Source organism: Benincasa hispida, chromosome 6, assembly GCF_027475165.1.
Source record: "Benincasa hispida cultivar pf3 chromosome 6, pf3_genome.v1.1, whole genome shotgun sequence".
Taxonomy (NCBI): domain Eukaryota; kingdom Viridiplantae; phylum Streptophyta; class Magnoliopsida; order Cucurbitales; family Cucurbitaceae; genus Benincasa; species Benincasa hispida.
In genome coordinates, this window is record NC_143483.1 from 45,506,962 (window position 1) to 45,651,140 (window position 144,179).

At 37.9% G+C, this 144,179-nt stretch overlaps 3 protein-coding genes and 1 long non-coding RNA gene across 7 annotated transcripts in view; 2 read left to right on the forward strand and 2 right to left on the reverse strand.

Annotated features, from left to right (window-relative positions):
• Positions 1 to 29,361: 29,361 nt before the first annotated feature.
• REV3 (recovery protein 3) lies at positions 29,362 to 95,063 on the reverse strand. Of its 4 annotated transcripts, none has more exons than XM_039034165.2 (23): positions 94,667 to 95,063; positions 94,234 to 94,316; positions 92,999 to 93,056; positions 74,976 to 75,025; positions 74,756 to 74,868; positions 74,599 to 74,641; positions 62,610 to 62,678; positions 61,690 to 61,851; positions 61,409 to 61,580; positions 61,189 to 61,280; positions 60,630 to 61,022; positions 58,342 to 59,824; positions 57,863 to 58,072; positions 57,341 to 57,669; positions 48,806 to 48,948; positions 47,715 to 48,312; positions 46,540 to 46,686; positions 45,431 to 45,706; positions 43,609 to 43,716; positions 32,454 to 32,659; positions 31,974 to 32,277; positions 31,121 to 31,738; positions 29,362 to 30,060 (listed from the first exon to the last, which is right to left on the reverse strand). In XM_039034165.2, exons 1-23 carry the CDS (start codon positions 94,776 to 94,778, stop codon positions 29,887 to 29,889), a joined length of 5,943 nt encoding a protein of 1,980 aa, XP_038890093.1. In that variant the 5' UTR covers positions 94,779 to 95,063; the 3' UTR covers positions 29,362 to 29,886. The 4 variants fall into 4 exon arrangements, with proteins under 4 accessions (XP_038890093.1, XP_038890095.1, XP_090170848.1 ...); XM_039034167.2 differs by having other exon boundaries at positions 61,409 to 61,576; positions 94,667 to 95,026; XM_090314722.1 differs by lacking the exons at positions 74,599 to 74,641; positions 74,756 to 74,868; positions 74,976 to 75,025; ... (1 more) ...; positions 94,234 to 94,316; positions 94,667 to 95,063 and adding an exon at positions 63,192 to 63,212.
• A 23,808-nt stretch (positions 95,064 to 118,871) lies between these two features.
• On the forward strand, positions 118,872 to 122,340 carry LOC150035694 (uncharacterized). Its single transcript, XM_090314399.1, has 4 exons — positions 118,872 to 119,100; positions 119,499 to 119,596; positions 120,164 to 121,068; positions 121,578 to 122,340. The coding sequence occupies exons 1-4, from the start codon at positions 118,872 to 118,874 to the stop codon at positions 122,338 to 122,340; spliced, it is 1,995 nt and encodes a 664-aa protein (XP_090170525.1).
• Positions 122,341 to 133,991: 11,651 nt separating this feature from the next.
• LOC150035695 (uncharacterized) lies at positions 133,992 to 138,557 on the forward strand. The gene is made up of 5 exons (XM_090314401.1): positions 133,992 to 134,480; positions 134,587 to 134,772; positions 135,213 to 136,365; positions 136,613 to 136,989; positions 137,208 to 138,557. The coding sequence occupies exons 1-5, from the start codon at positions 133,992 to 133,994 to the stop codon at positions 138,555 to 138,557; spliced, it is 3,555 nt and encodes a 1,184-aa protein (XP_090170527.1).
• A 3,220-nt stretch (positions 138,558 to 141,777) lies between these two features.
• LOC120079367 (uncharacterized) overlaps positions 141,778 to 144,179 on the reverse strand; it is a 4,063-nt gene continuing 1,661 nt past the window's right edge. The window contains exon 2 of the long non-coding RNA XR_016530123.1: positions 141,778 to 142,142. This is a non-coding gene — a long non-coding RNA (uncharacterized LOC120079367). The remainder of the gene's footprint in view (positions 142,143 to 144,179) is intronic.

A 144,179-nucleotide genomic window follows, 5' to 3' on the forward strand; every position in this document is an offset into this window, starting at 1 on the left:
AATAAAAGAATTGATGACTCTTTTCTTCCTAACAAGATTACACGACATACAGAGACACTAAACGATTGAAGCAAAAATTATACGATAGTGTTTCTTCCTCAATCGTCTTCCTCCTCCAAACTCTCAAACTCCCTCTTAACCAAAATAGTCAGAGCCCACCACACCTGGGTTCTCACCCGAAGAATACCGAGGATTCCAAGTGGTAGCGTCTTCAACCTTTTGGTTCGTGATTTTCTTGAAGAGAGTCTTCAAGTTCTTGTTGCTGTTTGAAGAGTTCGTGACTGTTCGAAGGTTATACGAGAAGAAGTGTTCTTCAAAGGTATAATTACTTGAACCTTTTTTGTTGTTTAAAAAGCATGTTGTAATTTTTTACTTAGAATGCATTATCTGTCTATTTACTGTAAATTTTTGTTTTCAATCTAAATGAAATTTGGACGATCCGCTTCTGCTCAAGGATCTAAAGAAGAAGAAGAAGAAGAAGAGGAAGACGACGACGAAGAAGAAAACGAAGACGAAGACGAAGAAGATGATGATGATGATGAAGACGACGATGATGACAAAGACGATGACGACGACAAAGACGAGATGACGAAGACGACAAAGAAGATGATGAAGAAGAAGACAACAATGATGACAAAGAAGAAGAAGAAGAAGAAGAAGAAAAGGGAGAAAAAGAAGAAGAGAGGAAGAAGAAGAAGAAGTGGAAGAAGAAGAAGAAATGGAAGAAGAAGAAGAAGTGGAAGAAGAAGAGAGGGAAGAAGATGAAGACGAAGGGGAAGAAGAAGAAGAAGAATAAGAGAAAGAATAAGAGGAAGAAAGAGGAGAATAAGAAGAGAAGAAGAAGAAGAAGAAGAAGAAGGAGGAGGAGGAGGAGAAGAAGAAGAATGAGAAGAAGGAGAAGAGAAAATTAGGTGGAAGAAAAAGAGTAGGAGGAAGAAGAAGGGGAGGATGAGGAGGAAAGGGGGGAGGAAGGAGGGGAGAAGGAGAAGAAGGAAGAAGGGGAGAAGGAAGAAGAAGAGGTGGAATAAGAAGGGGAGGAGGAAGAAGTGGGGAGAAGAAGAGGAGGAGGAAGAAAGGAAGAGGAGGAGAAGGAGGAAGAGGAAGAAGACAAGAAGGAGGAAGAAGTTCCACTGCGTTTGTGCCAACTTCCACCCAAGATTTATTCCATGGCATTTTAAGATCTATTTCATGGCGTTTATGTTAGTTCATCTTCCACAAGTTCACAAATCAGGTGTTGCCCAATTTTTGTTCTACTCCCACTTTTGCATCCATAAAAAATAGGGTTTCCATAATTTTTTGACACCTCATGCATCCACATTTTCATTTTACCATGTTCTATAGGTGTAGGTCAAGAGTCAACACCACGTCAGCATTCCAGTTTTATCAATAACTCTTGTTGATGGACTTGCTCTATCAACAACTCTTGTTGATGGACCTTCTCTATCAACAACTCTTGTTGATACATTTGTCGTTTCTCTGGACATTTCTTCTATTACTAGCTTACTGTGAGGTTGATGATTCTTCACATAGTCTTCCTCCAGAAAGGTTGCATTTATCGATACAAATACCTTATCTTCCTGAGGATCATCAAAGAAACCACCTTTTGTTTTTTTTGGGGTAGCCTACAAATAGGCATATTTTTTAACGATGTTCTAACTTTTTAGGGTTTTGCACCAACACATATGCTGGACAACCCCAAATCCTGAAGTGACGTAAATTTCCTTTACATCCTCTCCAAAGCTTGTAAGGCATTTCAGAAACAGTTTTTGAGGGAACCATGTTCAAAATATACACCGCAGTTCCAACCGCGTGGCCCCAAAAAGAATTTGGTAACTAAGCGTAACTCATCATGGAATGAACCATGTCCAACAAGGTTCTGTTTCTCCTTTTTGCCACACCTTTTTGCTGAGGTGTGTCAAGGGCTATGAGTTGAGACTGAATTCCATATTCTATCAAATAGTTCTAGAATTCTAAGTTCATATATTCACCACTTCGATTCGATCAAAGCGTTTTAATCTTTTTACCTAATTGGTTTTCAACTTCACCTTATACTCTTTGAACTTTTCAAAAGTTTCAGACTTTTAGTGCATTAGGTAAATATGGCCATACCTGGAATAATCATCTATAAAACTGATGAAATATTCATACGCTCCTCTCGCTCTAACATTTAGAGGCCCACAAAGGTCTGAGTGAATCATCTCTAAGGTCTAAGTGAATCATATTTAATTTGTTGTTCGAATTCTGCGTTTTCATCTATATAATTCAAAATTTTAGATGAATTGGGAGATAGAGGACAATCCTCTGTTAAAACTCTTTTGGTGTTATCAACTGCTAGTAACTTGTTTGTTGATTTGATTTACTGTTATTTAATTTAGAAGTGAGTATTCTAGAAGAATTCAATATGCTGATAAAATTCAAACAAATTCTAATTAGCAAATTGTAACTAAATACAAAATCAAGTTTAAGCAAAAAGTAATAATGTACCCATAACCATTATTTATTTGCAATGATACTTTAGTAAGTCAGAATACCTGCTACCGAGGGGCAGTCAGATACCCCTTCACTAAAGCAAACAATTTTGACCAAACACTATTTCTAGAATAACTCATATTCCTATTGTCTCCGGAATAACTCTTATTCCTATAGTCGTTTAGTTATCGTATTTGGTTAGAAATTACTAACACTCTTAATAATTCTGTAAGTGTAACCCTCCGTTTTCAGACGTCAGGGATCGGCCCTAACTATGCTACCGAAATGGAGAGTCAAGATTGGGAATGGACCTAAGAAATCCTATCTATATCTGGAGTTTGAGTTGTTCTGAATCTTATGTTACAATCCTCCGAAGGGATAGCCGTCGTTAAACGACTAGCAAGGGCCACCTAAACCAAACCAGCAGGTGCAACATAAGAATCTCACCGTCCAAACAAACGGAAGAGACCGCAGGATATATTGACACATATCCTTCACCCCTTTACTATAAACAACTTCCTCCATTTACCTTATTATTGGCTCATACAAAATACTTTCCGAATGGAGGTCACTTCCAAGGTGACACGAAACGTCATATGAATCTCACGGTGTAAACTATCATGAAGAGGTGGTAGTTGAAACCTATATATCATATAATAGACTTATGTTTGAACAACTTCCGCTAATTCAATGCAATCTAGATTTAAGCTAAAAAAAATACTTTCCGAATGGAGGTCACTTCCAAGGTGACATGAAGTACTACTTAAATCTTGATTGTGAACTCTTAGGGACGTGAAAGCTAAAAATAACATATCGTATATGTTATTAATCTCCCACTGAAGTGTTCTAATAACTTTATCATATAAAAGTTATTAAACTGCCACTGAAGTGTTCTATTGGGTAGATTTATACTTAGATTCTTTTTGGTAATAAAACAACCCTAAGTCCATGTGGTTTATCCAAGTATAACACTTATAATTGGATTTTAACCTACGATGTCTAGGTGATAAACCCTTTTATTACCTCACATCACTCACGTATGCTCATAAAACTAGTTACCAACACTCAATAAATCAGCCATAATCCCCAGGTAGGAGGTGTTCCATAAACCATCAACTTAAGTACCCCCACCCTTAGACAGGATTATATACCAGTTGAGTTTGTAACATGAGTTTTATAAGTTTTAACTATTAAAATAGATGGTCAACCTATGTGAGCATGCAACTGTTCTTTATGGATTTTAAACGTCTAACCCAATTTTATAACAACTTATAAAACTTTAGACATACTAAACATCCATAACATACATAAAGGCATTCAATATTTAATATAAAACTTATATTAAATACTAGAAACCCTAACATGCATACTATATATTATAATAGATTATAACATACTTTCAATGCATGTAACATGCTTTCTATGGTGAGATTTTAAATCTAAATGGCATATTGTATGCATATACAAGATTTATTTAATTATAACATACATCAAATGCATAAATAATTAAACACAGACTGATATGGTTTTAGTTTTGGTATAAACAAGCAAACAGAAGCCTAACTATTACAAACAGCTTCAAAACCGTCTTTAAACTGCTCGAACTACTCCAAACCGAACCTAAGCATCTTGAACCGGACTGGATAAGTCTGAACTGGACCAATAAAGTCTGAACCGAACCAGCCAAAAACCCTTTAAGGCTGAACCGGATTGGACCTCGAGAAAATCGGTTAAACCGGCTGCTCTCGATCCAAACTCAAAATCTCGCTAAGGCCGATCATGTAACGCTGAAGGCTATCGTCTAACGCCATCGCCTTGTGTTGGGTAAAGATACACAATCGCTTAGTGTCTTCTATCTATCGTATAGTGAAATCGCTTAGCTCTTGGCTAGAACTACACAATCGCATAACACCATCGCCCAACGCTTTTTGTCATCATTTAGTGTCCGTCGCAGCTATACGATCGCTTAGTTCCATTGCATCATTCAGCGCGCAGCTGATAACGGCAGAAATGCATGTTATCATAGTGCTAAGTTCTTAAACAATGTTGGCTTGCATTGCTAAAACATGTTAAATTGCGTCCATTAAGTATCAATTTCATAATATTGAGGTCGTATGCGTTCATCGCATTAGAACAGTTGATTTGTGTATTTTTGTGCAGAATATGTGATAACATAAGACGAAAATTGCGATCATAGGAAATCATTGGTTGAACGCAACGTCACCACAAGGCTTTACGGTGATCGTGTTCACAAATATTTACCCGAGAAGGATTGCCACAACTTGGTCAGTGCAACATGGTGGGCGTATCTGGGTGAAAGGCTAATTAATTGCAATGGGATAAAAATCCGATGATAGTCGAATCCGAATTAAGTTGACAGTCGATTAACGATAACAAGTATATTCAGCTTTTCGATGACAAATATTCGGCGCATCAGTCAAGAGAATTAAAGTCGTCCTATCCGCATGAAAGAGAAGTCGTCGTTCACCCTGGATGTTCTATAAATACCAAGGGCAACCTTCAGAAAAGGGGTTCAGCAGTTCGAAATTTCATACTTCAGTTCACACGTCTTTGTTCATAGTTTTCCTTTCGTTTTAAGGCGAAGCAAGAGAAGAGTGGTGAAGTCGGAGATCACTTAGGGCAAATCGAGAGAGAACCTTGAGGCGTAGAAGAAGAGAGCGGGCCGAATCTCGCGAGAGCGAGATTATCTTTTGAGCACGAGTAGAAAAACATTGGAAAAGCCTGGGCAGCAAGAGATTGCTACCAGGCCCTTTATTCTATACTTGCATTGTTATTTTGTACTTCATCTTTATATTTATACAATGGAAGTTCTATTTCTATATCTGTTCACTCTCTTAACACGCATGAGTAGCTAAACTAGTCGAATGGGTTGAGAAAAACTAAGCTAACATGACCTAAGAAGTTCATTGCTTGCGATTGTCTTGTTTTATGTTGTGCTAAATACCCTTTAGATCTACTTGAAAGAGAGTCTAAAGAAAGAACCTAATGACTCAAGAGGGCTAGGTTAGAATCTGGACTCGAGAGAGCAAGATTAGAACTGCATAAACAAGAGATAAGGACTTAGAGATAAGCTCTGTTTGTCAACCTGCATCGCATGCATCCTAGAGATGGGAATGATATTATGTGGTCACCTTATTTGTGTGTATGTCATTTTGTCATCGCATAAATAAGAATAGAGGCTTATGTGTAGGTCCTATACACTTAGCACATATATCGCATGCATTCTAGCCTTAGAAATCGTGGCATTCGCACCGAGAGGTGGTTTACTGTTGTATGCATGTTGCATGATCGCATGGCATGAACGCATCCTAGGAAGTGTTAGCCAAAACTTTTCTCAACCCATTCACCGCATACTCATCGCATTTCTCGTTTAACAACTCTTTTCAAACTCCGCCGCATTTGTATACTTTTCATTAACGTAAACAACAATCACAACACTTTATTTATTTATCTGGTTACCGCAAAGTTTTCATAAAAATTACCAACGCAACCTGCTTTTACAAGTCTCTAAGTTCGACTCTGGACTTACCAGGAAACTTAGTGGAATTTACACTTGGATTTCACTGAGGAAACTTGAGTGCACAACGCAATTTCACTATCACATATCATCCATAATTCACTTCATAAAATCGAGCATCAAGTTTTTAGCGCCGTTGCCGGGGACTTGGGCAAAATAGTGTGCTAACGGTAATTTTTCTGATTTCTTTGCAGACTTTCAATCTCTAGTGAATTACGACCGGGGAGATTGAGAGAATGTTTAGACGTAGACTAAGAGACCGCAAACAGCAACCACAATCAGATAAAGAAGAGATGGCGGAGCAGCTTGAAAATGGAGCACCAAATGATAACAATGGCATGGCAAATCCAATCCTGTTGGCAAACGATAGCAATAGACCCATTAGGAACTATGCATCACCAAACCTCTATGATTTCTCTCCAGGGATCATAAGGCCTGCCCTCGACGGAAGCATATTCGAAATGAAACTGGTGATGCTACAGATGATCTAGACTGCAAGACAATTCGGAGGAAGGCGTGGCGAGGACCCGCACGCCCACCTCCGAAGCTTTATTGCAATACTTTTGTGTTCCCAAACATCTCTGCCGAAGAAGTTCGACTAACTTTGTTCCCATTTTCTCTCTGTGATCAGGCTAGGAAATGAGTGTATTCTCTCGAGCTGAGAGAGATCACTTCTTGGGAACAGGTCGTGGAGAAGTTTATGAAGAAATACTTTCCACCTACTGAGAATGCCAGATGAAGGAAACTCATTACAAATTTTGAACAAGACATGGACGAATCGCTCAGCGATGCTTGGGCGAGATTTAAAAGGTTGGTCAAGGATTGTCCACACAATGGTTTGCCAAACTGCCTCCAAATGAAATTTTTTTATCATGGTTTGAATCCCGCTTCGCAGACTGTTGCCAATGCGGCAGACGTTGGTGGTCTGCTTTATAAAACGTATGACGAGGTGAAGAATATCTTGGATCACATCTCTAAGAACCATGAAGATTGGAGAGACCAAAGATTGAGACTCAAAGACAATGACACAAGTAATGGTGTTATTGCTTCACTACAAAATCAGATGACCGCAATGATGAACTTAATCCAGGAATTGTCATCAGCAGCCCAACACTGCAAAATGGGCAAATCAATGCAATCAGTCAAAACACTGCAAGGTGTGCGACTTGCTGTGATGGGCACGAGATGGAAGATTGCCTGCAAAATCCACAATTCGTTTACTTTGTGAAAAATAATCTCTTTTCGAAAACCTACAACCCCGGGTGGAGAAACCACCTCAATTTTGCTTGGAAGAATCAGCAACAAAATTTCCAACCCGTGGTGCAGAAAGAAGGGCCACCAAGATTCTTCCCACGCAACAACAGTCAGACAAACAATCAAGCAAGTAGCTCACAACCACCGCAATCCTTTTCTTTGGAGAGCCTATTGAAGTAATACATAGAGAAAAACGAAACTGTGCTTCAAAGTCAGACTATGTCCATCTGCAATCTAGAATTACAGATGGGCCAGATTGGGAGTGAGCTGAAGAGTAGACCGCAAGGGGCTCTGTCGAGTTCAACAGAACTCCCACGCAACCCGGGGGGATCAGGTAAAGAGCAATGTCAAGTTGTGACATTGCGAAGTGGGAAGACTATGGAGGGAGAAAAGAAGGAACTTAGTCGGACAGCCCCTATTGCAGCTGAACTTGAAATTGCGTTGACGCAAGAAGATGAAGGAGAAAAAGAAGCAGTAGAACCAGAGGTTGCATCGACCTTAAAGCCAACTGAGACAAGAACCGTGAAAGTGCAGTTACCCCTTTTCCCACAGAGACTAAGGAAGAAAAAAAACGAAGAGGTACAGTACCAACGCTTTTTGTCTATGTTAAAACAATTACATATTAATATTCCTTTCAGTGAAGCGATTGAGGAAATGCTTGCTACGCAAATTTTCTGAAGGATATGGTAACTAAGAAGAGGGGAGCTGATAAATTTGCCACGGTGGCGTTAACGTAAAGCTCAAAATCAATCATTCCACCGAAGATGAGTGATCTTAGGAGCTTTACTATTCCTTGCTCCATAGAAGGACTGTACATCGGGCAAGCTCTGTGTGACCTGGAAGCTAGCATAAATTTGATGCCTCTGTCAATCTTTAGGCAGCTGAATGTGGGGCAACTTGTGCCCACAACGGTGAATCTTCAGTTAACCGATAGATCTCTGGTGCATCTAGAGGGAAAAGTGAAGAATGTGCTGATAACCATTGACAAATTTATCCTACCAATCGACTTCATCATTTTGGACTACGAAGCCGACAAAGATGTGCCCATCATTCTGGGGCGACCATTTTAATCAACAGGTCGTGCTCAGATTGATGTGCATAAAGGGGAAATCACCTTGAGTATCAACGGACAGAAGCTCAAGTTTAACATAATTCGTGCCATGAAGTTTCCGGATGAGGAAGTCCTGCATGACTCAGATGATGACTAGAATTCGATTGAAGAAGAAAAGTTTGATGAAAAGAATGAAGAAGAGGATGCCAGCGCATCCGTTGCTGCCTGTAATGCGATCATTGTGTCGTCATGAAATTAAGATATACTGTGATTGATGTTCTATGCTCGAAATGATGCGATACTACCACTAGATATGCGTCAATGATGGTTGTTCACGTAGTATGCCATGCGTTGTCAAAAGTTTCCTTACGATAGAACCAACTATAATTCCATCGCAAGTTTCTTGGTGTGATCCGAGGTCGAACACGGGGACTGGTTTAGGTTATTATGGTATGTTCATGATATATGCGACCAGGTTTTCAATCTTTAAAAATATGTTTATACAGGTATATAAATTGCGATAAAATAAAGTAAAGCGGTAAAGATGCAATAGTAAAATGAAATACAATAAACCTAAGCTAGATGATACAAGATACAAGCTTCATGTACAAGATGTTGGGGTCAAGCTGTGAAAGGCGTACAACGATGTGGAATGAGGCGGCAAGTCTTATGAACATGATAGAAAGAGAAAGACAAATAATATAAACAACGCAAGTTCTTAACTGTGTTGAAGCTATAAATGTTGTTCCGCTCTTCTCTTGGTGTACACCTTTCAGTGATCGACCGCGCTCCCACATGTCTGTGGTGAAACAGAGACTAACGTAATGAACGCAAGGTTGCTTCCATGTTTGAAAGTACTACTCACTTTAGTTAACGCACTCTTCTGACCTTCTCTCGATAGATCAGATTGGCATCTTCACTTCTGCTCTCACAGGTGAAGATGTCGTCTAGCATGCCTTAGCTAAACGCATTTTATATCTTTAACACAGATTAAGTACTTAGTTAATTCATATTGCTTATCAGGGAATTAAGGAGACATCATGAAGAAAGTGATTGATGGGTGAACGAAAATAGACAGAAGATGGTAAATGAAAGCTATCGAAACATTTAATACGTCTATTAAGCGTTTGATACATGGTGTATGAATGAAAAGATAAAGGAAACATGAAACACAACGATGAAAAAGATAGAACAGATACAAACAAGTGCCAATGTCTTGGCACTGATTCGATGGAGATCTGTTTGCTGGATAGGATGGATTTGATGGTAGGAAGAGCTTACCTCTCAGGCTTACTCTACCGGTAGCAGGGATCTTTACACAGTGCTTTCAATCGGGTGTTTGCCAGGTTAGATCTGAGATTCACCTCTCGCCCTTATCTCATCTTCTTCCTGGATTTCTTCACTCAAGCACTCAACTCAGCCTTTTCTCTCAACAATTTTGCAGCATTTACCCTGTATCCCGTAGCATACTATTTCTCTTAAATCAATGGGGTATTTATAGGTGCAGGTCTTTGACTCTGACCTTGTGGTCCCCACTTGATTGTCAAGGTAATTCCGAAGATGGAGGGATATTATTCCTTCTGTTATGCAATCAGACCGTCAATTCTGCACAACCGTTCAATCCTCCGCTTTTGCATTGCTCAGCTGCATCTTTCGATCATGGATTTGCATGTGGTGTTATTTTTATTACCACATGTGGTTGAAACACAGCTCTGGATCGACTATCGCATTGCGTCGCCATTGCAGTAATTGTCTCTTCATTGTTGATTGACGGGCGCAATGTGACAGAGATGCGTTGATCAGTTTCTCATGAGCCTTGAGCGCAAGCGGTGACTTGGTCTCCTGCAAAACAGAGTAAAATCCAGCTTGTCTTCCATCTTTATGGTGTTAGTGGGTGTAATTGCAAACATTTATAATTATTGTAATCCTAGGCTAATTTTCATATAATCGGTGCATATTTACTACCTTTTAGCTTCAATATCTAGATAACGTGGCATAAATAAATTGTATTTCTACAAGTTATCAATCATGACAAAAACAAACAAGGAAGAAGAAATGATCGAAAATCAAGAAGAAGAGCCAACAGAAAAAGAAGAAAGAAATACAACGCAACCATCCCTAGTAGAACCACCAACACTGGAATTAAAGACCCTACCAAATCATTTAAAGTACGTATTTTTTGGGGCGGAATGAGAAGCTACCTGTTATTATTTCCTCTGAACTGAACGAAGACCAGAAGAATGCGTTGATGAGCATTCTAAGGAAGCATATGTGAGCAATTGGTTGGACGCTCGCCAACATTAGAGGAATTAGTCCAGCGTACTGCATGCATCGCATTCGTCTTGAAGAGGACCACAAAGCAACGATCGAACATCAACGTAAACTCAACCCTGCGATGAAAGAGGTCGTTAAAAAGGAGATCATTAAATGGTTAGATGCGTGCATTATCTATCCTATAGCAGATAGCACGTGGGTCAGCCCCGTGTAGCGTGTACCGAAAAAAAGCGGCATGACAGTAGTCCCGAATGAAAACAATGAATTAATACCGCAAAGGACCATCACTGGGTGGCACATTTGCATGGACTACTGCAAGCTAAATGCGGCCACAAAGAAAGATCATTTCCCTTTGCCGTTCATTGACCAAATGCTAGATCGTCTAGCTAGAAATGAATTTTATTGCTTTCTAGATGGTTATGCCGGGTACAATCAAATTATGATAGCTCTAGAAGACCAAGACAAGACCACATTCACCTGCCCATATGAGACATTTGCTTTTCGCCGCATGCCGTTTGGCCTCTGCAATGTGCCAAGCACGTTCCAAAGGTGCATGATGGCCATCTTTTCAGATTATCTCGACGACTCTGTTGAAATCTTTATGGACGACTCCTCTGTTTATGGGAACACTTATGAAGTCTGTCTAACCAACTTGGAGAAGATACTGAAGAAATGTGAAGAGACGAATCTGGTGCTTAACTGGGAAAAATGTCATTTCATGGTGAAGGAGGGCATAGGTTGGGACACGAGGTTTCCCGGGATGGGTTGGAGGTGGACAAAGCAAAAATCGAAGCAATTGAAAAACTTCCACCTCCAACAAGCGTGAAGGCTGTGCGAAGCTTCTTGGGGCACGCTGGATTCTACAGACGCTTTGTCAAAGATTTTTCGAAAATAGCACAACCGTTGAGTGTGTTGTTAGAGGCTGACAGAAAATTTGATTTTGATAACAACTGCCTCAACACATTTCGAGTTTTGAAGAATGCGCTGATTACCGCACCCGTACTAGTTGCACCTGACTACACACTTCCTTTTGAAATTATGTGCAATGCAAGCAGGTATGCGATGGGAGCAGCATTGACACAAAAGAGAAAAAAAATCTTGCACCCCATCACATATGCGAGTAAAACATTAAATCCTGCTTAGACAAATTATACCACCGCAGAGAAAGAGCTTCTGGCGGTAATTTTTGCGTTGGAAAAATTTCGAGCATATCTATTGGGAACAAAGGTACTCATCCATACTGATCATTCGGCAATAAAGTACTTAATGACAAAGAAGGACGCAAAGCCGAGGTTGATCAGATAGGTTCTTCTACTTCAAGAATTGGACATAGAAATAATTGACCGGAAGGGGACAGAGAACCAAGTTGCGGATCACTTGTCTAGACTTGAAAATCCTGAGGTTGACCGTAATGAGTCTGAGGTGAGTGCGGTGTTCCCAGATGAGCAGTTGTTCCATAATGAAGAATTGCCCTGGTATGCAGACATAGTCAATTATCTGGTTTGCGAGCAATTTCCTGAAGATTACACCTACCACTAACAGAAGAAGCTCAAACATGAATGCAGACATTATTATTAGGGTGAGCCGAATCTGTATAAAAGAGAAGCCGACCAGATTTTTCGATTATGCGTACCAAATGTTGCTCAACAACACAAATTATCGCAATGTCACGACTCACCATATGGTGGGCACTTCGGAGGACACCGCACCACAGCTAAAGTTTTACATAGTGGATTCTTCTGGCCCACATTGTTTAAGGATGCAGCTGACTACGCCATGAAGTGCGATCGATACCAACGCATAGGTAACATTTCATGGAAACATGCAATGCCAATGAACACCATCTTGGAGCTTGAATTGTTCGACATATAGGGGATTGATTTCATGGGACCATTCCCTCCCTCAAATGGAAAGCATTATATTTTATTAGCCGTCGATTATGTAACCAAGTGGGTAGAGGCAATAGCATGCGCCGCAAGCGATGCGGCGGTCGTCTCCCAATTCCTGAAGAAACATATTTTCACTCGTTTTGGCACTCCCCGTGCCATCATAAGTGATGAAGGATCCCACTTTATCAATCATAATATCAAGGAGCTGCTGCGTAAATACAACATCCTCCACAAAGTGGCCACCGCATACCATCCGCTGACGAATGGTCAGGCCGAGCTGTCCAATCGAGAAATTAAGCTGATACTTGAAAAGGTAGTAAGGCCTTCGCAAAAAGATTGGGCAACAAAGCTTGACGATGCATTGTGGGCATACCAGACTGCATTTAAAACACCAATAGGTATGTCCCCATATGCGTTGGTATTTGGTAAGGCGTGTCATTTGCCTTTAGAGCTGGAATATAAGGCACTGTGGGCGGTAAAGAAGTTGAACTTTGATTTGAAGACAGCAAGAGAAGTGCGAAAATTGCAACTGGTCAAGCTAGAAGAATGAAGGATTAATGCACATGAAAATGCGAAGATTTACAAAGAGCGCACCAAGCGTTGGCATGACAAACACATATACGGCAAAAACCTCCAAGTCGGGCAGAGAGTCTTACTCTTCAACTCATGTCTGCGGCTCTTCCCGGGAAAACTAAAGTCACGTTGGTCCGGACCATTCATAATTAGACAAGTATTTCCGCATGGTGCGGTTGAATTATCAAATGATGACGGAACCAACATATTTAAAGTTAATGGGCAGCGAGTAAAGGCATACCATGGAGAAGGCTGGCATCACCGAATCGACTCCGTGGAACTAAAAGAACTTTGAATAAAGAAGGAAGTAGGTGGTCCCTGCATTATCAGACGTTCGCAATCCATTAGGGACACAAGTTTTGGGAAGCATGGAATCTTCAACTTTTCTCTACTATTCTGAATTTTCATTACACTACTCTTTTCAACTTTATTTATTATTATGCATCTAAAAAAAGGGGGACGAGATTGCGATAACGAATTTTGGTTTGTTTAAAATAAATTGACCCTCTATATGTTTTTCTTGCAACGATCGAGACACTGGATTGCGGAGATGTTACGCGGAAAAGCCACTTATCTTAATCCGTCACCGCAATCCAAAAAAGAGAGATCGCCGCAAAGATGGATGCGTCAATACACAATGCGGGCGACAACGCAAATTTGCGGGTGTATTCTTCCTTATCCTTTTTTTTTTTTTTTCAAATTTTGCGCTATCGCATCGCATTTTAGTTTTCAAAGTCTTATCATCGCATTCTCTTTTATTACCACAATCATTGGATATGGATAAATTTAGTAAATCGTCGCATGCTGTCTCTTTGCCAATTATGATTTCAATGATGAAAAATATGCTTCTAATTCTTTCATATATACTAGAGTCAACTTAACTTTAAGATAGTCACCTCATAAAATATTTCTAGAATTTAGGGGTTTGCTAGCTTTTTCTCAAACTCTCTTTACGAAGCTTTCTACGAACATCGCATGACTTATCTCAATCTTTCGGCAATGAGGACATCGTCACATTTTAAATTTGGGGGTGAGGTATTTATTTTCAACCTTGCTATTTTGAAAATAATAATAATAATAAAAAAATATTTTTTGAAAATAACAACTCCACTGGCAACACAATAGGAGACCTATGTTGATAAGAGTTAAGTTGTGAAAGGCACTTACCCGTAGTTGGATGTTCGCATGACACATGTGGGGGCAAACCAAAACGAAAGTAAGTCACCAGGATCAACGCATAAATAAATGACCGCAACTCCGCTGCCAAGTAGGTATGAGTTTAGTTTAAGGAAGAGTGCATTGCTCATAGTTGGATGTCCGCATGACACACATGGGGGCAAGCCAAAACGAAGGCAAGGCACTTGGATCAGCGCAAGGTCAGAAAAAAAATAATAATGTCATGAAATATGCAAGGGTAAAATCATTTGACACCTTGGTGGAAAATTTTTCTTTTTGAATAAATCATGCAATGTTCCGAAAATTAGTAAAGTCCTTTTGAAGGTTAAGATTGCAGTCCCTAGATCTTAGAAATATTTCGAGAAGAGACTTGAATAAGGCTTAAGGAAACTTTGGTATATAGGATTTGAACGAAGTATCCTTGAGAAATCTAGGAAAAGAACATTGCTGTTGACTTGCTAAAAGAAATATTTAGCTTATGCTTGAGGACAACCATTGTTTAAATTTGGGGTGTGATAACGGGCAGAAATGCACGTTATCATAGTGCTAAGTTCTTAAACAATGTTGGCTTGCGTTGATAAAACATGTTAAATTGCGTCCATTAAGCATTAATTTCATAATATTGCGGTCGCATGCGTTCATCGCATTAGAATAGTTTATTTGTGTATTTTTGTGCAGAATATGCGATAATGCAAGGCGAAAATTGCAATCATAGGAAATCATTGGTTGAGCGCAACATCACCACAAGGCTTTGCGGTGATCATGTTCGCAAATATTCGCCCAAGAAGGATTGCCGAAACTTGGTCAGCGCAACATGGTGGACGTATCTGGGTGAAAGGCTAATTAATCGCAATGGGACAGAAAGCTGATGACAGTCGAATCCGAATTAAGTTGACAGCCGATTAACGATAATAAGTACATTCAGTTTTTCGGTGATAAATATTTGGCGCATCAGTCAGAAGCGTCCCATCCGTGCAGTTATGAGAGAGAAGTCGTCGTTCAGCCTGGATGTTTTATAAATACCAAGGGCAATCTTCAGAAAAAGGGTTCAGCAGTTCAAAATTTCATACTTAAGTTCACACGTCTTTGTTCATAGTTTTCCTTTCGTTTTAAGGCGGAGCAAGAGAAGAGTGGTGAAGCCGGAGATCGCTCAGGGCAACTCGAGAGAGAACCTTGAGGCGTAGAAGCAGAGAGCAGGCCGACTCTGGCGAGAGCGAGATTATCTTTTGAGCACGACTAGAAAAACAGTGTAAAAGCCTAGGCAGCAAGAGATTGCTACCAGACCCTTTATTTTATACTTGCATTGTTATTTTGTACTTCATCTTTATATTTATACAATAGAAGTTCTATTTCTACATATGTTCACTCTCTTAGCACGCATGAGTAGCTAAACTAGTCGAATGGGTTGAGAAAAACTAAGCTAACATGACCTAGGAAGTTCATTGCTTGCGATTGTCTTGTTTTATGCCGTGCTAAATACCCTTTAGAGCTACTCGAGAGAGAGTCTAAAGAAAGAACTAATGACTCGAGAGAGCTAGGTTAGAATCTGGACTCGAGAGAGCAAGATTAGAACTGCATAAACAAGAGATAGGGACTTAGAGATAAGCTCTATTTGTCAACCTGCATCGCATGCATCCTAGAGATGGGAATGATATTATGTGGTCGCCTTATTTATGTGTGTGTCATTTCGTCATCGCATAAATAAGAATTGAGGCTTATGTGTAGGTCTTATAGACTTAGCGCATATATCGCATGCATTCTAGCCTTAGAAGTCGTGACATTTGCACCGGGAGGTGGTTTACTATTGTATGCATGTTGCATGATCGCATAGCATGAACGCATCCTAGGAAGTGTTAGCCGAAACTTTTCTCAACCCGTTCACCGTATACTCATCGCATTTCCCGTTTAACAACTCTTTTCAAACTCCGCTGCATTTGTTTACTTTTCATTAACGCAAACAACAATCCCAACACTTTATTTATTTATCCGGTTACCACAAAGTTTTCATAAAAATTACCAATGCAACCTGTTTTCACAAGTCCCTGAGTTCGACCCTAGACTTACCAGGAAACTCAGTGGAATTTACACTTAGATTCCACTGAGTAAACTTGAGTGCACAACGCAATTTCACCATCGCATATCATCCATAATTCACTTCATAAAATCGAGCATCAGTAGCTACACGATCGTTTAGTTCCATTGCATAGAATTTGAACGCATCGCTTAGCACCGCTACTAAACGATCGCTTAGCTCCATCGTATAGCACTTCATCGCATCGCTCAGCACGCACCATAGCTAGACGATCGTGTACTGCCATCATATAGCACCTCCAACGCTTCGTTTAGTTCCCAAGCAAAGCTAAACAATCGTGTAGTGTTATCGTATAGCATTTCAACGCATCGTTTAACTCCCGTAGGTACACGATCATCTAGTGTCCAACATCATGACAAACAACGCTCAATACTATAAAATCATCTAGCTTTTCTTCACATCGTGTAACGCCTGGAACTAGATGATCGTTTAGCAACTGAACCTCAACAATGATTTTGAGCAGAAGCTGAAAAACTGGTACAATAGCTCAGCCATCTTCACTTGTTTCTTCAATTACAACTTAATTTTAACTCTGATGACTCCAAATAAATTACAGACTCTTGATAACACATATAAGTTCATCAAACAAGAGCCAATTACAAATTTAAATGAGAAATCAAAGAGAAATTAAATGCCAAAACTCATAAAACCATATCAGTGCAGCAGTTTCATATAACTCATATAAAACACCCACCACACCAAAACTAAACCGAATTGAATACTTATATGATGCTCTGATACCAATTATAGGAATGTATTCAGCAATAGCAGAAGCAACATGGATCATTAAGCACTCTAATTCATTAATTTTGGCAAAATTTAAAGCATACTCTTACAAAAATAAGTGAGTTTCATGACATACCTTTGCAAAACTTCTTCAAAGCTCGATCTCCAGTTGCAATCTTCTCCAAATCTCGTTGCAGACCACATTAAGATCTTCCCCACTGTTCTCTTGATGCTCTAGATTGAGTTGTGAGACTCAAAACAAGCTTGAATCAAGGGATTATTGAGAAGTGCTCACAACAGCAATCTAGTTGAAGAACACCTTCTTCACCACGAATTTTCAACTAAAATTCTCTCGATTGCATGTCTCAAATTCACTCCAATCTCTTCAATATATTGCAGACCATCATGCAAGGAAGAGAGCTGCATGAGCTACAACTCATGCTTGGAGTAATTAAAGGTAATGGTGATGGATCTTGTATGAGCAAGTAGAAGATGGATGGTAGAAAAACTTGTTTTTCCATTTGTGCATTATATTAATTTTTCAATTTCCATTAAAATCAATTTTGATTTTAAAAATGAAGATTTTATTAATATTATAAAAAAATTAATTATATAAATTAATTTTTAAATAATACTAATTAATTTAATATCAAATATTAAATTAATTTTTATACATATCTATCTCCATATATTTAAATCATATGTAAATATAAATTCTCCTATTCCGTTTAATTTCTAAAATTAAACACGTAATTATATCTCATATAATTACTAATTTTCTTAATTCTAATTTGAACGTTTCAAATTAACTTATCACGCTACTCTAGAGCTAATCCATTTACGAGCTAGTAGGGGGACTTCGCGGACCTATAGATCATGGGTTCCAACAATCCAAGATTAATTGGCTAAACTCATTAGACCAAATTAACCCACATTCGTTAACTAATAGGTCACTCCACTAAAGCCCATAGTTGCACTCCCCTCACTATAGATATATTATGTCCACATGATTTAACCATGGTTAGTAAGTCGACCCTTCATAGTTTGTTCGTAATAACGGCTGGATCAAAATATCTGTTTTACCTCCGAGATTACTTCTTTTTCCTCAAGTTCCTACTGATCCTCTAATGAACAACTGGTTTGTGATTCAATCACTAAACCAAAACTCTCTCAGTCTAGTGAGAGGGTGGGGCCCCTTGTTCAAGACTTGGATTCAGTATTTGAGAGAACAACCTTTCTCCTATCCCTAAATTAGATAGACGTGAACTCCGTCTTGTACCCTATGTCCCCAGCTATCTATTAGGTTTTACCCCTGAAATGGGAGCCTTATTGAGCCAACGCTATTGAATCAACCCTCACCTATGCAAACCTAAAGATAATCCCAAATAAATAAGAGTTCATAGTTAGCTCAGGATTAAGATCGAGTTATCTAGGTCATCTAGGTGAAATAGTCAGTCTTATACAGTAAACAGCATTATAAAGTAAGAGTGAGTTATTTCTTGGTCCGATCTTATGCAAACTCATTGCATAGGACGCCCCCACTCCTCATGTCATAATATGTACGAATTAGGATCGCATCGTATGTAGCATTTTACAACTCTTTGTAACAACTACAGAGTAGGCCGCATCCAATAGTGTTACCAGAATAAGGTACCCAACCTTATTCATGTACTATAGATCATTTTGACTATTTACTTGAATCTGATCCACTCTTATGTCTGCACATAAAGTTCAAGTATTCATGTAATAGTTATGGATCTTAATTTATTGGATTTAGACTTTTATGTATACAATTTATAAAATCAATAATAAGTTTATTGATTATAGAAAATGTTTATCATTTTATAAACTGCGAGTTTTTAGGACATAAAACCCAACAATATGCACCTTGGGTAATGAAGGTCAGTTGTTTGAATTAAGATACATAAGCAATAATCTCTGTGTTATACTTGTGATATCGAAAAAATGACTTTCATCACTTCTTTATTCTGTAAAATCTGATTCGCTTTTACATCTTTTTCGATACTCCTTTTCTTTTTTTTTTTCTTTTTTTTTTTTCGTCTTTCTCCATAGATTTGTTGATATCTGGGAATTCTGAGGCTGCTAATCGTGTGATTGTTGAGAATGATCCATCTGGACGATATATACAGGTATTTCTTTTGAATTCTCTTCTTTGATTTTCGATATTTCAATTACTTGTTTCTCTTTAGTTGAATTGCCCTAACCATTAGGATCTGATAGAGGAATTCTTTCCCATTGTTCCCTTTAACTATTTTATGTTGTTGTTTGGTTACTTGATAACTTGTAGAAATACAAGTTATTTATACTGCTTTATTTAGATATTGTGGTTAAAAGAAAGGAAAGTTGCGTCAATTGTATGGAAATTGGCTAAGAAATGCAAGAATTATAAATTGTCGTCAATACACCCACTGACACCATTGCGATGGTAGAAAAGAATATTTCAAGTCTGTTTTGTAAGAAATCAAGTCACCATATGCGTTCATGGCTCAAGAGAAAAAGATTAACGCAGCTACGTCGCATTGCGTCCATCATTCAGGAATGAATAGACAATCAACGCAATGATGGCGCATGCGACAATCGATCAAGAGCTTTGCGATCAACGCAACTTCAACCACATGCGGTAATAAAAAACAACACCGCATGCAGACAAACGATCGAAGATGCAAATGAGCAATGCAATCAAGGAAGATTTCGACACGTGTACAACTAACCGTTGTGCATTTTCGACGGATTGATTGCATAACAGAATAAATATTTATTCCACCATTTTCGAAATTTCCATAACAATAAAGTGGGGACCACACGGCAGAAAGTCAGAGCATTCATCTATAAATACCCTCAGAGAATTCACTGAGAGATATACTTGATACGAGGCTATTTTGATATTTGTATATTGAAAGAGAGGCTAATCTAAGTGCTGATCGGAGAAGATCCGGGAAGAAAAGAGGCAAGGCCGAGAGGTGAGTCATAGGGCGAATCATTCCAAATCCCCGCCGTGAAGCTCTGTACCTAGATCAACTCTACCAGTTGAGCAAGCCTGAGAGGGAAGCTCATCCTTCCATTCACTCCATACGTCGGCAAGCGATTTCTCCATCCAGATTTGCGTCAAGACGTTGGCACTCTTCTGTATTTGTTTCTATCTCTATCATCAATTGTATCTCATCTTCTTAGTCTAAATCATTCACACCATGTATCAGACGCTTGATTCTATAATTAAATGTCATGATCATTTTCATCTCCATAATTCTGTCTATTTCCATTCCTCCATTAATCGTTTTCTCCACAATGTTTTCTTAATCCCTTGGTAATTAGAATAACAAGTAAATTAATTCATGCTAAAGAAATAAATATGTTTAGCTAAAGCATGCTAGACGGCATCTTCACCTGTGAGAGCAGAAGTGAAGATGCCATTCTGATCTGTCGAGAGAAGGTTAGAAGAATGCATTAACTAAAGCGAGGAGTACTTCCAGAGATGGAAGAAACCTTGCGTTCATTACGTTCATCCCTGTTTCACCACAAAGATGTGGGAACACGGCCGATCACCGAGAGGTGTACGCCAAGGGAAAGCGGAACCGTAGTTATATCTTTAATGCAATTAATGAACTTGCGATGTTTGTATTAATTATCTTTTCTCTTTCTGCTTCGTACATAAAGTCTTGCCACCGCATAACACGATTCTTTGTATAACCTTCACAGTCAATTTCAAACTCGGTATCATGTGTCATGTAACCTATATCTTGTATCATCATAGCTTAGGTTTACTTTTATTGCACTTTATTTTACTGCACAACTTTATTTTATCGCAATTTTACTTTACCGCATGATTTTACTTTATCGCATGTACAAACCTCACTTTTATTAAATTGAAAAAACCCCCGGTCGCATATATCACGAATGTAACACAATTAACCTAAAACAATCCCTGTGTTCGACCTCGGATCACTCCGAGAAACTTGCGGTGGAATTATACTTGGTTTCAACGCATAGCATACTACAAGCATTTCGTTAATAACGCATATATCTAGAAGTAGTATCGCATATCATCGCATTATGCACTTACAAGTTGTATCTTGCATTATAATCATCCATGCGTTGTATGATATAAGAAGATAAATTTTATGCCTTACAAGTTTATGATCATTAAATTTTATGCGTTACATTACTCAATTTTCAAATGTGGGTGATCTTAATTTAGGGTTTCATGAGTGCTGATTATGGATTCAATTGATTTGTTTTGCTTTTGTAAGGGGAGAATTTGGTTGTTTTCTTCTATTGCCAATGGTTCAATCATTGATTACTTATATTTTAGATTTGTTCTTTTCCCTTTTGTTTTATGGTTTTGATGTTTTATTCTATTTTACTTAATCCTCATTTTAACTATTTTTTTTTCCTTTTTCCATTATAATGAGATTTTGGGTAAAGGGGCGTCCAAGATAGCGTATGCTTCTGCTGCTTATCAATATTTGCCCTTTTAATGCCTTTTTCTTTTCTAGTTTGTTCATTAGTTTATGTTGAGTTTTAGGGTATAATGAGATTCTGAGGTGTACTATTTGACTTGAGGTCTATTTTGGTTGACATCAGATACGTAACATTCGACAAAGTGAAGACTAAGAATAAGTAAGGAATATGTCTAAGCTTTTGGATGGATCCTCTGAGTTTGTGCTCACATATGAATATAGAGAGGGGGATTAAATACTAGTTGGAGATGTCCTTGGGGGTATGTTGTTTTTTAGTCCAGATCTAATTTCTATGTTTTACAATTATCGAAGACCAAAATATAGATGATGAATTGTAAGAAAATTTGATCATATTTGATTATAATCCTGCTATATCAATGCCCACTTTTGACACTTAGTTCTAAAATCTTGACCTGTTTTAGTTCCCTTTTTTATTCATGAGATGCAATTTAAATTATTGTGTCTTAAGGAGGAAGATGATCTACAAAACCGTTCGAGATTTATCAGAAATTTTGAGATTATTATTGTTTGTTCATTTGGCTAATTACAAATTTAGGTCCTGATTTAATTATGATTTGGTGAGTTTTTTTTTTTAAGGATTTACAATTGTTGATAAACGATTATTTCTGAAGTCTTTAAAATCTTTGAAAATAGTATCATTGACCTTCAAATATACTGAAAACCTTCGAAAAAGATCATTTGACAATAAATAATTATCTATGAATAATTTGACAATTATCGAATGTATGTGACCTTTGAAGTAAAGTTATATATCTATTGAGAAATTACCTGTCCAATTACACATTAATTAAACTAATGAATAATGAAACATAGATCACGAATCAACTAAATTAAATCCTTGTGAAACTCGACCTAAGAACAAAAAAGTCAAGTCCTCTCGTGGACTTAGCTTAACAATAAGGAAACTTATATAAATACATTTCTTAATGATGATTTTAATTTATTTGAACCTAACCCAATCCAAATTGTACGGATTGAGTTGGATTGATCGAATTTTTCGGGTCATCGATTTTTTTAATACCCCTAAATTACATAAAAATTTCATTCAAGTAGAAGATATTTCACAACAATACTTTACTATTACTAACCATTTTCTACACCTTGCATTCATTTCATTTCAATAAAAATCAATAAACCCTTTTGGAGATGGAACATACTCACCATTGCTAATTCATTCATTTTCTAGCCTTTTATCATACATTAACCTAAGTATCAGTTGACCGCACACCCATGAATTTATTCTATCAATAACAAATAGAAGTAAATTTGTATGAATATAGTAATGAATATACAATAAGATTCCGAAAAAGAAAAATCATAATATTAAATTAATTTAATAATTTCTTTTTACATATTTTCTAACTCCTCTCTCCATATCTCCATCTTTCTCTAATTATCTTTGTTTCATATCTCTTTTGTTAGGAAAAGTGGAGATAGTACTCCATCAACAGAAATCAATCCTCTGAGAAGCCCATGCATGCATGCATCCTGTTGAATTTAATTAAATTTGTATTCGTAAAATTCATTGCCCAACAAGGCTTTTCAAGCCCATTTCCTTTCTTTTTAATTAACCTATAAGCAATCTTTTTAATTGGCTATTGGATAGGTGGCTTAATAAAAGAAGGCAGTGGAAATCTTCTTTAAAATTCTTAATAATTTAGTAGGAAATTTGCAAGTGAGCCGTGAGCCAAAAGAAGAAGAAAACCGAGAGTTTTGCTTGAGGTTCTTTTCTCAGAGAGTGACAGTAAGCATAATAAAAGAAAATACAGTGTGTATTTTTCTTTTTGGGTCTAGGATTTTTTGTTTTTTTATTTATTTTAAGTTATCGAATTGTGGTACTAGATTCAAATAGTTCGTATTGGACTATTTGAGGAGAGATTTGTGACGTGAGTTTGACAGTTCTTTACAATCTCCATCATAATAGAACTTAGTTGCAGAAGATTTAACGTAATCCCGAATTTAGGACGAATCAGTATATTTTTTTTTGTTATCATTTTTTTTCCTTTCGTTTTATTATTTGTTATTTTATGATTGATTACTTGTTTGACTCTAACCTGTGAAGTGGGAGTCTGATATATAATTTAGTTTACTCTGCATTTATATCTCGCATAAATTCCCAACAAGTGGTATCAGAGCTTTTGGTTCAAGAGTCATGGGATCAACAGAGCCAGGAGGTTTCGAGGGTGTCATAAAATTTGATGGGATAAATTTTGGATATTGGAAGATGCAGGTTAAGGATTTCTTAACTTGCAACAAAATGCATAAAGCACTAAAGGAGAGATCGAAGAAAATGTCAAATGAAGACTAGGAGAATCTAAATGAAGAAGCAATCGTAGTCATCAAGATGTGTATGTCTATGAATGTTGTCAGTCTTGTAGTCACCAAAACTAGTGCAGTCAAATTGATGGAAGCGCTAACAAATAGGTACAAGAAACCATCCGCTAATAGTAATGCTTATCTCCTTAAGAAATATTTCAACATGCAAATGGCTGAGGATGTTTCTGTTAATTTCTATATCAATGAGGTTACCACTTTAATTAATCAGTTGAAATCTATCAAGATAGAATTTACTAATGAATTATATGCTATTCAATTGTTAATGTCTCTACCTGAGAATTTGGAAACTATGAAAATAGCAGTGTCTAATTCTATTGGGGATAACACATTGAAATTTTCAGCAGTTGTAATTTAGTTGTAGCTGAAGAAATTCGTAGGAAGGATAATAATAAAGAATATATTATAGGTTCAACTTTAGTTGTAAATAGGGGTAAAAACAAGATAAATTCTGAAAATGATGAGTCGAGAAGCAATAAGAAAAAATGAATGAATAGGAACAAGAAGATGGAGTATTTTTACTGTCACAAAAATCATTCCAAAACTTAGTGTAGGAAATTAGAAGAGGACCTTAAAAGAAAGCAGTAGGTAAATGTCGTTGAAATTGATGAAGAAATAGATGATGCCTATGTCTGTGTTGAGAGTAACTTGGAAAATGGTAGCTACTCATCGAAATGGACATTTGATAGTGCAGCTTCTGTACACATAGCTTCAGATAGGAGTCTATTCATATCTTTCACATCAAGGCACCATGGTCTAGTGAGGATGGAGAATGGTAAAGTTTCGAACATAGTTGGAATTGGAAATATTAATCTGAAGACATAGTGTGGAGAAAAGTTAGTGTTATGCAAAGTAAGGTTTATGCCTAGGATGAAAATAAATCTTATCCCTATTGGAAAATTAGATGACGAGGGTTACATATGTGAGTTTGGCAACTGCCAATGTATACTCATGCTAGGATCCCAAGTGGTGCAGTTGGCCGTAGAAATTCTACACTATACAAATATCGATTTGATGTTGCCAAAAGATCAGCAAGACGATGAATGTCAGTTAAAGCTACAGATGATAGGTATAGAGGTATAGTTGAGCCACCAGCAATGATAGCCAGTGTTGTAGATCAAGGTCTCCATCAATTCAGAAGCAATTAGGAAGTTCGAGAGAGAAAGTTGATGGATATCACAAACCTCTGTTGTCAGAAATTCAAATGAATTAGTGAAGTCACAGAAGCGAGTAAAGGCATCAGATTGAAAGACCAAAGCAATTGTTAAGATTATAGATAGTGTCTCCAGCTTGGCAGTAGGCTTGAAGGAAGGAGTTAAACCACTTGCAGAATATATCTTCTTCAAGAACAAGTGATCAAAACTGAAGAAGATGTCAGTTGGTACCACTTAGCTGAAATGGGAGTACACGATTGTTCTTTATATTTGGGGGACAGTTTGGCATAGCTTGTTCATACTTTGAGACAAACAAAGATGAGCTACAGTTACTTTCTGATAGTTTCCTGTTTTGCTACTTTTGTTGATTTTATAGGTTTTTTGTTTAACCTTGGAGTTTATCAAGAAGATCAAAGATAATGGTTATAGCGGGAGTAAATATTGGAGTTTTCTAAGATCAAAAGTTTTGTTGCAATGGGAGGCAAGATCCTCGTGAGAGATTGTTAGAAAAAGTGGAAACAAAACTCCATCAACAGAAATCAATCCTCTGAGAAGCCCATGCATGCATGCATCCTGTTGAATTTAATTAAATTTGTATTCGTAAAATTCATTGCCCAACAAGTTTTTTCAAGCCCATTTCCTTTCTTTTTAATTAACCTATAAGCAATCTTTTTAATTGGCTATTGGATAGGTGGCTTAATAAAAGAAGGCCGTGGAAATCTTCTTTAAAATTCTTAATAATTTAGTAGGAAATTTGCAAGTGAGTCGTGAGCCAAAAGAAGAAGAAATCCGAGAGCTTTGCTTGAGGTTCTTTTCTCAGAAAGTGCATAATAAAGAAAATACAGTGTCTTTTTGGGTTGAAGGTTTCTCTTTTTTTTTTTTGGTTTGTTTATTCCAAGTTATCGAATTGTGGTACTGGATTCAAATAGTTCATATTGGATTATTTGGAAAGAGATTTGTAGTGTAAGTTTGACATTTCTTTGCAATCTCCGTCATAGTAAAATCTGCAATTGTGGAAGACTGGACGTAGTACTAAGTTTAGGACGAACAAGTATATGTTTTTGGTGTTGTTCTCCTTTTGTTCCTTTTCATATACTATTTTTTATTTTATGATTCATTACTTATTTGGCTCTAACCTGTGAAGTGGGAGTCTGAGATATAATTTAGTTTATTCCGCATTTATTTATATCTCGCATAAACTCCCAACATCACTACCCTATTTTCTCAATTTTTTTCATCATCTTGATTCTCACTTTATCACTCTGATTGGGAGAGTGTATATATATATAAAATCAAAAAATTCTAATTAGCATATATAATTAGAATAACAATGGTTTTCCATGAAATTGAAGTCACCAAACATAAGAAACAAGGGAGAGAGAGAAGTTGCAGCAAATACAGAGAAAATGTATGAAGGGTTCTCAAGAACTCACTTACAATCAATTCACATGATAATATAATCTTATCTCTTTCTAGACTACATTGCAATCCCATATCTTACAGTCGGTTCCTCAAATCTCTCAATCCTCACCTTTTTATCGATCAAAACAACAAGAAGAGAGAACAAATACAATAAACAATCTCAATCCCGACATCTATATATTATGAGTACCATCCATAATTGAAGCCTCCTTACTATAGAGTTGCAAAGAGAGCAACTTTGAGAATGTGGTATTGCACCAAAAATATCAAAATTCCTAAAAGAAAATAAATGCAAAAATTGGTGATTACCTTCATTATTAGAAGAGATATAGCCCTTTTTACAAATTTGCACAAAAGTGTGTTTTATTGAAAATGATTTGATTCATGATTGATCTTTTTTAAAGAGGTAGTTTTTTCTCCAAATGTTTCAAAACGAAGAGATATAAGGTTTCAAAAATTTTAGGTTAAAAATTAACGTAAAATTAAAGGAAGAAAGATATCATTATATGGTTAGGATTTTGCCAAGAGGTGTGAGTGTGAGTGTAAGGCACATACTTACAATAGAAGGATGTGAGTGTGAGGGTAAAATGGACATTAATGAAAAAGGCAGAGGCAGAGAGGGAAGTGAAAAATTCTCCTCTTAGTCCCTTTTAATATAGTAGGGATGACAAATGAACAAATGAACTTGTCAATCCCGGGAAGTGATTAGCTTGTTCACCAGTACATTAACAACATACCTTTGTATTTCTCAAGCAAGTGGGTCCCATCAACCACAATGACGGGATGAATGCAATTCAAGAATCCCCTAATGCACGGTCCTAATGCCATGAAGACATATTTAAAGTAAATTTCATCTTCTATTTTAACCTAAAAAAAAAATACTTGGATTGACAAGTTTAAGTGCTTCACCAAATGCCTTAACAAAGGCATATGATCCTTCTGGCGACCTTCATGCATATACCAATGCATATTCTCTTGTGCAGTAAGCTCATTCGTAGTTTATATTCACTCCATAATCTCTTCGAACATCTTCAATTATGTCCCTTGGGCAATATGATCGACCGACTTGATCGTACTTGGACTTGATTAAGTGTCTAATAACCCAACTCTTAGCCTTTCGATGATTACCGCTCCTTATTTCAAGTGTGCATGTATGTATGCTTGAGTACTTTGTTACCTTAAAGGAATCACTTTCCACCAATCTTTTTGCACGGGCACGCTACTTACATTTCTCCACTAGATACCACATGGTTAACAAGCTCTTCATCGACGTCTTTACACGATAATCAAAATTTTTTCTTATTGCAAGCATTGACAATTTAACAGATAAATCATACTTGGAAAAGAAAATCTGACCAACCTTTATATCCTCTTCATTCATATAATCGTGAGGTATTGAGATAAATTAGTTCATCATAAGATGGGTCATCAGATGCTCTAGGTACATCTACGAATGACTGGGTAGGAACACTTTGCTGTATAGGATTTGAAGGCATCACCAATGGTGGGATCGGAGCAGGTGAGGTTGGAGCAGGAATAAAAGGTGTTGGAACTGATTGTGGACCTAGATGTTGTCCATATCCATAATCAATACAAGTATGTGAAGTACATCTCGTTTGGATGTTGTGACCCATCCAAGTTTCATTTCCCTCATCATCTCTCAGGTTACATGGTTGGATGTTCTCATCTAGTGATGACAAGTTATGTCTAGATGTGGTTGGAATGCCAAAGTCCTGACTAGTTGGAATGGTTGGGTTACTCTAATGCTACATGTTCTCAGTGTATGTTCCATGAATATCATGCGGTATGACTTATACAAACAAAGGCATCCGAGGTGCATCACTACCTTCCAAAAAAAAAAAAAACTAAAGTCTTCACGGGGGGATGGCGCTTGGACGAATAGATTGTAACAACATTTGATGTGTATGGAAAATCTATCCAGATCGATATTTAGCCATTGGTGTAGAAGATTCACTAGTCACTGCACAATATATCGTGTCTAATCTTTAGACCTTTCATGTGACCACCCACATAGTTACTTTCGGTCTAATCTCATTCCCCACCATGCATATAAAGATGCAAAGTAACATCATTAATCTGCAATACACCAAGTATATTAATCGATCAAACATTAAAATTACGTAACTAAAAATATGTGATAGACGATCGTGTACCATAACATATACGATCGTATATACTATAGTATACGATCATGTAAGCTATGGTACACATACAATGTTATACGATCTATTATGTTGTGATATACGAACATCTATGCCATTGTATAAGATCGCATATGCTGTTGTATACGATCGTGTATAATGTGGTACACGATCATGTACTTAATGATATACAATTGAAAATACAACAGGATTGATGGTACACGATCAGAAAAATAGTACTAAACGAACTTCTAAAACTTTTTGTTAACAACACTTGCAGTATTCGTTTCTAGGTATGTAAAATGATCTCCTATACTAGTTCCAGACTCACAAAAAAAATTGATTGGAGTTGAAAGCAATTCGTATTCGACTGAAAGTGATAGAGCAATGGAGGAGATAGTGTTTGAGTGAAACTGAAGAGGTGAAAATGATATTCGTTTACTTATCCCATAGTTAAGGTCCAATAGCATTGTATTCTAATGTACAATGTTGGTTGAAAATATATGGTTGTATTAAATTGTAAATGATAGGTGGTTGGAAGCGAAAATCAAAGGATGAAGAAGAGTAGAAGAGAAGCATTTAAAGCCGAGGGTAAAAATGGCATTTCACATGTGAAAAATGTCAATGAGAACAAAATTTTTAGAAAGAGGTCATCCATAGAAAAGTTTTTATTTTTGGTTATTTTATGAAATCCCCCCATGAAAAATCTTGCATTTATTGCTTCAATGAAAGCAATATTTTCTTAGAATGTACCAAATTTTTAGCTTAATTTTTCATTTGTCAATTGACTCAATCCAGATAAACAAAGATGTATCTTACAATAATCAAAAGCTACATATACCAATCCCCTTAGATCTTTCTATATTAATTTACACATCTGATGAAACAAAGATATATGTAACAGAATATGGCTATTAAGTCAGTTTCTTATCAATAGATACAGAAAAAACATATGATACAGGGTATCACAGGACTAATTTCGAATCATAAATTTTCGCCTCGCCCGTGCAGCGCCAAGGAGTTCTCTCGGCCGGCTGTCCATGTGCATGGATTGCGGGCCTAGTTTGTAGAACACCCCTTAGCCAGCCTTCCCCACCGTAGCATGGTTCGCTCATTATGTCTAGTGCAGAATAAATGGGGTAGCAACACAAGGCTATGTGTATATGACGTGGTCACTAATAAGCCCTTCTAAAAGCGAAGTTTAAGGGGTGGAAACCTACATTACCTTTGAAAAATGGAGAGACTTTCAGTTCATGCTTTGAGAAGCCAGAAATCAGAACCACTCAACTGTCCATTTTGGATACAGATCTTTGTGTGCAGCAACAGCAACAAGACCACGTAATTCTTTCTGAACTTTTAGCCTTTCGTAGAAAACTGAACATGCGAGTGAAATACATTTCACACCACATTCCACAATCCCGTCTGCTCCTCCACAGTGCCGGCATATCTGTCAAGAGATTATACTTATCAAATCCTTGTATTTAAACCATATCATACCATACGTTCTTTGTTAATTACTTGAAAACTATGTTAACTTGTGAAATTGTTGCAATTAAATCTAATCAATTATCATATTCAATTGTCTTTTTTAAGAAAATTTATAAAAACTACCTCTAAACTTTAAAGCTCGTTAACTTTCAATTTGAGCAAATTATACCCTCAAATAACAAAATGTTACTCTTTTTTTCTTGAAAAGGATACTACACTTTTCATTAAGAGAGTGAAAAAAGCCTAGTGCTCCAAGATGTTAACAAAGAAAACACATAAATAACAAAACATGACAAATTGAAACAGCAACACTAACAGGTGAAAACAAAAGGTAAAAATAAGAGAACAATAAAAGATCAATTATGGCACAATAAAATTCTCCCTACGGTTAATATCTTGATATAAAACCCCTTGAATCCTTTGTAAAAGAACATCAAGAGGAAGACTTTAAGCAAGCTGATTCAAAAGTTGCAAAACACAAACGAGCTAGGAAATGCATTACAATTATAAAGGTTTCGAAACTTAAAGGGTAGCTTCAGGGTGCAAATGTAATGCAGCCGACCACTAATGAAGTTTTGATGGTAGTATCTAGTTATAATGGTTTTGAAACATTAAAAAGGGTAGGTTGAGGTTGCAACTGTGATGCAGCCAGGTTGAGAGTCTACAACTACAAGAATCTTTATTATGATTCAAAAAGTGTACCAATACAATAGATTAACTCCCTATTTTTAGAAAATCTCAACCTACCAACCAACAACAAACTAAAACCAAATTAAAAACAATCATGAACACTAATCCCTATTACATTTTACCCTTAGTAATATTGTACGAGTGGTTTTTGCAAATTTTCTATAAAATGGATCAAATATGAGCGTTAATAAAACTTTGGTAATGACAGAATTAATCAAGTAAATCAAACAGCATGCTACAAGGGCATCATATTCTGTTGAAAGCAGATTGGTGTAACCAAAGAAACCAAGAAACCTAACATAATGGAGGAATATTGCAATGGTACTTACGGCAGCAAGGTGTTGCATTTCACTCTCTAACTTTGAAGTTTTTATGATTATCGCAGTGGTAGCTGCAGCTTCATTTTGTAGACACTGGTTGCATAAATTAGACGAGGTCTGGACTAACTCACCACATAGTATACAATGCTTAGATAGGTAGTAATAATCAATTCGGGTTCGGTTAGGATTTGCAGTTGATAAGGGTTGTTTAAAAAACACCTCCCTTACAGGACGAGGCATCTCCAAAAACCACTGATTTAAGTTGGCTCCAACAAGACCAAACGCTCTTTGCAGGGCAGGTATTATCTGTTTGTTGATGTAATATAGACTGTTCAATCTGTGGGGGGAATCCACAGCCAAAAGATCCATTGGATCAACAACCATATCTGCAAGGCGAGCTCCAGGCTCCCTATAAATTACGACATAAGGAATTCGTTCCGCATAACGCGGTTCTGCCCTTGGATCAATTCTCATTGCTTTAGTGGCCACAATTGCCGCTGGTGGAAGTGAGGATGGGCCCCTTGTGCGATATGTACCCAGCCGTACCTCCTTTGCAAAGACAAAATCTTGAATTGAAACCCTTCCAGAAAGAATCCGCTTCCATTGACGCTGCAAATATGTTTTGATCTGTGCATTGAAAAACTGACTAAATCACCCCATCGATAATTGAGAAATTCGTCATTATATGAGAATTAGCAAAAGAAATATGCTCGTTTGAAGTTTTAGATACTCCATTCCCTCAGACCAAACAATGTAGTGGTCTCAAGTCTCAACAGCAGTTAAAAGCTATAAATATATATGATCTAATACTTGCATTATCTGACAACTAATTTCAAAGAAAGCGACAGGTAGAGAAATGCACCTCCGAAATATCCTGATGTTCAAAAAAAAGCCTCAATGATTGCTCCATTGTCTTTGCCACGGCTGCACAAGTATCTCTCCGTACAGTCTCAATGCCTTTAGCATCAAAGGTGGGTTCAATTTGTTCAGGGCTCTCAAAACTGTAGCCAACGTAACGCTTCTTAGTGAGAAGGAAGCAAGGGGCATAAACTTTCTCCATCTTGAGTGTGACTGGATTGGGATTCATTGCAGAGACTGCAGATGCAATCTCCTGCCCAATGCCAAAAGCCTGTTCGACCGTATGTCCCTTTAGAAGAACAAACATGCTGCATAAGAAGGGAAAAGCAGGCACTTAAACCTAAAAGGTCCTCAACAAAATCCCATTTCCCCACTCTAAATTAATGCCCAAGGTAAGAAATTAGTATGTTAATTTATTCAATACTATGCTGTCAGCTCAACACAGTTTTAACTCGAACTGGTTAAAATTAATTAGATATCGTACCTGTCAGTATCCCCATAAATAACTTTAGCCTTCCATTTCTCCTGTGAATTAACAAATGAGATTGCACTTTCTAGTGTACGGCGGCCACACTGAACAATACTATCTGCAAGCTCAGCACAAGGCATACGACCACTAAAACCAGCAGCCGTATAGCCATATGTTACATTTGCTATTAGCTTCAAGGCAAGCTGTCTTGCATTAAATACCTGGGAAGCGTAATAAATCACAAACTCAGCAATGCACATGTAACAATGTGAATCTGTGATCTATGGAATGGTCAAGATGCACTAATGAAATACGGTAATCCAAGGCAGCAAAGCATTTTATTTACACTTCATGTACTGAATGACACGAAGGCAATGTTGAACTTAGTTGCAAAAAATAAAACAAACACAAAAAACACAGGGATATAGTTTGAAATAAATATTAAAGAATTTTAAAAAAACAACAAAAACAAGTCTTTTTCAGGTACTGCTAGTCTTTAATAACATTGCTTGACATGACCTTTTTTAACATATTCTGTCTTATATTATTTATTCTATAAAGGACCCTCAATATGTGTCAAGTACTAAGTTACAAGTTACAAATCTTTTACAAATTAATAAACTAATAGTTAAATTCTAATGTATTTGGGTAATTTCAATTACTAAGGCCCGTTCAATAACGATTTTGTTTTTAGTTTTCTATTTTTTGAAATTTGTACTGGTTTTCTCCTAGAGTCCATGCTATGGTTTTCACATTTCTAAAAGAAACACTTAAATTCTTAGTCAAATTCTAATAGAAAAACAAGTTTTTAAAAACTGAAAACGGTAATGACTTGGTTTTTGAAAATGGTTTATTTTAGTTTTCAATATCAAAGAAAAATTTTGCTCCCTTTCGATATATATATATATATATATATATATATATATTGACTTGGTTGTTGAAAATATTGGTTGAAAGTAGATAACAAAATAAAGAAATTTGTAAGTGGAGATAGTATTTATCAATTCAATTTTCAGGAATCAAAACCAAAAATCAATTGGCTACCAAATGGGACCTAAAATAGTCATGTTACTATTTCATATATTAGTTTCAAGTAAAAACACACAATTGAACAAGGTTAAATGTACATTTATAAAATATTAACTAAAACTGAAATTAAAGGTGTTCAATCACATCTGTTCTTAATGTCCGTGATTGATAACATATTGGAAAAATCAAATGCATGTTATGCATAACATAATCGATCAACATCTATAAATTCTTATCTTGTTCATATACAAAAATAGTTTTTTCAAGATCAAAATTATGTAATAAAAAAATCATCTATTCATTTATAAATTATTACTGTTGAAATAAGGTGTATTTGCCCTACAGGCGTTTTAGTCTTTTTACTTGTTCCTACTATATTTAGGTTTCTGCCAGATCTATTTATATCTTGAGTCTGTAGTATGTTGAAGTGTGACAAAAATTAATAAAATTCTCCTATCATGGTTTTTTCTCCCTGACCTAGGGTTTTCCACGTAAACCTGGTGTTCTTTTTTTTCTTTCCCTTATTTTTCAATATGGTATCAAAGCAAGGGGATGAAACCTTAGGTCCAATAGAAGAAATTCAGTCATCAACCCTAGTAGGTGATGGAACAACGGCAGAAGAAACGAGTTCCGCAGCGATCCAGGCTGCTGTTGATCGTTACCTCAGGTCGATTCTCAACCTAATACAGTTACAATATGCCATTCGGAGATCACCCAAAAGCTAAGCCCGCGTCACACGAACTCCAGCCGCCATTCGGAGATCACTCAACAGCTTCGCGACCCATCCGACCTAGACCAACGGGGCCCAGCCGATCCAAACCAACGGTGCACAGTCCAGTCGTCGATCACTTCGCCTCCCAGCTTCAGCGCACCATTTGAGCGTCACCCAGGGTTCGCCAACCCATCCTCCAGCACAGCTCCGATCCATTCTTCGATGAGCTTCAGCGCTGCTTCGATCTTCTCCAACGCCTTTCCAATCGCGGGTTCTCCAGGGTTCCAACCGCAACTCCTGCAACCACCGTTCCAGCCTCAGGTTCACGTCGCCGAGCCCACAGGTCAACCTCCCTTCTTTGTTCCGAGCGGGCAGCAGCACCCTCCAACCTCTATTCCTAGCGGGTCAATCAGTTACAGAGGTTCAGGACCACTAGGTTTATCTCCGGTTGGAATTCAACAATAGATTGCTAGTCTCCAACAATAGATTGCAGCACTTGGGGAGTTTTTAGTGACCACATCTAACCCTCAGACGAACCCTAACCTAGACTTATCTTCAAGTTTGCCTTTATACGTGGAAAATCCGGTAACAGCTTTCCCTAATTTACCTATTGCAAATATTTTATCTGGGTCTGTGGGGAATTCTGTCGGAATAATCACAGTAGAGAAACTAAATGGCCAGAATTATTTTTCCCCGTCTCAATCTATTAAAATGGTTTTCGAGGGACGAATAAATTCGGATATTTAACTGGCGAAATACCAAGACCGAACCCTGGGGACACTTAAGAACAGGTTTGGAAAGGAGAAGACTCTCTACTCCACTCGAGACATTTGGGATGCAGTCCAAAAGCTGTATTCAAAAAGACAATACATCGCGACTGTATACGTTGCAAAAACAGGTCCATGAATGCAAACAAGGGACCATGAGCATGACCTTATACTTCAATAAGCTGTCTTTATTGTGGCAAGAGATGGATTTATGTGGCGAGGTTCAGTATTCGAGGATTGAGGAGACTGATCGTGTCTATGATTTCCTTGTTGGGTTGAATTCAAAATTTGATACGACTCACAGTAGAATACTAGGACAGAGGCCGATATTGTCCCTTATGGAAGTTTGCTCTGAAGTTCGACTAAAGGAAGATAGGTCAAGTGCTACGAGTGGTTCTGTGGTTACAGCTGTGGACTCTGCTACATTTGGAGTAAAATCATCCGGATCGGAAAATGACAAGCAGAGTGGCAAATCGCCTCCGATATGTGAGCATTGTAAAAAACCATGACACACGAAGGATCGGTGCTGGAAACTACATGGTCGACCCCCAAATGGCAAACTTCGGCCTCCAAATGACAAATCAAAGTCTGGCCAAGCCCTCGTGAGTGAAGCTGCTGATGATGCCTCTCAATCTAAGGTGACCAACCCAAGTGACCCAGGTACTATTGGGATCAGTACAGTTGCTCAATCAGGTACCACCCAATCTCTTAGTCTTCTTATTAAGGGAAAAGATTCTCGGATATTGGATTCAAGAGCGACCAATCATCTGATTGCCTCGTCTGATCGATTCTTCTCGTACTTTCTATTGGAAATGAGAGGATTTAGATTGCAGATGGGTCCTTTGCTTCTGTTGCTAGAAAAGGTCATTTGTCTCCTTTTCCAGGGTTGGTCTTACAAAATGTTCTGCACGTGCCCAAAGTTTCTTATAATTTGTTGTTGTTATAATTCTATAGTTAGGGTTTTCTATTCTTGTAAATATTTTGTGATATTTTCCTTTTCTATGCTTTATACTCTTGTATATATTCATATCTTTGGTGAATGAATAAAGCATTCTGATTCTTTCTCAAACCTAAGAATTTTACATGGTATCAAAGCTCTCTAAATAAACTTAGGGTTTTTGTGAACCTTAGGGTTTGAGAATTTAGAACCCATTTGTGATACGTTTAGGGTTTTGTGGAGAGGTGGGTTTATACTTTTTCTCACAGTCGCCGTCTTCGGTTCGTTCGCCGTCGTTAGCCACCGTCGAGGTAAAAAAAAAAAAAAGCTAGTTTTTCGATACCACCCATTCCAACGAGAAGCCCAGCCACCGATCTACAAAACCCCAAGTCCGGTTGCCATCTGACCAGCGCGTGAGGCTCACGCGTCGATTGTTCCAGTTCGCTGTCCGTCCACGCGCCGGCGCGTGTAGGTGCGTGTGCCGCCATTTTTCGTCCGTCTTCAGTGGGTTTCCTCAGTGTTGTCGGCTCTTCTTGGTGGTGTGTTTGTTTGGGACATATAGATATACTCACTGCTTGTATAGACATCTCTTCGGTAAATTAGGGTTTGATTCTTTGCTGTCCGGTATCTACTTTTTGAGGTAATGGCTAATAAAAAACCAGTAATGTCTGAGATTGTTCCTATGGTGTCAAAAGTAACTGAACACAAGTTGAATGGATCCAACTACTATTCATGGAGATCAAATCCAGGAGGTGTTGTTTGCTATTATTGTCATAAACCTGGCCATACGAAACGTGAATGCAGAAGATTGTTGAATAAGGGTCAGAGGATGCCATCACCCTCTGCACATGTCGCCTCTACTCCTGATAATCTCGACAAGTTAATTACGATTTCTGCAAGGGAGTTTGCTAAATTTCAGCAGTATCAAGAGTCATTGAGGGCATCATCTTCTACTCCCATTACGACCATCGCAGAGACAGGTAACATTTCTAAATGCCTTCTTTCCTCCACGTCAAAATGGGTCATTGACTCTGGCACTACAGATCATATGACAGGTAACCCAGTTTATTCTCTACCCTTTGTACATCTACCTCTTCACCTAATGTTACTATAGCTAATGGAACCTCCACTCCCGCTTTAGGATCAGGAACCGTCCATCTCAATGAATCAATTTCTTTGTCATCAGTTTTAAATTTACCAAATTTCTCGTTTAATTTGATTTCGGTCAATAAACTCACTCGTGATCTTCATTGTTGTGTCTCCTTTTTTCTTTGTTATTGCTTATTTCAGGATCTTACGACGAAACAGATTATTGGTAAAGGGCGGGAATTTGGAGGTCCTTACATCTTTGAACCACAAACATCTACGGCCATCACATGCTCTATCGTGTCGTCTCCCTTTGAAGAGCATTGTCGTTTGGGTCATCCGTTTATCTCTGTGTTGAAGAGTCTTCGTCCACAACTTCAACATTTCTCTTCTTTCGATTGTGAGTTATGTCAGTTCGCTAAATTTCATCGTTTGAGTTCGTATCCTCGAGTCAATAAACAAGCTAGTACTCCTTTTGAATTAGTCCATTATGATGTTTGGGGTCCCTGTCCTGTTAAGTCCAAAGGAGGGTTTAGGTAATTTGTTACATTTGCCGATGACTATTCTCGTGTTACGTGGTTATATTTAATGCAAAGTCGTTCTGAGTTACTTTCTCATTTTCATAACTTCCATGCTAAAATTCAAACTCAATTTAGTGGTATTCTTAAAATCCTACGGAGTGATAATGCTAAGGAATATTTCTCTCGTACACTCAAGTCCTATTTAAATGCCCATGGCATTCTTCATCAATCTTCTTGTGTTGATACTTCATCTCAAAATGGGGTTGCAGAACGAAAGAATCGTCATCTCCTTGAGACAACCAGAGCTTTGATGTTTCAGATGCATATTCCAAAATCCTTTTGGGCTGATGCTGTTTCCACAACTTGTTTCTTAATAAATCGCATGCCCTCTTCCATTTTTAAGGGTGAGATACCTTTTCGTACTTTATGCCCCAAGCAACATTTGTTTCCCATTCCACCCAGAATATTTGGTTGTACCTACTTTGTTTGGGATGTTCGGCCTCCGCATACCAAGCTGGATCCAAAGTCCTTAAAATGTATTTTCCTTGGTTATTCCCGTGTCCAAAAGGGGTATCGGTGTTATTGTCCTAGTCTAAATAAATATTTAGTCTCTCCTGATATCACGTTTTTCGAACATACCCCATTTTTTTCATCACCGTCTTTCTCTTCGAATAAGAGTCAAGGAGAGCATAAGGAATTAGAGGATGATTTCCTTGTCTACACAATTATTTCTCCTTCCGATCCTCTTCCTGATTCATCTCTTCCTCCCATCGTTAAGGTCTATACTCGACGACAACCTCCTCCAGTTCCATGCCCTATACCAGAGTCTTCTTCGTCATTGGATCCAGAAACGGGTGATGATCTTCCTATTGCTCTTCGCAAAGGTAAACGTACTTGTGCTCATCCTATTTCCTCTTTTGTTTCATATAACCATTTATCACCTTCCACATGTTCATTCATTGCATTCTTAGAGTCTGTATCCATCCCGAAAACTGTTCATGAGGCTTTGTCTCATCCTGGTTGGTGTGCCGCAATGGTGGAGGAGATGACTACCTTAGATGATAATTGTACTTGGGATTTAGTTTCTCTCCCTACAGGAAAGAAGGCTATCGGTTGCAAATTGGTGTTTGCAGTTAAAGTCAATCCTGATGGTTCTGTTGCTCGATTAAAAGCACGCCTCGTAGAGAAAGACTACGCACAAACTTATGGCGTTGACTATGCTGATACTTTTTCTCCTGTAGCAAAAATGGCATCTATGCGGTTGTTTATTTCATTAGCTTCAATCAATCATTGGCTTTTACATCAGCTTGATATTAAAAATGCATTTCTTCATGGTGATCTTCAAGAAGAGGTGTATATGGAGCAACAACCAGGGTTTGTTGCTCAGGGGGAGAATGGAACGGCGTGTCGCCTTCGTAAATCCTTGTATGGATTAAAGCAGAGCCCACAAGCTTGGTTTGGTAAATTTAGTCAGGTGATTGAAAGCTTTGGAATGCGGAAGAGCATGTCAGATCATTCAGTCTTTTTTAAGAGATCTGAGGGTGGTGTCATCTTGTAGTTGTATATGTGGATGATATAGTGATTACTGGTCATGATTCTTTAGGTATCCAGTCTCTAAAGACCTTTCTTCACAGTCAATTCCATGCAAAAGATTTGGACATGTTGAAATACTTAGGAATTGAGGTAATAAGAAGCAAGAAAGGAATTCTATTATCACAGAGAAATGTACTTGATTTGTTGACTGAAACAGGAAAGCTAGGGGCCAAACCATGTAGCACCCCAATGATGCCCAACTTACAGCTCACAAAAGATGAAGAATTGCTAAAAGATCATGAAAGATATAGGAGGTTAGTGGGAAAACTTAATTACCTTACAGTGACTCGACCCAACATAGCCTATTCAGTAAGTATTGTGAGTCAATACATGTCATGCCCTACAATTGATCATTGGGCTGCATTGGAACAGATTCTTTGTTATTTGAAGGCTACTCTCGGGCGTGGTTTATTATATAAGGATTATGGTCATAATAATATTGAATGTTTTTCAGACGCCGATTGGGCAGGATCTAAAGAAGATAGAAGATCAACTTCGAGGTACTGTGTTTTTGTTGGTGACAATTTGATTTCTTGGAAGAGTAAGAAGCAAAATGTGGTGTCACGTTCAAGTGCAGAATCAGAATATAGAGCAATGGCACAATCTGTGTGTGAATTGATTTGGATATATGAATTTCTTGTTGAGTTGGAATTTGAAATCACCACACCGACAAAGTTGTGGTGTGATAATCAAGCAACACTTCATATTGTTTCTAATCCAGTTTTTCATGAAAGGACTAAACATATTGAAGTTGATTGCCATTTTGTACGGGAGAAAATTCAACAAGGGTTGGTATCTACAGGATATGTGAAGACGGGAGAACAATTAGGAGATATCTTCACGAAAGCATTGGATGGAAGACGTATAGATTATCTATGTAACAAGTTGGGCATGATTAACATATATGCTCCAACTTGAGGGGGAGTATTATAATTCTATAGTTAGGGTTTTCCATTCTTGTAAATATTTTGTGATATTTTCCTTTTTTATGCTTTGTACTCTTGTATATATTCATATCTTTGGTTAATGAATAAAGCATTCTGATTCTTTCTCAAACCTAAGAGTTTTACAGTTGTCTATAAGTATAATAACTAGGGATTTGAACTGCAGAGTTATCTTCTCACCTGATAATGTTTCATTTCAAGACTTGAGCTCGGGGATGACGATTGGCACTGTCTGGCATGGTAGGGGCCTCTATTTCATTTCTGAAGATACTACCTCTAGTAGTTCGTCTAGGACTAGTTTGTTATTATCATTTACAATTTCTGAAAAAGACTATTTGTTATGGCATTTTCGCCTTGGTCATCCAAACTTTCAATATATGAAATATTTGTTTCCCCATTCATTTTATAATATTTCCTCCTTGTCTTGTGATGTCTGTATACGTGCCAAACAGCCTGCCCAGGTTTACCTTTCCCTCTCAACCATATAAACCTTCCCAACCTTTCCATTTGGTTCATAGTGATGTTTGGGGCCCATTGAACATTACTACAGTATCCGGCAATTGACGACCACACCCGTCTTACATGGGTGTTTCTTCTTGCTGATTAGTCAGAAGTATCATCTATTTTCCAACAGTTCTATACTACGGTCGAAACCCAGTTCAATACTAAGATTGTTATCCTACGGAGTGATAATGGACGGGAGTTTGTTAATAACACTCTTCGTGAGTTCTTGAATTTGAAAGGAATTATCCATCAAAACTCGTGTACCTATACTCAGCAAAACAATGTAGCTGAACGGAAAAATCGTCACCTTATAGAAGTTGCTCGATCTCTCATGCTTCCTACGTCCCTTCCCTCGTACCTCTGGGGAGACGTTCTCACTGCGGCTCACCTCATCAATCGTATGTCATCCCGTAAGTTCCAAACACCTCTCGAGTGCTTTAAAGAATCTTGTCTGTCCACGCGTCTCTTTCCTGATGTCCCTCTTTATGTGTTCGGGTGTACTACCTTTGTTCATAACCACGGTCCTCCCCAAACAAAATTTGCTCCTCATGCTCAAAAATGTATTTTTGTTGGATATCCTCTTCTCCAGCGGGGCTATAAGTGTTTTCATCCATCCTCAAGGAAGTATTTTTTCACTATGGATGTTACGTTCCTTGAGGATCAACCCCGTTAGTCCTCTTCAGGGGGAGAACACTAGTGAAGAGGCTAACTCATCTACCTACTCTATTCCTATAAACTTCGAGCCTAATCCTGATACAAACCCTGTCCTTCCTAAGTCTGACCCGGTCCTTCCTACAAAAACAAGTACCCTAGATAACATACTACAGGAAGAATCTTAGAAAGGGAATAGCGGCTCATGTTGCTCCAAGGGGAACTGCTCAAGAATCGGAACCAGTACTTGCTCATGTTCAAGCGTCCTCTATTTTTAATGATGCTTCTGGAAGTAAAGATGAGTGTGTTAAAGGTGATATAGCTGAAAGTTGTGAATGAGATTGCTCCAAATGAAGACAAAACTGCAAATTGTGATGAGTCACCAGGAGAAACTCAGGAGAGTGAGGTCTTGCCACAAATAAGCAAGCATGATTACCATCCTTGTATTAATGAGGAGTCAGGAAAAGTAGGAGATTATGATGCCACCCTTGATATACCAATTGCTCTACGGAAAGGGACTAGATCGTGTACCAAACATTCCATGCATAGTTTTCTATCTTACAGTAACTTGTCGTCTGGGTTTAAAGCCTTCACTACCAGCTTGGATACTGTGAAAATACCAACCAATGTGCATGTGGCCATGAAAATCCCCAAGTGGAGAGTTGCTGTCATGGAAGAAATGAAAGCTCTCAAAACTAATAAGACATGGGATCTTATTACTCTTCCTAAGGGTCACAAAACAGTTGGATACAAATAGGTGTTCACTGTCAAGTACAAGTCTGACGGGACTCTTGATAGATACAAGGCTAGACTGGTTGCTAAAGGCTTCACTTAGACATATTGGATTGTTTACTCGAAGACTTTCTCTCCAGTAGTAAAGCTTAACACAATTCAGGTTCTTCTCTCAATTGTGGTTAACAAAGACTCGCCCCTCCATCAACTTGATGTAAATAATGCTTTCCTATATGGAGAGTTAGAAGAAGAGATCTATATGAGCCCTTCTCCTGTGTTTGAAGCACAATTTGACAATCGAGTCTGTAAACTCAGGAAGTTCTTATATGGCTTAAAGTAGTCTCCGAGAACGTGGTTCGACAGATTCACTACCTTCGTTAAGTCCCAAGGCTTTGTTCAGAGGCATTTTGATCATACTCTATTCACAAAGAAATCCGAATCGGGAAAGATTGTTGTTCTGGTTGTGTACATCGATTATATCGTTTTGTCAGGAGATGATAAAGCAGAGATTGTCAAACTAAAGTAGAGAATGGTATGTGAATTTGAGATCAAAGACTTTGGTAGTTTGAGATATTTTCTTGGTATGGAGGTAGTGAGATCGAAGGATGGAATATTCGTTTCTCAACGGAGATACACTCTGGATTTGTTGAGGGAAACAGGAATGACTGGATGTAAACCCATTGATACTCCCGTTGAAGTAAATACTAAGCTGTGAGATTATGTTGCAGGAGTTCCAGTAAATAAAGACAGGTACAAGCATCTCGTAGGGAAATTGATTTACCTATCTCATACTAGACCAGACATATCCTATGCTGTCAGCATGGTCAGTCAGTTTATGCAGGCTCCATATGAGAAACGTATGAAGGTTGTTACTCGGATTCTGAGGTATTTGAAATCTACTTCTGGAAATGGCTTAATGTTCAGAAAACATGACATGAGATTCATTGAAGTATACCCAAATTGAGCAGGATCCGTTACAGATAGAAAATCAACTTCAGGATAATGTACCTTTATGTGGGGTAATCTTGTTATCTGGCGAAGTAAGAAACAAGGAGTGGTTGCTCGAAGTAGTGCTGAGGCAGAATACAGGGCTATAAGTCTGGGGATATGCAAGGAGATATGGTTGAAGAAAGTTGTCTAATCTTCACCTGGACAGTCATGGTCCCATGAAACTCTATTGTGATAATAAGGCAGCTATCAGTATTGCCAACAATCCCGTACAACATGATAGAACCAAACATGTGGAGATTGCTAGACACTTTATTAAAGAGAAACTAGATAGTGGCAGCATTTGTATTCCCTACCTTCCTTCGAACCAACAGGTTGTTGACGTTCTCACCAAAGGGTTACTAAGACAGAGCTTCGACACTTGTGCTAGCAGGTTGGGTCTTAGTAATATTTATGCCCCAACTTGAGGGAGAATGTTGAAATAAGTGTATTTGCCCTAAGGGCGTTTGTCTTTTTATCTGTTCCTACTATATTTAGGTTTCTGCCATATCTATTTATATCTAAGTCTAGTGTTTTGAAGTGTGACAAAAATTAATAAAGTTCTCCTATCGTGGTTTTTTTTCCCTAACCTAGGGTTTTCCACGTAAACCTAGTGTTCTTTTTTTCCTTTCTCTTATTTTTCAATAATTACCAATAGCAACGATTTGCCAAAAGAATAAGACTACTGTAGTCTGAAATAGCCATACCCTCTGAAGAACTTTCTGTGATGAAGCCAGCTTTTTCATTCCCTGCTTTACCATGATTCTAGTCAATAATATCTCCTCCAAAAGACGAGGCAATATACCTTTACGAACCTGAGAAATCAATAGGGAACAAAGCAGTAATGTTATTATTTTCATACCACTATACCCTGAATGTACAGTGTTCATTAGTGATAAGACAGAGAACATACGGGTGGATTTACTCATTGGAACAGTAAATAGAAAATGAGTCTCTTTTTATTCCATTTTGACTTGTAGGTCCTAGATCAAAATGGAGAAAGAGATTCCCTAATCTCATTTCAATCTTCAAATTCATCAATCCCACAGTTAATTTTTACAACTTCGTTTATCCTTTTTCTATCTTTACTTTTGCAATGGGTCCCATAATTAATTAAGACTGATTCTCACATGTGAAAAAGAAAATATTATAATAAGTACATAAATAAATAGTAGCAATAACAACATGAATAATGATAAGATCCTTTTTTTCTTTATTCTGACTCTAACATAATATTAGGATATGCAATATTAAAATTTTTATTCCACAAAAAAGATAGGGTAGAGACCTGAGAGGCCAAAAATGGAGTTACAAAAAAGTTATCCATTTGGCCAAATATATGGTAAAACTATAATCAGAAAAAGGGGTAAATATCTACACCAATACATGGCCATTAACAGGACATTGATAACAAAGATTCTGCAAGTTGATTAGGTGGTTCCAAAAGAAGACCTTAACAACGTTCAGTCTCATACCTACTAGGTAAACAAGACCTTAAAGATCATCTGGAAGAAAATTATTTTTATATATATAAAAAAAAATACAGCAACAACAAAAAAAATGATGCTTGCTAGCGTCAAAAAGAATTTCTATCAATAACCTCGTTCACTGTAGAAAGGAAGACATTAAACTAAAATCTAATAGAATTAACATTTGCATTTTCCTCTTTGTACTGCAAGAGTGAAAACTGAAGGCATGGTTCATTGGAAATTTGTCTAATAATTGAATTGTTATATTTTGAGAGAGGTGAAAACTATAGCAAATAAACTGTGAAGAAACAAAATCAAAAAATCAAAAAATCAAAATCAAAATTATTACTCTTAGGGCCCTTTTGTTTCACAAATTGTTTTTGAAGCACACAAAAGTGGGAGATCATGGGTGATTATTTTTCTGTTTTAAGATTCTTCCGTGGGTTTTCTACACTGTAATTTCTGGGTTTGGGTGTGAGAGTTGCTGAGCATTGAGTTTTTCTCTTCTTCCTCTTTTGGGTTGTACTTTCCCTAAAAAACTTTTAATCGTCACATAGAAATTTAGAACTATAATACACCTTTTCTTTGTTTTGAATCCAACATTATATTAGTTTTCTTAAGAAAATGATACAGAACTAATAAGAGGATAAAAAGAGACAAAGAGTTTAATGTCAATTATATTAGTAAACACAATACTAAGAGATTAATCTCAATTCTAATTCTGATTCTCCTCATTCTCATGCCTACAAAGTATATGAGACATAAAAGATCATTGCAAGGAAGAAAAAAAAACAAAAATGAAGCTTGCTATCGTTGAAAAAATTTCTATCACAAACCCCATTGATGGTAAGAAAGTAAACATTAAACCAAAATCTAATAGAATTAATACCTATAGCATAAAACTATTTTGGTGTTAAAAAATTGTAGTCATATATAAAACTATCTATCAGCCAATAATATTAGTTAGGCGTGTAGAAACTCCTGCAATATTCTTCATTTTTCATGGTCATTTTCTTTATATTCCATATTGTCATATAAAGACGTGTTTTCAGAGATCTACCTTTGGTGGTACGTACATTACACCATTAGGAGTGAACAGTATCTGATCTTTCAATTCGTCAAGAACCTGTCGTTCTGGTGAATATGAAATAACTCCTAGCGTATTGACCTTTGAAGGGGCTACTTTCCCCAAGCATGTACAAAAGCAAAGGTTGTAAGCAATTATCATGGAGGGATAAAGAGACTGAAAATCTAAAACAACAACAGGATCAGCATAAAAACCAGACTCCGGTTCCATCACAAGTGGCAGACATTCCATTGCAGGTTGTGATGCGACCTAACAGAAAAACAAACATAACATGACAGACATTATTATTCATAATGGAATCATAAATATGTTAAACAAAAGTAAAAATCAAAAACTAGATTTAGATAATAAAAAAACTGAAAAGAAAAAGCATGAAAGAACTTCTTGGCAATAATTTTTTAATGAAATTAACCTTGACATCCAGGCATGAAACTAAAGAAAAACGGGAGAGAGAAAGAGAAGAAAATTAAAGAAAAAGAAATCACATATACATAGTCAGAGATTGAGTATGTAAACAGATAAATCATCAAGCATCAAGTATGTAAAAAGAAATACTCAAACTATAAATACAGTATTTACATATTCCACCAATTCCAACTTCCAAGTAACTATAAAGAAAGAATACAACCAACCAATGGTCAATCATTAGCATATCCAAAAAATAACAGAAATTTATATCTAACAACAGACATCAAATTCACACAAGTAATAATCTTGAAAGAAAGCACGACATTCTAGTTCTTACTAGTATTTATTGTAGAGAATGAAAATGAAAATAAACCTTCGGTTGATACCCTCAGGATTGAATCCCCCCCTTCCCCCCAGTATACTGATTACGAAAAAGAGGGAAGAAGCCAGCTTCAATCTTATCTTCTCTAATTAAAGCTCTTACTAATGTATATTGTGAAAAATAATTATTAAATGGTGATATTGATGGGATGCATACTAATAAATTATCACAAAATACACATTGAATAAAAACTTTTACAAATTAGAAAAAATAAACATAAAAAAAGCCTAAGTGCAACTTCCTACATTATCAAAAATTATTCAGGGAAGAGCAAGTGACCAACGATTCAGACCTGCAAATTCCCAGGGGAGACTGCCAGATAGTTTTGACTATGTGCCAATCTTAGCAACATAGATTCAACACGATATTGTGAACCTCGAGATAGAACAGAAAAAAATTCAATGCCAAACACACGAGCAAGTTCTGAAGTTCTATTTATCTGCAAGGTACACATTGTGATATAATCTTCATCATGTGAACGAAAGAATTTGCTTATGTAAATAAATAGATCCATAAGAGAGAGTATAGTTTAGAGATACAAACAAAAAGTATGTAGGATGAAGAAGGGCAGGAAAGATAATGCTAAACCCAAAACAACAAACCAACCAACAAAACCAAACTTTTATGACTCTTCTGTTTTGCCAATATCTTTTACAGTGTGCAGTGAACTCCAAAAATAAATACAACAAATAAAAATTGAATAAACGGATCCAGTTATTTTTAATCAAAGAAAGAAGAAACCTACTCAAAAAATCTTAGAAGCAAAAACCCAAAGAGAAGAACTCAATAAGCAAGATTATAGTCGTTTTCCCAATTGCCTTCTATGCATTAAGAATTCTCATGTTCCATTCCAGTTGTATGTATCGTAAATTATTGAGAAATTGTTCACCAAAGGAAGCACCCTTAATCTCAAAAGGAAGCTACGATTTATCCATTAACATAAATGACAAAAGGAAAACAAAACAAAACAAAATAAAACAAGAACAAACAAAAAAGATAGAAACTCTTTGTGATGGATAGTTGTCCACCATGCTTGTATAGGATATGCATGCTACACGATCCATGGAAGTTGAGAACATATAATGAACTGATTTGCGAGGCAACCCTTTCCAAATCACACGAAAAGGAACTCCAAAAACTTGGAAGTAGTAGAAAATGAAAGTTAGCTGGCCAGCCTACACAGTAACCTACATACATATGTTTGCATGATGCTATCGTATTTTATTTCTTTTAGACAGGAACAGGATTTTTCATTGATATAATGAAAAGAGGCTATTGCTCAAAATATAATGAAACAAAATAGCAAGAAAAACACGAGAACATAAAAGAGAGAAAGAGAAGGGTCAGTGAATGCACCCAGATATCTCAACTAGGCTGCGACACCCATAGCACCCTCATCAAATCCCTATATATGAATCCCAAAGAGACTAATGCAATTATATTTTATGAAAAACAATATGAAAATACCATATCAAGCGTCATCAATAATTGTAGGTTCAACTTTGCTCTTTCCGTCACGTATTCAATGCACCGAAATCTCGCTTGTCGAGGACCACTGTTAAACCATTGTGTTAATACCCTATGATGGATGTAAGGTAATTTTCGTCTCAAAACAGCTTCAGCAACAGCTTCAAGCGTGTAGATATTAAGCTTAACTTCATTGCGCATAAGCCTCCATAGATTTAGAACAATCCTACCACCAATATGGATTCCACTGGCATGCGTTCGGCCCCATTCATCCTCAACTATCATATCTTCTACTACATCTTCTACTACAGCAGAATCAGAATTTACCAACTCAGAAACCAAGATTCCTGGAATTTCTGTTTGAGTATTTGAATTTCCATCCAGCATCTTGGCTTCATCTGGTGTCCTAGATATCTTATTTAGCAGATTTATACCGAGCTGAGAAGCTCTCTCTGCCAAAAATCCAAGAGAACTACCTTGAATATCCCAGCCAATCAAAATATCTGGGTCAGTTAAATATATAATTTTCATAAAACTTCGAAATAAAGACTTCTCTTCATGATGAACCAAAACATTGTAGCCTATCCCATCACGGTTTCTGGAAAAGAAATGAGACATTATCACACCAAAAAAAAAAAAGTGCGTCAATAAAGGAGAAGACATCCAACTTATATCATCTTTACTTCTAGAAATCAGCTAATTTTATAATTAAGGACATCTAATTATTATGATACACCTTTGTGCATTAAGTAAAGACAACTGGACAGCAAGACATGCACCCAGCATTTTCTCACAAGCACCCAAAAAGAAAAAACAAGAACAAAATGTCTCACAAATACATAACCAAATGAAGAACAAACTAGGATAACAGAGTAGGATACAAAGGAGATATACATATGTGAACCTATCTTAACAAGTAGATAGCATAAAATTTGGAATATCCAAACTCAAAGGATTCCATTAGTTAAAAACCCTTGTATGCAGCAAAAATCTCAGGTTTGCCAGGGTAAATTCACCATAAATTCAGATTAATCAACAAAGGTGTGGTGGTTCAAGAGTACAATTTTTCATTGTGGCCATAAATATCGTACCTCTTAGACGAATCAATGTTCGTACAAAAAATTAAAACAACTTCAACAATGGGGCCACTATCAGTCTGAATAGCAAGAGCTATCATCTTCACGGCATCGAGTCGAGGATCAGGCCTGAGATCACCCCTACATTCTGCTTGGACCTAACAACCAGAGACAAGTATGAGGTAATGAATTAAAACAGAAAGTTCAAGTCCCAAGAAAACATGAATAGGAGCACAAGTTCCTATAACCAAGCAAGATCAGATCTTTTTCCTAATGTAGGCTAAGATAATGTAGGATTAACTCAATCAAAGCTATGAAGTGGGTCATTTGGGGGTGAATGATACTCTAGAACTTTCAATGACAAAAGCTTAAGAGTGGTTCGAAAATTTTGATTTTATCAAGTTATCAGCGGCTTTATGGTGTAGCCTTTCTAAAAGTTTCACCAATCATTTTTTTTTCCTGATATTTATACTTGAGATTCCTTTCTGAGAAACCATGGTTAGTGGTTAAGTTGTTTTTCAAAGCTATTTGGGGGATTTGTGTGTTGTCGAATTCTTTGGGTGTTTTTGGTTTGCTTTATTTATGATCCACGTTTACTATGTTGTAACTTTTTATTTTATCAATAAAATATTCTCTACAAAAAAAAAAAAAAATGTAGATTTTGAATTTTAAAATAATTATTATTATTATTATTATTTAAATTTTAAAATTTTTTTTTTAAAAAAAAAAAAAAAAAAAAAAAAAAAAAAAAAAAATAGCAGCCACCCTTATATATGAGCAAGTTTCTAAACTATTAAAAACATGAGCCAAAATGTCAATAATGGCTCCCATTAGACAAGTACAAGAAACCATATAAAGACAGGCTATCAGGACCCCTTGAATATCCAGACGAAAAGATATTGGATGTCCCCGAAGGGACAGAAGAAAAGATATTCAAACTCCATACCAAGGGGGAAAAAAAGGGATTTCAAGTCCCATTACATTAAACGAACAGTGTGAAAGGGTATTTCAATATCCGGTGCTACCAGTGTTAAGCACTTTTTAAAAAAAAAAAAAAAGAAAAGAAACAAGTCTCTTTATTCATAATTTGATAGGAGACAACTGCTCAAAGTACAAGATAAAGAGCAAGAGAGGCACACCCGGGCATCTCAACTAGGTTGACACCCCCTTCGCACCCTCATCATATCCATACAAACTAACATGATAATGAAATCAAAGGACAACCTAGAGTCCAAAACAATCCAAAATACAAAACAATACGAGCAAATAAAGTCACAAAAGATGCACCATAATACAAATGAAAGCTAGGCCATATAATACAAAAATGAGACAAAAACTACTAAAATTCTGGAAAAATGAAGGTCTGCCAGTTTTTAAGCATAATTCCTGTATGATAAAATCTTCGAAAGACTTGCAAAGAGTGCACCAGGCTGAAGCATTTCTTCGCACTAATTCAAACCGACCCAACCAACCTGCTTCTTTATCATGGAACACTCTTTGGTTTTTTTCAAACCACAATTCTGCTAGTAAGGCCTTAACCATATTGATCCAAATTAATCTAGGGCACTTGGAGAACAATTTCCACCAACATTTTTCTGAATATGAACAATTGAAGAAAAGATGCTGCAAATCTTCACCATCCTTTTTACACAAAGAGCAAATAGAAGGTGACAAGCAAACCGAAGGGAACTTTCTTTGCATGACTAAGGAGCAGTTTAGGAGACCAAAAATCATTATCCACACTTGAATATTTACTCTCCTTGGACTTTTAGTCTTCCATAAAGCCTTATAAAGATATTTGTCAAAGGAGATGAAAGGGAGAGATGAGTAGTAAGGGATTTTACTGAAAACTTACCAGATGCTTCTAGGGACCATGTTCTCGTATCAGAATTATCCAAAATTCTCTTATCTGAAATTAGAGTTAGCAAATCCTAAAACTCAATTATCTCATAGTCTTTAAGCAATCATCGAAAGACAATAGACCAAGAGCCAGCATATGATCCCAATGAGATGCTATGGACCCCTTTGGTAACAAAGCAATCTTAAAAAGTCTTGAATATCGAATATTTAGAGGAAGTGCATCTATCCATTGTCAGTCCAAAAAGCAATTCTATCACCACCGCCAAGTTTGAAAGGAGCCAAAGCTTCCACTTTCAACCAAATTCTCGAAATATTAATCCAAGGACTTCTCAAGCTAATTTCAATCTTCCCAATTGTGTGCCAGTTAAAGGAGTCCTTTCCATGAATGCTTCTAACCACCATTCTCCATACAGAATTTTCTTCCTCCGTGTACTGCCAACCCCATTTAGCTAGTAAAGCCATATTTCTATTTTTTAGACCACCCAAACTGAAACCTCCATCAATTAATGAGCATGTAACAATGTCCCATTTCACCAAATGATTTGACTTACTTCATAAATGTCTTTCCAAAAAAAATTTGCATTATTCTTTCTAGTGAGAGAATCACTTTATTGGGTATTGCAAGTAAGGACATATAATAAGTTGGAAGATTGGAAAGAACAAAATTGCACAAGGTAGCTCTTCCTCATCTAGACAAATTAAATCTCCTCCATTTATCTAATTTTTTGTGAAGTTTATCAATCACTGGCTGCCAAAATGAAGCTTCCTTCGGGTACCCACCTAATGGCAGACCAAGATAAAGAAAAGGCAAAAATCCTGCCTTGCAATTTAGAAATCCAGCCGTTTCCAGCAACTCATTTTCATCTATATTGATCCCACTTAAAGGCTGATTTTTCCCAGTTCACCTTCTGTCCTGAGCACCACTCAAATAACTCAATGGCTTCTTTCAATTTTAATAACATACAGTTATCATATTTGCAAAAAAGGAGTGTCACCTACAAATCAGAGTAGTGGAATAAGTATCTTCACCTTTCCTACCACAAAACCTTCATATAAACCATTTCCATATAACTTAGCTAGAAGAGCACCCAACACTTCACTAACTAGGAGGAAAAGAAAAGGTGATAATGGATCACCTTGTCTAATTCCCCTAGACGCAAGAATACATCCTCATGGCCTTCCATTAATAAATATAGAAGAATACGTCCTCGTGCATAAATTTATTTTGAATGTGTTAAGCACATTTTCAAACTTCCTATTGAAATTTCTCAATTCTCTGAATTTTTCTCATTCCTTTACAAATGGGTATAGTCCTAATATATACAATGATAAGAGCCAAACATAGCAAAGATAATCAACGGAACAAAGAATGGAAATAAGGAAAGAATATTACAGAAAAAGAATAAATACTAATTACAAAATAATATTCCAAAGAAACAAGGGAAAAGAAGACTTTCTATATTCAACACTCCCCCTCAAGCTGGATTGTATATGTTGATTAAGTCCAACTTGTCTTTAAAGACTTCAAAAGTGTTCTTGAATAAAGCTTTTGTAAGAATATCAGCAATCAACATCTTGGTGGGTATGTAGTAAATGGACACTTTTGTTTTCAATTTTCTCTTTAATAAAGTGTCGATCAATATCCACATGTTTTATGCGATCATGATGGACCGGGTCTTTCGCAATACTTATAGTAACTTGATTGTCACAGTGTACCTCCATTGGTTTTTCTTATGTGATTTTAAGTTCTGATAGGATGCTTTTGAGCCAAATTCCTTCACATATTCCTTGAGCTAGTGCCTTTAATTCAGCTTCACCACTTCTCTTAGATACGACTGGTTGTTTTTTGCTCCACCAAGTGACTAGGTTTCCCCAAACAAAGGTACAGTATCCAGTTGTTGATCTTCTGTCTATTTTTAAGCTTGCCCAATCAGCATCTGTGAATACTTCAATGTTTCTTTTCCTAGATTTCTTGAAGTACAGTCCTTCTCCTGGAGTTCCTTTCAAGTACCTGAGTATTCTATAAACAGCTTGCATATTTGCTTCAGTTGGTATATTCATAAACTAACTTACAAAGCTTACTGCAAAACAGATATCAAGTCTGGTGTGAGTTAGGTAGATTAGTTTTCCAACTAGTCTTTGATACTGATCTTGTTAACCATGGTGTTTTCTTTGCTTAAGTGATGATTTGGGTTGATGGGAGTATTAGCAGGCTTATATTTAAGCATACCAGTTTCCTTCAAGAGATCAAAGACATATTTTCGTTGAGAAATACTCAAACCTTTCTTTGAGCGGGCCACTTCTATCCCTAAGAAGTATTTAAGGTTGCTTAAGTCTTTTACTTCGAATTCCTTGGCTAAGAGTAGTTTTAATTTTCTTATTTCTTCTTCATGGTCTCTTGTAAGGATAATGTCATCTACATAAACGATGATAATTGCTATTTTACCCTTGCAAGGATGTTTGACGAAGAGGGTATGATCATATTGACATTGCAAGTACCTGTTATTCTTTACTAATTTTGAAAACTTTTCAAACCAGGCTCCAAGGGATTGTTTTAAGCCATAAAAGGATTTCTTGAGTTTGCATACGTTATTCATGGTTTTAGTTGATTCTATACCGATGGGTTTATCCATATACACTTCTTCGTCTAAGTCTCCATTAAGGAAGGCGTTCTTTATATCTAATTGGTGAAGTATCCGATCATTATTCACTACTACAGAAAAAAGGACACGGATAGTATTTAATTTTGCTATCGGGGCAAATGTTTCTTGGTAGTCAATGTCGTAAGATTGGGTGAATCCTTTGGCAACAAATCTAGCTTTGAGCCTATTGATTTCTCCATTAGCTTTGTATTTGATGGTGAAGATTAATTTGCATCCTACCATATTCTTTCCTAGGGTAGATTTGTTATTTCTCATGTGTTTTTCTTTTCCAAGGCATTTATTTCGTCTAATACAGCTTGCTTCCAATTGGGGTCTTTAAGAGCTTCATAGACGTTAGGAATGCATATGTTGGATAGGGTAGTTGTGAACGCTTTTAATTTGGGAGAGAGATGTTTATAAGAAAGATAGTTTTGAATAGGATGCATCGTACAAGTTCTTATTCCTTTCCGTTTTGCAATGGGAAGATCGAGGTCTTCCGTAAGGATTTCCATTGTGGATTTGGGGACATGATTTTCCTGTATTTCGGACGGATTTTGACTAAGCACTTGTCCAAGGGTGTTTTTTTCTTCGAGTACAAACTATGGGATCTTTCCTACATCAGAGTGTGTTTTGGTTAGGAATATCAGTTTCATTATAGACCATAGGATCTTTCCTACAATCGAGTGTGCTTTGGTTGGAAATATCAGTTTCATGTAGGAAGGGAGCACTTTCTTCAATAAAGGTTGTTATTGGGATTCCTTTGTTTTCAACAAGTATGGAAGGTTTAATGATGTCTTGCTTTTGAAAATAAGGTTGTGTTTCAAAGAAGGTTAAATTCGTGGAGGTTGAATTTTTCCGTGGTTGGTTAATAGAATTTTTATCCTTTTTGGCTCGAAGCATAACCTAGAAATATACATTTGATTGTCTTAGGATCTAGTTTACTCCTATTGGGTCGATGATCTTGAACAAAAACTGTACAACCAAATATTTTTAAGGAAACTTGAGAGAATAATCTATTATGTGGAAATACTTCCTAAAGTTTTTGTAAGAGAGTTTTGAAGCCTAATGTTCGTGAGGGCATTCTATTAATAAGGTATGTGGCTTTCAGAACAGCTTCTCCCCAAAAACGAGGGGGTGTTAGCGAAAAACATTAAAGCTCTAGAAACTTCTAAGAGATGTCTATTTTTTCTTTCTGCAATTCCATTTTGCTGGGAAGTGTTAGGGCATGTACATAAGTGGGCAATACCTTTTTCTTTTAGAAAGTTCCCTAAGGAAGTGTTAAAATAATCCTTAGCATTATTAGTGTGAAGGATTTGGATTTTTATGTTAAAGAGATTGAGGGTCATGGCACACATATTTTTAAATATGACAGTAACCTCAGATTTTTCTTTCATTAAAAAGACCCAACCAAGTCTAGTGTGATCATCAATAAAGGAAACAAACCATTTAGCTCCTGTTATATTCTAAACTTTACTAGGCCCCAAACATCACTATGCATTATTGAAAAAGGATGAGAGGGTTTATAAGTGCTTACCGGATATGAAGTTCAAGCCAACTTTGCCATTTCACAAGACTCACATTGGAAAACCTGAGAACTTTTATTAAAAATATCTGGAAAAATTCGTTTCAAATATAGAAATTGGGTTGTCTTGAACGATTATGGCATAACATTATTGTACTATCATAATTGTCTTTAGAAACAACAAAAGTAGATTTGCTAAGACCTAACTCCTTGACATGAGACTTGGAAGTATTTAGGATGTAGAGGCCCGAGGATTCCTTAGCATTGTCAATCGTCTTCCCCGAATTCAAATCCTAAAATATACAATTATGTGAATGGAAAGTCGCAATGCACTTTTTCAGAAGTGTTAGTTTGCTTATGGAAAGAACATTGCATCTAAGTTTTGGAACATGTAACACATTTTCTAACATAAAATCTTTAAAGATAAAAACATTGTCAATACCCATCACTTTTGAAGGTACCATCAGCAATTTTTACAGTGGTTTGAACGGTACAGTGGGCATAATTAGTTAAAAATGAGATATCACCTGTCATGTGATCTGAAGCTCCAGAATCAATAATCCAAGTATTACAATTTTCTTTAGTTGCATTGAAGGCATAAAAGAAGTTACTTGACTGTGCAACTGTAGCCACACTTGTTTCTGATTTTTTTAAGTAGATATGGGTTGACCAATCCAACTGCTCCCTAGTAAACACATTATCTTCGGAGTAATGTTACCTTCGGTTGTTGCACTTGTTTGGCAGGTCTTTCCTCGTCTATCATCTGTTCCCTTATTTGGCTTCCAATCTGGAGGTTTGTCATGAATATCCCAACATACTTCTTTAGTGTGTCCTAGTTTTCTACAATGCTCACACCATGGTCTTGGTTTCCGTTGCCGATTATCAGTTCCTGTATAGCTCTGATTTTGATTGTAACAGTTATCATGAGTATTTATACGTACCTCATTACCAAGATTTCGAGCAATTAAAGTCGATCCTTCAAGTTCAGAGCATGCAGACACTCCCAACATTAGTTTCTTCCTACTTTCTTCTCTTCTTACTTCTGCAAAAACTTCTCCGATATTAAGTAAGGGTTTAATAGCTAAGATTCTACCACGTACCTCGTCTAATTCTTTATTAAGGCTGAGAAGAAATTTGAACACTCGTTTCTTTTCAAATATCTTTTTGTATGTAGCTTCATCTGCAGTGCATTCCCGCTTGTGGCTTTCAAATACATCAAGTTGTTGCCAAAGACGAGACAATTGAGTGAAGTAGTGAGTAACTTGCATATCCCCTTACCGTATCTCATGATTGCCTTCAATTTCAAATGATTCCGTTGTATTTTCTTGGTCAGAATAGGTTTCACGAGCTGCTTTCTAGATTTCGCTTGCAGACGAAAAGAGTAGAAATCCTTCACCAATCTCTGTCGTTATGGAGTTGATTAACCATGACATAACCATATTGTTTTCGGCTTTACATGTCTTGTATTTCAAATCAACTTGGTCTGGATGGGATTTTCGCTTGATAGAGAATCTTCCTTTCCTTTTCCACATATAAACATCACAATAAATTGTGACCAAGGGAGATAATTCCTTCCATTTAATTTGTGATTATTAATTGGAAGTATGGTCCCTTCTGTCTTGTTAGGATTCACAAATGCCATATTAGAATGTTAAATTCTGTAGAGGAAGATATTTAGTACTTACTCAAATATTCCTTGTAACAAAGGAAAAAACAAAAGGATAGCTTCTCAGATCCAAAGCTGGAGGAAAAAGGGATCCAAAATAATAATAAAAAAATGGTTTAGATATGTCCAGACTCGCGACCCACGAACAGATTTAGCAACGGCACAAGAAAAATAGGGGAAACGGATATGCTCACGACCCAAGACCCGATTCAACAACGCGCGGATTCAGCCCATGACCTTAATATGCTCGACCCGGTTGGATACACGATGAAAAACCCTTGCTCAGCCACGATTCGTTTCAGAAGATTTCGATCGAAGCTGTCGCACTTCATCCCATGATTCTTGGCCAATTTGTTTCAGAAGATTTCGATCAAAGCTTGGCTGCGACTTGCTTCTGACACGAAGGTTGGCTGCAATTTTCTTCTATTTGGATGATTCCTCACAGATTTGCTTCGGACATGAAACTCCCGGTTATAGATAGAGGTTTTCTGATGCACAACTTCAAACTAATCGGTATGTTGATTGAAGCTTCAATGCTCTATTTTTCTTTGTTAGGGTTTCGAACATGAAACCTATGGAAATTCACAGAGTAGCTCTGATACCATATTGAAATTTATCAATTCTCTAAATTTTTCTCATTCCTTTACAAATGGGTATAGTCCTAATATATACAATGATAAGAGCCAAACATGGCAAAGATAATCGAGGGTACAAAGAATGGAAATAAGAAAAGAATATTACAGAAAAAGAATGAATACTAATTAAAAAATAATATTCCAAAGAAACAGGCAAAAAGAGGACTTTCAATATTCAACACTTCCAAAGTAAAAAATAAAAAGGAGAGAGAATGTAATGAACACCTCTACGCTCAACAATGTTAATTGCTGCATTCCTCCAGCACTTGCAGGATCACAAAACCCAATTTGGCTGAGAGGAGTAGCCTTTGATATCCCATCTGGGCCAGAAATTTGAGATATATCTTGTGACGAACTCGCACAAGCTCTTACTTCTGCTGTAATTCCTCCACTTCTGACTGGTTCTAAATTTTCAGGAAAAGAAGTTTCGTCTGCAGTTGAGTTAGGCAGGCCTCCATGATTTACTATATGACTAGTATGAGATGAAGAAGCAAGTTGAGGCAGAGACTTGTTCGGATCATCAACTAATGGTTTTCCTGAGCTGATCCCAAGAGCTGTAAATGAAATACTTAATAAGCCCTTTGAAGGTTGACCTTCCTATAAAAAGCTTAAAAGGTAATTTTCCAATTAATCATGAAGGATCTACATGCATTAGACTTACACAAAACAACAACAACGCGATAACAGAAGGAAAAAAAAAAAAAAAAAGGAAAGGACAATAATGCCTCGTTGAGTTCTGGTTATCACCTCCCTGTTCACTTGTGAGCCACTGGCTAACACTATCTGTAGAAGGAGGTGAGTTTACAGGTGTCAAAATATACATGAAGGAGCCATCATTTCGATAGTGAATAGGAACACCCATGGCAGCTTCTTGCGGAGAACTGTAACCATAATCTTCAAAAATATCTTTCTTGTCTCTGTGTAGAAAAAATGGCAGAAGATCATCCAAAGCTCTCCCTGAAGAAAATGAAGGTTATTAATAGTCAGTACCATTTCAGCAGGAAAAAGTCATTTAAAGCTCTTGTTGTTCAAATTCATCGCTTGCAAGGAAGGAAGGGAATCATAGGATCAGCGACATTTCAAATTCCCAAAGAACTAATAAATAAAGTATAAAAATCATAAACCCTGCATTTCTACCCCAAAGGATAAACGTCTTCATGCATAAATTAATCTAGGAAGGTAGATAAGTACCAGCACCACGTGCATAAAGAAAATAGAATTGTGACCTGTTCTCCCTTCAACGTCTTTCTGATCCAAAGGAGCAAGTTTCCAGGGCATGATAGACGAAGTTGAAACGTTTAAATGTTCCTTATGAATCAAATCTGCATTTGGAGGCTTTCTGCGAGTAGTCAAACCAATTGATAATGTTTGCTCACCGTGAAAATCGGCAACCATAGACACAGAGTGGCCAAGCCCAGACAAAACAGAATCCTCTTTTTGTTTTCTATCATTACTATACTGATTAACCAAAAGAAATCTTCTTTTTGTACTTGGAGCCAAATAATCCTCGTCTGCACATTGTATGGAAGGTGTGCTCTCATGAGCATTAGCATCACTTGCACCAGAATTAGATTCCTTGCTAGCCAAGATTTCACAACCACCTAGAGAAACAGGACCTACGCCTAGGGTCTCTGACTCAGAGAGCCACACATAAGAGCACACTTGAGAAGGACCTGTAACTATTTCAGATCCAGGGATTTCTCCCACATTTGGTGAACTAGCTTGCACTAAGCCATCACACCCATCTACAAGCGGCAGTTTACCATACATGGAACTATTAGAATAAGCAGACTTATTCTCATAAAACACGTCAGAACTTGAATTTTGATTAGTTAAACATGGCATCAAATGGGAAGAATCCCGAAATCTCAAGCTATGCTCATTGGACTGAAACACTTGAGAATCCAAGTCTCTTGACCACACTTTTCTTTGCCTGCTATCAACAGTAAAATTTTTAACTTTACCATATCCACAGTCAAGTGGCTCATTTCGATAGTGACGCTTCCTCCTCATCAAATCACGTACAGAACGTTCTACAAAGACATAGCCTTCCCTGGAGTTATATGTACCTGCACCTGCACCTGCATTTTGTAATGTAACATCCATCTGTCTTCCATCATCTCTAGAAAAGTAACTGATGAATTCAGAATCTTTGGTCAAACTTGCACATATATCAGGCCTGCAAGAATTGACACATGTTGAATCTGTATTCAATTTCTCAGTCTCGTGAAAAGGTAAAGATCCCCACAATGATTTCTCTTTTTTGTGACTGCAAGAACCTGAATCAATGCCATGCAATGCCGCAAGTTTGGAAGATTTTTCATTCTCAAAATTTAAATCCCTATCAGCTGAGTTTTCAGTCGACCCTCCACAAGAAGAGAACACATCATCAGAAGCACCATCAAGTTGGGGAATAGTTTCTTCAGAAGAAGACCTGTGAAGATGCTCATCATCTGGACAACATTTTCTCTTGTTAAACCCCTCAAATTCCTCTAGATCTTCAACTGAATCAAGGATGTCTTGACACTCCTTTTGAGACTCAGAACCATAATCCTGGCTAGCTCTCTCTAGCACTTGATCCATGTTCGCTGCAGGCAACAAGGGCCCCAAAATTGTCTCACAAAGAAGTTCATCATCGGAATTGATATCTTGTGCAGCCTGAGAAGTAGCTAGCCATCTCAAGAGTCCTAGTGCCTCCTCGTCGACAGCCTGAAAAGATGAAAATTTCAAAATAAACATTAAAACCCAAGCATGACTGATGTTGGAATAAAATCAAACATTCGGTTCGACTCAAAATGGACTATAACCCACTGTTACGATCACTTTTTATCTTCTCATCTTCCAACCACTTACCAAATAGAATTCAGCTCCCACAAAACTTCACCTTACTGAACCTATTTTCTTCTTTTTCTTCTTCTTCTTCTTCTTCTTCTTCTTCTTCTTCTTTTTTTTTTTTTTTGGGAGAAAATTTTGATATATTTCATCATATACAGTTTAATTATTTTTTAAACAAATGCGAGAAAATACCACCAATGTTTGAAAAATCCAAACCCTGAAAATTTGCCCATTAATGTTGAATATAAAAACTCCCATGTATGAAGTACAACGGAATATGCAAGAATTCTCTTGTCAACAACATTCTACAAAGTATTAAAATTTATAGACATCGAACTTGTTAGAGTAGATCAAGGGGCTGATAAGAACACATGATCAAGGGAAAGAAAATAAGATAGAGTATGAAAGAAGAATTATCCTCAAATTACACCCAGATCCCCCTTGGATGTAGTGAAGGAAGGAAACAATCAAGGCTAAGAGCAATTGATCGACCCTAGTCCAGTTTGTGACATCTACTGCCAAAAGAACTTGATACACCACATCCCTAAAGTAGGTGGAATGGTAATTTAACATGGTATCAGGTAACATAAAAATTAAGATATCAAGTGTAGAATCACCGTGACGATTGACATCCACGCAAAAAGAGAGACAACGCCTAACAACAGCAGCAATTAGTTACCTTGGGAGTTACTTGAACTTCATCCATAGACAATCTTGGGACCACATCCTCTCCTTCAATCAGCATTTTGTCATAATCTTCAAATGAAGAAGGGCAAAATGAGTCTGAATTAGTTCTGCTTATCTCCTTAACATGTTTCAGAGGCTTGCCATCAGAACATCCTACTCCAGTTATATCTGCTTCATTAGCTGAAGATGTCAAGGACTGCACCAACCTTTCATCTTCTTCAAGTGGAGTTAACACTGATGGACTTTTTGGTCTCTCATATAATTCAGTCAGTTTTTTCTCATAGTCCACACCAAGTGAGAAAGCCTCCAAAACTTCTTTTGGCAATGGTTTTCCAGGATCAGGTGGCACTGGTGCCTCCTGCAGGCCAGTTCTCCTATACTCCTCCTGGGATACGGACAAGAAGCAACTTCAATGAACAAGCATGTATATATACCAATTACATATTACAGCTAAAGAGTCCATCATACAGTGTTTGCACGTGAATGCACATAAAAATAACAACACAATTAAAATAATAATAATAATAATAAAAGACGGGACAATATCAAACCTCCCAAATTGAAACAAGTGATTGAACCATCTTCACGTCCGAATAGGTTTGAGAAAAAGATGTATAGAGTTTAGAATGTTGATTGAGAATATCTGCAGAACAGAGTTTTTTGAAAGCCTTAACATCACAAGGAAACAAATGAGTTATAAGGCAGCCATCTACTACGACCTGTTAGAAGAAAGTATTTTCACATCAAATATAATTACGAAGCCAAATGAACCTTCTACAGCAACATCTCCCTCAAGTTCACAAACACTTTGACGTTTACAGAAATTGACACCATTGTCATCTAAGGCATCCGTTGCATTAGGAAAATTCCACATCCAATCTGTTGGAATTTTAGAAGATATCCATTCTGGTGAAGTTGATGCTGCATCATTACTTGTATCTGCCTAATGAAATTTCCAAGAGGACACCCATTATTTGCACAAACATTCAATCATGCAAATTGTTATACTTGGGTGGGTGTGGGGGCATCAAAAGGACAAAGAATACGAATACCTGAGGATCAGAAGGCATGCTAGTTGGATTATCCATTGCATGATTCTCACGCATGTACCGGAAAATGTTATCTAATTTCTTCCCTGAAGCATCTGGTATTGGATGACGGAACTTCAATTTCACTAGATGCAGAAGACCCATACCATACAAATTATAGTCAACCTAGCAGAAACAGTAGTTCAGATCTAAAATGTCAAGAGCTACACGAATAAAGATTAAAAAAAAATAAGGCTTCCAAAGTATCAAAATGAATTGAATGCTTAACTGTATGCTAGAAGATATTTATGATACACAACGAAGGGAAAGCAATGTAGGAATACCTGCATTTCTAAAACAGAGTATGACAGCCTCAAGAAAAAAAAGGCTTTGAACACAGCAAAATAGAAGGCTAACTCATTGACGGAGACACACTAATTGAAGATGAGTACCTTAAAACAACTAACGTAATACAATATTTTATATATGCGATAAGCAAAGTGCTTATAGTAAGTAACAAAATCAAGGACAATTGCAAAATGGGCGTTATTAGCCAGAAGCTATTTAGGTACCTGATAGTTCAAAGTAGTTTTGAGTAAGTTATTGTTATAGAACCATTCTCCAGCCTTGATGAGAACGGGATAAAGGGCTAATAGTAAAATCAAGTTAACAGCTAGCTTAGACTTCATTCAACTAGCTTTATAGTAAATTGTTGTTATAATTCTATTATCGAGCCTTGATGAGACCAAGACAAAAAACTTAATAGTAAAACCAAATACACATGTGCCCAAAAAAACGAGAAAGAGAAAAGGGAGGCAGACAAACATAGAAACTAAATTGGAACTAGATCAGGAAACTAGATGAAATCCACTAGTCTATCATTCACAAAGTAGCTGAATGTATGTATCATTTATAATTATTTTGGAATTCATAAAGCTACTCACAAGGAACTGCAGGACAAATGGTATGTGGGACTCATAAGGCTGTATACTCTTCTCGAGAACAGCACCATTCTGGAGAAAGAAAAGGAGTAAATACAGTTACCAAACACAGATCTTCCAAGCTGCCTACAAATGACACAAGCAAAACATCCACATGATAGAAATGAACAATTTTGATTAAATTTATGGTGATAGGGCCAAACTCTAGGTTTGAACGATGTGGAAACAGACATCCAAAAAAAAAATTAGTGCAGATTACAAAACCACCCCTAAAATAGGATTTGCAATTATACCCTTAAACTTTTAAATTTAAAAATTGAGCCCTCAACCTTATCCAAATGTTAAAATTGGAACCTCAAACTTACATAATTGTATAAATTGTAATAATTATGTGAGTTTGAGGGTTCAATTTTTATCATTTGTGGGTTCACCAAATTTTAACACTTTTAGAGGCTGTTTGAGAGCCCAACATAAGATGATATATCCCTACATCCTATATCATCTCAGTGTTTGGAGGCCCATTATCCTATCTCACCAATTTTAATTGTTTGTGGGCCCATTTTCGAAACGTGTTTCGTATCTCACCGTCATTTTTCTTTCGTGTATCGTATATCATCTCAGTGCTTGAACATACTCGATCATACTCGATCTTCATACTCGATCAGAACTCCCCAGACATCATAACTCTCCAGACATCAGAACTCCCCACATCCTATATCATCTCAACGCCCCAAACAGCCCCTTTAGAAGTTTAGGACCCAATTGTTACTATTGAAAGTTTAAGAGTATAATTGCAACTACCACCATACTTTAAGGGTGGTTTTTTGCAATTTCTCTCAGTATAGATACTTGAAATCAACAACAGAAATCAAATTTTGAACTTTGAGAGAAGAGATTTTTATAAGAAAATTGATAGTATAAAATTACAAAAGGGGGAAACCCGTGTAATGATTACAAAAGACCTCTCCAATTTGGAGAGAAGGGAAAGTAGAAAAGTTACTAAGATTATTTTTATTTTTAAAAAAAAAAGGAAAAGAAATAAATTCTCAAAAGAAAATCTCTAAACTAAGACAGAAAAAAATATTCTTATCCAAAATTAATCAGACAAGAAACTGATTTATATTTATTCAGAAGTTCAAAATTATATAGATATGATCCTCATTGTGCATTATTAGAGCATTATTAGAGAACATAAGACTCCAGTTCAAAACCAATTGGCAAGACAAGGAGTAGCTCATCTATCTTATAAAGAGTATGAGATCCCTTGATTTTTCCAATGTGAGATCCTCAACATGCATCTAGATCAATTGGATGTGTGGATCAAATATTAGGAACTGAACTTATTATGAAAACCTGAAAATGAAAATAATTTAAATTATTAAAATAAATAGAAAATAATACAAAAGACATCGATCAATTAATGAACTATTAATTAGAACTAGTTTTGGATTATAACAGCCAGAGATGAAAATGATGAGAGAAATTACTGTAGACTTCATTGAAAGTAGAGCTTAAAAAAATAACCAAAAGTTACTGTTGAAATATGGTGTATTTGCCTAAGGGAGTTTTAGTCTTTTTACTTCTCTCTGCTATTTTAAGATTGTTCTGAGTCTATTTATTTCTGAGTCTGTGGTGCTTTGTAAATGTAACAAATTAATAAGAATTTATCTATCATGGTTTTTCCTCCCTGGCCTAGGGTTTTCCACGTAAACCTTGTCTTCGTCTTTTCTTCCCTTATTTTCAACGGTATCAGAACAAGGTGATGAAACCCTAGCTGCGATAGAAGAAATTCAATCACCAACCCTAGCAAGTGATGGAACGCTCCAACCTTGAAGACATTGGGACCAGTTTCGCGTCGATCCCTCAGCCGATCACGCCGGGTTCCAACTCCAACACCGAGCCGTTCGAGCGCCACTTCCAAGCTGGTCCGTCCTCCAACGTTCTTCCAATCGGAGTGCCGGTTCTTTCAGTCGAAGTGCCGACCCTCCAGCCGTCACACCAGCCTCAGTTTCGAGTCGTCAATCATATGAGGGAAGCTTCCTCCTCGGTTTCATGTGGGCAAAACCATCCTACAACAACCTCCTACATTCCCCATCAGCATGGGTCTATTGGTTTTGGTGGCTTAGGACCAATAAGTCTATCCCCGGTTGGAGTTCAACAACAATTAGTTAGTCTTCAGCAACAGATTGCAACGCTCAGGGCTGTTTTTGGGACTACAAATCTCCAGAAAAATTCCCACTCAGATTTCTCATCCAGACACCTTTGTATACGGACAATCCGGTACTGCTTTCCCTAATTTACCTACTGCAAATATTTTATCTGGATCTGTGGGAAATTCTGCAAGGGTAATCACAGGAGAGAAACTAAATGGCCAAAATTATTTCTCCTGGTCACAATCCGTTAAAATGGCTCTTGAGGGGCGGCATAAGTTCGGGTATTTAACTGGCGATATACCGAGGACCAAACCCTGGGGACCCTCAAGAGCGTTCTTGGAAGGGAGAGGACTCCTTACTCCGCTCGATGTTGATTAATAGCATGGAACCCCAAATCGGAAAACCTTGCTCTATTCTACTTCTGCTCGGGACATTTGGGATGCAGTCCAAAAACTGTATTCTAAAAGGCAAAACGCATCACGCCTATATACATTGCAGAAACAGGTCCATGAATGCAAACAAGGGACTATGAATGTGACTTCATACTTCAATAAACTGTCTTTACTGTGGCAAAAGATGGACTTGTGTCGAGAGATTGTCTGGAATTGTTCATGTGGCGGAGTTCAATATTTGAAGATTGAGGAAATTGATCGAGTTTATGATTTCCTTGCTGGGTTCAACTCAAAATTTAATACTGTTCGCAGTCGAATTCTTGGACAAAGGCCGATACTATCTGTTATGGAGGTTTGCTCTGAGGTCAGGTTGGAGGAAGATAGGTTGACTGCTATGAACGGTTCCACCATTACAACTGTTGATTCCGCTGCGTTCGGGGTGAAATCATCTAGATCTAATAATGACAAACAGAATGGGAAATCTCCTCCAATATGTGAACATTGCAAGAAACCATGGCACACAAAGGATCAGTGCTGGAAACTACATGGTCGACCCCCGAATAGCAAACGACGTCCTCCAAATGACAAGTCAAAATCTAGTAGAACAATCGTGAGTGAGTCTACTAATGTTGTTGCACAGTCTCAGGTGACCAACCCAAGTGACCCAGGTACTGCTGGGGTTAGTGCGATTGTCCAATCAGGTACCCCTCAATCTTTTAGTCTTCTTATTGAGGGACGTTATAATTCTATAATTAGGATTTTCCATTCCTGTAAATATTTTGTGATATTTTCCTTTTCTATGCTTTGTACACTTGTATATATTCATATCTTTGGTGAATGAATAGAGCATTCTGATTCTTTCTCAAACCTAAGAGTTTTACATGGTATTAGAGCTCTCTAAATAAACTTCGGGTTTTTGTGAACCTTAGGGTTTGAGAATTTAGAACCCATTTGTGATACGTTTAGGGTTTTATGGAGAGGTGAGTTTACACTTTTGCTCACAGTCGCCGTCGTTAGAAGCCGCCGCCGCCGGGGAGAAAAAAAAAACTGTTTTTTTTCCTACACCGCCCAGTCCTCTTTGGAGCCCAACCGCCGATCTACAAAACCTCAAATTCCGGTTGCCATCTGACCAGCGCATGAGGCTCACGCGCCTACTATTCTTCTTTGCCGTCCTTTTTTGTTTGTTTTCTGTGGGTTTCTTCAATGTGGTTGACTCTTCTTGGTGGTGTGTTTGTTTGGGATATATAGATATTCTCACTGCTTGTAAAGACATCTCTTCAGTAAATTAGGGTTTGATTCTCTGCTGTCCGGAGTCTATTGTTTTTGAGGTAATGGCTGATAAGAAACCAGTAGTCATGTCTAAGATTGTTCCTATGGTGTCAAAAGTAACTGAACACAAGTTGAATGGATCCAACTACTATTCATGGAGATCAAATGTCCGTCACTTTATTAGGAGCATGAAGATGGATGATCACATCACAGAAGAACCACCGATTGATGCTAATAAGAAGATTTGGTGGCGGGATGATTCAAGGATGCTTCTACAAATCAAGAATTCTATTGACCGTGAAATTGTTGAACTAGTAAATCACTGCGAATCAGTCAGGGAACTATTGGAATATCTAGATTTCCTTTATTCTGGGAAAGAGAATATTAATAGAGTGTTTGATGTTTGTAAGACACTATATCAACCTGATCAAGGAGAAAAATCTCTTACAAGCTGCTTTATGGAGGTTAAAAATACATGCACGGAATTCAATGCCTTGATACCAATCAGCACGGATCCAAAAGTTCTAATGGCTCAACATGAAAAGTTGTTTATCATGAGCTTTTTAGTAGGTCTTGCACCTAAATATGAGATGGCCAAAGATCAAGTATTGTCAAGCTCAAATATCTCCTCGTTGGAAGAAGCTTACACTCGAATACTTCGTACTGAAAAGACACAAGCAATTACATCATCTGACTCTAGCAGTGCTTTGATTGGGCGCACAAATGATTATAGAGGTAATAAGGGTGTTGAATCAAATAGCTTCAAAGGTCATCCAAATAACCAAGGATCAAATTCAGGAGGTATTGTTTGCTATTATTGTCATAAACCTGGCAATACGAAGCGTGAATGCAGAAAATTGCTGAATAAGGGTCAGAGCATGCCATCACACTCTGCACATGTCGTCTCTACTCCTGATAATCTTGACAAGTCAATTACGATTTCTGCAGAGGAGTTTGCTAAATTTCAGCAGTATCAAGAGTCATTGAGGGCATCATCTTCTACTCCCATTACGGCCATCGCAGAGACAGGTAACATTTCTAAATGCCTTCTTTCCTCCACGTCAAAATGGGTCATTGACTCTGGCGCTACAAACCATATGATAGGTAACCCCAGTTTATTCTCTAACATTTGTACATTTACCTCTTCACCTAATGTCACTATAGCTGATGGAACCTCCATAGGATCAGGAACCGTCCATCTTACTGAATCAATTTCTTTGTCATCAGTTTTAAATTTACCACATTTCTCGTTTAGTTTGATTTCGGTCAGTAAACTCACTCGTGATCTTCATTGTTGTGTCTCCTTTTTTCCTGGTTATTGCTTATTCCAGGATCTTATGACGAAACAAACTATTCGTAAAGGACGTGAATTTGGAGGTCTTTACATCTTTGAACCACAAACACCTACAGTCATCACATGCTCAAGTGTGTCGTCTCCCTTTGAAGAGCATTGTCGTTTGAGTTTGTATCCTTGAGTCAATAAACGAGCTAGTGCTCCTTTTGAATTAGTCCATTCTAATGTTTGGGGTTCTTGTCCTATTGAGTCCAAAGGAGGTTTCGGTATTTTGTTACATTTGTCGATGACTATTCTCATGTTATGTGGTTATATTTAATGAAATTCGTTCTGAGTTACTTTCTCATTTTCGTAACTTCCATGCTGAAATCCAAACTCAGTTTAATGGTGCACTTAAAATCCTACGGAGTGATAATGCTAAGGAATATTTTTCTCATACACTCAAGTCTTATTTAGATGCCCATGGCATTCTTCATCAATCTTCTTGTGTCGATACTCCATCTCAAAATAGGGTTGCAGAACGAAAGAATCGTCATCTCCTTGAGACAGCCAGAACTTTGATGTTTCAGATGCATGTTCCAAAATCCTTTTGGACTGATGTTGTTTCCACAACTTGTTTCTTAATAAATCGCATGCCTTCTTCCATTCTTAAGGGTGAGATACCTTTTCATACTTTATGCCCCCAGCAACATTTGTTTCCCATTCCACCTAAAATATTTGGTTGTACCTACTTTGTTCAGGATGTTCGGCCTCAACATACCAAGCTGGATCCAAAGTCCTTAAAATGTGTTTTCCTTGGCTATTCCCGAGTCCAAAAGGGGTATCGGTGTTATTGTCCTAGTCAAAATAAATATTTCGTCTCTCCTGATATCACGTTTTTTTAACATACCCCATTTTTTTCATCACCATCATTCTCTCCGAATAAGAGTCAGGGGGAACATAAGGAATTAGATGATTTCCTTGTCTACACAGTTACTTCTCCCTCCAATCCTCTTCCTGATTCATCTCAACCTGTGGCTACCTCTACTCTTCCACCCATCGTTAAGGTCTATACTCGACGACAACCTCCTTCAATTCCATGCCCTGTACCAGAGTCTTCTTCGTCATTGGATCCAGAAACGAGTGATGATCTTCCTATTGCTCTTCGTAAAGGTAAACGTACATGTGCTCATCCTATTTCCTCTTTTGTTTCATATAACCATTTGTCGCCTTCCACATGTTCATTCATTGCATCCTTAGAGTCTATATCCATCCCTAAAACTGTTCATGAGGCTTTGTCTCATCCTGGTTGGTGTGCCGCAATGGTGGAGATGACTGCCTTAAATGATAATTGTACTTGGGATTTAGTTTCTCTCCTTGCAGGAAAGAAGGCTATCGGTTGCAAATGGGTATTTGCAGTTAAAGTCAATCCTGATGGTTCTGTTGCTCGGTTAAAAGCACGCCTTGTAGCGAAAGGCTATGCACAAACTTATGGCGTTGACTATGCTGATACTTTTTCTCCTGTAGCAGAAATGGCATCTGTGCGGTTGTTTATTTCATTAGCTTCAATCAATCATTGGCTTTTACATCAGCTTGATATTAAAAATGCATTTCTTCATGGTGATCTTCAAGAAGAGGTGTATATGGAGCAACCACCAAGGTTTGTTGCTCAGGGGGAGAATGGAACGGTGTGTCGCCTTCGTAAATCCTTGTATGGATTAAAGCAGAGCCCACGAGCTTGGTTTGGTAAATTTAGTCAGGTGATTGAAAGTTTTGGAATGTGGAAGAGCATGTCAGATCATTCAGTCTTTTTTAAGAGATCTGAGGGTGGTGTCATCTTGTTAGTCGTATATGTAGATGATATTGTGATTATTGGTCATGATTTTTTAGGTATCCAGTCTCTAAAGACCTTTCTTCATAGTCAATTCTACACAAAAGATTTGAACATGTTGAAATACTTCTTAGGAATTGAGGTAATAAGAAGCAAGAAAGGAATTCTATTATCACAGAGAAAATATGTACTTGATTTGTTGACTGAAACAGGAAAGCTAGGGGCCAAGCCATGTAGTACCCCAATGATGCCCAACTTACAACTCACAAAAGATGGAGAATTGCTAAAAGATCATGAAAGATATAGGAGGCTAGTGGGAAAACTTAATTACCTTACAGTGACTCAACTCGACATAGTCTATTCAGTAAGTATTGTGAGTCAGTACATGTCATGCCCTACAGTTGATCATTGGGCTGCATTGGAACAGATTCTTTGTTATTTAAAGGCTATTCTCGGGCGTGGTTTATTATATAAGGATTATGGTCATACTAATATTGAATGTTTCTCAGACGCCGATTGGGCAGGATCTAAAGAAGACAGAACATCAACTTCGGGGTACTGTGTTTTTGTTGGCGGTAATTTGATTTCTTGGAAGAGTAAGAAGCAAAATGTGGTGTCACGTTCAAGTGCAGAATCAGAATATAGAGCAATGGCACAATCTGTGTGTGAATTGATTTGGATATATGAACTTCTTGTTGAGTTGGGATTTGAAATCACCACACCGACAAAGTTGTGGTGTGATAATCAAGTAGCACTTCATATTACGTCTAATCCAGTATTTCATGAAAGAACTAAACATATTGAAGTTGTTTGCCATTTTGTACGTGAGAAAATTCAACAAGGGTTGGTATCTACAGGATATGTGAAGACTGGAGAACAATTAGGAGATATCTTCACGAAAGCATTGGATGGAAGACGTATAGATTATCTTTGTAACAAGTTGGGCATGATTAACATATATTCTCCAACTTGAGGGGTAGTGTTATAATTCTATAATTAGGATTTTCCATTCTTGTAGATATTTTGTGATATTTTCCTTTTCTATGCTTTGTACACTTGTATATATTCATATCTTTGGTGAATGAATAGAGCATTCTGATTCTTTCTCAAACCTAAGAGTTTTACAAGGGACAAGAATCATGGATACTAGATTAAGGAGTGACCGTTCACTTAACTGGTTGATCTAATCGATTTCTCTCATATTCTTCGAGTGCTGAAAATGAGATGATTCGGATTGCAGATTGGTCCTTTGCTCTTGTTGCCGAAAAGGGTCATTTGTCTCCCTTCCATGGCTTGATCTTACAAAATGTGTTACACGTGCCAAAGATCTCTTACAATTTGTTGTTTATAAGTAAAATGACTAGGGATTTAAACTGCAGAGTTATTTTCTCACCTGATGATGTTTCCTTTCAAGACTTGAGCTCGGGGACAACGATTGGCACTGCCCGACATGATAGGGGTCTCTATTTCCTTTCTAATGATGCTACCTCTAGGAGTTTGTCTAGGACTAGTTTATTATCTACATTTACAATTTCTGAAAAAGATTATTTGTTGTGGCATTTTCGCCTTAGTCATCCAAACTTTCAATATATGAAATATTTATTTCCCCATTTGTTTCATAATGTGGATATTTTTTCGTTATCTTGGGATGTCTATATACGTGCTAAACAACCTAGGGTTTCCTTCCCCTCTCAGCCTTACAAACCTTCCCAATCTTTTTGTCTAGTTTATAGTGATGTTTGGGGTCCTTCAAACATTACTACCTTATCCGATAAGCGTTGGTTTGTCACTTTTATCGATGATCACACACGTCTTACATGAGTCTTTCTTTTTATTGATAAGCTGGAAGTCACGTCTGTTTTCCAACATTTCTATACTACGGTCGAAACACGGTTTAATACGAAGATTGTTATTCTTCGGAGTGACAATGGGCAGGAGTTTGTTAATAACACCCTACGCAAGTTTTTAACTTTGAAAGACATCGTTCATCAAAATTCGTGTGCTCATACCCCACAACAAAATGGAGTGGCTGAACGGAAAAATCGCCACCTTATCAAAGTTGCCCCTTCCCTCATGCTTCCTGCATCTCTTCCCTCATGTTTATGAAGGGATGTTGTTTTGACTGTTGCACACCTTATTAATCGGATGCCCTCCAGTGTTCTTAAATTTTACACACCCCTTGAGTGTTTCAAAGAATCTTTCTTATCCACACGTCTCATCCTAGATGTCCCCCTTCGGATGTTTGGGTGTACTACCTTTGTTCGTAGTCACGGTCCTCACCAAACTAAATTTGCTCCTCGTGCTCAGAAGTGTGTCTTTGTCGGGTATTCACTTCACCAGCAGGGTTATAAGTGCTTTCATCCGTCCTCAACGAAGTACTTTGTCACTATGGGTGTCATGTATAAACCCTTTTTTCCCGTTAGTCTTCTTCAGGAAGAGACCACTAGCAAAGAGACTAACTCATCTACATATTTCATTCCTATGGACTTCTTTCCTGCGCCTATCCTCGATACAAATGACCATGTCCTTCCTACTAAACAAGTACCCTGGATAATATACTACAGGAAGAATCTTAGAAAGGAAATATTGCCTCCTATTGCTCCACCGGAAGCTGTCCAAGAATCGAAACCGGTACTAGCTCAAGTTCAAGGTACTTCTATTTCTGATGATGGTTCTGAAGGTGCAAATGATTGCGTTGGAGGTGATGTGGGTAAGAATGATTGCATTGGAGGTGATGTGGATGAGAATGGTGGGACTAATGAGATTGTCCCAGACAAGGTCGAAACTGCAGGTGGTAATGCGTCACCAAGAGATACTCGGGAGAGTGAGGAATTGCCACAAATGGGCAAGTGTGGCCCCATTCTTGTATTAATGAGAAGTCAGATAAACCAGGAGATTATGATGTCACGCTTGATATACCAATTGCACTACGGAAATAGACTAGGTCATGTACCAGGAACTCTATGCATAGTTTCCTGTCTTACAGTAACTAGTCGTATGGGTTGCCTTCACTACCAACTTGGATACTATGACAATACCTACCAACGTGCATTTGGCCATGGAAATTCCCGAGTAGAGGGTTGCTATTATGGAAGAGATGAAATCTCTCGAAACAAATGGAACATGGGATCTGGTTGCACTCCCTAAAGACCATAAAACGGTTGGGTGCAAGTGGGTGTTCACGGTTAAGTATAAGTTTGATGGGACCTTTGATAGGTACAAGACCAGACTGGTTGCTAAAGGATTTACTCAGGCATACGGGATTGATTACTCATAAACTTTTTCCCTAGTGGCAAAGTTGAACACAATTCGAGTTCTTCTCTCAGTTGTTGTTAACAAGGATTGACCTCTCCATCAACTTGATGCAAAGAATGCATTCCTGAATGGTGAGTTAGCAGAAGAGGTATATATGAGCCCTCCTCCTGGATTTGAAGCACAATTTGATAGTCGGGTTTGTAAACTCAAAAAATCCTTATATGGCTTCAAACAGTCTCCGAGAGCGTGGTTCGATAGATTCACCACCTTTGTTAAGTCCCAAGGTTTTGTTCAGGGGCATTTTGATCATACCTTGTTCACAAAGAGATCAGCATCAGGGAAGATGGCTGTTTTGATTGTGTACGTTGATGACATTGTTCTGTCAGGTGATGATGCAGCAAAGATTGTCAAATTAAAACGGAGAATGACAGATGAGTTTGAAATCAAAGATCTTGGTAGTCTGAGATATTTCCTCAGAATGGAGGCAGTGAGATCGAAAGAAGGAATATCTGTTTCTCAACGGAAATATACTCTGGATTTGTTGAGGGAAAATGACTGGATGTAAACCCACTGATACTCCTGTTGAAGTCAATACCAAGCTGGGGGATTTTGTTGAAGGAGTTCCTGTTAATAAAGAAAGGTATCAGCATCTCGTAGGAAAATTGATTTACTTATCTCATACCAGACCAAATATATCTTATGTTGTCAGTATGGCCAGTCAGTTTATGCAGACTCCTTACGAGAAGCATATGGAGGTCGTCATTCGAATTCTGAGGTGTCTGAAATCTGCTCCGAGAAAAGGCTTAATGTTTAGGAAACATGACAAAAGATTCATCGAGGCTTATACTGACTTAGATTGGGCAAGATCTGTTACAGATCAAAAATCAACCTCTGGATACTGTACTTTTGTGTGGGATAATCTTGTTACCTGGCGAAGTAAGAAACAAGGGATAGTTGCTAGAAGTAGTGTTAAAGCAGAATACAGGACGATGAGTCTGGGAATATGCAAAGAGATATGGTTGAAGAAAGTTCTGTCTGATCTTCACCAGGACAGTCATGAGCCTATGAAAGTTTATTGCGATAATAAGGCAACTATCAGTATTGCCAACAATCCAGTGCAACATGATAAAACAAAATATGTGGAGATTGACAGATACTTTATTAAAGAAAAACTAGACAGCGGCAGTATTTGTATTCCTTACATTCCTTCAAGCCAACAGGTTGTTGATGTCCTCACTAAAGGATTACCAAGGCAAAGCTTCGATACTTATGTTAGCAAGTTGGGTCTTATTGATATCTACGCCTCAACTTGAGGGGGAGTGTTGAAATATGGTGTATTTGACCTAAGGGCATTATGGTGTATTTGACCTAAGGGCATTTTAGTCTTTTTACTTCTCTCTGCTATTTTAAGGTTGTTCTGAGTCTATTTATTTTTGAGTTTGTGGTGCTTTGTAAATGTAACAAATTAATAAGAATCTATCTATCGTGGTTTTTTCTCCCTGGCCTAGGGTTTTCTACGTAAACCTTGTCTTCGTCTTTTCTTCCCTTATTTTCAGTAGTTACTATTATCAAACTTCGTTTCGTTTACGGCATTGATCTCAATAGTTTAAGCTCTTGATGTAGTTCCTAATTTCTAACAAAAGAAGCATATTTTCACTGCAAATTCTCCATATAATATACTGACAAAATATTATGCTAAGCAAATCATCATCTGTTACAGAGAAACAGATGACGTTGCAATGTCCACCATCCAGTTCAGCATGTAAATCAACAGGATAAGAAATATGATGGCTGCAAAGTGAAACTTCGAAAACTATACCAGCAGAAGATTTGCAGCGCGGGTGATATCTTGAGGATAATATCTAAATTATTGTCAAAGGCATTCAATCACAGGTTGCAGACTGTTAATATGGGCAGGAAAACCTATTGAACAGTATAACAGATGGATAAAATAAAACTTCGTTTCATTTGGATACAAATATATCTTCATAAAAAGCTCTTCTGATGAATGGTAACCATAAAGCTTCTTCGCTCGAACAAGATTATAACCATGTACATGCTGTCTCTTTGAACCAGAATTGCCTTTCAGCTTCAAAGCTCAAACAGAACCAAAATAATGTCATTAGCAATGAAAGAACAGGGATTAACACATAATTGAGAGGGAACTTAACCCTTAGTTGTCCTCGTAAAGAATACCTTTAAGGCTTTTTCAAGGGCAAGAGATACATCATTCCCTAAAGCTTCTCCTGTGCAAAATAAAAATCTTTAAGCTATAGTAGCACCATAACATAACAGTGTCATAGATTCAATGATCAAGCAGGTGCATGAAAATATAGCATGCTGGAATAGCCATTCAATTATTTAAAAATAATAAAAAAATTATTTATAACTATTTATTTATTAAAAAATACTGCAACCCTATAATTTTTTTAGAGAACAAAATTTCATTGAAATAATGGAAAGAAACTAGTGGTCAAAAGTACACGTAACCCTAGAAGGGAAAGAAAATAAAAGGCATAAAAATATAAAAAGACAAGATAACAGCATAAGGATAAATAATCCAATTGAGACATAAGTCTTGAATAGAGAAGTTTGCATAATGTTTAGAAAGAGACGGCCAAGTGGAAGCTTTGAGGCAAGATGAACTGAAACAATCGAACCAAGGAAGTAATTTATTGTGAAAGATCCTCTGATTCTTATCAAACCAAATTTCTGATAGAAGAGGTTTCACTGCACCACAAAAGCTTTAGATTTGAAGGTGAAGGAAGGACCAACCAGCAAATGAAGAACGTTGTCCTTGAAGAAGTTTGGAAACACCCACTGAACACTAAAAGTTGAGAACAAATTCCATCATCATTGCCTTGAAAATGAGCAATCAAAGATTAAATGTTGCAAAGTATCATTGTCTGACATACAAGTGGCCAAACTGTTGGAACATGCAATGAGAAGGCGTCTTTCTTTGAAGGACTTCAGACTTGGGACACTTAGACTTCCATATGGCCAAACAAACCTCCATATCACCCAAATAAGAATATTGATGTGAAGGAAAAAATGTCCCTCTCCCCTCCCATCCCACCAGAACTCACCATGTCTCCTCACCTTAACCGCGCCCCTTTCCCTCCCGCTTCCCTCCTCTCTTTCACTTTCCGGCTGTTTTCCTTCCTTCGGCTTTCTTTGCTCTGTGTTTGTGCGCTTCTCTGCCATGGAGATCAAAAGCTGTAACATCCTTGATCACTTTTTCTGTACGTGTCAAGAGGGACTCGGGTTCCTTGTGGAAGATTTGAAAAGAGGCCAAACCATGTTCCTTTCAATGGCCTCAGCCCTCTAGCTTCAAGAAAGCTTTCGAAGACTTCTCATTGGCCCAACATTTGGATTCTTTTTACTAAGGGAAAGAGTAGACCAGAGTTTCATTCGTTTAGCCAAATTTCGAGATAAAGATAAGTGGTTTGTAGAGTGTACAGTTTGGCCAGCTTCAAGGGGAAGAAAGAACATCCACATTCCGTATGGTGATGACAAATCTGGATGGCAAGACTTCAAGGACATGATTGAAGCCAGCATACACAACTTCAAAGAGCCCCCTATTCAACAAGTAAGTTCTTCCTCCTTTAAACTCCCTTCTGAGTTAGTTCAGGTCAGTAACACTCGGCCAGCGCCTCCCCTCTTGGGTCATCAAGAAAGAAGTTATTCAGAAGTGTTAAAAGAGAGAAAGGAGCTCCCTCATTTGGTTTCTAAGCCCCCAAAGATTAATGTCGATTCGCATCAGAAGTCCAATGTTCCGACGTTGGCAAAACAGAACAGGAACTCCTTTTGGATTCAAAAGAATCATGATGTGTTCAAAGAAGACTTTGGTAGCTTATGGATCATCTCAAGACTTTTGGTTTTTAACGAATGGAAGGAAATTGCAAAAGAGCTAACTGAGGCCTTCAACTCCATTGTCATTATAAATCCCCTGTTTGCAGATAAAGATTTAATTAAGATCAGTAATGGTGATCTGAACGATCTGGTTTTAAACTCGGGCAAGTGGCAGTTATTTGGTTCTTATCATTTGATGTTCGAAAAATGGAATCCATTAAGGCATGGCAGACCCTTAGTAATGAAAGGATTTGGTGGCTGGTTATCAATCAAGAACCTTCCACTGGACTATTGGTGCAGAAACACGTTTGAAGCCATAAGTGCTTATTTTGGGGGTTTAGAATCGATAACTTCAGAAACTCTCAACCTCACTAATTGTTTAGAAGCCAAAATTCAAGTTAGAAGAAACCTCAGTGGCTTCATGCCGGCAACTATTGAAATTAAGGATGAAAATCGTGGCAATTTCTACTTAAATTTTGGTGACATTGAATGTTTAGAAGCTCCCTTCAAGTATTTTGGTAATTTACTCTTTAAGGACTTTTCTAATCCAATTGACTTAGTTTGTTTGAATCAAGTTATTAAAGATGACGGTGTCAATTTCCATATTGCTATTTCAGAATGGTCCTTCCTTGTCTCCTCTCAATCCAAGCCGAGTTTCTCAAGAAACCCAAATCCAACCTAAAAAAAGTCTATCTTGAAGCAACAAATCCTGAAAAATGATGCAAGCTTTGCTGAGGAATGTGAAAAGTCACCTTCTCTGGAAAGTTACACAGATAAATCAGCCACTCATTCTTCATTTGTAGCTGGAGAAGTCGAACAAGCATCAGAAGGTAAAGAGTCCCCAGTGAAAGAAAGTGAAAAGTCACAGATCTTTTATGTAAATATGAAAAGGTGCCCCGAGTAATTAAGAAGAGAGAGATGGGGGAAGGAGGTAGTTCAGCCGACATTATACCTTTAGAAGTTGAACAGTCATTCGTACAAAAAAAAGAAAAGTCTTTAGGACTTTGCGGCGTGGGAAATTCTAATTTTAATTCTCGGCAGTCATTTTTACTTATCCCGAACACCAAGGAAGCCCATTCGTCACCTAAGTTTGCTCCACTCCTCCCATTCTCTAACCTGATTAAGCCCTCTTCCCCTGTCTCCGTAAAAAAATTGGTTCCTCTGCCACTGCCAGACTCAGCACCCACCTTAAGCAATCCCACCCCCTCTCTTGTACCTCATCTTCCTCCCTATAGTAAGGCAGCGCCAAGACCTAGCAAATCTGTGGCTAAATGGCACTCCAAAGCAAGACACCCCCCTTGCCTCTTTAAATCCTTCCCAAAGCTTTCATCAAAAGAAAGCAAGTGAAGGATTCTTTCAAGAAGTCCTACCTCAAGTAAAGACAGTGGCTGATCAAAATCCGGATTTGCTAGAAGCTAGATGCACTTCAGTCCAAGGACTGTCCCAAAGTATCAGGTCAGCCCCCCTTCCTTCTCACCCTCCTCTCTTTGAACACTCTGTTTTTTCCTTACCTAATTTAGAGTTAACTTTTCTGAGAGGCTCACCAAGCTCTTCCCCGGGTGCATATTCAAAAGAAAAAGGGGATGCCCTCATTGATTCTCCCTTCAGTGTGAGCAGTGAAGAAGTTGATTGGAATATTTCAGAGGAAATTACAAAGGATTCAAGGAAAGAAGCCCCCCTTTTATCTGACTTAAATCCCCTGTTCCAGACAGAGGATGAAAAGTCTTCAGAAGCTTTAGTTGCCGGCTCCATCTCTCCAGCCACGTGCAATCTTCCAGCCCATCTGAAGTCCATAGTCACTGATTGCAGACTTATTCTGGATTGACAGTTGGCTGCTGAGGCTGCAACCAAAAATTTAGGTCCATAATTATGAAAATTGTGACATGGAACACGAAAGGCCTAAAAGATGTTAATAAAAGGTTGGCTCTCAAGCGATTTCTAAAGAAACATAATCCAGTAGTAGTTTTAATTCAAGAATCAAAGAAAGAAAGTTTTGAAGCAAGCTTCATCAAATCCCTTTGGAGCTCCAAAGAAATAGGATGGGAATTTGTGGAATCATATGGCACTTCAGGTGGTTTACTGACGTTATGGGATAAGAGTTTGATTTTTGTGGTTGAAACCTTGAAAGGAGGGTATTCTTTATCAGTAAAATGCATCACTGCTTGTAAAAGGACTTGTTGGATCATTAATGTTTATAGGCCAAATGACTACAAAGAAAGAAAATTTGTTTGGCCAGAACTCCTATCTCTCTCAGTTTATTGTGATAAAGCTTGGTGTATCGGGGGAGACTTTAATATTACAAGATGGGCTCACGAGAGATTCCCTTTGGGCAGAAGCACTAAAGGAATGAGGAAATTTAATAACTTCATAGACCAAGCCAAACTTCTGGAGGTCCGATTGGGAAATGGCAACTTTACTTGGTCTAGGGAAGGGGTTTCAACTTCAAGATCTCTATTAGACTGTTTTTTCATCTCTAAAGCATGGGATGAGTTGTTTGAAAACTCTAGAGCTAATAGACAAGTCCGTACCTTCTCTGTTCACTATCCAATTTTACTAGAAGCCGGTTATTTCAGCTGGGGTCCATCCCATTTTAGATTCTGTAACAGCTAGCTGCTCAATAAGGAATGTGTCAAACTCATTGAGACTGCTTGGTTAAGTAGTGAAGCTCAGGGTTGGGTTGGTTTTGCCCTTAATCAAAAACTGAAAAAGGTAAAAACAGCAGTCAAGGAGTGGCATTCTAAATTCCAAGAAGCTCAAAGAAGGAAAAAAGAAGGGCTGTTAGAAGAAATTGAAAAGTGGGATGCTCTTGCCGAATGTTCTACCCTTTCTAGCAGCGAAATGGCAACTAGATCCACTCTAAAATCAGATTTAATGTCTTTTTGTAGGCTGGAGGAAGTCAACCTAATTCAGAAAAGTAAGTTGAAGTGGCTCAAGTTGGGAGATGAAAACACAAGCTTCTTCCATAAATTCCTAGCAGCAAAAAAGAGAAGAAACTTTATTTCTGAACTAATAGATGATCAAGGGGTGCCAACGAAATCATATAGAGAGATTGAAAGCTTAATCCTGAATTTCTATAGTAGCATTTTCCTTAAATCCCCGAGGATGAGACACATTCCTTTGAACCTAGACTGGCCATGCATCAACTCAAATCAGAATTTGACCTTACAAGCCAAGTTCTCAATTGAAGAAATAAAGTCAGCTATAAGAAAACTTGGAAAATGCAAAGCACCTGGCCCCGACGGCTTCACTATGGAGTTTTTGTTGAAATTTTGGAACCTAATAAAGAAAAACTTGCACTCCACCCTTGAGGAATTCTACAAGAATGGTAAGCTCTTAACGCTTGTATAAAAGAAAACTTCATTTGTCTAATTCAAAAGAAGAAAATAGCAGTTGCGGTTAGTGATTTCAGGCCAATTAGTTTAACTACCGTGATATATAAGGTCATTACAAAGCTGCTAGCTGAAAGACTAAAATCGGTAATGTCTAATATCATTGCTCCTTCCCAAAGTGCCTTCATTGAAGGAAGGCAAATTTTGGACCCCATTCTTATTGCTAATGGAGCAGTGGAGGAATATAGAGTAAAAAAGAAGAAGGGGTGGATTCTCAAGCTTGACTTGGAAAAAGCTTTCGACCGCGTTGATTGGGAGTTCCTAGAAAAGGTGTTGAGAAACAAAAATTTCAGTCAAAAATGGATAGAGTGGATTATGGGATGCGTTAAAAATCCCATGTTCTCAGTCTTCATCAACGGTCGACCAAGGGGAAGGGTGGCTACCACAAGAGGTATAAGGCAAGGTGATCCCCTCTCACCATTACTTTTCCTTATTGTTAGTGAAGTGTTAAGCGCATTGGTGAATAAGCTCATTCAAGCCAGTCTTATTGAAGGATTTGTGGTTGGCAAAGATAAAATTCAGATCTCCATCCTCCAATTTGCGGACAGTACTCTATTATTTTGTAAATATGACAGCATCATGCTTGCAAAACTGAAGCAAACTGTGGAGTTTTTTAAATGGTGTTCGGGTCAGAAAGTGAATTGGGAAAAATCAGCCCTTTATGGTATCAATGTGGATGAAAACGAGCTGATTTCCACAGCTGCATCTTTGAATTGTAAGGCTGACCACCTTCCCTTCTCCTACCTAGGGTTGCCTTTAGGTGGGTATCCGAAAGGCAACCGGTATTGGACAATTTTCAAGCTAAATTGGACAAATGGAAACGTTTCAACCTATCAAGAGGAGGTAGAGCCACTTTATGCAAGTCAGTCTTGTCAAATCTCCCAACTCATTATATGTCCATTTTCCTTATGCCCGAAGGAGTTGCATCAAAGATGGAGAGGATTACAAGGAACTTCTTTAGAGAAGGACATAATGGCAGCAAGCTAAATCACCTGGTGAAGTGGGCTTCAGTGCAAAAACCTTTGGCAGATGGAGGCCTCGGCCTTGGTGGTTTCAAAAGTATGAATTTAGCACTCCTTGCTAAATGGGGCTGGAGATATTTTAATGAGGAAGGTTCTTTTTGGAGCCAAGTAATCAGAAGCATACATGGAAAAGATTCTTTTAATTGGCACATGGCAGGTAAAGGGGGCAAAAGTTTGAGAAGCCCGTGGGTCAGTATTTCGAAGTCTTGGCTAAAAGTTGAGTCTTTGGCCACATTCAAGCTTGGAAATGGCAGCCGGATTGCGTTTTGGTTAGACCCTTGGGAAGGAGTGACTCCTTTCAATACCTTATTTCCAAGTCTTTACAGAATCACCTTGTTTCCAAACGGTTCAGTAGCTGACTTGGGACAGCCGACTGGCCGCTTGGTCGATTTCCTTCCGCCATTTGCTTAAAGATGAGGAGATGTTTTCTTTTCAAGAGTTGCTTGGGGTTCTTGCAGCAAGAAGAGTTTCAGTTGAATTTGATAAAGGGTCGGTCTATTTCAGCCTCAGGTCTTTTCACGGTCAACATCCTTAAAATACACCTTTCCCCCTCCTCCCCTTTGGACAAATCTCTTTTCTCGGCCTTGTGGAAGACAAGTAGCCCTCGAAGGATTAGTATTCTTGTCTGGATAATGCTTTATGGACAGCTGAATGTAGCCTCGGTTTTACAAAGGAAGTTGTCATCCAACTATATTTCCCCTTCAATCTGTCCTTTGTGCCTACATTCTATCGAAGATTCTCTCCACCTCTTCTTTGCGTGCTCCTATTCAGCTTGGTACTGGGAGAAGTTGTCCATCTTCAATATTTCATGGGTTATGAGCAATGATTTCAGGGGTAACGTGCTGCAGCTATTAGTTGGAACAAACATCCATAAATCCAGCCGTTTGCTTTGGTTTAACACGGTCAAAGCTCTTTTGGCAGAACTTTGGTTTGAAAGAAATCAAAAGATGTTTCATGATAAATCTCTTGGTTGCCAAGACCGCCTCGAATCCACCCGTCGTCATGCCTCTTCCTGGTGTATCCTCTCCAAGCCTTTTAATAGCTACATTTTATCAGATTTCAATCTCAACTGGAGAGCTTTAATCTCCCTTCCCAACAGCGGTTCTTAGCCTCGTCAGTAGTTTGCTTTTTTCCTTGGTTTTTTTAGACGGTCTTGTTTTGTTTTTCTCCCCCATTGTTCGGCCATTGTTTGGGCTTGTAGTGTTGTTTGTTCTATTCTCTTATTACTAGTTTTATTTTTAATTTTATTTTCTTGGAAGTGATGAGGGTGCTAAGGGGGTGTCAACCTAGTTGAGATGCCCGGGTGCGCTTACTGATCCTTTTGGTTTTTGGACGTTGTATCGTTCATTGTATAACACTCTTGTACTTTGGGCCTTAGCTCACATTTTTTTTAATATAATGAATTGTTTCCTTTTCAAAAAAAAAATAAGAATATTGATGTGCTTGAGACATTTAGATTTCCATATGGCCGAATAAACCTCATTTTTTTTTAATAAAAACAACTGCTTTCATTGGGAAAAAATGAAAGAACATAAGTGCATACAAAAAATCAAGCTCACGAAAACCCCACTAAAGAAAGACTTCCAACTAGGTAAGATATTGCCTAGGAAATAATTACAAAGGATCTTCGAAACCAAAGCCCAAAGAGAAACATGAAACCTTAATAAAGACCAAAACTCGTTAGGGTCCCTCTCCACACGACGAAACACCCTACTGTTCATCTCCCCCCAAAGGTCCCACAATAAAGTGCACATCCATGCAGACCACAGAAAACGACCTTTCTCTTTAAAAGGCAGAAGGAGGAACTTCCCGATCATCAACCGCACATCCCTCTAATGAGCAAGCACAAAATCAAACTCCTGCAAGAAACCATTCCACACAAATCTCACAAACAAACCCCTAGAAAAGGTGATCCAGGTTTTCTTCTGCCTTCCGATAAAGGATACAACATAAAAATGACCCATTAACGGAGGCATCTTTCTCACAAGCCTATCCATCGTATCTGCATGACCAAGCAAAACTTGTCGGGCAAAGAACTTAACTTTCTTCGAAATCTTAATCCTCTATAAAGCATCAAAGACCGATTCAACAATATGAGAGGAATCTAATAAAATCCTAAAGAACAACTTGCAAGAAAAGCCTTTCAAAGGATTAGAACTCCAAATACAAACATTCCTTCTCCCAAGCCTAAAGTCAGAACCCTCAAGCAAGGAAAGAAAAGAGGCCACCTCCGTCGTTTCCCTATTGGACAACGGCCAACGGAACCCGAAGGAGAATGAAACAGAATTCCCCGACCAAACCAAAAAATCCAACAAGAAACAATTTTTCAAAGAGGACAAACGATACAACCTAGAAAATGCAGAAGGGGAGGGGGGTCTATTCCCCACCCAAAGATCTTTCAAAAAATACATTTCCTTACCTTCTCCCACAACACAATAGACAAGATGGCAAAAAGAAGGGAGCTGAAAAGAAATATCTTTCCACAGATTTTGACGCGTGCCTTTAACCCCTTGCACCACCCACTCACAAGGGTGGGGACCATGTTTGCTCACAATAATCCTCTGCCACAAGGAACCCGGCCCAAGGGGAAAATGCCAAAGCCATTTAGCCAATAGAGCTTTGTCAAAATCCTTGAATTTTTGAGCTCAACCCCCCAACCCTCCCCCCCGATTCATAGTTTGCTCAATAAGTTCCCATCTAACTAAATGAGACCCTTTCCTTTTCTCCACCCCATCCCAAAGAAAATCTCTCAAAAACTTCTCAATGCTCTTGCAAATACAACCACTTTCTTTTGTAGGTGAAGATGCTGTCAAATACTTTTTTTTGAAAAGGAAACGATTCATTGTATTAATAAATAGAGAGGAGCGAAAGCTCTAAGTACAAGAGAGTTATACAAAGAGTAAAGCGAAAATACAAGTGCTTGTAAAAGGATCAGGAGATTCACCCGGACGTCTCAACTAGGTTGACACTCCCTTAGCACCCTCATCATCTCCAATTCTAACCCATAACTGGGAGATATAATAACAAGATTACAAAATGAGGACAAAGCCTAAAGAAACATCAAAAGTGAATAACTAAAGATAAAGCCAAAACAGTGGCCTGAAACTTATGTAAATATATAAAAAGTTCAATAAGTGTTGCTGAAATCTGGAAATTTGGAAAAGTTTAGTGTTGTCCGATAGGAGAGGTTGAGATAAAGGCCCCCCAATTGAGGTTGAAATCTGAAAGGCTATAGGCACGGAAAGGAGGCACCAGGAGGAGGCTTGACGACGGGCGGCTTCAAAGCTGTCTTGGCATCTAGTGGCTTTGTTATGGAAAATCCTTTGATTTCTTTCAAACCAAAGGTCTGCCAATAAGGCTTTTACAGCATTACCCCATAACAAATGGATGGATTTGTAGGAGATGGGGCCGGCAAGGAGCTGAAACACGTTACTTTTGAAATCATTGCACAAGGTCCATGAAAGATTGAACAAACATAGCAGCTTTTTCCAACACCAATTTGAATAAAGGCATGTAAAGAAAAGGTGAAGGGAGTCCTCACTATGATGTAGGCAGAATGGGCAAACTGTGGGGGAAAGGGAGGATGTTGATTGCTTTCTCTAAAGGACTTCAACTACATTCAACTGACCGAAAAGCATAATCCAAATAAGGATGTTGACTCTTCTTGGACTTTTTGTTTTCTAAATAGCCGAGAAGATGGGTTTTTCCAAGGGGGAGAATGGTGTTAGGTGGCTTTTGAGGGATTTAACGGTGTATTGGCCAGTGGTTGAGATGGACCACACTCTTTTATCAAAAGAAAGAGAAGGGCTTCTACTTACAATTTTCCTCAACAAGTCTTGGAAGGCCAACACTTCTTCATCTTTAAACGATCTTCGGAAAGTAATGGACCACGAAGCTATGCTATTGTCCCAATGATCGGCAACTGAGCCATTGGGGAGCATGGTGATTCTAAATAAGCTAAGAAAAAGGATACTGAAGGGGGAGGGTCCTTCCCAGGTGTCTAACCAGAAAGCAATTCGACTGACATTACCTAGTTTGAAAGTGGCCAATGATTCTACCTTAAGCCATGTCTTTGAGATGCTAATCCATGGACTTTTCAAACTTCTACCTCCTTTCCCTGTCGTATGCCAATCAAAAGCATCCTTACCATGAATACTTCTAACAACTCTGCCCCAAAGAGAGTTTTCCTCATTGAACAATCTCCACCCCCATTTAGCAAGGAGTGCAATGTTCATAGCTTTGAGCCCCCCAAGACTTAGACCACCATCTGCTAAAGGTTTTTAAACCAATTCCCATTTAACTAAGTGATTTTGCTTGCTGCCCTTATTGCCTTCCCAAAAGAAGCTTCGTATAAACCTTTCCATTTTAGTTGCTACCCCTTCGGGCATAAAGAAGATGGCCAAGTAATGGGTTGGAAGGTTTGAAAGGACGGAGGTGCAATGAGTGGCTCTTCCACCCCTAGATAGATTGAATCTTCTCCATTTGCCGAGTTTACCTTGTACTTTATCTAAGACCGGCTGCCAAAAGGAGGCTCTTTTCGGGTAGCCCCCTAGAGACAACCCTAGATAATAGAAAGGGAGGTGGTCAAACGAAACATTCAATGAAGCTGCTGTAGTATAGAGCTCACTATCATCCACATTAATGCCATAGAGTGCTGATTTATCCCAATTTACCTTCTGCCCTGAACACCATTCAAAGAGCTCCACTGTATGCTTAAGTTTTAACAGCATAGTGCTGTCATATTTGCAAAACAATAAGGTATCATCCGCAAATTGGAGTATGGAGACTTGAACTTGCTCTTTGCCTACTTAAAAACCTTCAATGATGCCGGATTGGTTGAGTTTGGAAATTAATGCACTCAAAACTTCACTAACTAGAAGATAAAGAAAAGGGGAGAGAGAATCACCTTGTCTAAGCCCTCTTGAAGCGGCTACTCTTTCCCTTGGTCTCCCATTAATGAACAACCAGTAAAATGGGTTTTTGACACATCCCAAGATCCATTTTATCCATTTCTGATTGAAGTTCTTAGCCCGAAGCACTTTTTCTAGAAAATCCCAATCAACTCGGTCGAAAACTTTCTCCATATCAAGTTTAAGGATCCAACCCTTCTTCTTTTTTGCTCTATACTCCTCCACCGCTTCATTGGCTATAAGTATGGGATCCAAAATTTGCCTTCCTGCTATGAAAGCACATTGGGAGGGAGTAATGATGTCGGACATTACCTCTTTCAATCTCTCGGCTAACACCTTAGCAATGACTTTGTAGATTAATGAGGTTAAGCTAATGGGTCTGTAATCACTTACCTTGATTGCTACTTTCTTCTTTTGAATTAAACAAATGAAATTCTCTTTTATACACGCATTGATCTTGCCATTCTTGTAGAAGTCATTAAAGGTATCTTGGAAGCTTGTTTTGAGAATAGACCAAAATTTCAGCAAAAATTCTATGGTGAAGCCATCGGGGCCTGGGGCTTTACTTTTGCCAAGGGTTTTTATGGCTGAGAGGATTTCTGTGGCTGAAAAATTATTTTGCAAGAGAAGATTCTGATTCGAGTTCACACAAGGCCAATCTAGATTTAAAGGGAAATGCCTCTGCCCTGGAGATTTTAGATAAAGGCTGCTGTAAAAGTGGAGTATTAGGCTTTCAATTTCTGCACTCGACTTTGTTGGGACCCCTTGCTCATCAACTAACTTGTTTATAAAATTTCTCCTCTTTTTTGCTGCTAAGAATCTGTGAAAGAAGCTTGAATTCTCATCTCCCTGCTTGAGCCAGTTTAGTTTACTCTTCCGCAATAGGTTAATTTCTTCCAACCTATATAAGGCCATTAGTTCTGATTTTGAAGAAGACCAAGCTGCATAATCAGTGCTGGAAAGTGGGGAATTCTCAGCAAGTGTATCCCAATTTTCTATTTCTACTAGTAGCCTCTCCTCTTTCTGTTTTAATTCTTCCTTATTGTTGTGATGCCACTGTTTTATTGTTGTTTTCACATCTTTCAGCTTCTGATTTAGTACAAAACCAGCCCAACCGTGTACTTTGCTGTCAAACCATGCTTTCTCCATAATTTAGATGCAATCTTTGTTTAGTAGCCAACTATTGCAAAACCTGAATGGTGAAGGACCCCAACTGAATGAGCCGGCTTCTAATAAAATTGGGTAGTGGTCTGAAAAAATCCAGGCTTGTCTATTGGTTCTAGAATTTTCAAATAACTCATCCCAACCTTTTGATATGAAGAGGCGATCTAGTAAGGATCTTGAAACAATGATACCTTTCCTTGACCACGTAAACTTTCCATTACTCAACCAGATTTCCATGAGTTTTGCTTGCTCAATGAACTTATTAAACTTTCTCATGCCTCTAGTGCTTCTACCCAAGGGGAATCTTTCGTGTGCCCATCTTGTGATATTAAAATCGCCACCCATACACCATGCGTCCTCACAATAAGCTACCAAGGAAAGAAGTTCTTCCCACACAAATTTTCTTTCTTTGTAATCGGTTGGCCTATATACATTAGTGACCCAACAAGTCTTTTTACAACTAGTGTTGCATTTAATTGAGAGGGAGTAACCACCTTTGAGGGTTTCTATTACTGAAATTAAACTTGTGTCCCACATTGTTAACAACCCACCAGAAGCACCAAAAGATTCAACAAATTCTCAATCAACATCTTTAGAACTCCATAAAGATTTAATGAAACTTGCATCAAAATTTTCCTTCTTGGATTCTTGAATTAGCACAATTGAAGGGTTAATTTTCTTTCAGAATCATTTAAGGGCCAATCTTTTATTAATGTCTTTGAGACCTCTGGTGTTCCAACAACCAATGATTAGTCCAATAATAGGCTGCAGTCAGTGACTAAACTCAGTAGGTGTGCTGGAAGGTCAGAAGAGGTTGAAGGGGGGGCTGGATGGGAAGGGTTGGGGGTTTTAGTCTAGACAGTAAGGTCCTCCCCTGTTTGAAACAGGGTAGTTAGGTCAGCAAGTAGGGTTTCTTCCGGAATTGGCTCATCTTGATCTTCTGAATTGATGAGCCAATCGTTTTCCTCTGTACTGATACTAAAAGGGGAATCGGGAGGGCAATCTTTCTCCATGATTGATTGAGTTTTAGGGGTGAAAATAGGGATTTCTTTTGGTAGTGGTCCAGTTGGGTTGTAAGGGGGAAAAGAAGATGCATAATCTGACCTGGAATTAAAAGGTTGCTTTGGAAAAGAAGGGATTCTAGCTTCTTGGGGCTGGGTGGAGTCTAAGTTGAGGGTGAGTCCGAGGCTTTTGGGGTGTTCCCTCGGGTGCTTTCTTCTGATAAAGTGCTTGGGAAAAGTTTTGAAAAGGCAAGAGGGGTGGCGGGCTCTGTTTAGCCGTTTCTGGTTTGTTTTGCTAGGTTTAAGGGCTGGTTTAATATTGAAGGGAGGAAGAGGAGGCTTGAAGGATGCAGAGACAGAGGTAAAGATTGCTCTGTTAGGACAGGGGAGAGAAGGGCAAGGAGGGGATCGAATGTTTGAGGGTAGTGAAGGCAGGGAGGTCGAGTGATCTGGAAAAACAGGGGAGAGCAGGGGAAAGGAATTAAGGCAGAGAACAGGGGAAGAGGAAGACCGATGGGTAGCTTGGGTTTCGGGCTTGGCTAAGACATGCTCAACTGAGGAAGAAACTGAAGGGAGCACCACAATGCAAGGGACACAAAATTTTGCTTTCTTTTTTCTTTTTGGCACAGGTAGCTTTTCAACTTCTTTCTCTTTCATCTTAATGGCAGCAAATGAATTAATATCTAACCATGGAACACGAGGAGTTTTCAAAATTAAACAAGGAGCCTTATCTGAAACAACAATTAATTCAGGGGGCTTTTCGGTTTCCTTTAATATGCCAGAGGATCTTTCGAATGACTGCGGTTGCAAGGGGGGCTTCTCAACTTCTTTTGACTTGAAAAAAGCCTTTTCAGAAGGTTGCGGCTGTGAGTGAGGGGGGGGGGTACTTCTCAACTTCCAGAATTAAGTGATTTGCTTCATCAGCCTCATTAAAAAAACAAAATGGCTTTTCGACTTCCCTTATTTCTCCCAGATTGATATTTGAAGTCTGTGGCTTTTGGATTTCTTTCAACTTTTCTACTTTTGCACTTGGATTTCGTAAGAACTTAGGCTTGGATTTATTTGACAATAGGAAAGACCAATTGGATAAATCAATTAAATCAAATTGGGAGGAGGCATCTTCATCCTTTCGACCATCTTGTAACCGAACTAGGTCTATTGGGTTGGAGAAGTCTTTAAGCAAGACTTTAGGGAGTAGTTTTGAAGGCTGATGACAGCAAGCAATATCACCAAAGTTTAAGTAAAAACTTCCATGAATATCATCCTTAATTTCAATGGTGGTTGGCATGAATCCACATAAATTCTTCCTGACTTGAATTTTTGTTTCTAAACAGTTGATGAGATTAAAAGTTTCTGATGCAATAGCAATTAAACCACCAAAATAAGCCCCAATTGCTTCAAAAGTTTTCCTACACCAATAATATAAGGGAAGGTTTTTGATTGTGATCCAACCCCCATAACCTTGCATTACTGAGGGCCTTCCAGGACTGAATGAATTCCATTTTTCCAGATGAAGATGAAAAGGGCCAAACTTAGTCCATTTACCCTGCATTGGCACTTTTTCGTTGAGGTTTCCTTGGCTTAGTTTGATGAGGACTTTGTCTGCAAACAGAGGATTAATGATGACATTGGTGCCTAGGCACTTTCTTAGTTCTACCGCAATTTCCTTCCACCCATTTGATGCCATAAGTCTTGAGATAATCCAGAGGTTACTAAAATTTTCAGGCAAGACATCATCATTCTTCTTTAACCAGACAGCAAGGTTGCTCTGTTTCTTCGCATGTGGAGTAGGGAAAGATGGGAGGGCAGAGTTCCCACAGGGAGGTGGAGTAGGGCTGGTACGACCGGCTGGACTATGTTTAGGAGAGGGAGGAGATGAAGAAGAACTAACCTGGAGAATAGGAGATTTTCTAAAGTATTGGATGCAGCTATCGATCACCTCCTTTAAGTCTTGCCAGCTTGCTTTTTCATTGCCGAACGAGATGTGGATGTTCCTTCTTCCTCCTGTGATTGGCCATACAGCACATTCTACAAACCAATTCTACTTTGCACGAAATTTGGCAAGCCTCATGAAGCTTTGATCAACTCTTTCCTTTAGAAGGAAAAACTCAAAGGTGGAACCATATAATAGTCTGCGAAAGCTCTCAAGAAGCCATTTAACTGAGGTTAAGGAGAGAAGAATGGACTGTCCTTTTTTTATGTCTTTTAAAAGGAAGTTCGATCCTTCTTGCTCCATATGGAAGGTGTGGTCAAGGATACGGCAAGAGAAAGAAACCATGGCTGGAAACAGGGCAGAAACAGAGTGAGAGAGGAGTTCGGTGGAATGATAGGAGCCGGAAGAAGGTTGGAAGGAGAGGGGTGAGAGAGGCGGTTAGAAGGAGGGAAGGTTAGGGAAGGCATGGTGAGCTCCGGTGGGGTGGTCGGAAGGGAGGGCGTGGGGGAAGGGAGGAAAGGAGGAGAGAGGGAAGAGCATTTTTTACGGGGAGAGCATTTTTTACCTTACTAGTTTTTGGCTTGATGCTGTCAAATACTTTGAACGAGATTTCATAATAAAACTACCCAAAAGATCAAAGGACCAGCTTCTTGTATCCGGAAATGCAGCCACCTTCTTTCTACTAAAATTTCAAGTGTTAGATGATATAATATTAAATTTACCTTCACTCATCAACTTAAATTTTTGGATCAGTAATTTAATGTGATATCAAGCAAGTGGTTTAGGAGGTCTTACATTCAAACCCTGCAATGTTATTTCCTCCCTAATTAATATTGATTTCTAATTGTTAAGTTTTCTACATATTTCAAGACCACAAGTGAGGAGAGTGTTAGAAGATACGATTTACCTACACTCATCAACTTAAGTTTTTGAGGCAATTGGTGATTTAACACCAGGCATATGCTAAAAACCCATCATCTCTTCATCCTTAAGTAAAGGACGAAGCATGATATTCTAGGAAAGAGTATCACTATCCAAATGGTCAAAAAAATGAACCATTACGAAGAATTGATAGTCTGAACAAACAAAGGAAGCACGATTTCAAGGAAGAATCATAGACTCATATGCCTAACGAAAAATAGAATCTACTGCCATTTCCAAGCTTGAAGGATGCGAAAGACTCAACATGTTTCCAAACCTTGGAAATGTTAATCCATGGGATACGAAGCCTCAACCATATTTCCCTGAGGTGTGCCAATGATAAATATCGATGCCATGAATGCTTTGAATCACTTTATGTCAAAGAAAATCTTTTTCAAGCATAAATCTCCAACCCCACTTAGCCAAAAATGCCATATTTTTTAATTTCAAGCTGCCAATGCCCAAACCACCATCAGTTTGTGCTTTACAAACCAATTCCCATTTTACTATATGATTAATCTCCCTTTGAACCATCCAAAAAAAACAAAACAAACAAAACTCTTTCCACTTCCATATTAACTTTGGGATGCATGGAGAAAATCAACATGTAACAAATGGGCATGTCAGATAGAATTGAGTTGCGTGTCAATTTTCCTCCTCTTGATAGATTGAATGTTTTCCACCTATCTAGCTTCTTTTGAATTTTATCTTGCCAAAATTAACTATCTGTGAGTAACCCCCTAAAGGGAGACCAAAATACATAAAAGGCAAAGATTCCCCTTCACGTTTCAAACTAGAAGATGTTGAGTGCAACTTAGCATCGTCCACATTAAGCATATGCAAAGCAACTTTTTTTCCAATTTACTTTTAGATCTGAGCACCATTCAAATAATTTAATAGTAAGTATAAGAGTATCGAGCATGTCATCATCATACTTACAAAATAGGAGTGTGTCATCAGCAACTTGTAGAATGGGGACATGAACTTTATCTTTGCCTATGATAAAGTCTTTAAATACACAATTGGCATGAATCGTGCCAATAAGGCTGCTCAAAACTTCACTAACGAGAAGAAAAAGAAAAGACAATAGTGAGTTTCCTTGTCTAATCCCACTAGAAGCTAAAATTTGGCCACGGGGGTCATTGATTAATAAAAATAGAGAATGTAGAGTTTTTAACACAATCGTTGATCCAACCAATTCATTTTGATAGGAGCCCTTGAGTTTCACCACTTCCTCTAGAAATTCCGAGTCCATACGGTCAAAAGCTTTCTCTAAATCCAATTTGAGAGTCCATCCCTTATGTTTTGATCTATGATCTTCCACGGCTTGGCAATAATAATAGGATCTAAAATCTGACTCCCTTCAACAAATGCGCTCTGAGAATAAGAAATAATGTCAGCATTACGTTCTTCAAACGCTCTGCTAAAACTTTTGCAATAATTTTGTATATCGAGGTTGTAAGACTACTTGATCAAAAGTCCTTTACAGAAACAGCAGCTTCTTTTTCAGCATCAGGCATATAAAGTCCTCTTTCGTGCAGGAATTTAAGTGACTTTTGTCGTGAAATTCATCAAAGAAACTTAGAAAATCTACTCTACAAAGAGGCCAATACTTCAAGAAAAAATAAGTAGTATAACCATCTGGTCCCCGTGCCTTGTCTTTACCAAGATTCTTCATAGCCAACCTTATTTCTTCAAAATTTAAGGAGAGCAATAACGGCTGAATTTTGCTGGTGTTCAACAAGCTGAATCCTAGATTAGATTCCAAGTATATTTTGAGAATAATACATCCTACGGCCTAGGTTAGTAGGGATGCCTTAATTGTTGAGTTACATTTACATCAGTATTGACTTCAAAGGATATTTATAATAATTAAATGTTTTTACTATTATATACAGACATAATAGATTAAATTGTTATCAGGAAAGTAATGTAAAATTAAATAATATGAAACATGACAGTAACATGCTCATGGAATAGGCTTGATAACCAAAATAAAACTATAATCACATTCGTGAGTTGCATACCTTTGCAGTGCAACTGCAATGAAATCTCTGAGCACGGCACATATAAATAGGGTAAAACCTACAAAAATAAAACCTAATTTTAAAACATGCATGCATACACGTATGTTCGTATAAAGTTGTATACATGCACTTAAAAATGGCAGTTGAATACATTGAAGAAAAATGACTTGGTCGATTAATAATCTCGTGCTGACCAAGAGACATATATTACCAAAACAATAATAATAATTAACTTAAGGCTTTACAACAATGAACCTAGTACCATCTCTTCTCCTCAAGGGGATTTTGCAAGCAGAAGACATATCTTGGATAAAAAACTAGGAAAGAGGCATTAGAAGAATACCAAGTTTAAAAGAAACAAGGCATTGTCTTCAAGATAAATTAGGGGTTTTTTTTCCAAGGAAAACCAAACGGGGAGATCTACTTTCTCCTTTCTTATTTGTGGTCATGGTGTACTTCTCCATCTGAAAATAGAGATGTCAAAAACTTTGGCCCTTCTATCTGATAAAGAGATGTCAAATTTCCTAGCTCTTCTTTCCTTGTTAAACCATTTTTTAATAGGTTAAATATTTCATTGATATGATGAAATCACAAAAATGAATCGAACCGCTTCCAGTCAATATGTTTACAGAAAGCTATTCATTGAGCTATGAGATAGGATAAACTATAGTTACAAAAGGGGGCTCAAGTTACACCAAGAGATGAAAGGCACATTATTGAAAAGAGGGGAGCTCTGAAGTCTTGTTGTTTATCGTGGAAGATACGAACTTTCGTCAAGTTCAATTCCTTTCTTTGGGATTCGGTCTCAAAGACTTATGTAATTTTCCGTTGGGTTTTTTTCTTTTCTTCTTTTTTTTTCTTCTTTCTTTTTTTTTCTTTTCTTTTCTTCTTCTTCTTCTTCTTTTTTTTTTTTTTTTTTTTTTGAATGAGAAACAGTTAGAGAAATTTCATTGATGTCTTGAAATTACAAAAAGGCAAATTGTCGTATAAGATTACATAATAGTATTCTACTGTGTAGTAAGTGATGTAATACCATAATTACAAAAAGATGGGGTGAGTTTACACCCAAGTGAGAGCTGTATACAAAAGTTGGGTTTAACAACCCCACCCCCCACTTCTGTGAATAGTTAGTACATACTGCTTTTTATTCTCTCTTCTTGTCAACGAAAACTCAATTTTCTAAAATTATATATACATAATCAAATGTCTATTCGAGACTCAGTAACAGTACTTACTCCATGAACATGGACGCATGTTTTCTGACCAGCTGGAGTGGAACCATATATTCTCAATACAGGGACCTCGTTCACCTTCCCGCCTTCAAATTAAATGATACGAAATAATGCATTAGTAAACCCCAAAGACAAGTTTGTACTCGAGAAAAATAAAGGGGATAATATATATAGCAAATAATATCTATACTCATGTTTTACACTTGCTTTATTCGAGTTCAAATAGTAGCCATGTTGAGAACGAACGAATAAAAACAGAGTATAAAATCTCTTCCCATTATCATTCTACCATCGACTTAAGATTATAAATTCGCATAAAGAATCCTAAACCTGACCTTGACTACCAAAACTGAAAATCAAAAGAAACCCACGGTCGACACGACAGGTGATAAACTAAGCAAACCATAACATAATGCGAAAGAGAAGCGAAGTTTACCTTGAAAGCTACTGTAGGATACGCCGAGGCCTGGAATTGGAGGTGCAAGGTAGTAGTCGATGGAGACGATCCGAACACTGAAGACACTCGATTCTGATTGCAAATCCCCCATTGTCTTGCTTCCAATTCACCGGAACAAAGAGAAAGGTTTAGAATCATTAACCACGAGAGAGGAAAAACGAAAATCCATTGATGAATGAGGAGGTGAATTTGAGCTTCGTGGACTTCGGTGCACCGGATTGAAAATCAATTTGCTTTCTGTTCGTGTTAATTTTGGCGCAAGAAAATGGCGCGGTGGAGAAGCCTTTTTATGTTGTGTAAATTCTGAAAACTTCCACAGCACTCTTCCCATGCCAAAATGAAACTGAAATTGCACTTTGCACCACTTATGATGCTTAATTCATATATTTTCCACGTTCTTTTTCGTAAATAATTGCAGTTTTTTTTTTCCCGAGACTTTTCGTAAATTGCAGTTGAGACCTGTATTCTCTGAAAATTGATATTGTTTCCACGTGCTATACTTTTGTTCTTGCATTCCAAGTTTTGCATTACTATACTATGCATTTAAAAACGATAAATCATGCAAATAACCCCGATTAAGGGACAGGTAACAAAAGTCAATGTTAATTACATCCAAAATCCAATTAGAGTAACAAGAATCCCATCATTTCCCTACATCTTGATTAAAAACACAAGGGCAAAATAAGATATAGATAATTCTTAAATGTCTCACCAGCCTATTCTTCTCATCAAGTGCATTCTTCACCTTGATAAGCTCTAATGAGCCTATATTAACCAAAGCAACCACCTCCTAAAGACCATATTCAACCATAATAAAAAAGGAGAGAGGGTAGGGATGGATAGGAGATAATGAAAGCCCTCAATGACAGCTCGGGCTTCTAAAAACTTGATCAATTGCTCCTAAGTAAACTTTTGGAAACCGACGCATATTGGAGATCCGGTGGAGTCATGCACCACCTACCCCATGTCTTTGCATTACTTTTAGTTTCAAAAGGCATCAGTGTTCATTTAGGGGAGCGGGAGCCACAAGACTTGAATCACGGGATTCTCCAATAGTCATCGTGCACACAGCCAATCTCACTAGGGATGTTGTCATGGCATGGTTTAGCTTACCTTGAAATTTCTCCAACAATGCTTTGTTCTTGTTGATACCAACACTTAGGTTTTTTAAAGTTATGTTTAACGAGAATGGAAGAATAGTGTATCTCAGTCGAACTGTATTCGCCCAAACACACTTTTTTTCGTTCTTGTACTTTTAGTAAAACTTTTAGCCTCATTAAACTCGTTGCATTGAATTTTCACTTCATTTCATCTCAAACTTGAAATGATGTGAGTTTTGTTTAAGAAACTTCAATTTTCAATAAACAAACTTGTAAGGGGACAAAAATCCTATATTTTAACATTGTATGATTTTTTTGCATATAATTTTCACATAATATCATCTAAAACTTGAATTGATGTGAGTTTTGATTCTTTTGCCATCTTGAACTTTAATTTCCAACAATTAAAAATTGAAAAATCCATGAACAATGATGTTTGATTTGATGCATACTCATTTGCTTCAAGCACGGAGGAGCTTGAACGTATGGTGTGTCTATAACAATGGTAATCATGGTTATTACAATGGTAATTATAGTCATTCAAGTGAATACAATTCTCATGGTTGTAGCGATGGAGATGATGTGTCGATATATACACGAGGATCACAATTTTTGTGTGAACATGATTAACTTGTTTACTAAGTATATGATGTCCTAGTTTATTGTATTTATTCTCTCGTTACTCAACATTATATTTGTATATATATATCCACTGAAGTTTTATTCCAAGTGGGAGTTTGTTGAGTTTTATGTCCTAAAACTTATAGTTTGTAAGCTATAAATATATTCTATTTTCAATAAAGATGTTATTGACGTTTATTCAATAAAGTTGTTGTTGAATATATAAATTGCACTTGTTAAGACTAAATCCAATAAACTTAAAGATTCATGGCTATTATATGAATACTTAAATTTTATGTGGAGATATAAGAGTGGATTAAGTTCAGTAAATAGCCAAAATGATCTATAGTATATGAATAAGACTGGGTATCTTATTCTGGTAACAATATCGAATGCGGCCCACTCTATAGTTGTTACAATCGTTGTAAAGTGTTACAAACTATGTAATCTTAATTCATTCATGTGGAGATATGAGGAGTGGGAGCGCCCTATGCAATGAGTTTATATAAGATCGGACTATGAAATAAGTCAATCTTACTTTATAACGTTGTTTATTATTTAAAGACTGACTATATCAAAGCAATGACCTAAGTAACTTAACCTTAATCTTGAGCTAACTATGAACTCCTGTTTATTCGGGATTATCCTTAGATTTGCAGGGGTGAGGGTTGGCTCAACAGGGTCGGCTCAATAATCCTCCCATTTTAGGGGTAAGACCGGGTAGATAGTTGGGGACATAATGTGAAAGATGAAATTCACTCCTACCCACTTTTAGGGATAGTAGAGAGGTGGTTCCCTTAAGTGTTGGCTCCGGGTCTTGAACAAGGGGCCCCACCCTCTCATTGGCCAAAGAGAGACTCGGTTTGATGATTGGATCTCAAATCAATTGTTCATTAGAGGATCAGTGGAACTTAAGGAACAAGAAGTAATCTTGGGGGTAAAACAGCTATTGACCCAGCCATTATTAGGAACAACATGTGAAGGATTAACTTACTAATCATGGTTATATCGAGTGGACACGATATATCTAAGGTGGGGGGAGTGGAACTACTGAGCTTTAGTGGAGTGACCTGATAGTTAATGAATTTTGGTTAACTGGGTTAAAGAGTTTAGCCAGTTAATCTCGTATCGTTGGAGCCCATGAGTTATAGGTCCATTAGGTCCCCCTATGATGGATAAAAAAAGACCATGCACAGTGGAAGCAATTGATCAATAACGCTCTAATTACATTAAATAAACTAGAATTAAGCATACAAAGAGAGTTATAGTTTCCACAAAATCTTCATCTCCATGAGCAATCGGCATCACCAACAACGAATCCTCGCCATTCTCCAATTGAAGAACACGGTTGTGGGACAGAATTTTTAATGAAAGATATGGAATTTCACTAAATTATTTGGAGAGTAAAAGAGGTTTTTTGTGGAAGATTATTGAATATTCAAGGAAGCATTAATTTTTAACAATTGAAAATTAAAACCTATTTATAAACCAAAAACATGCAAAAACTCTTCTTGCATGACCTCCACCTTAAACTCCATTAGCATGAATAATATAGATGTCAAGCTCGACATAAGCTACTTCAAAACCCACTTAATTAGTGGGAAAACCCAACAATTGGATTTTTCCACTAACTAGTTTTTTATTAAAAAAATGAAATATATTTTCCATATTTTAGAAAAATATTTAATTAAATAATTTAATATAAAAAAATACTCTCCAAAAATAATTAATTGTAGATTATATCTTATATAAAATACAATTTTTCCTAAAGGCCAAATTTGAACATTTCAAATTATAATTTCATCTAGTTATTCAATTTTGTCTGTAGTGAGCTAGCAAGGAGACCTGATGAACCTACAGATCATGGGCTCCAACGATCTAAGACTAACCAATCAAACTCTTTAACCTAGTTAATCAACATTTGTTAACTGACAGGACTGCCTACTATAACCTGTAGTTGCACTCCCCTCACTGTAGATATATTTTGTGTCCATTTGATATAACCATCATCGATAAGTTGATCCTTCACAGGTTGTTTGTAATCTCAGCTAGGTCAATTACTGTTTTACCTCCGAGTTACATATTTTATCCTTAAGTACCACTGCCCCTCTAATGAACAATTGATTTAGAATCTTAATCACCAAATCCATTCCCTCTCAAGCCAACGAGAGGATGAGGTTCAAGACCCGGGATCAACCCTCAAAGAAACGACCTTTCTACTATTCTTAAACTGGGTAGGAGTGAATTCCATCTTGTAGATTCTCTGTCTCCAGCTATCTACCCGGTCTTATCCTTAAAATGAGAGGCATATTGAGCAGCTGCTGAGCTTACCTTCACCTATGCAGATCAAGGAACAATCCCGAATAAACAGGAGTTCATAGACAGCTCAGGATTTAGATCAAGTTATCATGTCATCAAGAAGTGAAATTAACCAGTGTTAACCGTAAACGGTGTTAATACGTAACGGTAATTATTTCGTGGTCAGTTTTACACAATCTCATCGTATAGAACACCCCCACTCACATGTCTCTACATGAACGAACTGATCACATCGTTTATGACACTTTACAATATTAGTAACAATTATAAAGCAGGTAGTATTTTATAGTATCTCCAGAAATAGGTACCCTACTAATCCAAGTACTATAGACTGTTTAGGCTATTTTACTCGAGCTTGATCTAATTTATGTCTCTACAAAAAGTTCAAGTATTTATGACAATAGCCAAGGGTTTATAGTTTATTGGATTTAGAGTTATTAAACAACCAATTCATTTTCATTTAACAACATTTGTCTGAATAAACTTTATATATGTTTATTGTTTACAAACTACGAGTTTTAGAACATACAACCCAACAAACTCCCACTTGGACTAAAACTCCCAGTGGGTTACAATAAAGTTGAGTATTGTGAGATAAATTTAAATACAATAAATTAGGACATCTCATACCCACCATTTCTCTCACTTGCCCTATTTATTCTATCCGTAGTTCTAAACTCTTCAGGTGACCCTTAAAAATCTTAGTCGGGAGGGTTTTTGTAAATGGATAAGCAATAATGTGCTCAAATGCTATTTGTCTCACAATAATGTCTCCTCTTAGCACGATCTCTCTGATGAGATAATATTTGCGCTCAATATATTTTCTGCGCTCACGGCTTATAGGTTTTTTGGAGTTCGCTACTGCCCCACTGATATCGCAATACAAAGTGATTGGCAGATGCATGTCTGGAACAACTTTTAGATCAGTTAGAAACTTCCTAAGCCATATTGCTTCTCGACTACTTTACATGCAGCAACATATTCTACTTCCACTGTGGAGTTTGCAATGTAGCTCTACTTAATACTTCTTCATACGATTGCTCATCCATTTCGAGTGAACACCGATCCTGAAGTAGATCTTCTGTAGTCTTTATCAGTCTGAAAATCGGAGTCAGTCTGTAAGGATCAAATCCTTATTTCCATACACGAGCACATAGTTCCTCGTTCTCTTAAGATACTTGGGGACATTCTTAAAGCAATCCAATGTGCATAACCAGGATTGGACTGATACCTACTGACAATCCATACTGCAAAGTATATGTTTGGACGAGTACATAACATTGCATACATTAGACTTCCGATTGTTGATGCATAGGGAACCCGTCTCATATCCTCAACTTCTTGAGGTATCTTAAGACATTGTTCCTTTGACAAGTTTATTCCATTCCTAAAAGGTAAAAAATCTCTTTTGAAATTCTGCATCTTAAACCTAGACAATATCTTGTCTATATAAGATGTTTGAGACATAGCTAGCAGTTTGTTCTTTCAGTTTCAAACTATTTGAATCCCAAGAACATACTGCGCCTCTCTCAGATCTTTCATATGAAATTAGTTAGCTAGCCATTTTTTTATGTCACTTAGGTATCCTACATTATTCCCAATAAGCAAGATATCATCTACATACAAAATTAGAAATGCTACAATGGAGTTGATGATCTTTTTGTATACACACGACATAATGTTCTATTCAAAGATATAAGATTTGATCACAACATCAAATCTTATATTCCAATATCTGGATGTCTGTTTCAATCCATAAATAGATCTATTCAGTTTGCAAACCTTTTGCTCCCGATCCTGTTCAATGAACCCTTCTGGTCGGACCATATAAATACTCTCTTCAAGATTGCCATTTAGAAAAGCAGTCTTGACATTCATTTGCCAAATTTCATAATTATAAAAAGTGGCAATGGACAAGAATATCCTTATCGATTTAATCATAGCAACATGTGAGAAGGTTTCTTCATAGTCCACCTCCTCAACCTAGGTATAACCCTTTTCTACTAACTGAGCTTTATAGGTATGTACCTTCCCCGTATGGTCTATTTTGTGTTGTAGATCCACTTACAACCGATAGTTCTCACCTCATCAGGTTTATCTACAAGTTCCAATACTGAATTAAAGTACATAGACTCTATTTCAAGGTTCGTGTCTTTGATCCAATAATCTCAATCAACATCATCTATTACTTGTTTAAAGCCATCATCAGGTATGGTGACTTCGATTTTAGTTAAACCCATATAGCGGTCAGGCTGTCTCATAACCCTCCCATTACGTCGAGACTCTCTCAACTTTTTAGTAAGATGTGATGGATCAGATGTCCTTGATCTATCAATAACTTTTGTCGATGAGCGAGCCTAATCAACAACTTTTGTTGATCCGCCTATAACATCTTTTGAAATCTCTTCCAATTATTGTGGGGTTTTGATCTTATATGTGGTCTTCCTCTAAGAATATGGCATTTTTCGATACAATTACCTTATCATCTTGAGGATCATAAAAATGACCACCTCTCATTCCTTTAGGGTAACCCACAAACAGACATAATTTTGAACGATGTTCCAATTTCTTAGGATTTTTCATCAACACATGTGTCAGGCAACCCCAGATCCGAAAATGACGTAAACTAGCTTTAGGCCCTGTCTAAAACTCATAAGGTGTTTCTGAAACACTGTTAGAGGGAGCATTATTCAAAATGTAAGCTGCAATTTCTACTATATACCCCCAGAACAAGTTAGGCAACTGAGCATAACTCAACATAGACCGAACCATATCTGACAAGGTTTTGTTTCTCCATTTAGATACACCATTATGTTGAGGCATTCCCGGTGTAGAGAGTTGTGACTGAAGGAAATCGAACATGAGGATTTCCATGAGTAGCGAAAGGATCATTCCAAATTTCAATCGTATATGTACAATACAATTATGAAATCGAGCTGTTACTAGAGGCAAAGCCTCCTGCCAAGAATGCATATTGTATAGCCCCGCCAGACTTGGCCGAACTCCGGAACCAGCTAGACGAGCTGTTAGATGCAGGGTTTATTAGACCAGCAAAGGCCCCTTGTGGAGCCCCAGTGTTGTTTCAAAAGAAGAAGGACGGAAGTCTTCGGTTATGCATCGACTACCGAGCTTTGAACAAGCTCACAGTTCGCAATAAGTACCCCATTCCTATCATCACAGACTTATCTGATCGGCTCCACGATGCTAGATACTTCTCGAAACTGGACCTACGATCGGGGTATTATTAGGTTCGAATTGCTGAAGGAGACGAACCCAAGACGACCTGTGTCACGAGGTATGGAGCCTTCAAATTTCTTATGATGCCCTTTGGCCTTACCAATGCTCCGACAACCTTCTGTACTCTGATGAACCAGGTGTTTCACAAATACCTCGACAAATTTATCGTAGTATATCTAGACGACATCGTGGTCTATAGTGCCTCGATGGAAGACCATCAGTACCACCTCCAACTAGTCTTCGAAAAACTGAGAAAAAACCAGCTATATGTAAAGAAAGAGAAATGATCCTTTACTCAAGAGTGCATAAATTTCCTTGGCCACATAATTGAATGTGGTCGGATTGGCATGGAAGAGAGTAAGGTGTCTGGTATCAGAGATTGGAAAGTGCCGACCTCCATGACGGAATTATGATTCTTCCTCGGACTAGCCAACTACTATAGGCGGTTCGTGGAAGGATTCTCGAGAATAGCAGGGCCATTGACTGAGCTGTTGAAGACAGATAACCATTGGAACTAGACTCCCAAATGATTCTTCGAGGGCTTGAAGAAAGTGATGATCAAAGGATCGGTCCTCGGAATTTCCGACGTGATCAAACCTTTTGAAGTCGAGACTGATGCTTCTGACTTTGTGCTGGGTGGTGTTCTCCTTCAAGATTGACACTCCATCGCATATGAGAGTAGGAAATTGAATGATGCAGAACAGAGGTATGCTGCTTCTGAGAAGGAGATGTTGGCAGTAGTTCACTGCTTGAGGGCTTAGAGACAGTATCTCTTATGGGCCAAATTCGTAGTCAAGACCGACAACAATTCCATTCGCCATTTTTCAACCAGCCAAAATTATCGTCAAAGCAAGAACGGTGGCAGGAGTGTTTAGCAGAGTTTGATTTCTGATTTAAGCATATACCGGGGAAATGCAACCAAGCGTCTGATGCTCTTAGCCGGAAGAGCGAACATGCGGCCCTGTGCATGTTCGCACACCTGAAAGAAAGTACGTTGAATGGAACAGTGCGGGAAACTGTCAAGACACACTTGGCAAATGACAAATCGGCGCAGACCATTATGAGTTGGCCAAAGAGGGGAAGACACCAATTTTAAGTGGAAGATGACCTACTATACACCAAGGGCAATCGCCTCTACATTCCTCGATCTGGGGAGTTATGAAGAGCGTTGATGAAAGAGTGTCACGACACACCATCAGCAGGACATAACGGTTGGCAGAAAACTTATGTCCTCTTAAAACAAGGTCACTCTTGGCCGAGCCTTCGAGACGACGTCATGCAATTTATCAAAACTTGCCTTATCTGCAAACAAGATAAAGTTGAAAGGGCGAAATTAGCGGGTCTGTTGGATTCCCTACCTGTGCCTTCTAGACCATGGGAGAGTGTGTCCCTCGACTTCATCACCCATTTGCCCAATGTTGGAGAGTTTGAATCAATCCTTGTTATCATCAATCGGTACTCAAAATACGCCACATTTATACCAACGTCGAAGATGTGTACAGTTGTGATGGTTGCCCAACTGTTCTTCAAACACGTTATGAAATTATGGGGCGTCCCCGCGAGCATTGTTAGCGATCTGGACAGGAGATGAATTGGGACTTTTTAGACAAAATTGTTCAAGATATTGGGATCTACGCTGAACATTTCCTCTAGCTACCATCCCCAAACAGACGGTCAGACGAAATGCTTTAACAACATGCTCGAGGAATATCTGCGTCACTTTATCGACGCTAGACAGAAGAACAGGGTCCAGTTGTTAGATGTTGCTTAGTTCAGCTTTAACAGTTAGCAAAGTTCCACAACTGGAAAGACGCCCTTCGAGATAGTATGCGGTAGACAACCACTCATACCACATCTGGTGGACCATCCCTATACAGGCAAAAGCCTTCAAGCGCACAATTTCACCAAGGAGTTGAGCCAAACCTCTGAGATAGCTCGCACCTGTCTAGAAAAAAGCGTCAAGGAGGATGAAGAAGTGGGCTGATAAGAAGCGTAGACCCCTCGAGATTCAAGCTGGGGACAAAGTGCTGATTAAGCTGCGACCAGAACAGTTTTGTTTCCGAGGCCAGAGAAATGTTAGGTGAAAAGGTAGATGTACAAAGGTTAGAGAATAAACTGGGGTTACCTGTCATATGGTCTGTAGCACCAGAATCAATGACCCATTTTGACGTGGAGGAAAGAAGGCATTTAGAAATGTTACTTGTCTCTGCGATGGCCATAATGGGAGTAGAAGATGATGCCCTCAATGACTCTTGATACTGCTGAAATTTAGCAAACTCCTCTACAGAAATCGTAATTGACTTGTCAAGATTATCAGGAGTAGAGGCAACATGTGCAGAGGGTGACGGCATCCTCTGACCCTTATTCAGCAATTTTTTGCATTCACGCTTCGTATGGCTAGGTTTATGACAATAATAGCAAACAATACCTCATGGATTTGATCTTTGGTTATTTGGATGACCTTTGAAGCTATTTGATTCAACCCCCTTATTACCTCTATAATCATTTGTGCCCCCAATCAAAGCACTGCTAGAATCAGATGATGTAACTGCTTGTGTCTTTTCAGTACGAAGTATTCGAATGTAAGCTTCTTCCAACGAGGAGATATTTGAGCTTGACAACACTTGATCTTTGGCCATCTCATATTTAGGTGCAAGATCTGCTAAAAAGCTCATGATAAACAACTTTTCACGTTAAGCCATTAGAACTTTTGGATCCGTGCTGATTGATATCAAGTCATTGAATTTTGCACATGTATTTTTAACCTCCATAAAGTAGCTTGTAAGACATTTTTCTCCTTGATCAGGTTGATATAGAGTCTTACAAAGATCAAACACTCTATTAATATTCTCTTTCCATGAATAAAGGAAATCTAGATACTTCAATAGTTCCTTGACTGATTCGCAGTGATTTACTAGTTCAACAATTTCACGGTCAATAGAATTCTTGATTTGTAAAAGCATCCTTGAATCGTTTCGCCACCAAATCTTCTTATTAGCATCAATCGATGGCTCTTCTGTGATGTGATCATCCATCTCCATGCTCCTAATAAAGTGGCGGACATTTGATCTCCATGAATAGTAGTTGGATCCATTCAGCTTCAGTTCAGTTACTTTTGACACCATAGGTACAATCTCAAACATGACTACTGGTTTCTTATCAGCCATTACCTAAAAAACAATAGACACCGGACAACAGAGAATCAAACCCTAATTTACCGAAGAGATGTCTTTACAAACAGTGAGAATATTTATATATCCCAAACAAACACACCACCGAGAAGAGCCAACCACATTGAAGAAACCCATAGAAAACGAACAAAAAAGGACTGGGCGGTGTTGAAAAAAAAACATTTTTTCCCCAGCGGCGGCGGCGGCTAACGAACCGAAGACGGCGACTGTGAGCAAAAGTATAAACTCACCTCTCCATAAAACTCTAAACGTATCACAAATGGGTTCTAAATTCTCAAAACCCTAAAGTTCACAAAAACCCTAAGTTTTTTTAGAGAGCTCTGATACCATGTAAAACTCTTAGGTTTGAGAAAAAATCAAAATGCTCTATTCATTCACCAAAGATATGAATATATACAAGTGTACAAAGCATAGGAAAGGAAAATATCACAAAATATTTACAAGAATGGAAAATCTTAATTATAGAATTATAACAAAGAGGAAATGGGAAGAGCGAAAGATGTTGAAACCCAACAGGTGGCAGTTGACAACCCATCACCTATATTGGGCCAGACCCCGACTCGACTGAAATTGAGAGTGAAACAAAGTTCCAGCCTGTTGTTTCCTCCCAAAAACCATTCCCCTTGAGCAAGGAAGCAGTGGAAGCATTGTTAAAACATGATTTGTGCATTTGTCCCATCTCTAGAAAAGGATATGAGCAGATAAAGGATGAGGCCTCAACCAAAAAACTTACCAGAGAAGTTACAACATTGATTAATAGTTGGGAAAAGGAAGTTGTTGCGTTAGCATAAAAAAATTCTAATTCTCAGAGAGTCGATGTTTCTCCATAATGGTGCTCTCCTGGAATCTTAGGGGCCTCAATGTTCGCCCTGAAAGAGCTTTGGTGAAGGATCTGTTGGTGAAATTCAACCCAAATATAGTTATTTTACAAGAATCAAAGATTTGTGACGTAGATAGAAAGCTGGTTACTAGGAAGCACAGATACTTCTAATTGTGCAGAGAATCCGTATCAGATACGGATACGTCTAGATACGTAGATACGTGATTTCAAGTATCTGATTTTTGCTTCTGGTACGTAGGTCAATTTTTTTTTTCAAATTTAAGCCAAACCACTTAAAAAGCCCAACCCTCAACCAATTTTATTTTAGTGCATGTTTAAGAGTGATTTTAAAATCATCAAAAATCACTTTTTTCATTTTTAAAATCACTAGAAAACACACTTTTAATTACTCAAAATTAATTTAGTTTTCAAATTTAAACTTTTAAATGCAATTTTCATATCATCAAAATTAGTTTTGAAGGATTAAACATGTTTCACGGTGATTTTAAAAATGACAAAAGTGATTTCAACCATTTTAAAATTATTTCCAAACATAAAAGTCCACTTAAATTGAGCAATCCAAAACAAAATAAATTAAAAATGATAAAAACTAAAAACAAATTGAAACGTAAATAATCTTCATTCTTTCTTTCTCTCTCACTATTTAAATCATGATTCACACCCCCTTCATCCTCAACTTCATTCTTCAATCTTCATCTTCTACTTCTTTACTACCGTCAACTCTAGACCCTCAACAATCACTCGACATTACTGGATTTTTTCTTCTTCAAGTTTTCACTCTCTTCTTGAATCTATTTTAATCTAACTTAAAATAAGTATTATAGTAGTTAATCTATATATATATATATAACGTATCTTCTATGTATCCATATCTTAGTTTTTTAGAAATTAATGCATCGCCGTATCGTATCGTATCTGTATCATATATCCGTATGTGTCTATACTTCTTAGGCTGGTTAAGTCAGTGTGGAGCAGTTGTCATATCGGCTGGGTGTCTCTCGATGCCATTGGGTTCTCGGGAGGAATTCTAATTGTTAGAGTATATATATGTAAATAGAGGACCGTATTAGTTTCTTATCGTTTATTGTCCTTTCACTATAGTCTAGGGCTTTCATGTATGCTTATATATATTAAACTCTATTGTATAGAATGAATGAAATTCTTAGGTATTTTGATCTCGTATCTCGTGAAGTTACCTTCTTTGAGGACAAGCCTCCCACTCCATCTTTGCCTAATACGAGTCATGGAGTCAGGGGGAGGACAATGATCTCTTTATATATAACATTCAGTCTCCCACTCCCAATCTTAATCCAAATTCTTTGAAATTTGTCCCTCCTTGTCCACCTATTATTCAACAAGTTTACTCTTGACGAGAACAACAACCTCTGAATGATTGTCCAATTCCAGGAGATTCTCTGTCATCAGATCCAGGACCGAGTGATGACCTTCTTATCGCTCTTCGTAAAGGTAAATGTTCTTGTACTTTCCCTATTTCTTCTTTTGTCTCTAATGACCATTTGTCATCTTCAACATGCTCTTTTGTTGCATCTCTTGATTCTATCTTGATCCCCAAAACTGTTTATGAAGCTTTGTTCCATCTTGGTTGGCACAATGCCATGATAGAGGAGATAAATGCCTTAGATGATAATGGTACTTGAGATTTAGTATCACTTCCAGCAGGAAAAAATGTAGTTGGATGCCAATGAGTATTTGCAACCAAGGTCAACCCTGATGACTCAATTGCTCGGTTAAAAGTGCGCTTGGTAGTCAAAGGCTAATGCTCAAACATATGGAATTGATTATTTTGATACTTTTTCTCCATTTGCTAAATTAGCTTTTTTCAGTTTATTCAATTCTACGGCAGCATCTCATGATTGGTCTTTGCATAAGCTTGGCATTAAAAATGTTTTTCTCCATGGTGATCTTCAGGAGGAAGTGTATATGAAGCAACCACCTAGATTTGTTGCTCAAGGGAGAAGAATAAAGTGTGTCGCCTTTTGCAAATCATTATACGGGTTGAAACAAAGTCCACGAGCATGGTTTGGAAAATTTAGTCAGGCATTTGAGCAATTTGGAATGAAGAAAAGCAAGTTAAATCATTATGTCTTCTATTGACGATCTAAGGGTGGTATTATTCTACTCATTCTATATGTTAATGATATCGTCATTACTAGAGTGATACATTAGGTATGTTACCTCTTAAAAAGTTTCTCCAAGGTTAATTTCATACTAAAGGCTTGGGAATATTGAAGTACTTATTGGGTATTGAAATCATGAGAAGCAAGAAAGGTATCTTTATGTCATAGAGAAATATGTGCTTGATTTGCTATCTGAGACTGGGAAATTGGGTGTTAAGCCATATAGTACTCCAATGATGCCTAATTGTCAATTTACAAAAGACGGAGAATGATTTGCAGATCCTGAGAGATATAGAAGATTGGTTGGAAAGTTAAATTATCTTACAGGAACACGACCAGACATAGCTTATTCAGTAAGCATTGTGAGTCAGTTTATGACTTTACCCACAGTGGATCATTAGGCTGCAGTACAAAAAATTCTATGTTATTTGAAGGATGCACCTGAACGTATAATCATATATAAAGACCATGGTCATATGAAGATTGAGTGTTTCTCAGATGCTGATTGGGCAGGATCAAAAGAGAACAGATGATGTAGTAGGAATCGGGGTAGTTTAGTAAATTCAAGATTAGTTACCCTATTCCACATGTAATTCTATTAAAAGGAAATTAGGGTTTATTCCTAATCTATATTTTCCATATTAATATTTTCTTTTTCTATTTCTTTCCTTTCTTGGGTCTACTAGAGTAAATTCATTCTCCTATATAAAAGGTCATTATGTACTCTGAATTATTTTGATTTATTCAATAATATACAAATTTAACATGGTATTAGAGCATTAGGTTTTGGTCTCATTAAACCCTAGCTATCAAAGTCTTGTTCAAACCCATCGCCCATTAAGAATTTAGTATAGATTTTCTGTCAGCGTCGCCATAACTCGTCAACGACCACAACTCTGCCACTCAATGAAGCCCAGATCGGTTCCATCTTCCACCTGCCCAAATTTGCGGTGTTTTCCTCTGCACCCCAGATTCGCCGCCTAGGTCGTCAACCACCAATTCGCCCAGCCGTTCAGATTTGTTTAGCAACCTCAGTTTGGCGCCCATCCCACATTCGTACCACACTTGTCATATCCAACCATCCGCAACTGGACCTCAACTCCATCTCTCTTAGATTTCGTCCGTTGCCTTCCTCTTCGCCTGATCCATGCCGTTCACCGCTGCTCACACATTGCCATCGTCTGTGCTGCCTTCAATCCCTCGCTGGTGAGCCGTTAGTTGAACACGCACTGTTTTCCCTTCTCGCGTGCACAGTTTAGCCACCAGATTTGGTGGCATTGGGCTCGGTCCATCCAAATCCATGCATTGTTGACCGAGCACACACCCAGAGCCTGTTTGTCTGTTCTAGATTCGTTCAAGCCCGTTCGTCCGTCAACTTGAGTTCCAAGCCGAATCTCTCTATTCCGCTGTTTGTGGGTCTAGGTTCATGGGTTTCTCAGTTCAAATCTCTGTCAGAAATCACACGCCAAGATCCAACGACCATGGAGTTTCTCTGTTCAAACGTCCACCAACCTTCGCCAACTTGTGGGCAAGCTTAAAATGAAGGTGGATAAATGAAGAGGGGTCTCACTTTCAAAAAGAGACAAATTGACGATAGCCCAGTCGGTCCTCAACACAATCCCCTGCGACTTTTTCTCCCTCTTGCAGGCTCTGATTAGTGTTATCAACTATTTGGAAAAAAACCATTAGAGACTTCATCTAGACGGGAGAAAATTGTAATCCTACCTCCCACCTAGTTAACTAGTGCTCGGCCTCCTCCTTTACTATCTATAGAGGTCTCAGCATTCGCTCTTTCCGCCAAAAAAATAATGCTCTCTTGATGAAGTTGCTGTGGAGATATTGTCATGAGGAGAATGCCCTATGGAGTTATGTTGTCGATATTATCTACGGGATTGAGGCTCTTGGTTGGTCCTCAAAGTTGTCAGAGAATGGGAGGAATTCTAGACTTTGGGCTAATATTCGTAAGAATAAAGAATAGTTCTTCAATTTCACAAATTTCATTGTTGGAAATGGGAGAACGATCAGATTTTGGGAGAATAAATGGTACGATTCTCGACTCCTTGCAACGAAATTCCCATATATTTCTTCGATATCTCTTAAAAAGTGGTGTGATTGCAAATTGTTGGTGTGGCTCTAGCCATTCTTGGATATTAGGCCTCAGAGATGGGTGTTTGATAAAGAGTTGGGTGACATGCTGGCGATCTTGGAAATCCTGAATTCCTAGACGCCTATTGATAGTCCCAATCGCCTTACTTGGAAGTTGGATAGCTCGGGTAAGTTCTCCACCAAAACTACCCTTCTAAATCTAACTATGAAAATCTCCCCTTCTACCAGTGTTTTCAAAGCACAAGGCGCACCCTAAGGCAACAAGTCTCCCAATCGCCTCCACAGCCTAAGAACCTCCCCTGTTTCAGATGACAAAAAACATAGCCTTCAGCATCGATGGGATAAAAGAAGTTCCATGAGAAAAGGAAAAAGTTATTTTAGAACAAGTTTCGTGGATATAGTGAAAAGAAGAGAGAATATCTCATAGCCAACCTCAGACTCGATGATGAAACATCACAAGAAAGCCTTTTGGGTCCAGAAAAGCCAGGAAGTATTCGAAGAAGACTTTAATAAGTTATGGATCATATCCAAGCTTTTTGCATTCAATGAGTGGAAGGAGATAGAAAAAAGTTTGATTCAAGCCTTTCATACACCTGTCATCATCAATCCCCTGTTTGAAGACAATGCTTTAGTCAAATTAAATCAAGGAAAATTGGAAGATCTAATTGAAGCCCTAGGAAAGTGGCAATCAATAGGGCCTTATCATCTTTTATTTGAAAGATGGAACAAAGAAAAGCACAACAGATCTCTTTGTTCAATCGATCAATTTGACTTGAAATATATTTGTTGGTTCTTTAAAACATCACGTCACGACACCAGCCCCAAAAATGCTCTCTCCTCTCTCCTCCCTCCTCTCCCCTCTCCCCCCTCCCCCTCCCCCCTCCCCCCTCCCATCCTCCTTTCTCACCGATTCTAACCTTCCTCCCCTGCTGAAACATCTCTAGCCAGTCGGATTTGTCCCCTCACCCCACACTAATTCACTTCTCCGGTGCCATTTAGACAACTGCCAGCCTCAGACTTCATGGAGGTGAAGAGTTGCAAAATTGGAGTCCACTTCTTTTGTATATGGAGAGTGTGCAATGGATTTTTCATAGAAGATATAGAAAAAGGGCAAAAGGTTTTTTTTCTCAACATCAATGGTGCAATGGTTAGATGGAAACTTGAAAAAAATGTGAATGGTCCAACGTTTGAATTTTTCCTTCTCAACCTATCAAAATTCCGAGATAACAAAGGTTGGTTTGTGGAATGTGCGGTCTGGCCCTCGACGGGAGGGAGGAAAAAATCCATATCCCTTTTGGTGATGGTACTTCCGGCTGGCAAGAGTTCAATGATATGGTCAGCGGTTGCCTCAAGGATTCCTTGTCCTCCATTCTTTTTTCTGAAGCTCCCCTACCTACATCAAATTCTGACAGGTCATTCTTAAGCAACTCTCCTTTAGACAACCCCTTCCTAAAGCAGTCACAGAGATTCTCAAAGGATTCGAGAGCCCTTGTTTCAGTGGTCAAAAAACAGAGTATGCAACACCAATGGGTTATCAAGAATTCCGATATGCTCCAACCAAACTTTAACAACTTATGGTTTGTCTTACGCCTCTTTGAGTTTGACAATTGGCTCGATATTAGTAACACACTCAAAGTCCACTTTCAATCTAATGTTATTATCAACCCTTTATTTGCAGAAAATGCTCTTGTGGCTGTGGATCGAGACTCAATGGAGGAATTGATTGAAAGGCCAGGCAAATGGCAGAAGATTGGCTCCTTCCACCTGAAATTCGAAAAATGGAACAAATCCATCCATGGCAGGCCCTTGTACGCAAAAGGCTATGGTGGCTAGCTCTCAATAAAGAACTTACCCCTGGATTACTGGTGCAAGCAAACTTTTGAAGCAATCAGGAAATACTTTGGTGGATTAGTGAGCATTGCGATGGATACATTAAACTTGATTAATGTCTCAGAAGCCAAAATCCAAGTCAAGGAAAATCTTTGTGGTTTCTTCCCAGCAACTATTGAAATTACAGATGAAAGAAGGTGAACCATTTTTTTGAATTTTGGAGATATTTTGTCAACTATCCCTCCAAACAAGGTCAGAGGAGAGTTATTTGTGTCCGATTTTACAAATCCCATGGATATTATTCGTCTGAATGAAGTTATGAAAGATGAAGACATTTTATGTGACCCATTAAGCCCTAAATTCGATTTCCTCCTTCCCTCAAACGGCAAAGTTAAATACTCCAGAAGTCCAGGAGTTTCTGTTGAAGGAAAAGAGGACAAGAAGAAAGAGAGTCAGATTAAGGCCAAAAAGTCAAGGGGCCGCTCGAATTTTGAACCGCCCCCTCGATCCATCCACTGTCCTCAGTCGATTGAAATTCCCCTAGATCCCCCCTCAGAAGTGCTTTTATTGAAGAAAGAAAATAATAATGAAAGGAAGCTCAAGTGTCATGACTTTTCAACTTCTCAAGAAGGTGCCAAAGATTTTTTACAAAAGGTCAGGAAAGCCGGTTCGGCTTTTTCATTCAGGAAGTCGAATCAACTCCAAGCAATAATGAGCTGTTTGGTTATGATGTTCAAGACAATCTCACTAAGGAAAGGGCGGTCTCGAATTCTGATAGAGGTCCCACTCTCAATAATAATCAGAATTCCCATCCACGGTAGCAGACTTTTGCTCCCTTCCGACACCAAAAGTTGAAAAGAAGTAAGTCTAACAAGTCCCTCACTTCAGTTAAAAGAAAGACGTTTGGGCTTCGGCCCTTCCCCAGGCACTTTATCAGAAAGCATACTTCCTTTCAAAACCCCTGGTCTGCCATCTCCAACCCCGATCTTCTTGAAGTAAGCTGTGCAAATCTCCAAGCAAATCCTCAAGCCTCGAGCCTAGGTAGAGAGAGTTCTATGCTCCTACCTTTTCAGCTTTGTGCCCCAAGTGAGAAATTCTCCCTGGATGATCAAGATCCCTGCTGCAATACATTTATATCTCCTTTTCAAAACTCTCAAGACTCAGAAGATGATTTGTTGGCCAGTGTGAGCAGTGAGGAGCCGAAACTTAGAGAAGTTGAGGAGAACAAAGATTTCGAAGATAGCCAAGAGGGCCTTGAATACTCCCTGAGTCAGCTTTTTCTTCATCCAGACGATCCCCCACAGGTTAGTAAAAAAGATCTCCCTTCCCCCCCTCTAAAAATGTCAGTTATTCCCCAATCCTTGCATTCCATCCTAAAAGAGTGCGATTTCGTCTTGGCTTGATCAAAGGGGGAAGAAGTTTAAGAATCTTTGGTGGGCCCTAATGAAGATAGTTACTTGGAACATAAGAGGATTAGGGGATTCTTCAAAAAGATTGATTTTGAAAAGATTTCTGAAAAAAACCAATTTGGATCTTGTCCTCATTCAAGAAACAAAAAAAGTTAGTTTCGATGGATCTTTTATCAAAAGTCTTTGGAGCTCAAAAGATGTAGGGTGGTTCTTTGTTGAAGCTAAAGGAAAATTAGGAGGATTACTCACAATGTGGGATGAAAGCAAAATTTTAGTTCCGACACATCTAAAGATGAATTCTCTCTTTCAATCAAATGTCAAACAAAAAACAAAAAGCTATGCTGGATTATGAATGTCTATGGCCCTTGTGATTACCAAGAAAGGAGAAGACTGTGGGCTGAATTATCCTCCCTGGCTGAGAAATTTGAAGATCCTTGGTGTATTGGAGGGGATTTCAACAGCATTCGAAGAAGACATGAGAGATTCTCTTTAGGAAGAGCAACAAGGGATATGAATAACTTCAACAAATTCATTAGATCAAACAGTCTGCTGGAAATTCCACTCTCAAATGGTCGATTCACCTGGTCTAGAGAAGGAGAAGTTGTCTCCAAATCTCTTTTAGACAGATTTCTAATATCAAACACTTGGGAAGATGTTTTTGATAATTCTAGGGTTGCAAGACAAGCAAGAACCATGTCGGATCATTTTCCCCTTATCTTAGAAGCATGAGCTTTTGAGTGGGGGCCTTCTCCTTTTCGTTTTTGTAACAGTTGGTTGAATAATAAGGAGTGCTACAGATTGATTGAAAAAACTCTGAACAGGGGGAAAAGCACCTTTGGGCAGGCTATGCTCTCTCCACAAAATTGAGAGAGACTAAATCAGCTCTTAAAAATGGTTTCATTATTATGGGAAAGAGATGAAGATGAAGGAGGAAAGCATATTAAACGAAATTCAAAGAAAGGAATTACTGGCAGATAATGAAATTTCACAAACCATGGTTGAAGAAGCAAATCTAACCTTGAAAGTAGACCTTTTAGCCTTATATCAGCAGGAAGAAAGAAACCTCATTAAAAAATGTAAGTTAAAATGGTTAAAAGATGGGGATGAGAATACCTCTTTCTTCCATAGATTCCTATCTGCAAGAAAAAGGAAAAAATTGATTGCAGAATTGCTCAACGACCAAGAAATTCCAACCAGATCCACCCGTGACATTGAAGATCTCATCTTGGGCTTTTACTCCTCTTTATACTCAAAAATTGATGGTCGTTGAGCCATTCCACTTAATCTTGACTGGTCTAGAGTCTCAAGAAGCCAAAATGAGCAGCTTGTGGCAAGATTTTATGCCTTAGAAATCAAAATGACAGTAAAAGGATTAGGAAGGAATAAGGCACCAGGCCTGGATGGTTTCACACCAGAATTCTTCATCAAATTTTGGTCTCATCTAAAAGATAACCTCACAAGAATGTTTGAAGATTTCTACAGCAATGGTAAACTCAACTCTTGTATTAAAGAGACCTTTATTTGCCTAATTCAAGAAAAGTCAGATGCTGTGAAAGTCAAAGATTTCAGGCCAATCAGCCTCACAACCCTCTTGTATAAAATAATTGCAAAAGTATTAGCTGAAAGACTAAAAAGAATCATGCCAAGCATAATAGCTCCTACTCAAAGTGCCTTTATTGAGGGGAGACAGATCCTAGACCCCATCCTTATAGCAAATGAAGCCGTTGAGGATTATAGATCGAAAATGAAGAAAGGTTGGATTCTCAAGCTGGATTTGGAAAAAGCCTTTGATAGAGTGGATTGGTCCTTCCTAAAAAAGGTGCTTTATGGAAAGAATTTCGACTCAAAATGAATCTTTTGGATAATGGGCTGCATTACTAACCCAAAATTCTCCATCTTCATTAATGGAAGGCCTCGCGGGAGGATTATTGCAACAAGAGGAATTAGGCAAGGAGACCCCCTCTCCTTTCCTTTTCATCCTTGTGGGTGAAGTGTTAAATGCCCTAATCAACCGGTATCATGAAAAAAGAATTTATGAAGGTTTCTTGGTGGGTAAGGACAAAGTCCATGTCTCAATTTTTCAATTTGCTGATGACACTCTTATTTTTTTGCAAATATGACGATGCTATGCTAGAGTCTCTTCGGGCTACCCTTGATCTTTTTGAATGGTGCTCTGGTCAAAAAATTAATTGGGAGAAATCAGCTCTTTGTGGCATAAATGTAGACCCAGACATGTTGAAATTGATGGCAACTAAGTTCAAGTGTAAAGCTGAGCAACTTCCTCTTGTTTATCTCGGTCTTCCATTGGGTGGTTACCCAAAAAAGATGGTTTTTTGGCAGCCAGTTATTGATAAACTTCATGGTAATCTAGACAAATGGAGAAGATACAACCTTTCAAGAGGAGGACGGGTGACTCTTTGTAAGTTAGTTCTTTCAAATCTTCCCACTTACTATATGTCTTCCTTTTTGATACCAAGAAAAGTGTTATCCATCTTAGAAATAATTTCGAGGAATTTCTTTTGGGAAGGCCACAAAGGGGGAAAATTAAACCATTTAGCTAAATGGGAGCAAGTGTCTAAAGCTCATGAAGAAGGAGGCCTTGGTTTGGGAGGTTTGAAAGAGAAAAATCTGGCTCTTTTAGCAAAATGGGGCTGGAGATTTCTGCATGACAGCTCCTCCCTTTGGTGTAGAGTGGTCAAAAGTATTCATGGTAGCAACGAGTTTGGGAGACACACCTCTGGTAAGGCAGGCTGCAGTCTTAGAAGCCCTTGGATCAGCATATCAAGGGCTTGGCAGAAAGTGGAAAATCTGGCTGTTTTTGTCTTAGGCAATGGCCTTAAAATTGCTTTTTGGTTGGACGCTTGGCTAGGCAATCCCCCTTTTACGACCAGATTCTCCAGCTTATTCCGCTTGTCTACCCAAACAAATGGCTCTGTATCGGATCATTGGGATCAAAGTACCAACTCTTGGAGCATTTCGTTTAGAAGATTATTGAAAGATGGAGAGATTACTGAATTTCAAGAGTTGTTAAGCCTAGTATCACATCTAAAAGTGCAAGATCGTCCTGACTCACGAGCTTGGTCATTGGAATACAATGAACTTTTTACGGTAAAATCCTTAGCCAATCACCTTCGCAAAGCCCCTCAAATTGATAATCTCTTAAGTCAAGCTCTTTGGAAGCCCAAAAGTCCGAGGAGAGTAAATATAGTCCTTTGGATAATGATTTTTGGAACTCTAAATTGCTCAAGTGTGCTGCAAAAGAAGGTTGCCTCCCAGTACATTTCTCCCAATAGATGCGCTTTGTGTAAAAGGGATTGCGAGGATCTCCAACACCTTTTCGATTGCATTTATGCACAAAACTGCTGGTTATCACTCTTCAATGTCTTTAATTTAAGTTGGGCTTTTGGGGCAGATTTTAGAGATAATGTACAGCAGCTGTTGATAGGTCCAAATCTCAAGAAATCTCACAAAATTTTGTGGGTCAATGCTGTAAAGGCAGTGTTATCTAAGTTGTGGTTTGAATGGAACCAAAGAGTCTTCTAAGATGAGGAAACTCTATGGTTTTCAAGATATGAAGCAGCCAAGCTTAAAGCCTTTCTCTCTTTGGTGCTCCCTCACAAGCTCCTTTGCAGCCTACTCTAGTTAGAAAATCAGTATGAATTGGCATGCATTCCTTTCTCCGGCATTCTGAAGCCCCTGCTACAAAGAACTTTTAGCTTTCATTGCTGTGTTTTATTTTTCTTAGTTTTTCTAGCTCTGCTTTTTTGTTCTCATTTTTTAAAAAAGAAAAACACGTCAGACCTACAGCTATGAAAGGATTTGGGGGTTGGATTTCACTAAACAATCTACCATTGGACTATTGGTGTAGAGCCACATTTGAAGCAATTGGAGCATACTTTGGAGGTCTTGAAAGTATAGCAGGTGACACTCTTAATCTTATCAATTGTGCTGAAGCAAGAATAAAAGTAAGAAGAAATGTTTGTGGATTCATGCCAGCAACCATCAAAATTAAAGATGAAATCGTGGAAATATCTTTTTGAATTTTGGTGATATAAATTGTGTTGAATCTTTCAAAAATCTCAAGGGCGATCTTCATCTTAACCAATATTCCAATCCAATTGATTTATGTCGTATCCATCAAGCCATGAAAGATGAAGGGCAGTTATTGAAGAGTTAGGACCAGATTGGTCTTTTCTTCTTTCCTCAGACTCCAAGCCGAAGTACGAAAGAAATCCATATGCAGCTTTGAAGCGTTATCCCGATCAAGATCACAATAGTTTGAAGCACCACTCTCCTTCAGCCTGTAAGAAAAAATCAGAAGAATGCGAAGAGTCACACTGAGGATCTCAGGTTGTTTTGATTAACTCAGAAGAATGCGAAGAGTCACCTTTACAAAGGCAAAGGAATACGAAACATCTCCCTTCACAGGATGGCACGAGTGTGTCAGTGGAAGTCGAAAAATCCCCTTTCATTTTGCGGCAAAAGAAACCTATAAATTAGTTGGTTGGTGAGCATCCGATCGAAGAATATGAACGGCCATAATTAATGAGGAAAGAGAGAAAGAACCAGTTGATTTAATGCTCAACTAACACCCCCCCCCTCGCGTCCCCTCTTACAACAGAAAAGGTTAAAAAAATGACTCTCCCTCAGTTATTACGAACCAACAAGTTCTCTCTCTTCCAGTTGAAAAGTCGGGCACCATCATTTCTGTTACAGCAGGGGATAAACCAATGAAGTATATTCCTTCTCCAGCCAGCCCATCTCCACTCACGCCCCTTCAATTACCGATGGAATTTAATGAGATTGAGGCTACTTCGATCAATGAAAAATGCACACATCTCTTCAAACCTTTCCCCAATCATTTTGTGCGAAGACACAAATCACATATCAAATCGTGGTCCTCCATTTCAAATTCAGATTTAATCGAGGATTATTGCATAGACTTCAACTCCTAGCAAACAATTCAAAAAGGTCAGTTTCTCGTACTACTAATTGGCCTCCCCTTAATCATCCAACTTTCAAAGATTCAGATCCAAATATCTCTCTTTTGCTAGAATCTTCACTTCATGAATCTATCACTCCAAAGAGTCTCACTCATGACTTCGAAGATGTGTCAATAACAAGTGTAAGCAATGAAGAACTTGAAACAGACATTCAGGAAATTGACCAAACAATAGCAGACGATTTAATTGACAGTGAGGATGCTTTAAAATTTCTTTTCCAAGCCGAGGAAGAACAGGGGGTAGAAAGGAAGAAAACTCTGTTCACTTCCATTTATCAAGACTTGCATACCCCAGGAGTTCAATTCTTTGATTAAAGAATGTGAAATTACTCTGGGTTAACCAGAGATTACCTTCAGCTGTCCGAAAATCATAGATTTTAGAAGCAAATAATGAAGATTATTTCATGGAACATCAAAGGACTTGGTGACAGAACTAAAAGGTTGGCAATCAAAAGACTCCTGAAAAAAATAAACCCTGACATAGTACTACTCCAAGAAACAAAAAGAGACAATTTTGATCTACCCTTTATAAAAAGCTTGTGGAGCTCTAAAGAAGTTGGCTGGGCTTATGTGGAAGCTTCGGGTAGGGCAGGAGGCATTTTATCAATGTGGGATGAAGGTAAATTTCAGTCTCAGAGATCTCCAAAGCAACATACTCTTTGACCTTAAAATGTCAAACAATTTGTAGAAAAAGTTGTTGGATAACAACGTGTATGGTTCAAATTGCTATAGAGAAAGAGACAGCCTATGGTCTGAATTATCTTCCATATTAGAAATTTGTGATGCTCCATGGTGCCTTGGAGGAGACTTCAATTGCATCCAAAGAATACAAGAAAGATTCCCAATAGGAAGATCATCAAGAGAAAAAATAAATTTCAATAATTTCATTAGAGTCAAATCTACTTGAAATATGCATGTCCAATGAAAAATTCTCTTGATCAAGAGAAGGAGTAGTGATATCAAGATTCCTCATCGACAGATTCTTTGTTTTTCAAAATTGGGATGAAATCTTTGAAGATTCAAGAGTGTCAGGCAAGCTCGAACTATCTCAGACCAATTCCCTCTACTTTTTGAAGCTGGTGCTTTTGAATGGGGTCCCTCCCCATTTAGATTCCGTAACAGTTGGCTAAAAAATAAGGAATGCTGTCGGATAATTGAAAATTCTTTTTTGATAAAAGGGCAGTAGGATTGGGCTGGTTTTGCCTTGTATTCCAGACTAAGAAGGGTAAAGCAGAGTGTTAAAAAATGGCTGGTAGAGCACGAAAAAGGCCAAAAAATTAAAGAAGAATCTCTGCTGAAAGAAATTAAGAAAAAAGACCTCCAAGCCGACAGTCTTGAGAACTTCTCAACAGAAGAAGATGTGAAAGTATCTTTGAAGGTTGACCTATTATCTCTTTACCAAGCAGAGGAAAGAGACCTAATTCAAAAAAGTAAGCTGAATTGGTTACTTTTGGGAGATGAGAACCCTAATTTCTTTCATCGTTTCCTTGCAGCTAAAAGAAGGAAAAACTCTTATTGCTGAATTATTCAATGAGCAAGGATTGCTAACTAAATCTTTCAGAGAAATAGAAACAATCATATTGGATTTCTTTTCCAATTTATACACAAAATGCACGGGTACTCGCTCAATACCTTTGAATCTAGCTTGGCCAAGAGTCTCAGCTGAAGATAATACTCATTAGATTGCAAGATTCAGCTTAGCAGAGATCAAATCTGCAATTCAAGCCTTGGGAAAAAACAAGGCTCCTGGACCAGATGGTTTCATAGTGGAATTTATTCTCCATTTCTGGAATTTGTTGAAGGATGGATTTAAAGATGTCTTCGAGGAATTCTATCACAATGGTAAGCTCAACTCATGTATCAAGGAGAATTTTATTTGCTTAATTCATAAGAAGGAGGAAGAAGTCTTGATTAAAGATTTTCGACCTATAAGCCTATCTACTATTGTTTACAAGATAATAGCTAAGGTGGTTGCGGAAAGGTTCAAAGTGATCATGCCAAGTATAATAAGTTCAACACAAAGTGCCTTCATAGAAGGAAGGCACATTTTTTATCCGATTCTAATAGCAAATGAGGCTGTGGAGGACTATAGAGTCAAAAAGCAAGGATGGATACTAAAACTTGATTTGGAAAAAGCTTTTGATAGAGTTGATTGGGAGTTTCTTGAAAAGATTCTCCATGAAAAAGACTTCCATCCAAAATGGATCTCTTGGATTATGGGTTGTATATCCAATCCTAAATTCTCCATATTCATCAATGGAAGGCCTAGAGGAAGAATTATGGCCACAAGAGGAATTAGACAAGGAGACCCACTCTCTCCTTTTCTTTTTTTTTTAGTCAGTAAAGTCCTTTCAATCTTGGTTAACAGAATTCATGAAAAAGGCTTGTTTGAAGATTTTGTGGTAGGAAATGATAAGATCCATATATCAATTCTCCAATTTGCAGATGACACCCTCTTATTTTGTAGAAATGATGATGGAATGTTAGAGATTCTTCGAAAAACTCTAGCATTATTTGAATGGTGCTCCGGTCAGAAAATAAATTGGGAAAAATCAGCCATTTGTGGAATCAATATTGAAGTCTCCAAGTAAGAAGCCATGGCCTCAAGGTTAGGTTGTAAAACTTTGCAGCTTCCCTTTTTGTATCTAGGTCTTCCATTGGGTGGATATCCAAAAAGAGTAGACTTTTGGCAGCCGATGATTGATAACTTGACAAATGGAGAAGATATAACCTCTCAAGAGGTGGTAGGGCAACTTTATGCAATTCAGTTCTTTCAAATTTACCAACCTATTATATGTCTTCCTTTTTAATGCCAGAAAAGGTTATCTCCTCTATAGAAAGAATTATGGGAAATTTCTTTTGGGAAGGTCATAAAGAAGGGAAGCTAAATCATTTGGTAAAATGGGAAGTTGTCTAAAAAAAAGTAGAGGATGGTGGTCTAGCTCTAGGAAGATTAAAACGAAGAAATTTGGCACTTCTAGCCAAATGGGGGTGGCGTTTTATCCAAGAGAACTCCTCTCTGTGGACACAAGTTATAAAGAGTATTCATAGCATAAATTTTGGTGGATGGCACACTTCTGGAAAGACAATTTGCAGCCTTCGTAGCTCTTGGATCAGCATCTCAAAAACTTGGTTGAAAGTAGAAGCTTTGGCTGTCTTCAAACTGGGAAATGGAAGCAGAAAAGCTTTCTGGCATGACACTTGGACTGGTAACACTCCCCTCAAATACAGTTTTCCCTCTTTGTTCAGAATTGCTTCCAACCAAAATGGATCTATATTGGATCATTGGGATTCTAAAACCCTTTCATGGTCTCTACCTTTTAGAAGACTCTTAAAAGAAGAAGAAATACCAAATTTTCAGAATTTTCTCTTCTTGATATCCAACATGAAGCCTTCAAACAGATCTGACTCTCGAACTTGGTCTTTAGAAGCAAGTGGTTCATTCACGATAAAATCATTATCTAACCATCTTGCTTTGGCCTCACCTCTTGACATTCGCCTAAGAAAAGCCCTATGGAAGACCAATAGCCCTCGAAGAGTGAATATTACAGTATGGATCATGCTTTTTGGAGCCCTAAACTGCGCCTCAGTTTTGCAACACAAGCTGCCTTCCCATTTTCTTTCTCCTAATCAGTGTGTTTTATGTAAATCAGAAGGAGAAGAGCTACAACATTTGTTCTCTGACTGTTTTTTTGCAAGAAATTGTTGGACAACCCTCTTTAAATCTTTCAACATCAGCTGGGTTTTCGACAATATCTTTAGAAATAATGTACAGCAGTTGCTCACTGGTCCTATCCTCAAAAAAGTCTCAAATCTGATTTGGTGCAATGCAGTAAAAGCTTTACTAGTTGAAATTTGATTCGAAAGAAATCAAAGAATCTTTCAAGATAGAGAACACACTTGGTTCTCCCGTTACGAGGCTGCTAAACTTAATGCTTCTCAATGGTGTTCTCTTTCTAAGCATTTCGCAGCGTACTCCCTCCAAGACATATGTTTAAATTGGCAAGCCTTCATCCTCTCGGATTGATTATGTTTTAAAGAGAAGGGGCACTACTCTCCAACCTTGAAGACTCAAGAAGTTTAGACTTATTTTCTTGTTTTTCCCTTTTGTTTTGTATTATGTTTCTCAAAAAAGGATGGTTTTCTTTGTATTCAATCTTTTTGTAAGTTCTTTCTATTCCATTTTGTTTGAGTTTTATGGATATGATGAGGACGCTAAGGGGGTGTCAATCTAGTTGAGATGTCCGGGTGCGTCTCCTGATCCCGAGTCTTGTATCGTTCTCTTATAAGTACACATCTCTTGTACTTTCTTTTTATGCATTAATAAAAAGACGGGTTTCTTTTTCAAAAAAAAAACTTGTTTATTATGGTTAGTTTTATATGACAATTTGAATTTAAAGATAAATTACTCAAATTTTGGCCTAAAAAAGCTAATTAATTTTTTTTAGTAGAAAGAAATAAATATAAATAAAATTATTCACATATATAATCTAAATTTAAACATTCAATTTAAACATATTCATTAGCTTTCCCAAAAAATAATCAAATTTGAAATTTAAATGTAATATTTATATAATAATAATAATAACATAACATTAGATAACTATACTAAATAAAGATGTAAAAGCTAATGGGGTGGGGACTGGGAATGCATTCTCCGTCCCCGTCCCTGTTTAGCTCACGGGGAATTTTTTTCCCCCACTCCCTCCCTCATTCCCCGCCTAATCGGGGAATCCCCGTCCCCGTGGGGAAATTGGACATCTCTACTTCCACCATTTTTGCCTTTCCTTTTCTTTTAGTATCATTCGAGCAAAAGTTAGGGATTGGGCCCGTAGTGGGCTTCATTACTGGCTCACCAAGGCCCAAAATCGATAGTTTCTCCTTGGGCGCTGAGATTGAATTTGAATTTGAGTTGTAGGGTTCCTTGGGATGATCTGACCTGTCTTGGAGGAGGCAATGACTTTTCTGAATCATCGGATCCGTTGTACAATTGATCCACGCTGCTTCTGTCACATCTAGCATTAGGCGTTCCCCAGATTTTTGAACCCACCAAATGTCTGTTGGGTTCGGATTCGGGCTCTCGGGTCCCTTGTAGAATGAGGCTGCTTGCTTCGGCGAGAAGGTGCCATGGATTCCGGCGACTCTGTTGATAAGGAGGTTGACGTCCTGAAATGTCATAACCTGCTCTAAAAAAGGGAATGTTTCGAAACTTAATCCACCCCCATATGATGGAACAACAACAGTCTCCCATGTTTATTTGCATCCATTCCATTTTTAGAGTAATCGGCCTAAAGGTAACCTCCCTTTATTCATAACAAGAAGTCTGGCAAACTCTAAATCAAGACATTTTAAGAGAGCTTTATCAGAGTGGAAGTCTATCATACTCGTATTTAATTTGAAAATGACAAGACTTATTCTTGGTAGTACATAGTTATTTGAGGCTCCTTGAATTATTCTTGTGTTCAACACGGTATTTAGTCTCAGGTCCAATAGGACCAAAATAAGCACAGTCACAAAAGTAGGACGTATGGATATGTTTACTGAATTATAATATTGTTAAATCTCCAATGGTGGAATGTGATAAATTTAATCATTTATTCATTACTTTTACACCCCTCTTCACTCGTGGGCTTCAAAATTAGCACAAGACTCATTGACTCAATAAGTGGTTATCAATATTCAACGAAGGCCCAAAAAGTGCTTATTAATATTCATTGGAGTGGAAATGACATAATATATGTTACGCCAGAAACAAAATTTACAAGCAAGAAAAGTGTAAATAGTAAACAACTACATTGAGTTTTACGTGGTTCACTAATAATGTGTTAGATACATCTACGAGCAAAGGGAGAGAATAATTTTATTATTTGATTATAATTCTATAGTTAGGGTTTTTCATTCTTGTAAATATTTTGTGATATTATCCTTTTCTATGCTTTGTACACTTGTATATATTCATATATTTGGTGAATGAATAAAGTATTCTGATTCTTTCTCAAATCTAAGAGTTTTACATGGTATCAGAGCCCTCTAAACAAACTTAGGGTTTTGTGAACCTTAGGGTTTGAGAATTTGGAACCCGTTTGTGATACGTTTAGGGTTTTGTGGAGAGGTGAGTTTACACTTTTGCTCACAGTCGTCGTCTTTGGTTCGTTCGCCGTCGTTAGCTGCCGCCGCTGCAGCCATCAGCCGCCGCCGCCGCCGCTGGAAGAAAAAAAAAGGCTATTTTTTCGACACCGCCCAGTCCATCGAGGAGCCCAGCCGCCGATCTACAAAACCCCAAAGTTCGGATCCCATCTGACTGGCGCGTCAGGCTCACGCGCTGATTGTTCTTCTTCGCCGTCCGTCCACGCACCGGCGGGTGTAGGCGCGTGCACCATTGTTTTTGGTTCGTCTTCTATGGGTTTCCTGAGTTTTGTTGACTCTTCTTGATGGTGTATTTGTTTGGGATATATAGATATACTCATCGCTTGTAAAGACATCTCTTCGGTAAATTAGGGTTTGATTCTCTGCTGCCCGGCGTCTATTTTTTGAGGTAATGGCTGATAAGAAACCAGTAGTTATGTTTGAGATTGTTCCTATGGTGTCAAAAGTAACTAAATACAAGTTGAATGGATCCAACTACTATTCGTGGAGATCAAATGTTCGCCACTTTATTAGAAGCATAGAGATGGATGATCACATCACAGAAGAGCCACCGATTGATACTAATAAGAAGATTTGGTGGAGGGACGATTCAAGGATGCTTCTACAAATCAAGAATTCTATTGACCGTGAAATTATTGAACTAGTAAATCACTGCGAATCAGTCAAGGAACTATTAGAATACTGGATTTCCTTTATTCAGGGAAAGAGAATATTAATAAGGTGTTTGATGTTTGTAAGACTCTATATCAACCTGATCAAAGAGAAAAATCTCGTACAAGCTACTTTATGGAGGTTAAAAATACATGCACGGAATTCAATGCCTTGATGCCAATCAGCACGGATCCAAAAGTTCTAATGGATCAACGTGAAAAGTTGTTTATCATGAGCTTTTTAGTAGGTCTTACACCTAAATATGAGATGGGCAAAGATCAAGTGTTGTCAAGCTCAAATATCTTCTCGTTGGAAGAAGCTTAGACTCGAATACTTCGTACTGAAAAGACACAAGTAGTTACATCATCTGATTCTAGCAGTACTTTGATTGAGCGCACAAATGATTATAGAGGTAATAAGGGGGCTGAATCAAATAGCTTTAAACGTCATCCAAATAACCAAAGATCAAATCCAGGAGGTATTGTTTGCTATTATTGTCATAAACCTAGCCATACGAAGCATGAATGCAGAAAATTATTGAATAAGAGTCAGAAGATGCCATCACCCTCTGCACATGTCGCCTCTACTCCTGATAATCTTGACAAGTCAATTACGATTTCTGCAGAGGAGTTTGCTAAATTTCAGCAGTATCAAGAGTCATTGAGGGCATCATCTTCTACTCCCATTACGGCCATCGCAGAGACAGGTAACATTTCTAAATGCCTTCTTTCCTCCACGTCAAAATGGGTCATTGACTCTGGCGTTATAGACCATATGACAGGTAACCCCAGTTTATTCTCTAACCTTTGTACATCTACCTCTTCACCTAATGTCACTATAGCTGATGGAACCTCCATTCCTCTTTTAGGATCAAGAACCTTCCATCTTACTGAATCAATTCTTTGTCATCAGTTTAAAATTTACCACATTTCTTGTTTAATTTGATATTGGTCAGTAAACTCACTCGTGTTCTTCATTATTGTCTCCTTTTTTCCTGGTTATTGCTTATTTCAGGATCTTACGACGAAATAGACTATTGGTAAAGGGCGTGAATTTGGAGGTCTTTACATCTTTGAACCACAAATACCTACGGCCATCACATGCTCAAGCGTGTCGTCTCCCTTTGAAGAGCATTGTCGTTTGGGTCATCCGTCTATCTCTGTGTTGAAGAGTCTTCGTTCATAACTTCAACATTTGTCTTCTTTAGATTGTGAGTCATGCCAGTTTGCTAAATTTCATCGTTTGAGTTTGTATCCTCGAGTCAATAAATGAGCTAGTGCTTCTTTTGAATTTGTCCATTTTGATGTTTAGGGTCCATGTCTTGTTGAGTCCAAAGGAGGGTTTAGGTATTTTGTTACATTTGTCGATGACTATTCTCGTGTTACGTGGTTATATTTAATAAAAAGTCGTTCTGAATTACTTTCTCATTTTCGTAACTTCCAAGCTGAAATTCAAACTCAGTTTAGTGGTGCTTTTAAAATCCTACGGAGTGATAATGCTAAGGAATATTTCTCTCATACACTCAAGACTTATTTAGATGCCCATGACATTCTTCATCAATCTTCTTGTGTCGATACTCCATCTCAAAATGGGGTTGCAGAACGAAAGAATCGTTATCTCCTTGAGACAGTCAGAGCTTTGATGTTTCAGATGCATGTTCCAAAATCCTTTTGGGCTAATGTTGTTTCCATAGCTTGTTTCTTAATAAATTGCATGCCCTCTTCCATTCTTAAGGGTGAGATACCTTTTTGTACTTTATGCCCCAAGTAACATTTGTTTCCCATTCCACCCAAAATATTTGGTTGTACCTGCTTTGTTCGGGATGTTCGGCCTCAGCATACCAAGCTGGATCCAAAGTCCTTAAAATATGTTTTCCTTGGCTATTCCCGAGTCTAAAACGGGTATCAGTGTTATTGTCCTAGTCTAAATAAATATTTCGTCTCTCCTGATATCACATTTTTTTAACATACCCCATTTTTTTCATCACCATCATTCTCTCCGAATAAGAGTTAGGGGGAGCATAAGGAATTAGATGATGATTTCCTTGTCTACACAGTTACTTCTCCCTCCGATCCTCTTCCTGATTCATCTCAACCTGTGGCTACCTCTACTCTTCCACCCATCGTTAAGGTCTATACTCGACGATAACCTCCTTCAGTTCCATGCCCTGTACCAGAGTCTTTTTCATCATTGGATCCAGAAACGAGTGATGATCTTCCTATTGCTCTTCGTAAAGGTAAACGTACATGTGCTCATCCTATTTCCTCTTTTGTTTCATATAACCATTTGTCGCTTTCCACATGTTCATTCATTGCATCCTTAGAGTCTATATCCATCCCTAAAACTGTTCATGAGGCTTTGTCTTATCCTGGTTGGTGTGCTGCAATGGTGGAGGAGATGACTGACTGCCTTAGATGATAATTGTACTTGGGATTTAGTTTCTCTCCTTGCAGGAAAGAAGGCTATCGGTTGCAAATGGGTATTTGCGGTTAAAGTCAATCCTAATGGTTCTATTGCTCGGTTAAAAGCGCGCCTTGTAACGAAAGGCTATGCACAAACTTATGGCATTGACTATGCTGATACTTTTTCTCCTGTAGCAAAAATGGCATCTGTGCGGTTGTTTATTTCATTAGCTTCAATCAATCATTGGCTTTTACATCAGTTTGATATTAAAAATGCATTTCTTCATGGTGATCTTCAAGAAGAGGTGTATATGGAGCAACCACCAGGGTTTGTTACTCAGGGGGAGAATGGAACGGTGTGTCGCCTTCGTAAATCCTCGTATGGATTAAAGTAGAGCCCACGAGCTTGGTTTGGTAAATTTAGTCAGGTGATTGAAAGTTTTGGAATGTGGAAGAGCATGTCAGATCATTCAGTCTTTTTTACGAGATCTGAGGGTGGTGTCATCTTGTTAGTCATATATGTGGATGATATTGTGATTATTGGTCATGATTCTTTAGGTATCCAGTCTCTAAAGACCTTTTTTCATAGTCAATTCCATACAAAAGATTTGGACATGTTGAAATACTTCTTAGGAATTGAGGTAATAAGAAGCAAGAAAGGAATTCTATTATCACAGAGAAAATATGTACTTGATTTGTTGACTGGAACAGGAAAGCTAGGGGCCAAGCCATGTAGTACCCCAATGATGCCCAACTTACAGCTCACAAAAGATGGAGAATTGCTAAAAGATCCTGAAAGATATAGGAGGTTAGTGGGAAAACTTAATTACCTTACAGTGACTCGACTCGACATAGCCTATTCAGTAAGTATTGTGAGTCAGTACATGTCATGCCCTACAGTTGATCGTTGGGCTGCATTGGAACAGATTCTTTGTTATTTGAAGGCTACTCTCGGGCGTGATTTATTATATAAGGATTATGGTCATACTAATATTGAATGTTTCTCAGACGCCGATTGGGCAAGATCTAAAGAAGACAGAAGATCAACTTCGGGGTACTGTGTGTTTGTTGGTGGTAATTTGATTTCTTAGAATAGTAAGAAGCAAAATGTGGTGTCACGTTCAAGTGCAGAATCAGAATATAGAGCAATGGCACAATCTGTGTGTAAATTGATTTGGATATATGAATTTCTTGTTGAGTTGGAATTTGAAATCACCACACCGACAAAGTTGTGGTGTGATAATCAAGCAACACTTCATATTGTTTCTAATCCAGTTTTTCATGAAAGGACTAAACATATTGAAGTTGATTGTCATTTTGTACGTGAGAAAATTCAACAAGGGTTGGTATCTACAGGATATGTGAAGATGGGAGAACAATTAGGAGATATCTTCACGAAAGCATTGGATGGAAGACGTATAAATTATCTATGTAACAAGTTGGGCATGATTAACATATATGCTCCAACTTGAGGGGGAGTGTTATAATTCTATAGTTAGGGTTTTTCATTCTTGTAAATATTTTGTGATATTTTCCTTTTCTATACTTTATACACTTGTATATATTCATATCTTTGGTGAATGAATAGAGTATTCTGATTCTTTCTCAAATCTAAGAGTTGTACAAGGAGTATACACGAAAATACCGATACTGAGACATCAATGGAATTAGAGGGTTTACTGTAGGGCACCCTTCTAAACCCTAGGCCCAAAATCGTAAATTACCCATAATTTTTATTTTATATACAATTTAGTTTTTGGGGGCAACGACCTCGAGTCCCACTTGGGCGTGTTGCCCCTGGACCTCAACTTGCCGATCGGTCATCGAGACCCTTGTGCCAAATAGCAGATTCAAGATACTCCAACAATAGAAATTTGACCATGGGATTCTAATGCGATCAAACATTAAAGAAGAAAATCTCCAAGAATTCTCGAAGGAATGTTTATTATGGCAAGCCAATAACAAATGATTAACCCTGAACCTACTGACTAGGTAACAACTAACTAACCACCAACTTAAACAATTAACCATTTGAATAAAAGTTACAAGGATAAAATACAACTTTGGTCCTTGAAATTTGGAGTTAGTATCTATTTGATCTTAAGATTTCAAAAGTGACATTTTAGTAATTGAGGTTTAAATTAATTACTAAATCAATCAAGTTTCAAGTTCATTCCTCTGGTAGAAGACTGTTTGGTTGGAAAGTTTTTGTCTAATAAGATTTTTGTGGCAAAGTTAACCCTCATTATTGTTGTCTCTTTAATTATTATTGATCTATTGTACTTTGATTTTTTGGTTTTCGAATGTATTTTGTATTGGGATATAATGAGGGTGCTAAGGTTGTGTCAACTTAGTTGAGATATCCGGTGCGCCTGTTGACCTCTTGTTCTCTATTTGTTCCATGCTTTTAATGTTTCTTTGTATCTTGAGCAATAATCTATTTTCATTTCATCATTGAAAAGTTTTGTTTCTGTTAAAAAAAAAAAAGAAAATAATTGAGGTTTAGAAAATAGTTCTAAATGGTCCATATGTTAAATTGATTGTTAGCTGAGTAACGAAAAAATGACGTGGCATTGTTTAGTCGTCAGATTTTAAATAACTTGTCAGTATTTGTTAATTTTATATTGTCTATATACTATGTGGATTTTCTCCCATTTTTTCCTTTATGCTCCCTGCTTCTTCCGTTATACTTATAAAAAAACTTCAATCAACTTCTTCCTTTCAGGAGCTTCAAGAATCTCCCTTCTACCTTCCATTCTCTCTTTCTCCTCTTCCGCCTCGACCCAATACTGTTCACCTCATCCATTCCTTCGACACACTCCCCTTCCCAGAAACCATTGCATAGACAATTGAATCTTATGCCTTAAACCCTGGAACTGTCACACTGTTAGTTGATTATCTTCATGTTGTCGAATCTTTTCCACAACCAGAAAGCACAATCCCACATACTCAATAACCAACCCTCTTCATTGTTGCCAAATCTTTCTAAAAAAAAATTCATTGGACATACAAGCCCAAACAATGGAACCACTAGCACCCAGTTTTGTTCCACGACCACCCTTTTGAATTAGAAATTTTTTTTTCTCATTGACAAGTGTAATATCATGCTCACAGGAGAGATGATAAATTAAACATTGTTTCCAAAATAATGTTTCTACTCTAATTGAACTTGTGATGGCGATTCCAAAGTCGTGTAATCTCAAAGACAACACGTGGACTAGAAAACCAAAAAAAAAGAAAAAGAAAAAACAATGAGAATTTTTCTTCATGGAGTTTGCAATTAAAGTTTTTTGCTGATTATTCTATTTAAGATATTAGTCTTAATTGGAACGCTTTTATTTCTTTACCGTAATCATGTACTCTTGGCTTTATTATGGGATTATTTTATATTGGGTTATGATGAGGGTGCTATGATTGTGTCAACCTAGTTGAGATAATTGGGTGCATCTACTGATTCTAGGATTTTGTATTTTAACATTTAGTTGTATCTTTGATCTTTATTACTCGATGTTTCTAGGTACTTTGAGCATTAGACTCTTTTCATTATATCAATGAAAAGCTTCGTTTCCATTTCAAAAAAAAAAGAAAAAGAAGGAGAAATCGACGGTAAAGGAGCTTTGGCATTAGGGTTTTGGGTATTAGGTTTGTGGGAATTATGCTTATTGGTTGTGAAAGAGATTCGACAACTTATTTGGAGATGAGAAAATCAAAAATTGGTGTGATGGTTTTGGCATTTGAAGGTGTAGGATTCGGTTGGCTATGCGGTGGTTTTTAGGAATGGGAGTGTTACAAAGTGATGAGGTGAATGGTGAGGTGAGGCAGTAACAACAGTGAGGTGGCAGAGGATAGATTGGAGAAGGAGAAGGAGAAGGAGAGATTAGGGAAGGAGGTGGATGGGAGGTTATCAGAGGTACCTAGGAAGAAGCCAATTGAATGTTTTCTTCCCTTTCTTAGTTAAGTTTTCTTTACTATGGGAGGAAGAAGGGGGATGGATGAGAGAAGAAAAAAATGGCACTTAATATAAAAACAATATGAAATGAATAAATATTGTTAGTCATTTGAAGTTCGTCAGTTCAACAATGTTGCATCATTTTTCTTTAGTTAACTAATGGTCAATGTATCACAGAGACCATTTAGAATTTAGAAATATTTTCTAAATATTAGGACTAAAGTGTCACATTTGAAATCTTAGAGACCAAATAGACTAAACACCAACTCCAAACTTCAGGGAGCAAAAGTGTATTAAATCCAATTTACAAAATAGTTACTAATTAGGCCACATCATTCAGAAAAAAGAACTCGCCCTCAAGCTTACAAGATATCAAAGTTGGGACCTTGCTTCAGAATTAGTTCTTCCAATGATTAGAATAAACTGCATTGAGTATGATGATTTCAGCCAATCAAAATTCCAATGCAACATCTTATCAAACTTCTAAATAATTATAAATTTGTAAAATTGACCTGTATTTGCTCTTGGGTTCCTGAAAAAGCATGATTTCTAAATTGAAAATCTCCATCAAAATTCTTTGAAGTTCTGTATTTGCCTCCGAGTCTCCATTTCATCATAACATTGTAGGCTCCTTCTTGGTTGATTCTTTAGTTCAGCCATTGTCTTCCCAAGCAAACAAGAAATCATCATCTTCCTCAAAGTCTTGGCATCTTCCAAATAATAAAAAATAATTTTTTTTATAAAAAAAATGCTATCTTCTCTCTCCTCTCTCCTCCCCTTCTCCCTTCCCCCGTATCCCCCTTTCCGACCACCCCACCGGAGCCCACCATGCCTTCCTCAGCCTTCCCTCCCTCTGACCGCCTCTCCCTCCCCTCCCCCCCCCCCCCCCCCCCCTTCCCCTTTTCCTCCCCTGTTTCAGCCCTGCTCTCCAGCCTTGGCTTTACCATACCAAACCACGCTGGTATTTTAGCTCTTCAGTCAGTCCCAGACTCCATGGAGGTGAAGAGTTGCAAAATAGGTGTCCATTTCTTCTATATGTGGAAAGTGAGCAATGGATTTTTCATAGAAGACTTGAAAAAAGGACAAAAAGTTCTCTTTTCTTCATTAATGGTGCAATGGCTAGAGGGTAACTTGAAGAGATTACTGTATGGCTCATCTTTTGAATTTTTTCTCCTTAAAGAAAGGGTTGATCAGTGTGTCATTCACCTCTCCAAATTCCTGGGAAGTAGGGGTTGGTTCATAGAATGTGCAGTCTGGCCCTCATCGGGTGGAAGGAAAAACATTCACATCCCTTTTGGGGATAGCACCTCAGGTTGGCAAGGATTCAATGATATGGTCAGTGGCGGCCTCAAGAATTCCTCATCAAACTTGTGTTCTTTTGAGAACAAATCCCCCCTTTCAGTTGTAGACAAGCCATCACTGAGCCCCCCTCTTTAGCCACAGACTTTCCCAAGGAACCAGAGTTCCCCTGTCTCCCCTGTTTCGGTGGTCAAAAAACAGAATAGGCAGCATCAATGAGTGATCAAGCAAGTTGATGTGCTCCAACCTAATTTCTCTAACCTTTGGATTGTCTCACGTCTTTTTGAATTCGATAATTGGCTTGACATTTGTAAGGCACTCAAAGACCACTTTCAATCTAATATTATTATCAATCCTCTATTTGCAGAAAATGCCCTGGTAACAATGGATCGAGACTCATTGGATGAACTAGATAACTTCTCAAGCAAATGGCATAAATTTGGCTCCTTCCATCTGAAATTCGAAAGATGGAACAACTCCTCCCATGGCAGACCAACTTATGTCAGGGGTTATGGGGGTTGGATCTCTATCAAGAACTTACCCCTGGATTATTGGTGCAGACAGACCTTCGAGGCCATTGGGAAATACTTTGGGGGATTAGAAAGCATAGCTATGGAGACACTTAACTTGATCAATGTTTCAGAGGCCAAAATTAAAGTGAAGGAGAATCTTTGTGGTTTTATCCCAGCAACAATTGAAATATCAAATGAAAAAAGAGGATCAATCTACTTGAATTTTGGAGATATCTCATCATCCAGCCCTCCTAGTAAGGTCAATGGTGACTTATTTGAATCTAAGGTCATTGGTGACTTATTTGAATCTGACTTTACAAATCCTATTGATTTAATTCGGATTAATGAAGTTAAAAGTGATGAAGGCTTTTTTTGTGAGCCATTAAATTCAAATTCAACTTCCTACTTCCCTCTAATTGCAACATTAAGTTCTCTAGAAGTCTAGGAGCCTTTGTGGATAATAAAGAAAGCAAGATGAGAGAGATTGAATCTAAGGCCAAGAAGTTAAGAGGTCGTTCGAAATCTGAGCCGCCCCCCCAAATCATGCCTCATGCCTCTGCCTTTTGATCTTCCCGAGCAGCCACCTTCAGCGCCGTCTGCAGAGGACAAAGTCTTAGTTAAAGAAAAAATTACAGAGGGGCGCGACCATTCAACTTCCCCTCAAAAAGGCACCAAGAATGATCTATTGATTGAAAGTAAAACAGAGGGTTGTGACCCTTCGAATTCTTCTCACAAAGGTGCCAAAATTGACTCGGGAAAACCCGGTCCAACCCTTCCTAATCAAAATGTCGGTTCGTCTTCAACCAAGTTTGAGAAGTCTGTTACTCAAGATTTTATCACAGAGAAGCCGAAGGCCTTGGTCTCCATTCCTTCCTCCCATAGACGGATCCAAAAGGTGAAAAAGATTAAGACACTCAAACATCACATTTTTGCAAAATCGAATTCATTTGGGCTGAGTCCTTTTCCTAGACACTTCATCAGAAAGCACACATCCTTTCAAAACACTTGGTTAGCCATCTCCAACCCGGATATTCTTGAAGTAAGTTGTGCTAACCTATAAGCCAACCCTTAAACTTTGAGGTCTGATAGGGAGAGTCCTATCCAACCTTCTCTACATTGCACCCGAAGTGATAACATCTCTTCAGATAGCCAATTTCCCAACCTTCCCCTCTTCATTCCCCCAAGACTTAAATGATGACTTGTTAGCTAGTGTGAGCAGTGAGGAACTGGATATTAATGATGATGAAGATAAAAAAGAACTTGATGACAATCAAGAAGGCATGGACTTCTCCCTAAGTCAGCTCTTCCGCCCCCTGGATGAACATTCACAGGTTAGTGAAAGCATTTTCCCGACCCCCCCTCTAAATTTGTCAGTTGTACCACAAAATCTACACTCCATCATAAAAGAGTGTGATTTCATTTTAGCTTGATCAAAAGGAAAAGTGTTGAAGAATCCTCGGTGAGCCTTAATGAAGATAGTTACTTGGAACACATGAGGTTTAAGGGATTCATCAAAAAGACTGCTTCTAAAAAGATTTCTGAAAAAAGTCAATCCGGATATTGTCCTTATCCAAGAAACAAAAAAAGACAGAATTGAGGGCTCATTTATCAAAAGACTTTGGAGCTCAAAAGAGGTAGGATGGGTCTTGGTGGAAGCTAAAGGAAAATCGGGAGGCATACTCACAATGTGGGATGAGAGCAAAATCTAGTCTCCGACAGCTCAAAAGATGAATTCTCCCTTTCAATCAAATGTCAAACGTTAAACAAAAAGATCTGCTGGATAACAAATGTATATGGTCCTTGTGATTACCATGAAAGGGGAAGATTGTGGGTAGAATTATCCTCTCTGGCAGAAATATTTGATGATCCATGGTGTATTGGTGGAGACTTCAACAACATTCGAAGAAGGCACGAGAGATATCCAGTTGGTAGAGCAACGAAAGACATGAATAACTTCAATAAGTTCATCAGATTAAACAACCCGCTGGAACTTCCACTCTCAAATGGACAATTCACTTGGTCAAGGGAAGGTAATGGTGCTTCAAGATCTCTCCTAGACCGTTTTCTTGTATCAAACACATGGGAAGAAGTTTTCGATAATTCAAGGGTTGCAAGACAAGCTAGAACCATGTCAGACTACTTTCCTCTTACCTTAGAAGCAGGAGCTTTTGAATGGGGGCCCTCACCATTTCGGTTTTGTAACAGCTGGCTGTGCAACAAGGATTGTTGTAAATTGATTGAAAAATCTTTGAAAATGAAGAAAAAACATAAATGGGCAGGCTTTACTCTCTCCACCAACTTAAGAGAAACAAAATCAGTCCTAAAGAAATGGTTTCATGACTATGAAAAAGAGAAGAAGATGAAAGAGGACAGCTTATTAACAGAAATTCATAGAAAAGACTCTCTAACAGTGGGAGTATTCCCTCAAGTCAGTGATGAAGATGCAGCCTTTTCCTTGAAGGCCGATCTACTAGCCCTTTACCAATTAGAAGAAAGAAGCCTCATCCAAAAATGCAAGCTAAAATGGTCAAAAGAAGGGGATGAGAACACTTCTTTCTTCCACAGATTCCTATCTGCCAGAAAAAGAAAAAACTTGATTGCAGAATTGCTTAATGATCAAGATATTCCAACCAAATCCACCCGGGATGTTGAAGATATTATTTTGGCCTTCTACTCATCTTTATACTCAAAATGTAATGTTTCTAGAGTCATTCCTATCAACCTTAACTGGTCAAGAGTCTCAATAAGTCAAAATGAGCAGCTGGTTGTAAGTTTTTCTGCTCTAGAAATCAAGCTAGCAGTGAAAGTGTTAGGAAAGAATAAGGCACCAGGGCCGGATGGCTTCACACCAGAATTCTTCATCCATTTTTGGCATCTTTTGAAAGACAACCTTATAAAAATGTTTGATGACTTCTACAGCAATGGTAAGCTCAATTCATGTATTAAAGAGAACTTTATTTGTCTAGTTCCAAAAAAGACTGATGCAGTGAAAGTCAAAGACTTCAGACCAATTAGTCTCACTACCCACTTGTACAAGATAGCAAAAGTCCTAGAGGAGAGACTAAAAAGAATCATGCCAAGCATAATTGCCCCCACTCAAAGTGCGTTTATTGAGGGAAGACAGATCCTAGACCCCATCCTAATTGCAAATGAAGTAGTCGAGGACTATAGATCGAAAGGGAAGAAAGCTAAAGCTTGATTTGGAGAAAGCATTTGATAGAGTGGACTGGTCATTCCTTGAAAAAGTCCTAATTGGAAAGAATTTCAGCTCAAAATGGATATCTTGGATTTTGGGGTGCATCACCAATCCAAAATTCTCCATCTTTATCAATGGAAGGCCTCGTGGAAGGATAGTTGCATCTAAAGGAATTAGGCAAGGAGATCCCCTTTCTCCTTTCCTCTTCATCCTTGTGGGAGAAGTTTTAAATGCCTTAATCAACCGGTTACATGAGAAAGATTGCTTTGAAGGCTTTTTGGTTGGGAAGGATCAAGTCCACATTTCAATTTTGCAATTTGCCGATGACACCCTTATCTTTTGCAAATATGATGTGATATGTTAGAATCTCTTCGAGCTACTCTTGACCTTTTTGAATGGTGTTCTGGACAGAAAATTAATTGGGAGAAATCATCTCTTTGTGGTATAAACATTGGTCAAGACATGCTGAATAAGTGGGCAGAAAAGTTCAATTGTAAAGCAGAGCAACTTCCCCTTCTCTATTTAGGACTTCCTTTGGGAGGTTACCCGAAAAAGATTGATTTCTGACAGTCTATTATTGATAAACTTCATGGAACTCTTGATAAATGGAGAAGATACAACATTTCAAGAGGAGGAAGAGCAACCCTTTGTAAGTCGGTACTCTCAAACCTCCCCACTTACTACATGTCTTCCTTCTTGATTCCTAATAAAGTGTTGCATATCTTAGAAAGAATTTTGAGGAATTTCTTTTGGGAAGGCCACAAAGGGGGTAATCTAAATCATTTAGCCAAATGGGAATTTGTGTCCAAATATTATGAAGAAGGTGGCCTCGGTTTGGGTGGATTAAAAGAGAAAAATCTAGCTCTTTTAGCAAAATGGGGCTGGAGATTCCAGCTTGAAAGCTCTTCCCTTTGGTGCAGAGTGGTCAAAAGTATACATGGCAATAGCATTTTCAGGGGTCACACCTCCGGTAAGGCAGTGGGCTGCCTTAGAAGCCCATGGATCAGCATTTCAAGAGCTTGGTTGAAGGTGGAAAATCTGTCGGTGTTTGTCTTGGGCAATGGGCTTAATATTGGCTTTTGGTTAGATACTTGGATGGGCAATCTTCCCCTTTCATCCAGATTTTCCAGATTATTTAGATTGGCCACTCATCCAAATGGCTCTGTGAGAGAGCATTGGGACCACACCACCAACTCTTGGAGCATCTCTTTTAGGAGGTACTTAAAAGATGAAGATATTACTAAATTTCAAGATTTGTTAAGTCTCATCTCTAGCTTAAAGGTGCAAGATCGCCCGGACTCAAAGGTTTGGTCTTTGGATCCCAATGGAGCCTTCTCGGTTAAATCTTTATCCAACTTCCTTCGCAAAGCCCCCCGAATTGATCCTCTACTTTATGAAGCTCTTTGGAAATCAAAAAGTCCAAGGAGAATAAACATAGTCCTTTGGATAATGGTTTTTGGGTCCCTAAACTGCTCAAGTGTGCTGCAAAAGAAGCTTGCCTCTCACTATCTCTCCCCCAATATGTGTGTTTTGTGTAAGAAGAATGGGGAAGACCAACGACACCTATTTTTTAACTGCGTTTATGCACAAAGTTGCTGGTTTTCGCTCTTCAATATCTTCTATTTGAGCTGGTCCTTTGGAGCAGAATTTAGCCTAAATGTGCAGCAGCTGTTGATAGGGGTGGCTGTCAAGAAATCGCACCAGATTCTGTGGGTCAATGCTGTCAAGGCTGTTTTATCTGAATTATGGTTTGAACGGAACCAAAGAGTCTTCCAAGACAAGGAAACCCCGTGGTTCTCAAGATTTGAAGCTGCCAAGTTGAAAGCATCTCTTTGGTGCTCCCTCTCAAAATCCTTTGCAGAATACTCTTGCCAGGAAATCAGTCTAAATTGTCATTCTTTCTTTTCTCCAGCTTTCTGAAGTTCTCATTGCTTTGTTTTTAGTTGTCTTTGGTTGTCTTTTGTTATGATTTTCCAGTTTCTCTCTTTATCAGTTCAAGTATTGTTTCCCATTGTATCGCTTAATTTTAAGGCTTTTCTAGAGTTAGGATGTGATGAGGGGTGCTAAGGGGGTGTCAACCTAGTTGAGATTCCCGGGTGCACCTGCTGATCCTTATGAATTCCTTGTAAATTGAGCATTAGTCTCACTTCATTTTCTTAATGAATAAAGAGACTCGTTTCCTTTTCAAAAAAAAAAAAAAAAAAAAGTCTTGGCATCTTCCTCGTCCCTAGTCTACTGCCTCGTCTCATTGAAAAATACCTACTGCTTCTTTATACTCTCATTTGATCATTTTAATATAAAAAACAAAAGAATTTGAGGCTGTCTTCCCTTTTGCTATTCTTCAAGTGGCTTTCCTTCATTTTAATCTGATGGATAACAGGAGTATCCATCAGGAGTTGGGCTTTTGGTCGGTCCCCCCGTGCGCGTAGTACTGGTCAATTGCCTTTCTCTTCTCTCTTTAGATAATGTAAGTTTCTTGTGGTCACTGATATGCTATGCAATGCATTTTTCTTTCATTTCCTCATAATGAAAGGTTGTTGTTCATATTAAAAACAGCATTTTTCTTTGGTCCTTAATTTGAACTGCTTTATATTTTGTTATGCCTTCGCTTTCCAGGCATATCTCTCCTTACCAGAGGGAGCTGCTTCTGTTGTTGGTCTTATAGCGCCGATGACAGATTACTATAATGTTATGGTGAGAGTGTACTGTGTTTTTTTTTTTCAATTATCAGAAATATAAAGTGGCACTGAACATCTGACTTGGGATTTGTTTGCGTCTCTTTCAAGTCTATGGTTTTGTTTTTTTGATTGATATTGTGTCTGATTCCGTTGAATAAGTCCAGCTACCAATGCAATCATCTATTTGTAAAGTAAAAGGATAGACATTTTGAGACTAGTCTCTATTGCACTTTTACCATACTCACATTACTCACAAGCTCAACTGAGAGTATGAACTTCTATTTATTGGAAAAGTTTCCTAAGGGCTCAAGTAAAAAGAAACAGTTCTTAAATTTTTTTCTGGTGAGAAGCCTAAATAGATTTCTTCAAGATTATATTAAGACTAGTGATATTCTCACTGGAGCTCAAATAGAAGACATCTCTAGAGTTCAAGATATTTCTCGAATAGTTTGAATGTTTTCTTAGATCCTCCAAGATAGTTCTAGAGTCATTGTTGCAATAGCTTGAATATTCCTCTTCAATAGTGTTGCATTTACTTTTACATTGCCATGGTAAGCTTAGTCCAAAGGTAGTTGGCATATTGATCGGAGGTTCAATCCCCACTTTCGTAATTGTTGTACTAAAACAATGTTACACTTCTATTTTTTAAAATAAAATAATTTTATTTTATTTTATTTATTTATTTTTATTTGTTGACAATAATCAAACACTCTTACATTTCCTTCAACTTTAACTATTCTAGATATCTCCATTGTACCAAGTTGTCATACAAATTTGATGCATTCAATCCTTTTGTGAATGCCTTCTCAATTTGGTCTTGTGCCTCCACATATTACCTTTCTCTGCTAACTTCCCAAGAAGGAGGTCGCATTCTATGGAAAAGGAAGTTGGAGACTTCAAGTGGAAATAATTCTGGTGAAGGTTTCCAGGATTTCGTCTTATTATTCACCACTAACAATACTTCATGTTAAATACAAGAAATAAGGCCAAAAAACAGTGATGCGTACTAATAAGGAGGTTGCATTCGTCTTGGTGTGCTCTTTCTCAAAGCCGTAGTCTCCTTTCATTTTCTCAATGAAACGTTTTGGTTCTTGTTAAAAAAAAAAAACTTATCAGATGATTTTTGTTTACAAGCTGCAATGCAACAACACTTTGTTCTATTTCTTTTTTCTTTTCCAATTCATATGCTTAGAATTTTTAATATAGTCAATTGATAATTGACAGGGAGGTAGTGATAGTGAACGTGAGAATTATGATGCTTCAGGTTTTCAAGCACTTCCGGAGACTAATCAAGTAAAAGTTCAATTGAGCGTCTCAAATGAAGGCCATTTTAATACTCATTCTGTTGCAGCAAGTGGTGGATGCTTGTCTTCACTTAGGAGTTTATATTATGGTAAGATGCAAACAAAATGCTATTGTGCATGAGGGGCTGTTTTTTTTTTCCTTCTTTTGTTGGCAACTGGCATCATGGAGGCTTGGAAAATCATGCTTTCCCATACTCCCACAAGAGCTCTAAAACATCCGTCCAAATTCCCCATGAGGTAGCCGTAGCACAACAACATGGTTTCAAAGAGCCTTAATTGCACACTTGTCTTGATGATGTAGTTGGAGAAGACCGAGGGCTTCATTGATGGAGCTGGGTTCTCTATAAAGTTCAGGAAGGACAAACAACTCCCCGTAAGAAAGGTGGAGAAAGAGTACAATAATGTTTAACTCACAGATTGACCAAAACACTTAAGCTGATGGGTTATGATAAATTTAATTATATGAACAATTTAACATTCTCTCCCCGTTTTTAGGCTTGGAAATTGTAAAAGATGCAACATATATATGTGTGTGATATATGCATACAGTAAGATGTATACATATGTATATATTTTGAAAAGGATACAAAACTTTTCATTAAAATAAATGAAAAGAGACTAATGCTCAAAATACAAAGAACTAAAAATAGTGAGTACAAATACATCGAGCCAAAAGACTGCTGTAAAGAGAAAGGCAGTCAATCCAAATTAAGCATAAATCTTGGATGTAAAAGTCATCAAAGAACTTAGAGAGAACGCCAAATGGAGACAATAATTCAGGTGACTGCGAAGTGAACAATCCATTCAATTACTTTTCTTGAAAAGATCTCAAATTTCTCTTGAACCAAATTTCTTCCACAACCTGAATTTTAGATTCATCCCACAAAATTAGCATGCCACCAGATCTACCCCACACTTCCACTTGTACCCAACTAATGCCTTTAGAGTTCTAAATAGACTAATACCGAAATTAGCCATTTTAATCTCTTGCAATAAAACCACGTCAAGATGCAATCTGAAAAACCTTTTCAAAGCCACTCGTTTTGAAGCACTTCCTAAATCATGAACATCCTAGGACCTCCCAGGTTTTGAACATAGGACCTCCCTCTCTGATACCATGTTAAATCACCAATTGACTCAAAAGCTTAAGCTGATGGGTTATGGTAAATTTAATTATATCAACACTTTAACAAATAAAAATTATACATAAAGTTGCTCAAACTCCCCAAGAAGGAACGTATTCAAATCAACCTATAACCTAAAACTTATGAGAAAAATTCAAAACTGAGCCCAGAGACCAATAGAGGTCAACAGAAAAAATAAGCCCAAGAAACCTCAATAAAAAACATTCATTGTATCTAAAAACCATCATGTAAACTGCACAACCGGACACTTAAAAATCTAGAAAAAATAAAACTTGGCTAAAGCTAATCAACAATCTATATCTCCAGCTCCAAAGCATGATATCGACTTTTAGTGCCAACAGCAACATCTTCTGCGAACAACAGCAATGGCTGAGGCATCTACAAACCAAGATCATATCAACATAATTAAACTGTCACAGACGCCACCTTGCCTGATTTATTTTATTTTATTCTTATTTTAACAAAAAGCAACTCATAGATACAACAAAATGAATATATTCAAGTGATGCAAACTCCCCATTGGAGTCTTGATGTAGGAACAATCTTCTTAATTCTTAAGTTCTTTGTTAGTTTTCTTTAAATCTTGTCTATTACTTATGTTTCAGTTTTGGGCTATCTTCTTAGTCGGTTGCCATCTTTGGGTTATCTTCTTAGCCGGTTGCCATCTTTTCTGTTCCCTACCTCCTTATAAATATAGCAGCTTAGTTGACAAGTGAGAAACCCTAATCTAGAGAATATAAAATTACAATAAAGGACAACTATACATATTCATTTAAATATATATTTTAACACTCCCTCTCAAGCAGAGCAAATATGTCAATCATGCCTAGCTTATTGCATAGATAGCTTATTCTTGCCCTATTTAAAGCTTTGTTAAGGATATCTCTTAATTGTTCAACAGTCTTCACATATCCTGTAGATATCAATCCTTCTTGTATTTTCTCGTGAATAAAATGACAATCCACTTCAATATGTTTAGTTTGTTCATGAAACACTGGGTTGGATGCAATGTGAAGTGCAACTTGATTATCACACCATAATTTAGCTATCATTGTAACGCCGGAGCCCATCTCAGATAAAAGTTGGTGTATCCACACTATTTCAACAGATTGTACCATGGCTCTATATTTTGACTCAACACTCGAACGTGAAACTAATTCGATTTCTTACTTTTCCATGACACTAAGTTTCCTCCTACAAAAATACAATATCCAGAGGTCGATCTCCTATCTTCTCGAGATCTAGCCCAATCAACATCTGAAAAACATTCAACCCTTGTATGACCATGAGATCCCATGTCCAGGTACAACTTTTAGATAACATAAAATTTATTCTACTACAGCCTAATGATCCACTGTAGGAGAAGACATAAATTGACTCACAATACTCACAGAATAAGCAATATCTGGTCATGTCACTGTTAAATAGTTCAACTTTCCAACTAATCTTTTATATCTCTCAGGGTCTTTAAATAATTCTCCTTCTTTAGCAAGTTGCAAATTTGGTATCATTAGAGTACTACATGGTTTGACTCCTAGTTTTATAGTCTCAGACAACAAATCAAGTACATATTTCTGTTGTGACAGATAAATACCTTTCTTGTTTCTCATTACTTCAATACTCAAGTAATACCAATGTCAGATTGTCGATAGAATATAGAATGATCAAAAGTACTTTTCTTCATACCAAAACATTTGAGTGCTCGACTAAACTTACCAGACCATGCAAGAGGACTTTGTTTCTGTTCATACAAAGATTTTCAAAAGCGATACACCTTATCATTCTCCCCCTAAGCAAAAAATCTAGATGGTTGCTCCATATAAACTTCCTCCTGAAGATCACCATGCAAAAAAACATTTTTAATTTCAAGTTGATGCAAAGACCAATTGTGAGTAGCAACCATGGAAAGAAATAGTCGAATGGAATTTAATTTGGCAATGGGAGAAAATGTATCAGAATAATTAGTCCTATAGATTTGGGCATAATCTTTGGGAACAAGACGAACTTTCAACCGGGTCACTGTTCTATCAGGATTGACCTTTATAGCACACATCCATTTACACCCAATAGCCTTCCTTCCCACCGGACGCGAAACTAAATCCCAAGTACCATTATCATCCAAAGCAGTCATCTCCTCGATCATTGCACTATGCCACCCAGGATGAGATAAAGCAGTTAAGAATGTAGGTGGAATCAAGAGATGTAATAAAGGAATATGTGGGCAAAGACAACTGGTTATATGAAACAAACAAAGAAATAGGGTAAGTACAAGTGGAAGATCATTACTCGGTTCTGGATCAGATGTCGAAAAAGCCATTGGTGTAGGACATGTGTCTGAAGGTTGTTGTGGAGGTTTCCTATAGTAGACTCGAGTGATGAGTGGACGAGAAGGAGATATAGAAGAAGACGGAGTAG

Coding starts and splice junctions, on each gene's coding strand:
- REV3 (XM_039034165.2), bottom strand. CDS start 94,778: ATGGGGGATTTGCAATCAGAATCGAGTGTCTTCAGTGTTCGGATCGTC. Junction 48,949..57,340: donor TAACATTGTTGAGCGTAGAG/GTGTTCATTACA, acceptor TCTGGTTGTTAG/GTCCAAGCAGAATGTAGGGG. Junction 32,278..32,453: donor ATTTATGGGGATACTGACAG/GTACGATATCTA, acceptor CTTCTTATGCAG/CATGTTTGTTCTTCTAAAGG.
- LOC150035694 (XM_090314399.1), top strand. CDS start 118,872: ATGAAGATTATTTCATGGAACATCAAAGGACTTGGTGACAGAACTAAA. Junction 119,597..120,163: donor TCCCTCCCCATTTAGATTCC/GTAACAGTTGGC, acceptor AATACTCATTAG/ATTGCAAGATTCAGCTTAGC. Junction 121,069..121,577: donor ATCAATATTGAAGTCTCCAA/GTAAGAAGCCAT, acceptor GACAATTTGCAG/CCTTCGTAGCTCTTGGATCA.
- LOC150035695 (XM_090314401.1), top strand. CDS start 133,992: ATGCCTCTGCCTTTTGATCTTCCCGAGCAGCCACCTTCAGCGCCGTCT. Junction 134,481..134,586: donor CCAACCCGGATATTCTTGAA/GTAAGTTGTGCT, acceptor ACATCTCTTCAG/ATAGCCAATTTCCCAACCTT. Junction 136,366..136,612: donor TGATGACTTCTACAGCAATG/GTAAGCTCAATT, acceptor CGAGGACTATAG/ATCGAAAGGGAAGAAAGCTA.